The sequence below is a fragment of the Halichoerus grypus genome, chromosome 2 (assembly GCF_964656455.1).
Source record: "Halichoerus grypus chromosome 2, mHalGry1.hap1.1, whole genome shotgun sequence".
Classification (NCBI taxonomy): Eukaryota; Metazoa; Chordata; class Mammalia; order Carnivora; family Phocidae; genus Halichoerus; species Halichoerus grypus.
In genome coordinates this window covers 206,790,908-206,929,800 of record NC_135713.1, presented here as the reverse complement: position 1 = coordinate 206,929,800, position 138,893 = coordinate 206,790,908, and the positions used below count along the sequence as shown (strand labels likewise).

The following is a 138,893-nucleotide window of genomic DNA, read 5'->3' as shown; positions in this document are numbered from 1 at the left end:
TTGAGAGAAGACTTCCCTGACCAATGACCATTTTATTACCCTGTTTTTTCTTCTTATCGATTTGTTGACTTGTCTGCCTTGGGTTTCTCTCTCTCTCTCTCTCTCTCTCTCTCTCTCTCTCTCTGTGTGTGTGTGTGTGTGTGTGTGTGTGTGTGTGTGTGTTGAGAGAGAATGAGAGAGAGAGATTTGGCTTTATTCGGTGCTCTGAGCAGGGCAGAGTGCTAGAGGTGAGGTCTCCCAGCCTCTCCCCCGCGGACCTGAGAACTCAGGAGTTCTGTGACTAAGGGCGGGCTGATCGGCCACGCGTGGGTCCAGCTCCAAGAGAGAGCACGGGCCCCAGAAACAGTCATGTGGTCTCATGAAGAGATCCCAAATGGAAAGCCTCCCTGGGCCCCCAGATGGCCCTCCTCATGCTGACCAGGGTATTCCCATCCCGATCACAGAACACGCTAGAAAAGAATCACACCTTTCCGCTTTCTCCCTCACCTGCCAGAAATGGGAAGAAGCACAGTCAACAGAAAACAGGCTATAAATCCTGCTCTGCCAGTCAGGTTCCGAGTGGAGAAGTGAGCGAGTGAGTGAATGAAAACCTCTACTAGTTTAAGTGGGTTTCGCTCATCATTCGGTTTCTTCGCTGGAATATATGACACTCGGAGCACTGGGCAGACCCCAGTGAGGTCTGAGCTTTGTCCCCTCTCCAGAAGCCGGCATTATGCGGGACCACAGTGCTCTGGAAAGCTCATCAGAGGTGACCTTGGCATCCCAAGGGGAGCTGGTCCTTCCTCAACCTAATGAGGGACCAAGGAGACAACCCTATTGAAATTCAAGTCCCAGGGAGACTGGAGTAGCTCAGAAGGTGTTGAAGAAAGGCTATAGAGCTACATCCATTGAAATATGTTTACTGCTATTGGATGCTTTGTGGCTTCCCTTGTGACATTGTTGAAAGATCTAAATACCCACCGTGCATCGCAGGGAACACGCAGCCCAGGCCAATTTAGCTGATCAAATCTTGGCAAGTCAGCAAGTAAGGACCATATTGACATTTAAAACATTAGAGGCGATCTCCTGGTCTGCTCTGGCCGCCTCCCCAGCTGGCTGGAGAGATGAAGTGTGCCTCCAACCCTGGACCAGCTGGGTCTCTTGCAGATAAGCCATCTCTTTGTCTCGTCCTCGCCTTGTGCAGCCGGGACGGGGATTGCCGTGCTGAATGACTGCTGACAAAGGAAGAAACCGACTTGTGACCCAGTGTCCCAAATTCCCATCCTCAAGATAAGAGTGGGCAAACAGTCAGATCTATAAATAATGCTTCCTGAAGCACCTCACAGACTTGGCAGGCGTGGGCGTCTCACTTGTCTCTTCCCCAGCGTGGAGCTGGAGGGCTCTCCCGCTGGACCTTTGGAAGCCCACATGCAGGAGCCCTTCTTGCCTTTCTCTACCTTGCGCTGAGCCAAAAGCACAGGACCTTCAGCAGCCATGAGATGGTTCTCATCCTTCCACTCACCTGCAGCCATGCAGCTGCTGGAAATTAACTTGGGTGCAGAGGAGCCCTCCTTAAGGTCTCTGATCCCCAGTTCACCCCCAGTTAGGGTGAGGAGCCTCTACCAGGCTGAGGGAGAACATGTCCAGAATTCCAGGCATGGCGTACCCCTGCGTGACTTCCCACCTGCTGATGCAAGCGGGAGGCAGGGGCGTGTCCCTGTCTCTCTCACTGCCATAACCAGTCTGTAGTTACTGGACTCGGTCTTTGTCTTGGTTCTTTTCTCAGCTACCAAAGAGATCATTTTTTGTCATAGTTTGTAAGGCATTTTGTTCTCTCCTCCTTCTCTGATAATGTTCATCATCAGCTTGAATTCAGAAGAGATGCCCAAAGTGACACCAGCCCCTGGATAAACACCACTGCCTGGTGCCCCCATGACCTGATGATGACAGGAACTCACAATTATAGAATGTTCGCTGAGCCAGGCTCTATGGAAAAGCCTTTAGAGGATTTGTCTCTTTTAATCCTCGCAATAACCGGATGGAATACAAACTAGTATTACCCCCACGAGGAAATGGGGGTCAAGTACCTGGCCTGGGATCACAGAGCGAGTGAGTAGTGGGACCAGGGCTTGGAACCAGGTAGCCTGGGCTCCTCACCACAGAGCCACACAGCGGCAGGATCTGCAGACACAAAGAGCGCCTGGCCAGGACGTCCCCCTGGAGGAGTGATAGCACAGCCACAACCACGTGTATGTCAGAGGCACCGGCTGTGAACTGAGATGAACCCCACAAAGTGATCAGCTCTTGGGGGCCACAGAGTCAGCACAAGGGTGGAGCTGGAAGGAGCCTGGGAAAACTCCAGGACACCATCCCCTCCTTTTACAGGTGAATTACAAGGACGCTTAGGCCCCACATTTTAGCTGGTGAAGCATCCAAGACCATGTGGGAACAGCCCTTCTGCCTGTGGCCCCCACTTTGGGGTCGGTACTCCAAGCTGACTGGGGCAAGAGAAATCAGCTTGTTATGGGTGGGATCTGCTCAAGGTTTGGTTCAGACCCAAATATGCTGCCTTTTTCCAGAATTGGCTCAGCCCTCTGGAGGCCCCCCAAGTTGAACATGGCGGTAAGGTAGCCTCCAGACTGAGAGGCTGCTGGTTACAACATCTGCCCTCTAGACCCGGCAATGAACTCCCCCTCTTTACGGCTGAGTTTCTTTGCAGCCTCTTCTCTCCTGCAATTGCAAGCTGATAAGAGGATTTTTATTCACCATCTTCACTCCTGGTAGTTCTATTTCCATGGCTACTCCATGAACACTCAAGCTTTGCTTACATCCTCAACGGGCTGAGCTGCCGGCCCTAAAAATCCTGAACCAGAAGCCCTTGTTGGTCAGGCAACTTCTATCCTGGCCTTTCCTGTAGCCCCCAGCCCCAGATTAACCCATTATACGCTCTCAATATCATCCAACACTTATCTTTCACAGCACTCATCAAAGTTGTGAATCACATAGGGTGTATGGTTTTTCTATTACTTACCTCTCACCCCAGGCTTTAAGCTCCATGAGGTAAGAAGCCAGGTCGGTTTTATTCATAAGAATATCCCTGAACTCTGAGCACTGGGCTGACCAGCATGGAGAAGATGCCCAGGAAATTGTTGTCGGATGAATATGTAGGAGGGTGGATGGATGGATGGATGGATGGATGGATGGATGGATGGATATTGAGAGAGTGAGTAGGAGCATTTCTAGGATGCCAGATTACCAGAACGGTCTCTGAAGCTGAACAACATCCCACTGTGCAGAAAGGTGAGGGTAGGAGGTGCCTTCATTCTTTCCACACCTTCCTTCTCCATCTGCAGTCTCTCCTGCTACAACCCCGGAAGCCTCCTGCTAAAAATGCCCCCAAATGCTTTCATTTCTAACCAGCAGCCCCTTGGGTTAGTGGCAACCTCAGGTGGTTGGTGAATGATACTACATTCTCTCTTCTACTCATTTGGATGTTGCCCCTCCTTCCTTTGCCTGCTGCCCCAAGGAAGGCTTTATGGAGTATCCCATTAACCGGGGGGAAAACAAATGAGCGGGCTGGAGCGGATGGCCTTCATGCACTACCCAGAAGGAGCACAATCTGGGGTTGATGCTTTATCTTGTGGTTCTCCCCAGGAGAGGAGGTAGATGGAGAAGAGAGAGGATACTCTATTTGGAGAGACACCGGTTTCCTCCTGCCACTTCTCCGCTGGGGACCCATGGGACTCTGTAGGGACCTTCTTCAAGCCCTTGGTGCAGGGTCTAGAACAGTGTGAGGAACAGACAGGGCATTTACAGAAGCTTTTCCACAATCATGATGGCAAAGAAGACCATAAGGACACTGACACTATTATAGAAAGTAAAGGCTCTCAGGAGCGCCTGGGGAGCTCAGTTGGTTGGGACGCCGACTCTTGATTTCGGCTCAGGTCATGATCTCAGGGTCGTGGGATCTAACCCTGCTCAGATTGGAGTATGCTTGGGATACTCCCTCTCCCTCTCCCTCTGTCCCTCCCTGCTCACGTGCTCAAATAAATAAATAAATAAATAAATAAATAAATAAATAAAATCTTTGAAGAAAAGAAAGAAAGTAAGTAAAGGCTCTCCTCCCCACTCCTGTTCTAATTTGGGCACCTACTAAGTGCCAAGCCACTGTCTGTGTTATTTCATGGAGTCCTGCCATCACCCCGTTGTATGGACAAGAAACACAAGGCCTGCAGAAGCTCAACACCTAGCAGGGCAGCGGTTCAAACCCACTTGTGGGCCATGCTTCTGTTTCTCTGTTCCCTGGAACCTTGAAGGTAGAGGCCCTAGACGCCATTCAGTTCACCTCCAACCTAAGCAAGAATTCACTCCATAATTTCCCAGGATCATAGGTGGCGCAGGAATCCCAGGTAGGTATCCTGCCTGCCTACTCCAGGGTGGTGCTAATTGTTCTCTCCTCCTCCTTAACCACTTTTAAATCCAGTATTCCTGTAACTTTCTCCATTTTCATTTGGGCTCAGCCCATGGGTCAGGGGTCCAAGTGCTGGGAGCTCTGGGGGACAGCCTTGGCAGGAGGGTTCCCCAACCAGCCAGGCTGACGACCCCCCCCCACTCTGCCACCGTCTCTTGAACTACACCTGTACCCTCACCCTGGGCTCCGCCGAAACCCACCCCCCAGCACTTGCATCAGGGAAGCAAGCCTCTACCTAGCATGGGGTGAAGGGTGGTAGCCTTTATCTTGATGTTCCTCCTACCCTACTCCCACCTGCTTTTCTTTTTTTTTTCTTATTTAAAATTTTTTTATTTTTTATTTTTTTATTTTTTTTATTTTTTTATTATTATGTTATGTTAAACCTTTTCTTAAACCTTTTCAACCTGGCTAGTGAGGACGGGGAGGTGCTCCACGGGCTGACAGCTCTCCTCTCCCCCCCTCCCTAGGTAAACTGCTGTGGGGGAAGCAGAGCACAGGGAGGGGTGGGTTGGTCCGGAGGGCACCCAAGCACAACACCAGCTTTGCCTGTGGGTGCTGCCTGCCCTCTCCTCATCCCTCAAAAAGCAAGGTGGGGATGGGAAGGAGGCAGGGCTCGGAGAAGGGGTGCACCAGCCTCACCTTGGCCCTGCTGACTCTGCAAAGCTGACTCCACAAATCTGGCTCCACCGGCCCCAGCCCTGCATGAGGAGTCGCTGGGGCCGCGGCGCTCCCTCCACCCCACGTGCCTGCCTGCCCTTCCGCAGCCCCTGGCCCGGCCACGCTGGCCGCCGGCCATTTTCCCTCCTCACCCCACCGCCTCTGCAGTGCAGACCCTCCCCTGGCCGAGACCACAGCCCAGCGGCCACGCACCATCACCGCCCAGAGCCAGGGGCAGCTAGCACGCACCCAGCACGGGCGCCACATGGCTGGGACAGGATCCCTGCCCTCTAGGGGCTTCTCGTCCACAGAAGCCGCGGACTTTATGTGGGGGGAGCAGTCTCTTTCCTGGGGAGACCTTGAATTGCACACGGAGCCTTTGAAACACGTGCCCAAGGTGGGCTGTGGGGCCACGCGCCCACCCTGCCACCATGGCCAGGCTGCTCCGGCCTCTCCCGCCCACGGTCCCCTCGAGATCCCTCCCTCCTCTTCGACCTCGGTCCTATAAGACAACACTCTGTTACCCCACGCAGCAGCCAGCCTTCTAATGGCCCGAGACACTTGATGCTAGGGCTCATCTCAGTTCGGGGTCCCAACCTGGCTGTAAGCGCCCCCAGGGCAGCCAGCGCCCCAGCCACCATGCATAAGGAGAGGTCAAGAGACAGCTCTGGGAGGGGTCATCGGGGCCGCCGCGGCTAACCCCGCGGGTGGGAGGCGATGTGGCCTGGGAGTGGAGCTTCCAACCACCGGGTTTTGCGATGGGGGGACCGGGTGGGGAGCGGCCAGAAGGCCCCAGCGCAAGGGCAGGAGTGTCCCTTTGCCGATCGCCTTCTGGGCAAATCCATTCATTGCAGGGACAGCCGAGGCAGCGGCCAAGCTGGCTCACTCCACCCTGGGAGGTGGCCGAGCAACGCCCGAGGAGCCTTGGGAAATGGGCGAAGTGGTCAGACTGGTTTCCGGAGCCGAGCTTGGAATCCACGCGGGCTGGCAGGCATTGGTGGGGAGGACTGAACCCTGCCAGCGGCGTCAGAGGCCACCCCGGACGCTTTGTTTTCCACCCTCCAAGGCGACCCTGCGGGGTGGGGGTGGGGGAACAGCAGGCGTCCAGTTGGGGAAACCCAGTCTTCCTGCGTGTACCTTCAAGCTGGCCGCTCCCCACCCCGCTGGTGCCCAGCCCCCTCCCGCCGTGGCCCGGTGTTGGCCAAGAGTGCCGGAGGCGGGAGCTCCCGATCCACAGCGAGCCTGGGCTTTGAGCTTGGTATTTGAAAGAAGTAAGAGGAGGACAGAGGAGTGCGAAGAAGAGTCCAGCTCTGCCACTAACCTTCTGAATGACCTTGCACCAGTCACCCCCTTCTCCCAGCCTGTTTCCTAATCCCCCACTGTCCCTTCCAGTCAGACACTCATAGGAGTCGAGGTGGACCCGGTGGGTGCAAGGGAAGGAGGGCGCCACAGCTGGTGGCCATGTGCTCCCACAGGGTTGGGCAGTCCCAAGGAAACTCAACTAGTTGCTGGGGACCGTGGGCAACCCCATCCCACTCCCAGGCGCTGGAGCCTCGGGGGACGGGAAAATGGAGTCTTCAAATTCCCTACCACGCAGTAGCGTGGCACTGATGGCTAGGCTGGCAGGCGCCAGGTTCTCCCGGGCTCTCTGGGCTGAGGAAGGGGTGCCTCCCCCTCCCACACACACCCCACAAACCCCTAGGTCTGGAAGTCCAGTGCAGGGGCATTGAGGGAAGGGGCCGAGCAAGCTGGGGGACTGGAGCGAGACAGCACTGCCATCCCGGAAAATGGAGTGCCAAATTTCCCGTTTGCAGCAGCTGCTGGGCAGCTAGGGGGGTCTCGAGAGCCGCCCACGCTGCGGTCTTCTTTGAGGTTCCTCGGTGGAAAAACGGGGGCGTGGGGTTGGCACTACGCGGGGGCCGTGGGGGCTCCTGGATTAGTGACCCCCCCCAACCAACCCAATCGGAAGAGAGAAGGAACTCAGAGCTAGAAGAGTGCCCAGCCCTCGGCACCGCCGCGCCCGCGGGGGACCCCCCTTCCCGCAACAAGGGTGGGCTGCAGCGAGGGCTCGGGTCCAGCCCTGCGACCAGCCGTGCAAGGGGGTCCCGGTCGACCCGCCGGGGCTGCGCGAGTGGCCGTCGCACGCGGAGCCTCCTTGGGGTTGGGGGGGCACACCCGCCCCCCGAGAGGGGAGGGGCGAGGGCCGGGGCCCCGGAGCCCCGGGGCCCCCAGGCCGCCCAGCCCGGGTGGGCTGCAGGGGCCCCCGTGGGCCCGGGCCGGGCTTTGTCTGCGGCGGCTCGGCTTTGGGAAGGCGCCAGCCCGGGTACAAGATGGCGGGGAAAGGGTGGGATCGCGGGCGCTCGCCACGCGGAGCGGCCCCGCTCTGCCTGCATTGCAGCAGGGGGAGGGGCGGGGGGCGCCAGCGACCCCGCGCGCCCCCCCGCCCCCGCTGCGGCCGCCAGCCGACACCCCCGCCGGCGACCCTGCGCCCCTCCGTCCCCGCCGCCTCTGTCTGGCGGCGGCAGCCTGCGCCTCACTCCGCAGAGCCCCGGCCGCGGCAGCTGCAGAAAATGGCTGCCAAAGCGGCGCCAGTCGCCACGCTGCCACGGGCGGGGGGCGGGCGCCGCAGCCCACCCGCAGCCCCGCTCCCCTTCCCTCGCCCGGGGACTCTCCGCCCGGGCGCCGGGACCCTGGCGGGCACCGGGGGAGCAGGGGCCGGAGTGGGGGCGAGCGGGGAGGGGGAGGGGCGGTTACCTGCCGGCGGCGGGGGGGCGCGCGGGGAGGGGGGTGGCAGGAGGACAGTGCAGGGAGGGCGCTCTTGGTCTGCCCCCCTCCCTGCATGCCCCGAGCCCTCACGAGGTCGCGGCTCCCGGGTGGGGAAATGCTAATGGGCTGTTGACCTCCGTGACCGCGTGCCGCCCCCACCCATGTAGATATCCCTGTCCTCACCCCCACCCCCACCCGGGCGGTGCAGCTGGGCTGGCCCGCCTTGACGCCCCCCGCGCAGAAAAATGAAAATTAAATTAAAAGCCGTGTGTGTGCCGACTACAAAACCACCCAAGCCCGGAACTCCGCGGAGAAGATCCGGGTGGATCCTCCGGCGCCATGAACTGCAGCGGCGGCGGTAGCTCAGCAGGTGCCGCGCGCCCACCCTCCTCTCCGCAGGGAGCCGCTCCCCGACCCCCGCCTCCGCCCAGCCGAGAGCAGCCCGCGCCGCCGAGGCGCCCGCGGCCACCCTGCAGCTCCCTGGCACCCGGGCCCAAGCACACTTCTTTGGGCGCCAAGGGGAGCCCGGGGCTCCGGAGAGGGGCGCCCAGGGCGAGCTGGAGACCCTAGCGCGAACTCAGGACAGGGCCGGGGGGCGCACCAGAGCGGGGAGGAAATTGCCCCCGGAGTCGCGGGCTTGGGGTTGTTGAGGAATAAACGAAAAGTGCGAACCGAGGGCCCGTGGGTGAGGTCGGACTCCGGAATCGGGACCGCTTGGTGAAGTAGAGAGGGTCCGTAGCCCCCCTTCTCCCAACCCGGAGGACCCCAGGCCCAAAGCGGCCGGGCCGCCGGGGAGAGGTGTGTCTGTAAGTCTGGGGCTTTATTTTTCCCTATCTGCAAGTTTCTCTCTCACCCCTCCCGCCAACCGCGTTCTCGATTCCAGCGATTTCACTACCCCTGGCTGGAAAACTCAAATTCAGTAAATAAGAGGGCAGAGACCAGGAGCCAACAGGTCAGGTAAAGGCATTTCCAGATTTGAGAGCGGCTTCTGCTCCTGAGGTTTAAGAGTAGAGAAGGGGCGCACTTAAGGAGGCATGTCCCTGTGCGGGGAGAAGTCGGAGGATAACTGGGGACCTGCACCCCCTATCCCCCGCTGGACGAAGGTATCCATGTACCTAAGCACACAGAAACCTGGGAATGGGGATTTAATATAAACGACCTGGCTAATTGGGCGTGGGCAGGCACGGGGCAGAGATGGGCTACGCGGGGGCACTGAGAGGCTACGCCCGGGCATCCACGGATTTTCCAGTGCTCAGAGAGGTCTCCATGGCACAGGTCCAGCGCGGGGCGCAGACCTAGGCAAACCTTCCGCCCCGAGGGCATCCTCAGTCCCTGCACGGGAGGGAAACTGCTTTCTGTTAGGCAAAACACCGTGGCAGCGTATCGCAGCCAAGGTCAGGGAGGGATACGTGCTGGCACCAAGGGCTGCTGCGGCCGCAGAGCTTCCTTCCGCAGAAACAGCGAGGAGGAGGCGGCCGAAGCTAACTCGATCCAGCAGGCAGCGCCCTCCCAATCTCGCACCTGCATTCCCTGGCAGTGCCCGTTTCCGACACCTTACCCCGGGAGGGGCCAGGTTGGGGGATTTGAGGTTTGGAAAGGAAGGAGGGCGAGGGCAGGGAAGGATGCCCGAGAAGAAGCGGAGGTCAGGCGGGTCATCGCGCCCCGTTCCCCATCCCCCACCCGAGCCCGCCTCCTGTGCGACCCCCACCTGCACCGTGTTCCAGGCGCAGGCTTCCCAGTAGGGGGCATCGCTCCGCGCCTCCGCCAGGCGGCTGCCCTAGAGAGGCGAGCTCGGTCACAGGCGAAGTCCCCAGGGCGCTAGGGTACCCATTGTCTCAGCTTTCCTCTTTGGGTCCCTGGGGAGAGGAGCGAATCCCCAGGGGGGTACCTAGGGCCGCAGCGGCGTAGCTAGGAGGACCGGCACTGTGGAATTGGCGACCGCCCGGGAGGGGTCAGCCGGACACCTGTGTGTGCGTGCGCGCGCGTGCGCGCGCCTATGAACGTGAGGGAGGGGGCGAGGGGCGCCCCGGAACCGCGGTGCCTCCGCTGCCTGAGTTTGAGGCGAACCGGGGCCTCATACCCAGAGGAACAGTGACGTCTTCTGCCTCCGTGGGCTCCCACCCCGCGGGTGGGCCCAGAGCTGGGCACCTGACCTGCAGCCCGCAGCTACCGCTCCGCTGCATTCTGCCTGGAAACCCGAGGATGGCTCTTTTGGAGCATTTTCCCTTCCGCACGCAGGGTTGTTCCCCCCCACACACTTCCCCTCAACAATTGGCAGGTTTTTAAAGTAACCTTTAAATGAGACATCGATTCATCATTATTATGATTGCATTCAGAAATCCAGCCCGAAGGGAAACCCCGGGAAATGGTAATTTGGTGGTACCTAGGGCTGTTTGTGGTTTAGCACATCCCGAGCCCCGCAAACACATTTCTTTGGCAGCTAATTGCTCTGATTACCTTTGGGGCGGGGGAGGTGAGTGTGTGGGGGGGGAGACTCGGACTGTTCCCAGTGCCCCGTGCGTGCACGCCTCGGACCTGACGCTGCGGCGGCCACTGCAGCAGCGACGCACACCCGCCCCCCCCCCGTCTCCAGTTCCCCTCCCGCATCCGGGCCTTCCGGCTCCTCAGCCGCCGTCCGCTGGGTTTGGGGAGGGGGGTGCGTGGGGTGTGATGTGGAAGCGTGCGCGGAGGGGGCGAGGACAGGCGGAGCGGGAGGAAGAGAATGACAGCGAGGCGGAGGGGGAGGGGGACAACCGCGCGCAGAAAACTTGGGGGAGAGGGTGCAGGCAAAAACGGGGGTAGGCAAGGAGGGGGTGCCGAGGCGAGAGGCGGGGATGCCGGGGGAGAAAGAAAGGGAGGGGGCGGGGAGCGGGAGGGGAGCGGGCGGGGGCGGCTGGCTCGTTTCCACTCGTGAGAGCCGGTTGCTGAGAGACGCGCGGGCCAATGAGCGCGCACCAGCTCAGCCCGGCGCCCGCCGCGTGCCCTTATATGGTGAGGCCGCTCGGCGGGCGCTCGCGCACATCGCCATATAAGGGCAGGAACCTAAATACAGGCTATACCTTGTTCTCTGCTCGCCCGGCCGCGGCCCCGGCGATCGATGAGCGCGCCGCCGAGCGGGCTGCGGCGCGCCGGCTCCGAGCACGGGCGGGAGAGGGCCGCGGCGGCCGCGCGGCCGGGCCAGATGTGGTCGGCGTAATGGCAGCTCGGGCCAGCTGTGGCGCTCGGAAGGAGTCGCCCGCCGCCGCCAGGCAGCCCCCTTCTTTCCTCCCGCTCCTCTACCCACCCACCCCCGCACTGTTTCCGAGGTGCAAATGCAAATGAACTGGGATTGAAATCTAATTGCTTTTGTTTAAAAAATAATAATAATGTGAGCGAGTCTGTGTTGAGTCTGAGCAAAGGCCCAGAATCCCGAGAAACCGAGCCCAACGCCTGGGGGGCAGAGGTTGGGGAGGAAAGAGAACTGGACTGTGATTTGGGGATTGGGGTCCTCCAGCTGTCTGCTGAGGCCTGGCCCATCGTGCAGTCACCTGAGATCCCGCGCCCCATTTCTCCGATCCCTTCGGCGCCAGGCCTGGCCAAGGTCCCAGGCTGGGGCTCAAGGGTTGGGAGCCGCGTGGGGCCGGGAGCGGTGGTGGCGAGGACCCACGGGATCCGTGCCCGCGCTGGCGCGGGCTGCCTGGAACCAGCCAGGCGGGGGGGGGGGGGGGAGAAAGAGAGAGGTGAGAGGCGTCGCTGTCATCTCTCTCCACTGTCTCTGTACCGTCCCTGCTCCCTGACGTCAGGCCGAGCCCTGCCCGCAGTGACCAGCCCGGCAGGTCCCTGATCCAGCTACCGGATTGGGCCCTTTCGGCAGGATCAGACCGCTGAGGGTGGGAGGGGCTGCAGGAGGTCTCCATGAGTGGAAAGTTTGGCGCAGGGTGGAGCCCCTGGTCAGCCCATCCACCTCGGCCATCTGGGCTCCTGCCTGTGCGGGAGACCCCAGAATCTTGTCTCCAGCAGATTGCTTGCCTTCTCCCTCCCCACTTCTGGCCAGTCCCCTTGCCCATCAGGAGAGGGGCTTTAACCTCCTCCTGGTCGCAGGAGTGGCCCCTGGTCAGGATGTCTGGAGACGAAAGAGGAGCCTCAGTCTGGGACCTGTCCCATGCTGATGCAGTGTCCCCCTGCCTGGGCAGCACAGCTTCCCGTTGTGGGTGAATGTTGTTGGAAATCCCAAATAGCCCACCCAGCACCCCCCCACACACACACACCGTGTTTGGGGCTAAGGCCTTTCCCACCATTTGCTGTGGGCATGGGAGACTCCCAGAGACCCCTGGCTCACCAGCAGGGTGCAGATCCTGGAAAAGCGTATGCGCCTGAATCAGTGGCCTCTGGAGTCCGAGAGAACCCTTGCCAGGCACAAGCTCCAAAGGTCCCTCAGATCCCCCTCTCCGGCCAGTTTGAAATGGGGCTGTATTGATCTGCCTTGGTTTCCCCCGTGCCTGGGAAAGCCCCGGAGAGCACCTCTCCCTTCTGAAGAGGCCATTTCCAGTAGCATGATGCCACCTATAGAATGTACCTGGAATTAGTCCGAGCTGCGGCGATGCCTCCAGCAGCGTGGCGCTGGTGAAGGACTGGAGGGAAGATAATGCCCTCTGTTGTCCTTGACCGAGGCTGGGGAGGAGAAGGGATTGGAGAGGTGGTCTGGACACCCAGAGCTTCCTCCAGGACCCTTTCTCTTGCCTTCCTGGGTCCCCTAGCTAGGTGTTCAGTAGTTCTGTGCCTGGCATCATTGTTGGGGAAACTGAAACTGATACCCGCACAGCTGGGACAGGAATGCACCTGCTCTCCATAGGAGTCCCCTTGCTTTCCAGACAGTTGCACCTCCAGGGTTTTGTGTGCTGGCTGAGGCGATGGGCCAGTGGTCAGCCATCCATGGTTAACAAGTATTTTCTAAAGGTTCTGGAATCCTGCCTGAATGACCCCACGTGTATGGAATGTGAGGACTAGACGCTGCTCTAAGGCTACCTGGCTTCAAATGATCGTTTTACAGGGAGAAGCTGAAGTCGGGGGAAGGAAACGGACTCACCCAAGGTAACTCAGCTAGCCAGGAAAGAGCAAGCTCAGGGCTGGACCCAAACCTTTTAATTCCCAATCCACTGGTCTTTGGATTATGCAGACGCATCTAAGTGGTAGCCGGGGCACAGCCTTCCATATCAGCGTGGCTTGGGAGTCCAGGAGCCCTGCCGCTGGTGCATGGAGGGAGTCCCATGGTGGCTGCCTGACTGGCTGTTCCAGCGCTTGGAACTGAGTCATTGATGGCAGCCAGTCACTCCGTCAGAGCGGCTGGGGTGGATGGGGACTAGAGGCAGGAAAACTCTGTAGAATTCTGGCTCCAGGCTGCTGGGCTCCTGGTCTTGCCGGAATCTAGGATGTCCAAGAGCCAGCGACACTCCCCTTGCCATCCTGGCTCTGTCATGCCAAACCCCAAGATCCAGAGCAGCAGCAGGGCCATACCTGCCTCCCTGCAGAGCCCGGTTCCACCCTGAATCTCCTCTTAGGCCCTCAGCTCCTGGGTGACAGACTTAGGTCAAGCCCTGTCCTGTGGCTGAACTTGGTCACTGGCAAGTTACTTAGGCTCTCTGAGCTGGTTTCCCCATCTTCAGATGAAGTTAAAAAAGCCTCCTTCTAAGGGCTGTGATGAGGAATAAAAGTGAAGAGTTCGGGAAGCATCCAGTACAGAACTTGGCATGGAGCAACCCTTCCTCGCGGATGGTAGCTACACCTATCCACTCCCACCATTCCAGCAGACCCTCTTGTGCCGGTCTGGGCGCCAGGCTCTTGGATACAAATGACCGTAAAACATCATGTACATTTGATCCATATAGAAACAGGTACTTGCAAACACTCCCCAGCAGGCTCCCCTGGGCAGTTGTCTGGTGGGTGTCAGCTCCAGCCTCCTCCCTAGCCTCGCATAAATTCCTCCTATTAGCTTCCCCAGCTTCTGCCTGGCTCCATCCTCAGCCCTGTCCCACCCCTTGCGACACCCAGGACCCAGCATTCCATCCCTAGGCTGGCTTCCCTTGAGCATTCATGGAAGCTCCAGTGTAGACAGCCCAAGGATCTTTTTCTCCAGGGAAGGTCAGTGCCCGCATCCACAGAGGCTGGAAAAAGTACTGCCTTACTCTAGGAATCAGCCTGGGACCCTTTCCTCATCTTGGAAAAACAGCAGTGGGTCTGTGTGTGTGTGTGTGTGTGTGTGTGTGTGTGTGTGTGTGTGTAGTATGGAGTCCTGCTTTCCAGCAACTCAAAATCCTCTCCATGTGGGTCCATTACAAGTGCCTGGCAAGCAAACAAAACGGGAAAGAACCTGCCCATTTGGCAGGTGGGAATACTGATTTTCCAGAGAGGAGTCTGATCTTGCAAGGTGCAAGCGCTGGAGGGGCTTCCCTGGATTCCTCTGAACTTGGAACAGGGGCTGGGCAGGGTTGACGGCCCCAGCTGGAGGGGACCACCGGGATTAGCCCACAGGCGCTCAGTACCTGATGGACGGTGCGCAGGGAGAGGAAGAAGCTAAGTCTGAGGCTCCGAGCCATCTCCCCCAAGGCATCTCTCTTCCATTTCCGCGCCCTTTCTCCCTTTCTCTTCCCCCACACTTGTTCGGGGCACGCCCTCTCCTTCGGACTCGAATCCCCGCGTGGCTGCCAGCTCACCCCCCACGCCGGGCGCTGCTGAGTGGTGCGGGCTCGGGTAAAGCCCCGCTAGACTCCGCGGCCCCCCGCGCCCCCTGCGCCCACCCTCTGCATTTCACCTGGACACGACCGCGCCGCTCGAGCGGGGCAGAGTGGGCGAAGGACTTTTCGCCTGGCGGGACTCGGGGATTTGCTCTTAGAAATTCCCGACTTCGGGAGGAAAGCTTCCCACCCCGCTGCCCCGCACCAGGGCCGCACCACACTGGGGCCTGCGTCGGCGGCTCCAGGGCCGAAGCCCTGCGCCCCGCACCCCCAGCCCGCCCGCGCCCTTCCAGCCGCGCCCGCAGCGCCCCCTTCCGCGTGGGCTGTTCTGTGTTCCCGGAGCTCAGGGGCCCAGGTGGCTCCCGCTCTGGGGCAAACGAAGCAGTTACTGCGGTCCTTGCAGGCGGGACGGCGCCCCCCTCAGGAGGAGAGGCTGCTTGCGGGCCCAAGAGGTCCAACCTCTCCCCTCAGCTCGGGGGCGGGCGGGAATGGGGAGTAGAGTTCTGGGACCCAGCGCCCGGACGCTGCTAGAACATCCGAAGCGGGCGGGAGAACGAGGTCGGCTGGAGACCTTCTCCTGCAAACTTAAAGCGGTTTCGGAAGTTTAAAATGACAAGGCCCCGCAAGGCACTCCGCTGGCGCCTTTCTCTACTCTTCATCCCGTGTCCTCCCTAGTCTCCGAAAAGGAGAAAATGAGGCTGGGACTGGGATCCCAACTCCCCTGCGTTTGGCAGCCAGGAAAAGTCTCGGGGGGCGGCCAGAATATCTTTGCTTGGGTATTCTAGGGGTGCCCTTCCCTCCAGGGAAGAAGCTGTGATCGCTCCCACACCGCTGGAAAGAACAGGATACCTCTGAGGTCGGTCTGCACCACCCGGGGAGGCGTAAAGAAGTCAAGATAGAAACGGCACCTAAATGGCAGCATGAATGAATGCCGAAGGAGATGGAGCGAGGACTACCTGTCCCAACCCAGCCCCTCCCGCACCCCCACAGTCCCAGTGGCACCGTCCCTCCTTCCTGCTGAAAGGGCTAGTCCTTCCCTGGTGGGACTAGTTCTCTGCCCATTTTCCCTCCTGCCGGCTCCTCTCTGCAGGTTGCCCCACCCCGCAGCAATTCCTAATCCACTTTGCTCCTGCATCCCTGATTTTAAAAGGAACTTAAGAATTATTTTATAAGAAGTGACCGCGATGGTGGCACCTTGGTGGCAAGCCCGAGTCGCCACCACCTCCTTAATAAACATAAAACTTGCATCTTTTGGGAAGAGATAGGGAGTTCTTGTCCGCAGCAGGATGAGGGGTCATGGGCGGGTCTCCCGCCCTTTTGCACTGTGCTCCTTCTCTGCACTGTCTACTGGGGGAGGGGAGACAGTGGCCTCGCCCGGCACTAATTCTGCAGCAAAGATCCTCTGGAGCCCAGAATTGCCCTGAAAGTGGCCCCGCGATTACAATTCTGGTACAAATTCATTTACCATATTTATTTGTGGATTTTCTCCCTCCCACTCCTCTTCATATTAAAAAAGATCAAAAAGATTTTTTAATGTATAAAAGATGTTTCCTCCACATAATGCCCTCACCACCACCCACACACATACACCCCCCTTTCCCCCCTGCTTTGAATTCAAAGACTTCTGCCCCAGTCAGCAGGGCGACAATCTCAGAGCAAGGAAGTGCTTCCTCTGATCTGTCCAAAGGGTGGGGAACTGAGTCCTGGTGGGCCAGGCCAGAGGCCCAGAGTGCTAGTTGGCCAGACACCTCCTTAATCCATAGCAGCCGGGGTCTACCTTCTCCCAGTCTTACCTTCAAAGTCTGCCTCCAATATCCCCAGCCACAGTCATGCTGACCCTGTTTCTGGGGCCACCCAACCTCCCATGATGGATGGGGGGATAGACAGAGTGTCCTTGGCGGCTCTCACAGCAGCTCAGCCCTTCAGCCGTTTGGCCAAAAAGTAACTAAACTCCAAGGCTGACACTAGAAAAATAATACTTAGCTTTTAATTTCCACTAGTCTAAACTTATCTCTCCCCAGTCCTGGTCAAGAACCCCACACTCTCTACAAAATCAGTTTTTCTTGCCTTAAGCCTCTGTTTGCTGGATCTCAAGGACTAGCTGAAGAAAAGAAAATTAATTTTGCCTCTGATTGCTGTGTTATTCCAGATAAGCTATTATTATGCAAATGAGGGAGTGCGGCTTTCAAGATGAATAAGAACGGTTCCGGGTAGCGGCGCAGGACAGCCCCAGATGTTTGCATAATTACTTGTGCCCCAACTTCGAGAGTGCAAAATGTCAAAGGAGGAAGTTGTGCGGGTAAATACGGTACCACGTTCCCTGAATTTGATTTCCTAGAGAAGGGCGGGGAAGCGGGTCTGAGGCTTTCATCTGCGGAGAGGAAAGGCGTCCCGGCTCTCCCGCTGGGCTGTCCCGGCCGGAGCGGCCGTCTGCGCTTTCCCCCGGGGGCTGAGCCACCCCGCGGCCGAGGGCGGCGGGAGAGACCCGGGTCTCGCCCGGGCAGTGAGGCGCTTGCGCGGGGACGGAGCCGCCGCTGGCCGCGCGCTTTCCGGCAGCCCCGGAACCGGCAACGCGGCTTCTGGGCGTGCGCGGAGCCGGCGCGCTCTGGTCGCGCAGCCTCGACGCCCGCCCGGCCTTGTCGGGCCCCAGACAGCGTCCCCCGCCCCGGGGCAAAGGCTGGGGGTGCACCGCGGGAGCCCCGGCGTGGGGCTGCCAGGAGAGGCGCCGATCCGGACCGGGGACGCCCAATTCCACCGAGGTCCTTCAGAGAGAAGGCGGGACCCATGCGGGCACTGCCGCATTTTCTCCGTCGAATCACGAACGTCTGCCCCGGGGCTTGCCGCTCACCCTCCGCAGTCCCCGCTCTGCCCAGTCCCGCGGAGGGCGGCGCGCCGGCGGACGCCTCCGCTCCCCCAGGTGGTTCGGGAGGCCCCCAACCTGTGCCTCCCCGAATGACCCCGTAGGCTCCTGCACCTCAGTTTCTCTGACCTCTAAAAGGGGAGGCTGGACTGGGCTCTTTTCAGCGTGGACAATCAAATAGGGAGTGGCACTGGCTGAGGGACCTCCAGTTTGGAACTCCTTGAGGTCCCCGGAGTCCCAGCAAAAAGTCACTTCAATTCCTTCCGCTTGGGGGCGAGGTGGGAAGCGAGAAAGAACGTGAAGCTCCAGACGGAGTCCGAGGCGTCCGACAACTTCCCCAGGGCGGAGAGAGCCCGTTGGGGGGGGGTTGAGGGGGGATGTGGAGGAGGAGGCGGTGACCCGCGGACTAGCAAGTCTGGCTCCCGAAGTGCCAACCCTGGCGGAACTCGGGTTCAAGGGAGCCAGGAGAGCTCTCTGAGCGCAGGCGCTGGTGCCAGCAGTCCTCGGCCAGCCTCGCCTCGGCGTCTTCCCCGGGAGGGTGCGTGCTCCCTGCCTTCCCGACGGGGAGGGTCACGAGACGGGGGGGGCGCACAGGCACCGAGTGCCGCGTAACCGCGACGCCAGCGTTCTCTCCGTGCACACAGAATCCGGGGTCAGACTCGCCACCTGGGGCATCCTGAATCACAGGCCGCCGTCCATGGGCCGAGCCGTCAGTGCCAGCGCCCCCGCAGCAGCGGAGTCCACGTGCCCCGGACGTCCCAGGCCAAGAGACTTCTGATAATGCTCTCCTCTTGGATGAGGCTCCGAGGCCCAGACCCCTAAGCCACCCACCTGTCTCAGGCTGCTCTGCCGCCACGCCCGCCGCCCTCCTGCCTCCCGCAGTCTTGCCCGGCTGTGCCTAGACCGTCCGGTCGGAGCCCCTTCCACAGGAGCGGCGGGAACTCAACGCCGGGACCCACCCGCGCCGGCACCTCTTCCACCCCTCGAGACCCATACAGGGGGTGCAGCCGCTCGGTTTTCCCGCCCACCTCAGAGCCATCTCCCCCGTGCACCCCACCGGCCGAGGGTGCCTCCTGGCTTCCGGAGCTGGATTTCGCAGGCAACACCAGGCGGTCTTCCAGGAGAGGATTTGGGGCGGGGGGGCCCGTCCTGCGGCGCGCGTGAGCGCATGCGTGCCGGCTCTGGCGCTGTGCGCGTGCTCCCGCCTCCAGGCACCCGCAGTGTGTCTGGCCTCCGCGCTGCGAGGGGCCTCGGGTGCGTTTCTCAGGGAGACCGCCTGGTGGGATGCGTCCTGGAGCAGATGCCCTACGGGGGCCAGTCTAGACTGAGGTTTCCGTCTAAAGGGCCGGTGAGCACCCAGCTCCCTCTTCGTGTGTGCCCCTCACGGGAAGTTAGAGACAGCTCAGGCTGACACTGTTGGGGGGGGAGGGGGGTTGTCACCTAAACCAGACCCACCGGGTCCTATTAGCTTGACCTGGAACCAGGGCACCAATAATAGCAACAACCTTAACTAATAATTTGAGCATTTACCTGTGCCTGACGATGACCCCTCCTATCCACCCTGTGGAGTAAGCGTGTGGATACTTTCTTGCTTTTTATAGTTAAGGTAACTGAAGCACAGAATGGTTAAGTAACTTGCACAAGGGCACACACCTAGTAAGTGGATTTGAATCCAGGCAGGCTGGCCCTGGAGCCCACAATTTTAGCCACCGTGCTCTATGATGAAGGAAAAACAAGGACTTCCACCAACATCTAGCCTGGAGCCCAGTGGACTGGGCTGCTAGAACTCCCTCCCATCCCTGTCATTCCAGTCTCATCTTTTTTTTGCTAAGGGCCCAGAGCAGTATCCCTGCTTAGCAGGACCAGGTTGCTGATTCCGGTGATGAGACCCCTGGCTTCATCTATGGCCATTCCAGGAGGTTCCATGGCCCTTTCTTACCTTGAATTTTTTCCTTAAGCCCTGGAGAAGCTGAAATGTCCAGAGGATCCAAAGCCCCTGATGTGGAGTATTAGAAAGACTTAGGCTTTGGACTTCTCAGGCAGATTACCTTCTGTGTGCCCCTGGGCAGGTTACTTGGCCTCACTGTGCCTCATCTATAAGATGGGAACAATGGACTTGATCTTACCTGGTTGTTAGGAATCTTAACTGGTATCGTGCAGGTGCCACATAACAAGTGTTCAAGGGATGTTGCCTGCCTCTGAGGGGCTGCTATTCCTCCTATGGAGGGGGAAGTCAGGGGGCTTGATTTCAGCTCATGTGATTTCAGGGGTTAGGTGGCTCCTCAGGTATGTGCAGGCTTGTGGGTAATTCTTGGAACATGGTCAGCCCCCCTCTTAGCCTGGGCCGCATGTTCTAGTGTTTTTCTACCAAGGATGGTCTGAAGGTCTACTAGGGAGGAGAAAGTGGGACAAAGGGTGGAACACTTCTTGCTCCGGGGAGTTCACGGGAAGTAGGGAGAGCTCAGGCCGATACTCGGCAGCCTCACCTCCAGTCACTGGCCAGTGTGTCCCGTCCGGGTCGTCGGGACCTCTCTGCAGCTTCCCCCAGTAGCAGGTAATCAGTGCCCTGCAGGCTCAGGCCCTGGCTTGGGCATGGGGGAGGCGGAGGCTGAGGACGCCTGTCGGGTTGTGGAGCCACCGAAAGTAAGCCACCGGCCCCTGTTCCCGCACATGAGGCCACATCCCACTCGGCCACGCTTCAGAGCCACCCGTGCTCGCTTCACAGCCAGCCCCACCATTGCTCCCGAAGGGAACGATTGGGTTCCAAATCCGCCCGCGTCGTGGCCAAGACTAGGCAGGTCCGACGCCCGCCAAGCTGCGGAGTTGAAACGCTCCCAGTGAGCGAGCTGAGGCCCGGCCTCACCCTCCAGCTAGAGGACGCGCACGGGCTTGCTGGTCTGGCCGGTGACCCAGCAGCCAAGCGCCTTGCCCAGCCTGCCCCTCCCCTTCCTTCCCCTCGGACCCCGCCAGGCTCCAGCCTCCCTCCCCGGGTGCTGAGTCCCTTGGCAGCAGGCACAGGGAGGCCTAAGAGGTTCCGTAGCCCTAGGGTGGCCTCCAGGCTCAAATGAGACCGTGACATGGAGCGCAGGGTGGGAGCACCGTCCAGAGACTGGGGCGCAGGGCTCAGCTGGCTCTCAGGTGTGGGGAGCAGGTTAGAGGTCCTTTGTCGGGAAGAGACATCAGGGCTGTGTGCCCAGGTCACCAAAACGAGTGCAGAATTGGGCAAGAGACCCAGGGTTTGGGTAAGCAGGTGCCCCGAGGTGGGCGGGCGCCTGTGTTTCCGTAAACAAAGAAACAGGGCAGCTCATCTCAGGAACTAGGAGTGGAGGGAAGGCTGCTAAGAGAATCGCCGACAATTTCCTTCATAAAAATGCGATCTGAGAGCATTTGATTTCCACTTTCACTCCCCCTTGCCCCCCGCCCCAACACAAGCACTGTCTCCAAAGACACTCAAATTGCAGCCATATGGGGCTAAAGTAATAGGAAGCAGTTACCTTATTTACTGCAGAGGCTGCGCACTCCAACCTGACAACCGCAGCCTAGGGCGCGGAGCAGTGGGATTAAAAGCAGAGGATTCTTGTTCTTTGAAACTTTGTTTTGTTTACTCCCAGGGGTGCACATGGGAAAAGCAATTAACTAACTCTGAAAGAGAAAAGCAGTTGTGTGGAAGAAAGAAGGGAGGTGGCGAAAGTTGAATGATTCAGGAAGGGACATTCAGTAAGAAAGTGGGGAGCGGGTTCCATGTTCTCCTGGTTTCTAAGACTGTGGCACCAGCTGACAAATTTGAAAGAACCCTTGCCCACTCTGCGGGAATGACGCCTCCACCACCCCCGGGGCTAGCGCCCTCTCCTGGCACGTTCAGGCATCCTCGGTGCCCACCAGGGAGGCCCCAGCTCTGGGTCCTGCCCCACTACAAGCCCATTTCTCAGACTGCTACCTCTCAGTCTTCAAACCTTCCCCGAGCTGAGGTCTCTCAGTGACCCGTTTTCCCACTCTCTGTAACCCTGCTCTATCTGGGACAGCTGGTGGCGGGTGCCAAGCAGGGGTAACGCCCCCACCTTGGAGGTTTGCTTTGGTCGGCGGGCAAGACTGAGTCTGCTGCTGAGAAGAACGGGGCTCAATCTGATCTCAGATTATACTATACCTCTTGTTCCCTTCTGGACTGAGTTCTCTCTTTGCTGTGGGCTCTGCAGGAACAATTCCCGATGTTTGCAAATCCAGACACCTCACAAGCGATAATTTTGTTCGGAACAAGAGTTTTCACTACCAGGCATAAAGAAAGGCAGAAAGGTGCAGCAAGAAAGCAAGGGGAACATTTCTCGGTACCCCTCCAGAGGAGGGGACTGTGCATAGCCACACCAGGGTTTGCATTTCCCCACTTCAAGCTCCCAAGGCATGTAGGCAAAGAAGGAAAAGGGGGGAGGGGGAGGAAGGAAAAGGGAGAGAAGGAGGGAGAAAGGAAAGCAGGAAGGCAAGGAAGGAAGGAAGGGAAGGAAGGGAGGGAGGAGAGGAAGGAAAGGAGTAGGGAAGGAAAAGAATAAAGAAGGAAAGAAGAGAAACCCTGGGAGGGAGGAGGAACGCTAACTTTTCCAGCGTGAAACTGAAACCATCGACCTCTGCACGCCTCGTGCAAACTCCGGGTCTGTGAAGGCACCCAACGCAAACACAACTCCCGGGGACAGGGCTCCAGAAACCCTATCTGAAGGGAAACCGCCACTCATTGCGGGCGCAGACAGCCTGCGAGGGGTGGGGGGAGGGCGGGAGGCGAAGCGGGTCTGGTCCTCCGGCTGGCCGCGTAGGCTCCCTCCCTCAGGCCTCCAAGGTGGCCCTCGATCCTCCTCCGGCGGCTGGTGCGGGGCTGGGGCAGTCCGGCAACGTCGCCCACGGCGGCCAGCGGATTCCAAGAGGGGACGGGCGGGGCGTGCAGAGCGACCCGGGCCCAGGGCGCAGGGTGGGCTTTCTCTGGGCGGGGAAACCAGACACTTATAGGCTGCTGAGGCCGACTTTATTTTTACTGCCCAAACTGTTGGAAAGTATTTAAGCTTAAACAGAAACAGCTGTATCGCTGGCACCGGCCAACGAAACTATTTGTTACCGGGAATGACTTTTTATGATTAAGGACGCGGCCGTCGGCGGCCTCTCGCGGGCGGCCCGCGCGGGTCGGCTGGGCGATCTGGCCGTCGCCAACTCGCTGTTCGTTAAGACAGAACGGCCAGAGATGAGAATGTTCACCCAGCGCCCACCTTGTAAAGTTTGGGAGCAAGGCCAAAACCTGGAACCCCGCGTTTCCAGGGGCGGGGGCGGGGAGTGGGAGGGAAGGTGGGCTCGGAGCCGCGCCTGTCCCGCGCGCCCAGGACCGCGCCGCGCCCGCCGCCCGCCGCGCACCTAACTTTGGACCGAAGGCCAGTTTTCCGCTCTGGGCTTCCTGCCCTTTCGAGTCAGACTCCTTGGCTCGCCTTTTTTCTCTCTCTCTCTCTCTTCCCCCCTATTCTCCCACCCTATTCTTCGCCAAGGGAAATCGCTTCCAGTCAAGTTTATTACCGATGTTTTAACTAAATCGTGGGTTCCAAGGAGTGGGTGCTGTGACTTGCAGCTTGGGCGGTAAGAGAAAAGGGTCGGGGAGAGCTGGGCCCGGACTTGGGCTGTCACCGACGCCGCCCCAGCCACGGGTCACCGCGAGCTGAGCAAAAGCGTCTGTGAGTGCGTGTGTGCGCACGCAAGGTATCCGTGGCCCGGCCCTCGCCCCCGTTCCTGGACCTATCTTCGCCTGTGAGCCCCTGTCCCTCAAGCAGCACTGGACCCCGCGATGCCCCCTGCCACTTCCCGCTCGTGGTTCTCTGGCCGAGTGTCTGTTGCGCACGTCGGGAAGAGCCGTGGAAAGGAAGTGCACGGCACAGGCCCCGCAGGTCGCCCAGGTCCGCGGGGAGCGGGATGCCCCCACAGCCACTCGTCCCAACCCCAGCCAAGCTCCAGGCTCTGCCTTGGTGGTCGTCCACGCCCTCCCCCAACACACCGAGACCCCCGGCACGGGGTCGGGGCTGGCGACGCGCGGGGCCGTGGCCTGGCGGGGACGAGCAGCACGGACTGGCGGCAGGGGCAGGTGGCTGTGGACGTCGGGGACAGGTCCGGGGGCTGGAAGAAGGCGCGCGACGTCCCCCGCGGGGTCCTGGGGCGCGGGAAGGCTGGACAGGAACAGAGGGTGCCCACTGGGTCTGCGTTCGGCTTCCAAGCTAGGAGCGAGCGCTCGAGCCCAGCTCGCCTCGCAGGGCCCGGAGGGTGGCCGAGGGCAGGGCTGCGCGACAGGAGACAGAGACACAGGCACATTGATTGTTAGCGGGATGGGGCTGGCGGCGGCGGGGGAGGCCGTTGTCATGGAGACCGAGGGTCGGGTGTGCGGAAGGGGGGAGGGTGTCAAGAGGGGAGCGGGTCCGGGGCGCGAGGCCGGCTTTCGGGGTACCGGTGCGGCCCGCGGCGCCCCAGCACCTGTGCATTGTGCATTGTGCGGCGCGGGCGGCGGCTGGGGGGGAGGGGAGGGCGCGAGTCCGGGCGGTGGGGGTGGGGCGGTCGGGGTCTGCCGAGGGGGCGGGGCCTGGCTGACACCACCTCGGGGGGTCCCAGCGAGAGCCCTGGGGGACGCTGAGCACCGGAGGGACAACTTGGTGGCGGGGGAGGGGACCCCGGCGAGGACAGAGGGTGGACAGCCCCCTCGCCAGCCCCGCAGACTGACAGCGGCCGGGCCCGCCCTCCCCGCTATGTCACTTCCGGCGGCGGCCCCCACCCCCTCGCGCTCTGTCTCTGGAGTAGCCTCGGACTCCGCCCCCTGGCGATTGGAACGCGGGTCACGTAGCAACGCGGGGGAGAAAGGGAGAGGGGCGTGGCCCGGAGCTCGCCCAATCAGCGCGCAGGGGCTCAGGCCCCAGCCGCTCCGCTTTAGCAACGTCGTTAGCAACACGTGGGGCCGGAGGAAGCGCGGGGCGGGAGGGGAGGGGGGAGCGGGCGGGCGGGAGGGGGGCGGGGAGGGAGCGGGCGCGCGGGAGGGGGAGGAGAACTGACGTCAGCGGGAGAGTATTATGGTCTGTCGTGGGCTGGCTGCTGCTTTTCTGCTCCTGGAAGCGGCCAAGGGGGGAAGCGGCGAGTCAACATGGAGCTTTCAGCGGTGGGGGAGCGGGTGTTCGCGGCCGAAGCCCTCCTGAAGCGGCGCATACGGAAAGTAGGTACCTCCGTGGGCCTCGGACCGAGGCTGGCCGAGCCCTCCCCTCCCGGCCTGGGTTCCCTCCCCCTGCTGCAGCCCAGCTTCCCTTCCCCCAGGTCCCAGCAGCGGCCGCGGCCGTGGCGGCGGCGGCGGCGGCTCTGAGCCCAAGCGCTTTCCTTAGACTTGCAGCGATGCACAGATTGCATGGGTGGGGGGCGGGGTGGGGGGATGAATGCCGGTGCATGCACTTTGTGCAGCGTTTCGTGCAGGGGGTGATGCAGCGAGCGCGTGCCTTTCGCGATGGGATTTCGCGCATTCATTTGGTGCATGCATTTTTTGCATGTATTTCTTGTGTCCTCGTCATGCATTTCTCCCCTTGCACACACACATTTTCCCCTTTGCATCCGCAGGGACGCATGGAATACCTCGTGAAATGGAAGGGCTGGTCGCAGAAGTAAGTAGGTTATATGCAATTCTCAACCCCAGACTGTTGTTCGGGAGGTTTCTTTCTTCCTCTTTTTCCCTTTACATTGAAATACAACACAATGCAACAAGAAAAGTTAGAGACACACACACACACACACACACACCCGCCGCTCTTTCCCTGTTCCCGGGACTGACGCCCACTTCTTCCTGATTTCCTCTAGGTACAGCACATGGGAACCCGAAGAAAACATCCTGGATGCTCGCCTGCTCGCAGCCTTTGAGGAAAGGTACAGGCCCTTCCAAGCCTCAGACTCTGACTTAGGGACAGGGTCCAGCCTGGACTGGAGTCCCACTAGATTCTTTACTCACACACCCCCTTTCTCTTTCCTTCCTGTCTCTAGGGAACGGGAGATGGAGCTCTATGGCCCCAAAAAGCGAGGACCCAAACCCAAAACCTTCCTCCTCAAGGTGAGATGGCTGTGCCCAGTGGCGGGAAGCAATGTTGTAGTGTGAGATTTTTGGGAAGGGGGCCCTGAGGGCTTATGGACCTTTGGGGTGTCCACTCATGTTGCTTATTTATAATGTAGGAAGGAGTCCCCAGACGGGCTGTCACCAGGTCAGTGGCAGAGCCAAGGGGTGTCTTGGGGAAAGGGGCTTAGCCACACTAGGATTATGCCCACACCATCCCAAATAGACACACAGTCCAATACCAGCAAGAAGTGTGCTTGCTGCAAATGGCTGCTTCCAGACGAATTCTCTACCACTTCCCCCAGACTGCTGCCCTTAAGCCCCACCCCCACCCATATAGAAATTCCGAGGCATCAGAGGGTGAAGCAGGGAGGCCCCCGCTGGAAGAGGGGTGGGGGGGGTAGTGGGCAGGGGGCCCTGCTCTGCTTTTGACATGCCTTCTCTCCTGCAGGCCCAGGCCAAGGCAAAGGCCAAAACCTACGAGTTCCGAAGCGACTCAGCCCGGGGCATCCGGATCCCTTACCCTGGCCGCTCCCCCCAGGACCTGGCCTCTACTTCCCGAGCCCGCGAGGGCCTTCGGAACATGGGTCTGTCCCCGCCAGGAAGCAGCAGCGGCACTGGCAGCACCTGCCGGGTGGAGCCCCCGCGGGACCGGGACCGGGACCGAGAGCGGGAGCGCGAGCGCGAGCGGGACCGAGAGCGGGAGCGGGGTGCCAGCCGCACCGATGACAAACCCAGCTCACCGGGAGACAGCTCCAAGAAGCGAGGCCCCAAGCCCCGGAAGGAGCTCCTGGACCCCTCGCAGAGGCCCTTGGGAGAAGCCAGTGATGGCCTCGGAGATTACCTCAAGGGCAGGAAGCTGGACGAGGCCCCTTCCGGGGCAGGAAAGTTCCCAGCTGGCCACAGCGTGATCCAGCTGGCCCGGAGGCAGGACTCGGACCTGGCCCAGTGCGGTGTGGCCAGCCCCAGCCCGGCGGAGGCCACAGGCAAGCTGGCTGTGGACACCTTTCCGGCCAGGGTCATAAAGCACAGGGCCACCTTCCTGGAGGCCAGAGGCCAGGGCACCCTGGACCCAGGTGGCCCCCGGGTCCGGCATGGCTCAGGCACCCCTGGCTCTGTGGGGGGCTTATATCGGGACATGGGGGCCCAGGGGGGAAGGCCCTCTCTCATCGCCAGGATCCCAGTGGCCAGAATCCTGGGGGACCCAGAGGAAGAGTCCTGGAGTCCCTCTCTGACCAACCTGGAGAAGGTGGTGGTCACCGACGTGACCTCAAACTTTTTGACCGTCACCATTAAGGAAAGTAACACGGACCAAGGCTTTTTTAAAGAGAAAAGATGAATTGGTGGGTGATCCCAGGACGAGAGAGCAGGAGAGAGAGTGGGAGCGCAAACTTGGCATAACGCTTTTTATTTCTGGGTGGGAGGCGGCCTTCTGGCTGGTCCTGTCCCTAACTTCACACACCCAACCCTTTCCATTCCTCCTCCCTCCCCTCAGTTTTGGTTGGAAAGATTATCTCTAGAGTTATATTTTCTATTAGATGTAAATATGTTATTTAAGAAAAAATATCTAAATATATATATTTCAACTCTTGAAGTTGTTTTATTTAAATAAGGAGAGAGAGAGAGACTCAGTGTGGTTTAGTTGGGGCAGACGGGCTGAGTCGCCGCCCCTCAGCCACCCAGGGCACTAAGGAGGTTGGGGACCTGGGTACTGGACCTCTCTGATGGTGTCTGGAGGGACTCAGCCTACCCACTTGACCCCTCCTCCCTTTTCCCACAGCCCCTTGGCAGACCCCTGGAACCAAGGCAGGACCCGGATTTTTTCTCTCTTCCCATTGGCCCACTAGGCCAACAAAAGATTGGCTCCCCAATCAGAAAAAAAGGGGGTGGGGTCAGTGTGTTTGGCCTTTTTTTTTTTTTTTTTTAAAGATTAAGAAGTCTGTTGGCAGGCGCGGGGGGGGCAGTATTCACTTGAATAACTTTTGTGTGTGATGTTGAAGGTAAAAAGTCGCAGGTGGGTGGGGAGCAGCAGATTCCCCCCAGGACCACATCAGGAAATGCACTTTACGGGAGATAACGTGTGTGGGATACACGCCGATCCGATCGTGTGTATGTCATGTGGATAAAATCTCCCAGTTCCCTCGATTCCTTTCCTTGCTCCACAGAAAGAAAAGAAATCCAGCGAATCTGTTTACATTCCCGAAATGCCAGGATAAATTGGGAGGATTGCATGTCAGTCCCAGAGTTCGAGACAGTCGCTTTACAGGAAAAGTGTTTGGGGGTGGACTTTTTCCTTTTCGCGTCCTCTAGCCTCGCCAGAAGAGACGGTGGCCCCCACCTCCCAGGAAGAGTTGGACTAGCCTGCCTCCCTCGGGGAGGGCGGGCCGCCGGCTCTCGAATGGACGCAGGGCCAGACAGGCCCACCCTGCGGGACCCACGGAGGGAGGCGCGGCGGCGGGCGCGGCTGGGAGCGGGGGCTCCGCGCCGAGGCCTGGCCGGGAGTGCGGCGGAGCCTCGGGCCTCGGGGCTCGGCGCCGGGCAGGACTCGCATCCCCGGCGGCTCCGGCGGGCGAGGGGAAGGAGGGGCGAGGCGAGGTTTTCATCCAAGAATGCGCATCAGAAACTTTTGCTTTTTCCTCCCCCCCCCCGCCCTCTTCTTAAAAGCAAAAGCTATAATTTATAGGCCTTTTCGATTCGCGGAGTGTTCTCTATTTGAACTCGACATTCAAACTCCGCCAAAGGGGGCGGGAGGAGCCGGAGTTGAAAAGAGACGGCCGCGGCGGGGGAGGCCGTGCGCGGCGGCGGGGCCCGGGGCGCCCCCGTGTGCTCCAGGGATGCAGAACGCGCGCCCCTCTTTCGACTTGAAAGCACAAATCTGTCTCCCCCCCCACCCACACCTCCTTCTCTTCGAGGGCTGATCCTTTGGCCTCCCCGGCCTCCCCCGCCCTTGCCCACTGCTTGTCTAGGGAGGGCGTGGGGGTCCTGCGCGCGGGAGGAAGCACAGACTCGGGGCGAGCGAGGCGGGGGGCCGGGGCTGGGGGGGAGCTTCTGGATGGGAACTCCAGCCTTGTCCTCCTCCGCACTCCCCATCTCCCCGCCTCCCTCTTTCCTCCAGACTTTCTTGCCTTTAAAGAGAGGGGGTAAAAAAAAAAAAAAGAGGAAGACGGTGTACTACATGATTTTATTTGTTTTTGAGTATCAAATTGCGCCTATAAAGAGAAGCCCCTGGAATGGGGATTTTTATCTGCTCACATTTGTAAAACTGGTATTTTAGACTTTGTATAAAGAAGCGCCGTTGACCAAGTGTATCTGCTAAAATGTGGACGCTATTTTCAGATGAAGCTTCATTGAAGAGACATGTCTGTTACCCAGTGGACGGTAACTCGGGGACACGTGTCTACCTGGCTGCCGCCTTCCTTTCTCCCTTCCTCCCTTGGCTCCCATCTCCCTCCCTCGGGGCTGACTCTGACTCTTCCTTCCGACGTTCCGGGGCCAGCCGGCTTCTGCCCCTGCCTCCCCTCTGTCCGCCGTCTGTCCGTGGCCATGCGTGTGTGTCTTTTCCGCTCGCTCTTGCGACGCTGACCTGGGGGGTGGGTGGGCAGGGGCCAGGGCCGCGTGGCTGGGAGTCTGCAACCGCGCGGGATGTGCGTGTGTTGAGTTTATTTAATTCTAAGATTTGTACAAATCTAGAATCGATCCCCGCCTCAGCTCAAGAGTGAAGCTTCGGTACCTATCTTCTGCGGTCGTGAATGTCTGTATCCAATACCGCTTTCTACGTGTTTAAATATATACTTTGTAAATAGAGACATGTCTCGGTTTTATTCCTTCCCCTCCCCCCTCCCCAGGAGCAGAGGGAAGACTAGCCTGGGGAGAGAGGACCCTTTCTTCCTGTCTCATCCCACCCACCCCCACCCTTGCCCGCATCGGCCCCGAAGGATTCCTCCAGTAAAGGCCCGTCCCCAACTGGGGGAACTTTCCAACTAGGGGAGGGGGGAGAGGTGGGATCCGGAGGGAGTGGGCTATGACTCTCCTTAGCCTCCAGGGGGGAGGTCGTGGCTTTCCTCACCTACGGGCTGCAATTTTCTGGGACCCAGGCAGAACTCGGGGACACCAGGAGGATGGGCACGACCTTTAGGGTCCCCCTTTCTTCTGGCGGGGCTCCACCCCCCCGCGCGCGCCCCACCCCTAGGCCCGACGGCGCTGGTCCCCGAGGCCCGGGCGCCCCACAGATGTGCGCCCGGCGGTTCCAGGCCTGCTTTCTGGTGCTGTCGCGGGACCCGCCCCCCAGACCCACCCAGCCTCGCCAGCGCTCCCCGAAATGCAGCGCCTCGCGCCTATTGATTGAGGAATTGAATTCGCGGGTATTGCTAGGCAACTGGCTGCTCGGAGCCGGCGCAGAGCACGCTGATGTGATTAGTGAACCTGGCGCGGCCGCCGCGCAGCCCCGCGCCCCCCGCCCCCCGCCAGCCTCTCCGTCCCCGGTCTTCTTGGGGTGTAGGAGCCCCAACGCCGGGCGAGGCGCCGTCCGGGAAGAGCAGAGCGCAGGGTGGGGATAGGGGTTCTTGGCCCTCCCGGGCGAAGACTTTGCAGGGCGCTGACGTGGGGCGGCATGGGAGAGCCGCTTTCCGGACCCCAAGGCGGCCATGGCTTGTCCCAGTCCCACCCCTGTAGCCCCCCCGCAGACCGTGTCGCGCAGAGAAGCCCTGACCTAGGCGCACTCGCAGAGCGCGAAGGGAGAGGCGTGGGGACGCGTTCGCCCGCACATCTCCAGTCTTCGGCCAGCCGGCTGGGAACCCCGCCCTTGGCGGTGCTCTCCGCGCCTCTTCCCCCAGTTCTGAGAGCTGAGTGGGAGGATCGGGGAGGGAGGGAGCGACTGGCGCCGGGGCTGGGGCAGCGGGTCATGGGGCATTGAGTGCCCTTCGGACTTGAGGGGCCTGCGCCCGCAGCGGGCAGAGTCGGGGCGGGGATGGAGTGGGGTGGCCTGGCGAGGCGCGCCAGGGGCGCTCGCCCCTGAGCGGTGGCCCAGCTGCTCGATCGGGACTCCCTCAAGCGACCTCTCCTGGGTGTTTGGGCAGCGGAGAGGACTCGTGTTTAGGAAGATGAGAGGCGCCGACTCTGTCCCCTTTTCCCGGCTGGCTGGCCACCATCAACCTCGGCTTTGACCGGGAGCTCCTTGCGCGGTATCCGTTCCCTGGGCAGGTTCTCCAGGAGAGTGACCAGGAGCGGAGGCCCCCGCCCGCAGTGCCGCCTCTGTCCCAGGGCACGGTCGGCTCCTCTGGCCGACGCTGGTTGGACTGGAATCTTTATGGCTCTTTGAAGCGCGGCGGATCGAATCCATTTTTCTGTCCCTTTGATGCTTGCGACGCACCGATCCTAGGGGAGGCCCTGTGCTGTGAGCGGGAGACCCGACGGCGAGAAGGCCGGCATCCAGCGCTTTGGGGGCTCATGCTCTGACTTTCCCCTCTCACCACAAACTCCTCCAGGCCCAGAGGGGGCCTCGGATCCAGCTGGAGTCTGAGATGGGAGCTGCTCAGTGTTTGGCGGCGCTCCACGGCGCCCAGCCTTGGGGGCCTGGACACGGGGAAGAGGCTGTGGGTTGGGGCCGGGGCTTTCTTCCGGACACTTCGGAAATGGAGGCTGCCAGGGGCTTCTGGGAGCAGTCGGGGTGGGGGTCGAGCAATTCGGTTCCCCGGGGCAGCTCGGAGCCCGAGGTGGGGAATGTCCCCTGCGCGTCCGAAGAGCCAGAGGCTCGAAGTCCGCGGGCCGCGCGCGCCCTCTAGAGGCGATGGCCTGAGTCCCTCTCCGGGCGCCCACCCCCTCCGGGCCTTTCGATTCGCGGAGTGCTTGCGGCCAGGGTCTTTCTGGGTCTTGAAAGCAGCCCCGGGAAAGCCGCATCTCCCCCACCCCAAAGCACGCTACAGTGGGCCACGGTGGGCGCCCCCCCTCTGCGCCCTCCCTTGCGGAGAGGAAGGGGGTGTTCAGCCGCCGGGATCCCCGTAGCCTTGCTGAACCATCCCGCCAGGCGCCCTTGGGCTGGACCCGGCGGCGCGGGGCTGAGTCCGGGGGAGGCCGCGGGCCGGGTCGGGCCCCTTGGCAGCCCAGCCCATTCTTTCTGGGAAGGAGGTGGATTAGGCCATCAGATCAGCCGCGCAGAAACGAACAAAGGCCGGTGTGGGTCAGGGCCCCGCACCCGTCTGGCGGAGGCTCTAGAGACAGGGGCTCCCACGAAAGCCTGGCCTGCCACCGGGGGCAGCGCGGGCTCCTGCTCTGCGTGCCCACTCCTTCCCGGCCATCCCCACCCCCTTTCTGCCCTCTCAAAGGCCAGAGGCCCGCCAGGCAGGCGTCACCCCTGCCCACCTTCTCCAAAACAGAACAGGTCCAGCCTCTGCAGGGGCAGCAGAAGAAAGCAGGCCTGCAGCCTTGCCGCAAGAGTTGCACTTCCAATTCTCTGGCCTTTTCTGGAGAGTGCGTTGCATTTCTATTTGTAGTGCGAACCTCCTCCCCAAGGAAAACATCCAGGCCTTCGCCCCAACTAGCCTTTCAACTGGTGGCCAACATCCAGGTCCAACTGCTGTCTTCACTTCAAAGGGAGCTGGATTCTCCCTGGAGGATGAAATTTATGAACACATTGAGGCTGAGGGCAATGCAAACCCTGAAGGCCCAGGGAAGGCTCTAGAATAGGCAAATCAGCTCCTTATGATGAGCTAGGAGTTAGGAGTACAATAGCACCAGCGACTCCAAACCTCTGGAGGGCCACAGCGGCTCCTCTGGGGGTCTTAGAGCTGTGTCCTTCTAAAGTGTTAGCACAGGAGCGGACTCAAGGGGTTATGCAGCTTTCCAGCACAGTGTCTTTGGGGTTAACTTAAAGTCTCGCTTTCTGGGAAAGGTCTCCAAGTGAGTTTATTATGTCGGGCAGCGTCCCCGGCCTCTGCCTACTAGATGCCGGGAGCGGCAACCTTCACCCCTGCCCCCCAGTCGTGACCACCAGAATCATCTCCCGATGTGGCCCAATCGCCCTTTGTGAACTGCGGGTGTAGGGGTTCACAGTTGTAACCAACCCCACCCCTTTGCTTAGAAAAAACACTCCCCCCCCCCCACCCCCTGCACTCCAGGAAAGGGGCTAGCCCTTTCCCGAAGGCTTGGATGTTTCCATCAGTCCACATCCAGAGTATTTTGGGCAAGTGAAGAGAGATTATTGTTTCCAGGCATCCCGCGTGATGTACACCAGGCTGGCAAGTTTAAAAAAAGATTTATTGATATACTAAAAGTTAACAGAAAGTAAGACAAACCCCAACACCACTCACTAATGTCTCCCCTGCAAAATAAATTAATGTCAAAAAACAAAAAACAAACCTGCAACCTATGCCTAGTGTTAGTTTCCCAAAAATACTAGAAAGGCAACAGAATCTTTAGATATACTTGAGCAAAAATCTGGTCATCTAGGCACTACCTCGCCCCTCCTCCCACCCCCTCCCCCCAAACCACCACCGGCTTCCTGGGGGAAGCATTCTCTCTAACTGGTAGGTTCTGATTGAATATGGGGGCTGGGCTGCCATCCTGCTTCTACAAAGATCTTAAGCTTCCCGGGGCAGTAACATATTCACTTTTGTTCTCTCTTTTAAAAAAGCAAACAAACAGCCATAGTTTAAAGCAATTAGAAGTGGCATACATGAATGATTTTTTTTTTAATTAAAAAACACAAATCAAGCCAGCAATTGGCACTGGTCCAAACCTCTGCTCCTCCTTGCTTCCCCCTAATGAAACCTCTAGGCCCAGAGCCCTCTTAGTCACGTCAGGATTTTGAGTGTAACCAAACCGAGGCACACTCTTTTTGGTACCAAAAAATATATATAAAAATATGTCAAACCCTCTTAAGGACAGACTGGCCGCTTCTTCCTATCCATGACAAGCAAACAAAGACACAACACGATTAAAACACCCATTCAGTATACACTGTGATGCGGTCCATGTGGGGAACCCTGCAGAATCAACAAGGGATCTCCAATCAGACGTGACTGATGCCGCGCACACACACACACACGCGCGTGCACACACACATAGCAGCAAGTAAGAGAGCACTACTTTTATTGGTAAACATGACAATCAACTCTCCAGCGGAGGCGGTCACGCCTGCACGTGTGCACGCACACACACACACGCACACACCCTTTTAAACACAAACCACATGGAGTCACAAGCACTGAGAAAACCACACAACACAGCAAGAAGGCAAAGCGGCTGGGAGTAAGGTGTTTGCAGAGTCAACTTTGGGATTGAAGTAGCTGGTAAACAAAGGCACCACGTCGGGGTTTGGAGACCCGGCTGTTGAGAACGTCAGGTCAGTGCTGACACGCATTCGTCCAGCAGCCCACGGAAGCCCAGGGTGGCCCTAAGGGCTCAGAGCTGCTGGCGGCCCGGCTCTGCAGCCTCTAAGGAAGCCCAGGGCCTGGCAGAAAGGGAGTCTCAGAGCCTGGAGGCCATCAGCCCCTCTGAGGGGAAGGCAGCCCAGAGGAGCCCCTCTATTCACAGCCAGGGAACATCGGGGTGTCTGGGGACTGGAGGGGAAGCTGGTGTCAGTGGCCCATGGGATCCCTTTCTTCCAGACTGTGCAGTGAGCTGCAGTCTCTTCCCCCCGCCTCCTGGGGTGGGGGGGAGCGTGGAGGTGGCAATTCTCCCCTTTGCTGCCCACTTTCCAGTTCTAGCCTGGTTGTCTGGGATGCCGAGCCCTCAGATCTGCCAAGATGGGCGCCACTCCCGCCGCAGCCCAGCACGGCTACCACACAGGTGACCCAGAAGCCACATGTGGATACCCCTTAGCAAGGTCCTGGACACGGGTCTGTCCCCAAAGGCACACGGTTGAAACTGATTCAGACACACAAAAGCCATCTCTATTTGGCGCGGAGGGTGAGGGACGAGGGAGCTGGAGGTCTGGCAGGCCCACCCCTCAGAAAGCAGAGCCCCCCGCGTGAGCCTGGGCTCCCCCATGATCAAGGCAACAGGACAGAGTGCCCACATGGGCTGGCTGGCTTCCACCAACCACTGAGGCAGAAAAGGACCCTGCACCTCCACTTTTCTTTTGGCATCACAAAGACCTGGTGACCCCACTCCCTGACCCACCTCTCTGCCACGAGCCGTCCCAGGCAGCTCCCAGACTCGGCCCGTCTGGGGGCAGGCAGATCGGGCCTCTCAGATTGTGACCCCCTTCCAAAGGATTCAGGGACACGGCTTCGCAGCCGGGAAGGAGCTTGTGGAACCCCCAAAGGTGGGAGGGATTGTCAGGGAGAGGAGGTGCCCGTGGGCCGCGGCAGAGGTGGGTGCGGTGGGAGCGGAGCCGGACAGGTCTGACGCCGGAAGCCTGCGGGCCACGGGAGGGTGGGCCTAACTCCGGCGACTGCCCACACTCCCACCTTCCAGGGGCTCCTGGGGGCAGTTTGTGGGGCCACGGCTGTCCCTGCACAGAACAGCACCAACAGCAGAAAGGAGGGCAGCCAAAGTGACGCCCTTCCGCTTCTGCTCCCCCGGAAACGGGGAGGCTCTAGTGAAACAGCTCTGGGACCAGCCCCCTCCCAGTTCGTGCTGACTTCGGGCCAACATTAATGTGAGCCAGGGTTCCCGAGCACCCCAACAGCAAGCACCTGCCCTACATTCAGGCCGCAGCCTTGAGCTGTTGGCATGGGGCAGGGACAGGGAGACGGACAGGTGCCCTGGTCCTTGCCAGTCGGGCACCACTCTGAAGGGGAGTCCCGACTGGCGAGGTCCCTTAGCAGCCCCCTAGTTGAGCCCTGGAGCAGTCCCTCAAGGCCTTGCCCCCACCCCAGTCCACGTTCCTTCCCCGCCACTGGGCAGGAACTACCGAGCTGGATCCGTCCTCTAACAGCTGTGTCCCCCAGATACGCGGAGGAAAGCTGAGCCCCCAGCCCGCCGTCACAGGCAGGGCAGTTCAAACAGCACACAGGGGACGGCCTTGAGGAACGTTCGGCCAGAGACACGGGAAGGCAGACTTCCTGAGACACGTGGGAAGTGAAGCAAAGGCCCAGAGGTAGGAACGAGGGCAAGGCATCAAGGTACTGCCCTGCCTGAAATCACAGGCAGGGCCAGAGCAAGTCCCCTCCCAGCCTGCCCCGGAAGGAGGCCACCCGGACCCCAGAAAGGGCTGGGGGGTGCAGGGCAGTTATCAAAGCAAAACCAGAGGCCAGAGAAGGGCAGGCAAGAGCCGGGCCGCCACAGGGCATCAGTAATGTCTCAGGTTGAAGAAGCCCACGCTGGTGGGGGACTCCTTCACCGTGACCGTGATGAGGTTGGCAGTGACATCGGTGACAAAGACGTGCTCAATGAGGCTGCGGGTGGGCTTCCAGTCCTGGCTGGTCTGGACAGACACAGACGGGTTCTGTGCGGCGCCGGGCGGTGAGGCCGAGCCGGGCTCTGAGTCGGAGCTGCTCTCCTCCCCGGCGCTCGGCTCTCCGGGCAAGGCTGTCTTGCGTGCTTCCCCGGGGGCCGTGTGGCCCTCCTGACCGCTGGCGGCCGCGCTGCCCCTGACACAGTCCCTCTTGCCCGCAGAGGAGGGCAGAGCCACCCCCCTGGAAGGCAGCTTCTCGCTCTTGCTGCTGTCGGAGGGCATGGTGGCCCCACTCCCCCCCGCGGGGCCGCCCCCGGCGCTCTTCCCCGCAGCCGGGCAGGGGACGCCCTTGCTGGCCACGGCATGGCGGGCAACCATGCCCACCCCCGCTGTGCCGTTCTTGACACTCTGTAAGTCCAAGACCTGGAGGCTCAGCTCCTGGGTGGGTGCAGGCTGGGGGCCCAGGCACCCGGCAGGGCCCTTGCTGCTACTGTGGACATAGGGGGGCCCCCCTGCACCCCCCCCTTTCTGCTCCACAGCCCCACTGCTGGGGGCCTTTGGGACTTTGCTTCCTGGGGAGCTGATCCCCAGCTCCCCCTTCTGCGTCCTCACCTTGAGGTCCAGCCCGAGGCCGCACTTGCCAGCGGTCTGGGCCTTGAGGGCCAGTCTGCTGGCGGCCTGGGCCTGGCTCTGGCTCATTCGGTTCATGTAGTGCACGATGGAGCTCTGCCAGCTGATGCCGCCCCGGCTGGGGCTGCCAGCCATGCCCTTCATCAGGCTGGCCAGGTTCTCCGGGGTGGCCATGGCACTGGGGCCACCGCAGGCCTCCTTGGCGTGGGCCTTCAGAGCGGCCAGGCCTGCCACGGGGGCGCTAAGCGGAGGGGGCAGCTTGCTGGCCGGCGCCCCCAGGTCCTTCCGGGCGGTCTTCAGCACCTTGGCCAGGCTCACGGGTCTCCGGGCCGCCTTCTGCTCCGGGGGCAGGGGCTTGCGGCCTCGCTTCTTCCGGATGGGGTCCTTCAATTCGGGTTTGGCCACCAAGATCTGGGCCTTCTTCTGAGGCACCGGGTGGGTCTCGCGGCCCCGGGGACCCCGCTTGGCGTCTAAGTCACTGTCGTCCTCTTCATCAGAGGAGGTGGAGGAAGACGTGGAGGAAGAAGAGGAGCTGCTGGATTTGGAGGGCGCGTCGGGTTCCTGCAAAGACAGAGCACAGGTGTCACCGGCTGGAAGGCCGGGCCCCCAGGACACCTCAAAGCTGACACTCCAGTGGCTGCCACCCCAGAGGAGCAGCCAGGAGGGAGCGACGACGCACCAGCTTGTCCAGAAGAGATCGGAAAAGTCCTTCTGAGATTCCATGAGATGCAGTTAAAAGCAGAACGAGCAGAACAAAGAACAGGTGGTTTGTCAAATCAGAGCAGAGCAACGAAGCAAAGAGCATGCGTGGTCACGTCCCGGGCACTACGGCCTTGAAGGGGGGACGCCGGTTTGGCTCCAGGCTCCCTAGCAGACAACTTGGAAAGGGAAGCGCAGAGCTTACGAGGCGGGCCAAGTAGTGCGTGTAAGCGCGCTCCGTAATCTGAAGCAAGGGGACATCCTGCTCCAATCCTCCCACTTCCAAATCGGACCCCTTCAGAACATTCCAGCACACAGGGGAACAAACTGCTGCCCTCCTGACTTCTGGGCGTCAGGGCACCCTGTGTCTCACTGGGCTGGCATTTCCAAGGGCACACTTTAGGGAAACGGAGCCAACACCGGCTGCCTGCTGTGAAGCTCGCGGGCCCTCAGCTGGGCACGATCCAATCCAACCCGGAGCCTCCGAGCCTCCCTGCCCAGCCAGGCCCACGGCCTCTATGCCGCTTCCGTGGTCCCCAGCTGGTCCCTCTAGCTGATGAGAGCCCGAGGGCACAGGGCCCCCCGGCTCCCACTGTCCTACTTGAAAGGAAGATTGTGAAGAGCAGGCCAGTGCGGACCAGCCATCAAACCTTAAAGCGAGGTTTTCACAGCCTCCCAGAAGGGCGGTTTCTGTAAGTGACTGAGCTCTTGGCTACACTGTGTGGGTTCGGGATCCTGGGGCAGCGCCCTTGAGAAAGGAATCCTAGGCACATCCCAGACTGGGGCTGTGACCCTTCTCCCCATCCTGCCTCTGAACTGCTGAAGGGAGGGCATTGCCCCGGACCCCCAAGCGTGCGTCCCTGTGGGCTGCCCTGGTTAGTCTACTCAGTGAACCTTTGAGCACCTACTGTGTGCATGCGTCCTGATCTTTTCTGTTCCCCCAAGAAAGTGGTCGGCAGCCAAGTCTGACCCTGCCACCCACTAGAAAGGAGTGCAGAAGGGACATCAAATGAACAAGAAACCAGCTCTGGAGGGGACCAGCCCTCCTGGCCGCAGGGGCCTGCTGTTGCCCCCTGCTGGCCGAGGCGTAGAGCCACCAGCAAGGAAGGAGGCAGAAGGCCCGGGTCTTCTGAGCCAGGGACTGACCTCTGTGGAGGAGCCAGCGCGATCCTCATTCCCCAGAGCCCTCAACCCTCCTGCCCCTGCCTTCCACTCTGTGCAGAGGGGCGCGAAGAGGTCAGCGGCCACCCACCTTGAGCTTGGAGTGGCGGCTACAGGACATCACCGTGTGCTTCCTCGGCCGGCCCCTGGGCCGCTTGCCTCTCTTCCGGTTCTGCACCTCCTTCTCGTGTTCCCTTAAGACAATCACCAGTCAAGGTGCGAGAAGCCCTGTGCACACACCCTCTCCCACCACACGGGAACCCCAGGCCGCCAAACACCGCCCCTCAACACTCCGGGCCTGCGGTGGCTTATCATCAGTCCCACTGCAGAAGAGCACGCCATTCATGAACATACCCAAGGCAGACGTCTAGACCCTCCTCTTTCCAATACGGTATTAGTTTTTTACCTATTGGTTTTATTGCATTTGGGTAAAAATGAGTGAAAGAAATTTCAGCAAAGCCGGGAAAGGAACAATTCTCCAGTTTTCCCAGACTCCTCTTCAGACAGCCCTGCGCTAATCCCGGCCACTTTCCATGGGGAGAATGTTTCGTGGAACTTCTAGAATGCAGCCCACTAGAAGGAGCCTTCGTTGTCCCATGGTCCAACCCCAGCGCTCCAAACAAGAGTCGCGGGCTGGCAGACAAGGACCACCGGCCCCAGCCTCTGCCTCTCCAGTCTACGAGCACTGGTCAGGGGATCTGAGGGCTCTGGTCCCACCCTGCACTCTGGTCTTCCCAGAGCCAGTGCCCTTGGCTCACTCCCGGCTTCCTTTTCCTAACACCTCTTTGTTCCTAGACTGTGCCCTTGACAGATGCGCTGGACGTGCCCGATCCCGAAGTGGCTGGGGCTCAAAGCCCGCACACCCTTAATCAGCTCCCAGAACTCGGGGTCATGAAGCCAAGAAAGCTGCCTCCAGCCCGACCCCCAGAGAAAGCTTGTATTGCAAGCCACCCCTGGGGAAGAGGCTGATCCGGAGATGCTTCCCAGTAATTAAAAGGGGCAACTGTCATCTTGTTGGGGCCTGGAAGGCTATCTCTTAAAGAATCCAATTAGTACAACCAGACAAAGCTCACACTCTCCGAAGCAGCCCCCAACCTGTCTCCCAGAAGGGTGGGGGCATCCCCTGGGTCTCCTCTGCTGACACATTAACTGGCACCTGCAGATTTTGAATCTCAGACCTGCCCTTACGAACGCCACCCCCCCCCACCAAGTACGGGACTGCCAGCTCCTAGTTTTGGGGGGGGCTGTCGCCTGGGTGCATAGGGGGAGACACCCGCCTTCCCAGATTTCTCTTCCCCATGATCCTCAGATCACCCCATGCTTGTTTTCAACTCTCGCACCTCCTGGCTATTTCACCCTAGTTCTTGTCTGCTGTGCAATAACCTAAAAGGACACACACTCTCTCAGCAGTTAGGGGGCTGTCTTGCAGAGAAACGGACCAGCTCCCACCACCCCTCCCCTGCCCAGGCTTACAAGACCCGAATTATGAATTCAACAGCGGACAAATTACTGATAAGCTTTTCCAGAGCTATGGAGGCAAGCGTACTCTGGCCTCGTCTCTCCTAACTCTGCTCAAAGCCCATCTTTACTTGCTTCCCACTGCAAGGCCTCTTGGAGAAGACCCCGCTACAGTGGGGGTAAAAAGCGGACCAGAGAACAAGCTGGCCAGATTGACCCCAGGTGGGAAAGCTGCTGAGCAACTCATTTATCTGCGTCTATCAGTAGGGCAACCCCCTACTGATAAAGTCACTCCCCACCCCCCGCAGTGTGCTTAGGGACATCGCTTCCCGGACCCTCCTGCCAGGAGGCTGGCCCCTCCATCACCTGCCCCTCGTCTCCCTTTTGCCTATCTCAAGGACGTCTCTCTTAACCCAACTCTATATAAAAATAGAGATGATATCTAAAATCACAGAAGCAAGTTTGTCCCCTGGGACTTGCAAGAGTGGTCCACACCCCCCCCCCATACCACCTGTTTTGCAGTCTAAAGAAAAATAAATGTGTCGCTTCCGGTACAGAACCCACTAACTTTCTGCTGTGCTGCTTCAGCTCCCTCTCTGGGCCTTCTCTTGCTCCATGGCACCCTCAGGGAGCACTGGGCAGCCAGACCACTATTTTTATGGCAAACCTGCCATCCTAGTTCTTATTAGTGCTGTTGGCAAATGACTCAACAGAAAAGACCAACAAGAGAAGCCAGAACTTTTCAGGAAGGAACCGAGAAGGTTCATTTTTGCAAGTCTGGCTGTCAGAAGGACCCAGAGCAGCACTAAAACCGTGACTTCTGAGATCTGGACACGGTGCTGGCCCGCCAAGGGAAGGCCGGGGAGGGGCTCATCTGGGACTTCAAAGCTGGGCCCACCTCCACCGACAGCCCCAGCACGGAGGCCCTCAGACCACAGCCCAAGCCCAGGACCCCTAGAAGGCCCGCTCGGCCCTGAACCACAACAGGACAGGCCACGGTCTCCCCAACATTCTCCCCCTTCCCACACGTGCTGTTAACTTTCTCACTTCTTCTGGAAGGCCAGGAGCAGCCTTGGGTCCAGGATATTTTCCTCTGGCTCCCAGCTGTTGTGTCTGGAAAAGCAAAACGCAAGGCGTCAAGAAACACCAGGCCGGGAAAGGCCACTTCAGAAACCAGCTGGAGTGGGGCCGCCCCCTCGCCCTCCAATCCCTGCTGATGGCAAGGGCACCGGGGTGCTGCGGCAGAGTCCCCCTAAATCCCACCCGTGCCTAGGATGAGTTCCTGGAGACTGGGGGCCTTAAGGCCAATACCTCAGCCCCAAACTCCAAGGGAAACCACCACTTCAATCCTCAATTAACTAACGTTCGGCCTCAGGAAAACTCCACAGTCTCCCCCTGGGAGGAAAACAAATCCCAATAAAATGGGAAGTTGCCGGGAGGGAAGCCCCCAAAGCCTGGCCCGGATCCAGCGAGGGAAGGGAAGGCTGCTCCAGGATGCAGGAAGGGGCAGGCCGAGGGGCACAGAAGCGCTGCCCAAAGATTCAGAACAATGTGGCTGGCGCCCAAGCGAGCGCGGGCCAGGGCACCCGGAGGGGAAAGCAAAGAAAGAAAAGTGGGGTCCGGGAAGAAAGGGGAAACGGGTGTGCCCGAGGGGCTGTAAACAGAGCCCCTTCCGGGGATGCCAAGTCCCCTTCCTTACTTTAAAAGCGGGGGGTGGGGGGGAAGGAGCCCTTACATCCATCAATAGGAAGCTCAGGTTACAGTGGGGAAAATATGGACGGGAGAAGGGGGGTTCACGTCCCGCGGGGAGGGCTGAGGCGGGCTGGGGGCGCAGGCAACAAATGGGCGCGGGCGGAGCGCGCGGCGCGGGAGGGAAGCGGGCCGGGGCGCGGGGCCCGAGGGGCTTCCGGGGGAGGCCGCCCAGCCCCGCGCCCCGCGGGCCCGTAAACAAAGGGCGGCCCCGCGCAGGACTGCGCGCCCCCTTCCCGCCGAGCCCGCAGGGACCCCGCGAACTTCCCGCCCAGCGCGCGGACGCCCCCGCCCCCCGGGGCCGAGGTGGCGCGGGCGGGAAGGCGCGCGCCGCGTTGTCGGGGACTCACTTGGAGGACCAGCCGCGCCACTTGACCAGGTACTCCAGCTTGCCCTGCAGGGAGAGAAGAGGCGCGTGAGCCGGGGCCGGCGGGCGCGGGGCGGGCGCGGGCCGGGCCGCACGCACCTTGCGGAGCCGCTTGCTCAGGATGCACTCGGCGGCGAAGACCTGCTCGCCCACGCTGCTCAGCTCCTCCATGCTGCCGCGCGCGCCCGCCCCGACCGCGGCGCCCGCCGCTCCCCGCTCCCCGCACAGCCGCCGCCGCCGCCGCCGCCACCGCCGCCGCCGCGCGCCCCGCCGGCCGCACACAAAGCACCGCCCCCGCCCCGCGCAGGGCCCGCCCCGCGCACGCGCACCGCCGCCGCGCCCCCGCGCCGCGCCCGGCCCGCGCCCGCCCCCGCGGGCCGACCCGGTCAGGCGCCGGCCAATGGGCGCGCGGGGGCGGGCGCGGGGCGGGGCGCGCATTGTTCGCGGCGGGCTCGGCCTCGCGCCCGGGGTTGGGGTCCCGCGCGCGCGGGGGCCGGGCCGGGGGCGCGGGCGGGTCCCTCGCGAGCAGGAAAGGGCGCCCGGGGGCCTGGGGCTCGGGGGCCGCGCGCCAAGCCCCGCTTGGGCCCCCCTCGGGGCGCGCCCGGCCTCCTCCGAACTTCGCTTTCCGGGCAAAAAGCCATTGTTCTGGCCCGAAGCGGGGAAGTGGGCCGCTTCCTGCCCCGGCCTCCGAGGGGCGCTGCTGCGGGGCCCCACCCGCCCTCTACCCTTCCGCGCAGTGGTCCCTCGGTTTGGGGCAGAAGTCTCGTTTTGCGCGGGAGCCAAACGGGCCGGGGGCGGGGAAGGAATGGGAGACAAAGTACTGGGGCGGGGGAGCAGTCTAGCTTGTTTCCCCCCAAAGGCGAGAGAGGAAAATGCATCAGATGAAGAGGCGAGCTGCTCCGTGTTCTTTCCTTTAGCGGTGAAGAGTGGAACCCAGCCCCCAAGATTCAGGGCGCGCGTAGGGAGAAAAGCAACTGCACCTTTTCTTACTTTTCTTTCACTGTTCTGATGAAATGAATGTGGGGGTGGGAGCGAGGTTTGAGGAGATGGTTCTAACCTAGGACTAGGTCTCTAAGGGGCCCGCTGGGATCTGGGGATGTGTCCTTTGGAGCGATTGCACGCGACCCGAAAGGAGACCTCGTTTAGAAGGGGGTGGCCTGGAGTCTGTGGGCTCATCGTGGGCCGGCTGCCTTTTATTTTCTTCTGCTGAGATCCGTATTCCATGGAGCAACTCCCCCTTAAATCATTTAGGTCTTGAATCAGACCAAGTCAAACTCGTAATAAAGGAGATGTACACCAGCCTTAACTTTTTCCGCATCAAGACAGTTTAACTCATGAAAATCCATTTTCTGGTTTTGCTTCTCCCTTGAACGCACCTGCACAGTGCTCTCTCTGCTGAGCAAATCGGAAAGTCGTTTCTCGTTGCAGGGGAATGTCTAATAAAAGTAATTTTTGATCGGTAAAGCCATATTTATAAAGATTCTGCAGGAGAAATATATTTTGTTGTTGTTGTTGTTTTTGTTGTTGTTTTAACTGAAACGCCTGCTGTAAAAATTGGGAACTGCAGGAGCCCATCTTTCAATTTCTGGCATGTTCTGCAGTTTATTTGGCTAAATATGTTACATTCATTTGATATCCTGGAGAGACTTTGGGTAACATATGCAAACTTAGATTCTGCTTTCCAGGAAGGAAGGAGGGGAGGACTCGCTTGGGGGCTTGGGGGTGGAAATGATGGCTCACTCTGGAGGGGCCGCAGCCCAGAACCCTTGTTTTGGGATGAAACCTGCAATCCTGGGGTGCAGAGAGTCGCTTATAATCTCCAGCTCTTTTTGTGTCCCTATCTTCTGGAACTAGGCAGTAAATTGTGGGGTTGAAGCCAAAGGGGTATTTATTGTAATCCTAAAAATAGCTGGATCAGTTTCAACTCAGGTTTCCTTGCAGAGTTTGTCTTGGGTGTGAGGTTTTTGCCCTGGAAGTTTCCAGTTTCCTCTTGGTGATATATGGTTCCCCGGGATACTTGCTTAATTTTTTTTTTTTAAGGAAAGGAAGCATGGGGCGCCTGGGTGGGTCCATCGTTAAGCGTCTGCCTTCGGCTCAGGTCATGATCTCTGGGTCCTGGGATCGAGTCCCGAGTCGGGCTCCCTGCTTGGCGGGAAGCCTGCTTCTCCCTCTCCCACTCCCCCTGCTTGTGTTCCCTCTCTCACTGTCTCTCTCTCTGTCAAATAAATAAATACAAATCTTTAAAAAAAAAAAAAAGGAAAGGAAGCTTAAAAAGGGGAATTCTTTCTTGCCCTGAGAAATAAGTTTGTCTAGAATTTGATCCTAACCTATGAAAAAAATCAATTTCCTGGAAAGTTTAACACATACCTTGTCTGTTCAACTGCAAATACCCAGTTTGGGTAAAATAGTGTTTAGATAATTTATTTGGAGGCACAGATAATGACAGATTTGACTAGAATTAAAGGAGCAGATAAATAGGGTGAGGGTTGATCCAAAATGTGTAAAGTGTTCCATAAAAACAAAACCGGAAGAAGGCAGAAGGGAATAATGATAATTCCAGCTAATCCAATTGTGTCAAAACACGGGTTTGGGCTCCAGCAGATTCTGTCTTCCGTTCTGTCACATTTAGGAATTATTAAGACAAGTCCGAACTCATTGTTTTCTTACTCATCCAGCAAAGAGTTACTCAGCACTTGCTGTCAGCCCGGCATGACGAGACGGGGTCTGGAGCCCGCAGCAGTGCTGTCTGAAAGAGCTTTCCGAGAGGATGGGGGTGGCTGGTACCAGCCCTCTTCCCCGCCATCGCCATCCACCATCCGTAGCTACTGGTGAGCACGTAAAAATGTGACCAGTGCTACTGAGGAATTGAATTTTTAATTGTATTTAATTTTAAGTAACTGAAAGTTAAATCATCCCATGTAGCTAGAGGTCATGTTCCTGGACAGTCCAGGTCCACAGGGATGCCAGGGGTAGACTCTAAGCACGTAGCTGGCAGAAGTATGGCAGGTACGTGATTGAATCCTGGAGCGTAGTTTGCTCGCACTCCCACGTAGGCTTTCTTGCATTCAAGAATGTCTACGACCTGTCCAGAAAGATCTTAGACAGAAAGATCTTAGACATGCAGGCATATGGGAGTGCATTCAGACCAAGCACTTCGTTGAATGCCATTTTCTTTCTAGGCAAGTGACAGTGCCAATGACAAATATTAACTCATTGGTGTCTGAGCTATCGCTGAGAAACGAGCAGCAGTTTTCATGCCGCTCCTCTGAATCGAGAAGCCGAGGCGGGGAGACAGGAATGGTGGTGTCCCTCCCGAGTGAATGGAAGCCAGGGCTGGGGATGAAGCCAGCGCCCCATGCTCTGTTACCTTTGGCAGCGAAAACTAAGCACCATGAGTCGCGCCTTACAAAGCAGCTTCAGGGCAGCTCTTCGTTCCTACGGATACTGTCTCCTGACTACAGTCGGGTCTGGCCGTGAGAGGAGGACCCACCACCACGCACGCCCAGCGGCAGTTTGCGTGGGGTGAACTCAGGACCTACCATGATACACTGCACAGTCTTTAATACGTAACGTGATGATTTGTCACCCACCAGGTCCCCTCACATTTGCAAGACCGAGGTGTGAGTGACGGGCGAGCCGTGTTATGGGACTCTGACTCCGTGTACGCAGGGGATAAGTATTGTGTATGCGTGACACACGGTGTTTAGGTGTCAGAACTCGAGTAAACATAAGCATAGCTAGGGCGTTTGCAGAAGTCCTCAACCTTTCGGTTTGCCTAAGAATTCCCTGGGCAGGCATCGCAAATACTGACCCCCGGGCTCCACCCCAGAGGTCCTGACCCAGGAGACCCCAAGGCTGTCTGCAGCTCTCATTGTTGAGAACGCTTCTTACAAAGGGCAGCCTGTCCTAGCCCTCCTACACAGGAGGAAAAGGAATCCTAAATGGCTTCCGATCTTGTGCCCCTGGATCCGGTCCTGCCATTTCCCACAGGTGCCTGGTGGGGGAGGCCAGGCCAGGTGTGGAAGGAGCTCAGCGGCCTGCGCTCAGTAGGTCCTCCAGGGCTGACCGAGACAGCTGCAAGCTTTCAAGCTCCTGGGACACCCCCCGCCCGCCCCTAAATATCTGCACAAACTGGACCCCCCCCACCTTGGATGCTTGGGGCAGCGGAGGCTAAGGAAAACTGTTAACAAGTGGTGAGAAGTGGACAGTTAACCAACCGCTTTACGAGGTTGCTTTGGTGACCACACCACAGCCCCCGTGGGAGATCTCCCATTGCAGAAGGCTTTTATTTTAAACGGTGTCCTTTATTAATTTTGCAATCAAATCAGTTCCCGATTCCAGCGTCTTGCTGTTAGAAATAGTGCAGTGATGAACGTCTTTATGTTTGCCCATGCAACGTACTAGCATGTCTGGAATAGCATGCCTAGATTTTGTATTAAAGGGCACGGGGATCTGCTGTTTTTGTGCGGAATTGTCCAACGGTCCCCGAAGGTCTGCACTGATTTATACTCCTGCCCCAGATCGGCCGGCTTGACTCTGTCCCCACATTCTCAGCAGACCTAGGTGTTCTAAGTCCATCTGAACATACTCGACCCTTGGCGGGTTTCGGTGGTGTTCTAACACAAATTAATCACGTCTGTTACATGTCCCACATCTAATTTTTTTCAAGACCTTTGCCTGGTGCAGAATTGTTTGAGTATAAATCGATTTTATGAGCGCAGTTTTTTTCCAGTGTGAAATGCATTATTTTCACAAATTTAAAAATAACTTACACTTAACAAAGTTTTAAAATCTAGGGTGAAACCCTTACTTGAAAGCCATTAATTAGTTTGGAGATTCAAAGCAGTAAACGAAAGCCCATTTATGAGTTTGCTAATTGGTCTTCCCGGCTGCTGGAGGTGATCTCAAGTGTCCTCTATAAATCCTTTGAGCACCACTGTAAAGCCACGGACTCCGGGCTCCGGGAATGGGGGTTCTGAGACCTGCGTTACAAATCCCCCTCTAAGTCAAACGCACTTCCTATCTCAATGCCTTCATTCGTTGGGACAACTTTTGTCTAAAAGAACCCAAACAAAGAAATGTCATTTAGGTCACACAAAACAAGAGATTTTCATTGCTTTTTCAAATCCTGCTGCTTTTTTTTTTAAGATGATATTTATTTATTTGAGAGAGAGCGAGAGAGAGCGAGCGCATGAGCAGGGGGAGGGGCAGAGGGAGAGAGAGAATCCTCAAGCAGACTCCCACTGAGCAGGGAGCCTGATGTGGGGCTTGATCCCACGACCCTGAGATCCTGACCCAAGCCAAATCCAAGAGTCAGTCGCTCAACTGACTGAGCCACTCAGGCAGCCCAATCCTGCTGCTTTTTGATGAAAAAATATGAAGATAAGTCCAAAGGACACATTTTATTTTTATTTTTATTTATTTTTAAAGATTTTATTTATTCATTTGAGAGAGCACGAGTGAGCATGAGTGGGAGGGGCAGAGGGACAGGGAGAAGCAGACTCCCTGAGCTCCCCTGGGGCTCGATCCCAGGACCCTGAGATCATGATTTGAGCCAAAGGCAGACGCTTAACCGACTGAGCCACCCAGGTCCCCCAAAGGACACATTTTTTTAAAAGTCCCTTTCTTTGCTTCTTGTTGGCAAAAATCTCAGAGAGAACCAGAGGAATTGCATTTGGTGTCAGGGAATGTTCGAACTAGAAGACACTGTGGAAATTCCACTTTGCAGGTGAGCTGAGGGCAGCCCAGACGGCCAAAGGTGTGTCCAGGTTTGCTGTGTCTGAGCCTGGGCTCCCACTAGCACAGGAGAGCGTCTCTGGGCTCTGCTCCTCCACCACCCTTGGCCTTCGTGGCTACCAACCCAGCGAGGAGAGTGGGCATGCTCAGGGGTGCCAAATTCAAAAGCTCAGCAGATACACACTGAGAAACCTCCCTCCCTCTGATCCCCAGCAGCCTGGTTCTCCATTCTGGAAGCAATCTAGAAAATGCCTAGATTTCCTTCTCGGGGCATTCGGTGCCCCCCAGCAAGGATGCATGGAGCATTTCCCCCTCTCTTGCCCTCCCGTGGTTTCTTCTCTATCAGACACATGGGAGTGCACCTCACGGTGTTCTCTATGCTGCTTTTTTCTCTTAGCAATGTGGCCTGAGGGATATGTCTCCTCGAATGGATAGACTTGCCTTTCCAATGTTTAGGTCTTGCTGCCATGAGTAGCCCTGTTTCAGAAACCAAGTTTCTCTGCACAGTGGGCTTTGAGAGACGCAGGCCCGCAGCGAAGGTCCAGGATGGCCACATGAGCGCTGCTGGAATGCTGTTCATTGAACCCAGGAAGTGCACGTGGTCCTCAGCCCCGGCTACTTTGCCCTGCATGTCCCCCCTGGGTTCCCACGAGCATGCAGGAATAACTCTGGGTGCCGACCATGGTGGTCACGGTCTTTTGGGGTATTTTTGATGGGATATTCCTCCCTGGGCTGAAACCTGGTATTTTGCATGTCCTGGCTCCAGACATGAACAGGCTGCTCTCCGTGTCACCATTTCAGGTTTCTTTGGGTTTAGTGCAGACTGCATCCTGGGGTTACTGCTTTTCATAGGCTCTGGTCCTAGTGTGAGTACTGCTGATGGGAGAACATGTCCCCCAGAATGGCATGGCCGTGTCCCCACAGCTTCAGCAGGTGGCTTGGGACCTACCTTGTAGTGAGGATGCCACCACATAGGGATTTGCAAGGCGACTCTGGGGTTGAAGCCGCTCACACAGCAAATATATATATTGTACATATATATTTTAGGGAGGGGGAGGAGGGCAGATGGCAGAAGAAGAGAGAGAGAATTTTTTAAAAAGATTTTATTGATTTATTTATTTGTCAGAGAGAGAGAGAGAGAGAGCACGAGCAGGGGGAGAGGCAGAGGGAGAGGGAGAAGCAGACTCTCCGCCCAGCCGGGGATGCAGGACTTGATCCCAGGACCTGAGCTGAAGGCAGACGCTCAACTGACTGAGCCCCCCAGGCGCCCCTCACACAGCAAATATTTAGCGAGCGACTGCTCTCTGCCAGATGCTGTGTTCGGCCGGGGCCAGAGAGGCTGCCAGAAATGCCAAACATAAAGAGATTTCCTGCAAGGAGTTGGCTTACACCATCGCGGGGGGCCTCCCGGACAGGCTGGAAGTCCCAGGGCAGGCTGTCCGGAAGGGTGGGCTGGACCTCTGGGGCCGAAGCCGCTGTCCATGGGCAGACTGCTGTCTTCCTCCGAAACCTCAGCTCTGTTCTTAAGGTCTTTCAACTGATTGGGTCAGACCCACCCAGATTATCCAGGACAGTCTCCTTGACCTCAAGTCAACTGATTGTGAATGTGAGTCACATCTGTAAAATACCTCCAAAGAAACACCTCCATTCATGTTTGATTGAGCGAGTGGGGACGGTAGCCTAGTCGAATGGACACACAAGAGCTCCAAGGTAGTGTGTTCTTATGTGGGAGGAAAAAACCCCTAAGTGTGGAACGATATTGTTTGCATTACCCAGGGCTGCGATAACAAATTATCACAAACTTGGGGGCTTAAACAACAGAAATTGTTTTTCTTACACTTGTGGGGGCCACGGTGTCAGCAGGAGATGCTGCTTTCAGAGCCCCGAGGGGAGAAGCCTTCCTGCGTCTTCCAGCTCCTGCAGGAGGACGCCTGCCATTCCTGGCGTCCCTCGGCACAGGGACCGTCCCGTTCTCTGCGTCCATCTTCACAGGGCCTTCTCCCCTGGGTCCCTTCCTCTCCGTCCTTGAGTCTCAGACCTCCCTCCCCTCAGCCTTATTAAAGACACCAGTCATAGGATTTAAGGCCCACCCTAATTCCAGGGGGATCTCATCTTGAGATCCTTCACTCAGTCACATCTGCAAAGACCCTATATCCAAATAAGGTCACATCCACAGGTCCCACGGACTAGAACTTGGACACGTCTTTCTGGGGGCCACTACTCAACCCTCTACAAATAATATATGGTTTATTTCTGTCATGCAACCAAAAGGAATCCGTGTGTTGGTGGATGTATACCCATTTCCTCCGAGGATACCCAAGAGACTGAGAGCAGTCGCTGTCTTTTGCTGGCAGTGAAGAGTGTTTTAATGATCAATTTTTGGCCTTGTGAACTATGTGCAATGTTTTATTATTTTTTTAAAATATTTTTATTTATTTGAGAGAGAGAGAGAGCATAAGCAGGGGGAGCAGCAGAGACAGAGGGAGAAGCAGGCTCCCCGCCAAGCAAGGAGCCCGACGTGGGGCTCGATCCCAGGACCCCAGGATCAGCTGAAGGCAGACGCTTAACCGATTGAGCCACCCAGGTGCCCCCCCCCTCACCGTGCATGTATACGTTTATACAAAATACAGTTTCCTGAGTTACTTAGCGTTTAAACTCTTGGATTACTTTGAGCTTTGATTAAAGTTTAATCGAGTTTTTAAAACTTAAAGTTTATAAAAATTTTCTGTAATAAAAATATTCAGGTTCTGATCTTCCCTCAATATATTCTGATTTCTTTATTGCTGAGAGAAGTTAAAGATTTAAATAAAGAAGACTCTGTTTATGGATTGAAAGATTTGCTGATTCCCTCCGAATTGATCTAAGGATGTAACACAATCCCATTCAAAATCTCAGCATACTTAAAAAAAAAACAAAGAAACTTAAGCTAATTCTAAAATTTGTGGGGAAATACCAAGGAATTGGAGTCATCGATACAATCTCAAAAAAGAGCACAGTAGGAAGACTCACACTCTCTGATCAGGATTTGCCGTAAATACGGAACCAGTGTGGTGTGGTTTGGCCTGGTGAAGTCCGAGAGGCCAGGGGTGCGGTCCAGCTGGTTCACCCGGGGGCCCCACTGTAGAGTAGGTCACGGCACAACAGACTCTCAAAAACTTGTAGAATGGATGCAGAAGTTTCTGCCTGCCACCCACACGTGAAGACAGCCAGGGAGGGACTGGGATATGGCAGGGCTGAAGCAGGGGAGACTTGGAAGCCAATGGGATAGTGTTGGGACCAAGCCCAGCTCCCCCCAACCTGGAGGAGAGCGGCAGCAGATTGCTGCTCATCTCTGAGGCTTGCACTGCACATGGAACACACATCATCCTCATGGGGAGGAGATGAACGCCAGGTCCTGTGTCCCACTGCTGAGACAATGGCACCGGGACCTTCTGAACTGTCACTGGCTCTGCAAAAGGATGGCAGGTGCAGTTTGTACCAGGGGGTGGTATGCACCAGGGGACAGTATGCACCAGGGGACAGTATGCACCAGGGGCAGTATATACCAGGGGGCAGAATGCACCAGGGGAAAGTATGCACCAGGGGGCAGTATGCACCACGTAGCAGTATGCACCAAGGGACAGTATGCACAGGGGACAGTATGCAGTAGGGAACAGTATGCACCAGGGGACAGTATGCACCAGGGGACAGTATGCACGAGGGGACAGTATGCACCAGGGGGCAGTATGCACCAAGGGACAGTATGCACCAGGGGACAGTATGCACCAGGGGGCAGTATGCACCAGGGGACAGTATGCACCAGGGGGCAGTATGCACCAGGGGACAGTATGCAGTAGGGAACAGTATGCACCAGGGGGCAGTATGCACCAGGGGACAGTATGCAGTAGGGAACAGTATGCACCAGGGGACAGTGTGCACCAGGGGACTATGCAGTAGGGAACAGTATGCACCAGGGGACAGTATGCACCAGGGGACAGTATGCACCAGGGGGCAGTATGCACCAAGGGACAGTATGCACCAGGGGACAGTATGCAGTAGGGAACAGTATGCACCAGGGGACAGTATGCACCAGGGGGCAGTATGCACCAAGGGACAGTATGCAGTAGGGAACAGTATGCAGTAGGGAACAGTATGCACCAGGGGACAGTATGCACCAAGGGACAGTATACGTCAGGGACAGTATGCACCAGGGGACAGTATGCACCAGGGGACAGTATGCACCAAGGGACAGTATACGTCAGGGACAGTATGCACCAGGGGACAGTATGCACCAGGGGACAGTATTCACCAGCATGCATGCCTTCCTTGTAACTTCATCAGCATGATTCCTTTTGATCAAAATTTATCACTCTTTTTGGTTTGAAAATCTCGTTAAAACATTCAAACATTTTTACAACTCTGACATGAATCGTCAGCTTGCCCCATGGAGAGAATTTCTCTGTCTTACAGGCTCCCCCCCCCCACCGCCCCGTACATGCCCCTTTACTCTTCAACAGGCTCATTCCTGCCTTTCCAGCTTGATGACCTCCTGCAAGTGAGTGTGGGTTTCTGCGTTTAGTTAATTTGCGTGTTGTTGCTCTTGAACTGTTTCTTGGTTTGAATTCCTCCCCATCAGGGTCTGAATCCCCAACAGTGGGATTGCAGTATTTGCCACAAGGCTTGGCACAAAACAGCCTTACCCATAAAAACGAGTAGTGTGAAGGTAGGCATGGGGCACATTCATCCCCAGACAGAGCGTATTTGTGATTTTAGACCCTCACGTCCTCAATTAAATTAAAAATCCGTTGAAAAGGCACTGGTAGGGCGCCTGGGTGGCTCAGTTGGTTAAGCGACTGCCTTCGGCTCAGGTCATGGTCCCAGGGTCCTGGGATCGAGTCCCGCATCGGGCTCCCTGCCCGGCGGGGAGCCTGCTTCTCCCTCTGACCCTCTCCCCTCTCATGCTGTTTCTCTCTCTCTCCCTCTCTCAAATAAATAAATAAATAAATAAATCTTAAAAAAAAAAGAAAAGGCACTGGTAAAGGTTGGGTGAGCGTGTGGGGGAATGGGCGCTCACGCACGTGCGTGGGGATACAGTGGCTTCCGTGTCTCCGGAAAGCAGTTTGCCAGTCCCAGCCCACATCCTTTGAACCACACCTAAGGAATATCCGAAGGAAATAAAAAGGAACCGGAGATGCACAGAAAGCTGTACTTGTGTACCGATGCGTTCACGGCAGCAGAGCTGGAACATAAATTGGAAATAGCTCAGTGTCCCTCCGGCGGCAGCTGACTTAAATCGAGTACGGTGTGTTCATGCGAGGAAATTCAGTGCAATCCTTACAATTCACGTTCTGGAAGATCTTTGCAACGACACGGTGGAAACCATGTGTAACATTACATGAACAAAGTGGATTGGGGGGCGCCTGGGTGGCTCAGTGGGTTGAGCGTCTGCCTTCGGCTCAGGTCATGATCCCAGGGTCCTGGGGTCGAGCCCCGCATCGGGCTCCCTGCTCAGCGGGAAGCCTGCTTCTCCCTCTGCCTGTAGCTCTCCCCGCTTGTGCACTTTCTCTCTCTCTCTCTCTCTCGAATAAATACACTCTTAAAAAAAAAAAGAAAAAAGTGGATTAGGAAAACACACAGTGTGGTCTCAGTATTGTGAAAATACCTGTGTATAAAAGTGCACAGAGAGGAGAGTGGAAAGAAAGAATAAAAATACAGAAGTGCTTACAATGATTTTTTTCCTTCTCGTACTTGTCTGTACTTTCCAGCGTTTCCGCGATGAACACATAGGACTTCTACAGGCGGCGTTTCTGAGCAGACTCCTGACTGACAGGCTTCTAGACTCAGAGATGTGGGGACAACGAGAAGCCAGAAAAGCGACGAGGGGCTGGTTTGATTAAAGAGCATCATCCACGAAAATCATGAAACAGGAGAAAGGATGTTACTGCAGCTCAAGGTTTCCTAGTCATGAATTTTCATACAGGAAAGATGCAGCACATGACGCCCGTTAGGACAGTGGGGACTTCAGCATGCCCTTGTGAGCAATCGCAGACCCAGAGGGCGTGAAGGAGTCAGGCCTCCCAGGACCAGAGCCTCACGCCCCTGCTGTCCTGCTGTGCGTCTTGTTTGGGGGGCAGGAGGTATGTGTATGTTCAGCTGCCTCACTCTGGTTATGGGGAGAGCACCCAGCTCCCCTGGGGTGTGACCCCCCCACCGTGGGGTCCTGTGTGTGTGTGGGGGAGGGGATGGGTCTCGGTCCCAGAAGCTTCCGCAGCTCCCAGCCTGGGGACCGTTGTGCCTCGAGCCCTCCCCTGGGCATTTGCCCAAAGACCGTGCAGGAGAGTCTGGCTTCCTCCGAGGTCACTAAATTGGAGGGATGTCCATCATGCCTCCCTGCCCCAGGTTATGCGCATCTACTACGAGTCTCTGAGACAGCACATGGAGAGAAGCAGGGTGAGAAGAGGAGAACAAGAAACGGAGAAACAGAAACCAGGACAGACCCAGAGTATCAGGACGCACCTGGGGCCTTCCTAGTTGGGACATCCCCTGGTGGCTCAGCTAGTCTGAGCTGAGTTTCTGTCCCTTCGTCAACATGAGACTGTATTTTCATTTCAGCTTCCCGTCAAACATCTGTAAAACTTGTCCACGTTCTAGGCCAGAAACAATATCAAACTCCCGAAGTGGAAACCATATGGGCCCCGTTCTCTGGTCACAATGTCACAGAACAGGAGACTGATAAACAGAGGGGGGGTGTCGAGAAAGAATCTAAACAGACACACCACAAACGCAGACGTAGGAATGTTACATCTTATGTTGACCCCAAAAGATGCTCTGTGTCAAGGCAAACGTGAGTTCAAACCGCATGTCCCTGAGAGTGGACGGGGTTTAGAAGAGTGACACCACCAAGTGCTGGTGAGGATGTGGGGGAGCCAGGAGCCACGCACGCAGCCAGGGTGCTGGGGCTGCTGGTGGCTGCAAAAGGGTGCAGCCGCTTTGGGAGTCAGGTTGGCAGTCGCTTAAAAGCGATATGAGCACTAACCATATGACCCCGAAATCCCCCTAGGTATCTCTCCGAAAGAACTGAAAACATACGTCCATACCAACCTTGTCCACGAATGCTCACAGCAGCTTCACTCCTAATAGCCCCACAGCGGAACCAGCCCAGATGCCCGTCAGCTGGTAATCGGATAAACAAGTTTCGGGGCGGCTGTAGAGGGATGACGGCTCGGGGATGGAAAGGAAGGGGCAGTCGATGACAGCACAGCGGGGATGCGTCTCAAAGCGCTCTGCTCAGCGAAAGAAGCCAGACACAGAGTGACATCCTAGATGCTTCCATTTCTATGAAATCTACGAAAGGCAAGACTTAACAGACCCAGGAAGCAGATCCGGGGTGGCCTGAGCCAGGGGTGGGGTAGGGGCTGACTGTCAAAGGGCACAGGGGGCTTTTGGGCAGGATGATTCCCAAACTGGACGGGGGATGGAGTCCTGGGATCCTGCTTCACTGTCCCAGGGGTTTCTTTGGCCTTTCTCACGGGATGGCCTTGCAACAGAATGCCTTATTACCGTATAGAAAGTTGTAGAACTTTTTTTCTTTTTTAAAAGATTTTAGGGGCGCCTGGGTGGCTCAGTCATTAAGCGTCTGCCTTCGGCTCAGGTCATGATCCCAGCGTCCTGGGATCGAGCTCTGCATCGGGTTCCCTGCTCCAGGGGAAGCCTGCTTCTCCCTCTCCCACTCCCCCTGCTTGTGTTCTCTCTCTCACTGTGTCTCTCTCTGTCAAATTAAATAAGTAAAATCTTCAAAAAAAAATTAAAAGATTTTATTTATTTTTGCGAAAGAGAGAGAGAGAGCATAAACAGAGGGAGAAGCAGACTCCCCTGCTGAACAAGGAGGCTGATGTGGGACTCGATCCCAGGACCTGGGAACCATAACCTGAGCCGAAGGCAGACCCTTCACCGACTGAGCCACTCAGGCGCCCAAATTCTTTTTTTCTTGTCATGGGCGGACAGGTATGTTAAGTTTTAAAAAACCAAATTTTAAAACTATGTATCCCAGGGACGTCTGGGTGGCTCAGTCCTTAAGTGTCTGCCTTCGGCTCAGGTCATGATCCCGGGGTCCTGGGATTGAGCCCCACATCGGGCTCCTTGCTCCGCGGGAAGCCTGCTTCTCCCTCTCCCACTCCCCCTGCTTGTGTTCCTGCTCTCACTATCTCTCTCTCTGTCAAATAAATAAATAAAATCTTAAAAAAACAAACAAACAAACTATGTACCCCAAATGATTCCATGTTTGTGAACTAGATCCATGTATACAAAAGTCTGGAAATACACTCGACTAATTTCTGCTTATTTAAAAAAAAATAGTGTCTCGCTCTATGAATGTGTATCCTTTCCATGAAGAAAACATATAGAAGGTGTTTGTAAGAAGCCCGGAGACCCTCCAGGCCGGTCTCCTCCTCCTCATCTTCTCTATTCTAAAACTTAATTATGCTGGTGCTTGCACACTGTATACATTTACCAAAACTAGTAGAACTAACCTCAAATGGGTGTATTGTAATGTACGGAAACTGTACCCCCCAAAAGGAAAAAATTAGCAGAAGTGGAGAAATCTGTATGTAAGGTCTGTGGGTCATGGGGACAGTGTCCTGGTTGCGATGTGCTACCCAGGTGTTACCTTCGGGAGAGGCTGGCGGCCCCCAGGAGCTGAAGAGGCAGGGAAGGGTCTGCCGACACTGTGATTTCAGGTTCCTGGTGCCCGGAACCACGAGGGACTAATGCCCTGCTGTTTCAAGCCACACAGTTCACAGTACTTGGTTACGGCAGCCCCGGGAGACTCACACGGAGGGTTCTGACCTTCTGATGGTAGTGACATTAGGACAGGTGGAGGGTGGAGGGAAGGGATAGGCCATAAAAGGTGACAGACTGATTGGTAATCCTTTAGGGAAAAAATAATAATGTTGTACTCCTAACGTCGACATAAAAATTTAAAAAAATCAGATGGACCAAAGGTTAAATTTATAAGCTCTGTGCCCAGGAGCTGTCTGTCCTCGTCCCCCAGCCCCTGACAACCCCTGATCAACTTTCTCTCCATAGATTTGCCTGTTCTGGACATTTCCTATAAATGGAACCATATAGTGTGTGGCCTGGGTGCCTGGCTTCTTACGCTCAGCATTTGCATTTCCCTAATCCACTCATGTTCTTTTTAATCGGAGCTGAAGTTTAAACAGCGGGATATTTCTGGGGCGCCTGGGTGGATCAGTTGGTGAAGCGTCCGACTCTTGGTTTTGGCTCAGGTTATGGCCTCAGGGTCGTGAGACCGAGCAGTGGGATGTTTCTGAAGCTCCAATTGTTGTCATCCCTTGAGAACGGTGGAAGGCAGGTCTCCCCGGGCTGATTTCCCCACAGGGGCTCCTGAGTGCACCTGCTTTCTCTCTTTCCGACTCCCGTCTGCTATTCTGGACATAGGGGCCTACCCAGCTCCTGACCTCTGGATGGAGGCCCCCAGGAGGGAGGCCCCCATGGAAATAGCCCCCAGGAAGACTCTGGGTGTCCAGCAGGTGTAGGTCTGGGCCCCCAGCAGGCCTTAGATGTCATTATTATGTTACTATGTGCCTGCTCTAAAAATAGCCTGAGTCAAAGAGCAGAGGCCAAGAGTAGGATGTAGTAAATGAATGTCAGAGAGTAGGACAGAGTGTAGGACTAGAAGAGAGGCCACAGATGTGGGGACCACAGGGCTTCCATCCCACCAAAGGGGCTACCGGATGCTCGCAGGCAGATAAAGAGGCTTTATTCTGTCTTCTCCACCCCAGGGAAAGGGGTCTTTTGCCCAGGAACTGGCCACACGGGCCTTGCCCAGCAATGGTGACAAGCTGTCCACTCCCTGAGGTGAACACAGGGCTGGATCGGGGAGCCCCACCTCTGCCTCCTGCAGAAGGTCTGTCCTGAGTGGTGGAGGTGTGTGTGTGGGGGAACAGGTGACCATCATCCTGGTCTCTCTGGGACCGATTCCATCCTGGTTTTTCTTCTGCTGGAGTGAGTTGACTTGCATCCTCCATATTTCCAAGTTCTAACCCTTGGGACCTGTGAATTTAATCTTATTTGGAAAAAGGGTCTTTGCAGATGTAATTATGGCAAGGATCTCAAGGTGGGATCACCCCAGATTTAGGGCCACCCTAAATGCAATGACACCTGTCCTTACCTGAGAAAGATTTGAGGCGGGCACAGGAAGAAGGCCACGTGAGGATGGAGGCAGAGACTGGAATATGTCTACAAGTCAAGGGATGCCAAGGATCACGGGACAACCACAGGAAGCTGAAAGAGGCAAGGAAGGAGTCTCTCTCCAGGTCTCTAGAAAGAATCAACCCTGCTGACATCTCAATTTCAGACCTCTGGTCCCCAGAACTGGGACAGAATACATCTCTGTTGTGTTAAGCCCTCCAAATTGTGGAATGAGTTATGGCAGCCTAAGACACATGGCTACCCAGTATAAGGGATTTTCAGTGCTAAAACTGGGAGAATCTTGAGCAAATCGGGATAGCTGGTCAACCTAGCATTTGAAATATCTGCCATACTTTTTGAACTCGAGTCAAAACACATGAGCTAGCTTTGGCTCACATAGCATTTGAAGTTTCTCTGGGTCACGACTGGTAACTTTCTATGTCACAGTTTCTACCCTGTCTGTCCCTCTGGTGTCAGCTTCGTATAGTATTCGGGGCCTTCTGCCTCGGAGGGCATTGATAGCAGGAGGTAGGAATGGACAGGGGGTGCCCTTGGCCTTCTCAGCAGCCCTGTGTGTCTTTGGTGGTGTGCAAACCCTCTACATCTCAGCTTCTCCTCTTTTGGAAAGAGGAGATGCTCCCAGCCTGGCCCTCAAACGGCTACGTGATAACCTGTCTTTCAGCGGAAAGATGCAGCTGAACGACAAAATGCCAAGTGGTCCTCACCTTCCCGCTGCTTGCTCCTGAGCCGGGAGACACTGGTGGGTTCACCTAGGAAATTGCCAGCATCTGGGTGGCAGCAGGAGTCTGGAAGCTGCATCCTGGGAAGAGAGTTGGGCTGTCTGTGGAGAATATCTACTGGTTTCCTCTTCCTTCTGCTTCCCCATTTCCTGCTGGACCAAACCAGGGGACCCGCTGATTCTCTAAGCAGTGAGACGACCGGAAAGAACACAATCCCCACCACCTGCTGGACCCTGTTTTCCTTGTTATGGATATAGGTGCTCAGGGGGCTGCAGTATTGACCCCGGAGCACCGCTGTGGGCACCTCCTACTCCCTGACCCCTCGGGGCTGACTCTGCAGCTGTAAAGGAAAAGTCAGCTTTGTCTTGACATCGTGGGAGCCTTGCCCGGATTCATCCTGAGCTCTCCTGCCTTCCCACGGTGGTCAATCGCAGGAAACCTCCTCTGATGTGCTGAACGCGGCCCAGGAGCCCCCCAGAGCCCTTCCCACGGTCTTTGGCAATGCAGAGCCCTGCGGCTCGAGATGGCGCTGCCCCCAGGGCCAAGGCCTGCCCCTGGACGTGACCTCTGGAAACGTAGGCCAAGATTCTTTTGATCTCACAATTTCTGGAGTGCAAGTATTTAGAAATGTCTTCCGCCCCAAAGCTGGGGTGGCCAGGTGCCAGGGAGGGGAGGCAAGACTGAGGAGCGGGGTGGGCTGTGGACAGCCCCCAAGAGGGGACCCGTTTGCATGTGGAGGGGCCGGGAGACAAACTTCCTTTTCTTTTCTTTTTTTTTTTAAGATTTATTTATCCATCTTATTTTTTTTATTTTTATTTTTAAAGATTTTATTTATTTATTTGTCAGAGAGAGAGAGAGCACAAGCAAGGGGAGGGTCAGAGGGAGAAGCAGGCTTCTGGCTGAGCAGGGAGCCCGATGTAGGACTTGATCCCAGGACCCCGGGATCATGACCTGAGCCAAAGGCAGATGCTTCACTGACTGAGCCACCCAGGCACCCCTTATTTATCCATTTTAGAGAGAGAGAGAGAGAGAGCGTGAGAGCGTGGGGGGCAGAGGGAGAGAGAATCCCCAAGCAGACTCCCCGCAGAGTGCAGAGCCGGATGTGGGGCTGGATCTCACGACACCGAGATCACGACCTGAGCCGAAATCAAGAGTCGGACACCCAAACCACTGAGCCCCCCAGGTGCCCTGAGACAAACTCAAGAGGCTGGTCTTCTATTTTCCTCACATCCTGTGTTGTCCATATAAAATAATACATGCTCCCAGTAAAAAAAATATATTTATATTTTGTGTTTTCGTATATATTTAAGATACTTTAAATATGCTTTTGTATATTGTGTTTTCCATACATATAAAACATACGCCCCCAGGAAAAGCAGCCTATAAAATTGAGCTCTAACTTACATTAAGTAAAGGGTACGGATCTTAAGGAGAGAGCTCGGCGTATTTTCACGTGAGTTGATGTCTGTGTAGCTACCAGTCTGAGAGGCACAATGGCGTGGGGAAGGCCTCCTCCAGCCCCCAGAGCTCACCTCTGTTCTCACTTGCAACCCCACAGATTGGTTTGGCTGTTTTAGAAATCTGTATAAATGGAATGGTACGGAATGTGCTCTTTTCTGTCTGGCTCATTTCAGGTAGTATTCCGTTGAGTGTCTACGCCACAAATTGACTCCTTTTTTGTTGATGGGACTTGGCTAGTGTCCCGTAGGAGACATCCCAGGTAGGGCTGTGGTGAGCTCCGCATAGGAAGTGGGAGCGAGAGGACAAATAAGACACTTTCCTGATGTGAAATCTGTGGGTCAGAGACCAGCCGCTCCTCCCGAAACCCTGACCCACAGGCGGCTGGAGAAATTAGGACCCTGTATTTGAAAGGCATGGAAAGGAAATAATTTTATACCTACAGCAAAACAGGTAGATGGTTCTACTGATGTGAGTTTTGAGACTCAGCGGCTCAATCATGGCGTTCCTTTGCTTACATACCTTCATTGCACAATGTCAAAAGGAAACGTTTGTTTGATTTTGGTACGCACTTTAGAATAAAAACCCCAGAACCAGAAGGCACCATCATTCTCCATCTTGTTTCTCAGGCCAGCTGCACCAACTTACCACAGCACCCTTGCCTTCTGAGCCTAGACTGGACCTCAGAATCTTTCCTAACCAAAAGCTCCCTGCGGTCAGTAGTGACTTGAGCTGGTGTGAGTTGAAGCCTCGCTGCCCCCACGATGGCATGTCATCTACTATTGGGTTGAGGAGAGGGTAGAGGTGGGGAGGAGTGTGGGGGAATGGGTTGGGTTGAAGAGGGGAGTGGGGACGGGAGAGGGTGGGCCAGGAAGATTCATGATAAATATGGAGATCCAGTTATTGGAGCAAGACCTGCATTGACCATATCTGTTGGTTCCTGTCTGGGCTTGTTGGCCCTGGAGGTGGGCTAGTTTGGTGATGAGGTTGGGGCCTCCCCAGGACAAAAGAGAGAGGGGCAGGGGGTGGGGGCCGGGGTGACAATGGGGAGCAGCTGCTGTTCCCCTCTCCAAAGTCTCTGATACCTTGCTCTAGGGTGGGCTGGCCGGGGCCTGGGTGCAAAGAGCAGACTCTTCAAACACCTGGTATCTGAAGCTGAAGATCTTTAACGACTGGACATTTTCCTCTTCTCTTTCCTGTAAAGAGCAGCTTCCCCCTCTGGCTTTGGGTGGCTTTGCATTTGAACTTGGACATGCTGATGTCTCTTCCCACAGCCCCTTGCGCATCCTTCCAACTAGTTCTCTGGTTCTGTGTCCCCCCAGCATCCTCTCTCTCATCCCTCTGAATAATGAAAGGTTTCTACATAATCCGAGGGAAGGATTTTAAGGTCCAGATGACCAGAGCTTGCAACCTGAATGTCTGGATGGCTAAGTGGGTGGCATTAGGCGCCCCGGACACTCCTCACCCACTCGTCTCCTCCATGTGTGTGTGTAGGTTCACACGATTCTCTGCGCACACAATCCCTTTGTACCGTACGTACACCACAGACACGGCATTGAAAAGCCGAAACATCAAAGCTCTGTTACATCTCAAGCACTGAGCACCTGCTGGGGGGACAGGTGGTGGCCTGGGCGCCAGGGGAACACCAGCAAATAAGACAGGGTCGCTGCCTTCAAGGAACTTTGCCCAACTCCCAAACTGGCAGGCATCCTTCGCCATCCAGATGTGATGTGTGGCCAGTGATCAGCCCAAGGTGGGTCCTTTTTTTTTTAATTTAAATTGTGGTGAGATGTACACAACATAAAACCACTAATTACATTCACACTGTTACAACCACCACCACCGTCTGTCTCTGCAGGTGTTTCATCGTCCCAAACTGACAGTGTCCCCATGGAACACCAGCCCCTGACAACCTCTCAGCTTTCCGGATTCGACGACTCCAGGTACCTCACGTAAGTAGAATCCGAGAGGATCTGTCCTTTCGCAACTGGCTGATTTCACCGAGCACCGTGTCCTTGAGGTTCCTCCGTGTGTAGTCGGCGTCAGAATGTCCTTCCTTTTTATGGATGCATCAGATTCCCTTGTCTGGATGGACCCCATGTTGCTCACCCGCTCATCCATCGATGGCCAAAATGGGGTGCTTCCGTCCCTTGACTGTAGGTGATAGCGCTTCTGTGGATCTGTGGACGTGGGATGTACACATACTAACCAGGGCTTTTCAACATACTGAATTGTCAACATTTAATACTTGGGAGATTTCACCCTCCAAGAATATCCAGTGTCCAGCTTCTTGTGAAAAATAGGGCACTGTGGCCACACTGGGCTGTGGTCCTGTGTGTCAGTGACCGGCAGTGAGCAGCTCCTCATCCCGGGACAGTGGCATCCGGACACAGACCAGAGGCTGACTGCCGTACGTTATCGTGCTTACGTTGTTGTTTTCCTTTTAGTCGAGTTAAAAAAAAGCAAAATATTTCCATTACCTGCGTCTCTATCAAACGTGGAAAATAGGAAACAGGTGGAAAGGTCGCCATGTTTCGGGGAGAGAAGAGTATTCCTGCGTATGGAGTATGCACGCAGGGTAGGTCTGCGGGCCAAGAGCCCAGCGGATCTGTTCCATCCCCAGCAAACGGGTCCCTCTCCCGTTTTGGTTTCCCGCAGGGCATTTTAGTGGACCTCTGGCTGGGTTCCGGATGAGGCTCAGTTCTACTAGTAGGTGACTAAGTCATCTAGGTCATGATATCCTAATCATGGGTTTGATTTCTGATCAGTGGAATCCTAATCGCCCCCACTGCGAACCTGTTAGGCACAGGAAGCAAGCAGGTGTGGACGGTTGAGTGGTGGCCGCTGGGAAGACACGCGCAGGTCCTGACCCTCCTTACCTCTGAATGTGAGCCTTTATGGAAGAGGGTGCTTGCGGATGTAATTAAGGATCTGGAGATGAGATCATCCTGGATTAACTGAGTGGGTCCTAAGTCCAATGACAAGGGTCCTTCTAAGAGACGGAAGAGTAGAAGGCCCAAGCAGGAGGGGCGGCCACGGGACCACAGAGACAGAGACTGGAGCGAACAGCCACAAGCCTGCAGGTGCGGGCAGCCACTGGGAGTGGGAAGACGCAGGAAGGATCCTCCCCTACAGCCTTGAAGGGGTGGCCCAGGCCGACTTCTGAGCTCCAGAGCTGTGAGAGAATGAGTCTGGGATGTTTTAAGCCCCCCAGTTTGTGCTCATTCTTACAGTGCCAACATAGCGGGTGGCCAGATTCTCTCTGTGGATGAAAGGGAAGCGTGGCATCCTTACGGATGCAGGTGACGCAGAATACGAACGCTTTGGCTGCATGGTGGCCTCTGTGGTCAGTATAACAGGACAGGAGGCCTTGCTCAGCCTACGTACTAGCAAAAGGGCAAAACTACATGAATCCCCATTTTAACCAAGAGGAAAATGGGCACAGAGAGGATGCGATTTGCCCGGGGTCTGGTACATAATCCATGGCAAAACCGAATATGGGATCCCCCCCTGAAAAAAAAACAAAGAGCAAAGTGTAGGTAGTGATGATGAATGCTTCTCACTCAGGGTGAGAGGAGGCAGGAGGGCCCTGGCTTTGCAGGTTATCTTTCAAAAGAATTTTCAGGTCCACATAGCACCTCTTTGCAGTTGGGAATTGTGGGTCTTTAGGATGAACATCCGTCTCTGTGCTTGCTTACGGGCCATTTGTATTTCTTAGAACTGACTGTAACCACGTTTCATATGAGAAGAGCAAACTTCTTTTGAAAATGACATAAAAAAAAGAAAATGTTGTAAATAAGAAACACTACTTGTTTAATGAAGTCTTAAGAGTAGCAATATCAAGAATCACATGACCAAAAGCAAACCCGGAGCCAGAGACTTTTCAAGGCCAGTCCTCCCTCGCGGGTGTGGTGCAGGAGAAAGGACTTGTCCTGGACAGACACACCGTGCTCCCCATTGCCAGGGCCGGACGCGGCGGATTCCGTGCCTGTGGCAGGTGCCGTCATCTGCCTGTTTACCTGAGGCTTTCACACAACACACCGGCCTTCCCGAGGGCTTTTCTCTGCGGTGTGGTTGACTCAGAAAGGCTGGTTCTTGCATTTGTTTTCCAGAATGAGTTTCTCACAAGGAGCTGCTGGTTAAAAGAACCCCTTCCCTAGTTAATTCCAGATGGGGAATACATTCAACCTGCATATTTTATGAGGAGGGTAGGAGGTATCCGTTAAGGTGTTTTCTCTGTTTAAAAAACAAGCAATCTGAGGATTGCTTCAATCTGATGATTGAAAAGGGTTGTTCTGCAAAGCGAGCCGGCAGGAGGCACTTCCCCAGGATTTGCCCTCCCTGCGGCAGGCCCCCCCCCCCCAGCCCCGCAAAGCCTTTTTTTTTTTTTTTACTGCTCCAGGCAATGAAAGGGAAACTTTGTTGAGGCCCCAGGGCCTTGGGCTCGGGCAGGAGGCCCCTGCGGGCGAAGGAAGAGCCGGTCGAGGGGCCTTATTTGACCTCTTTGGGGCGCGGGTTGTTGGTGTGGCGCAGTTGACAGCCCTGGGGATGCCGGCGAGCAAAATGCTTGCCGCGGATCGTCTGGTCGCAGTTGTATTTCTGGGCCAGTGGGCGAAGGGAAGGCTCGATGATGATGCCAGCCTGCAGATGAAGCACCAAGTGCAGGGTGGACTCTCTCTGGATATTGTAGTCGGACAGTGCCGCCATCTTCCAGCTGCTCGCCCACAGAAATCAGATGCAGCAGGTCAGGCAGGATGCCCTCCTTGTCCTGGATGTTGGCTTTGACATTCTCAGTGGTGTCAGTGGGCTCCACCTCGAGGGTGATCATGCCCGTCAGGGTCTTCTCAAAGATGTGCATGCCTGCGTCCGCTCGTGGTAGGGAGAAGAGGACTTAACGCTTCTAAGAGGATTGGCGCACTGTACGGCCCGGAAAAAGCTTCATACCCCTCCTGCATGAACTCGGGTTTGCCCAGGAAGATCATCCACACACCTAAGTCCTCATGCGATAGCTTGGGCTGGCCCAGAGGACAGGCCTCTCTCTCAAAGGCCGGCTCGCCCCCCGGGACCCAGGCCAGCCTCAGAATCCTGGCCCCACACGCCCAGCTCAGCAGACCCGGCCGCTGTGTGGAAGCTGGTCCGTGTGGACAGGCTCTGGGTCACCCCCTCCCATACCTGGACTCTCACAGCCTCCTGCCCAACCAGTGGGCCGAACTCTCAAGACAGTCCCAGCAAAGCCTTAAGAGGGCTGGTGCTCACTGGAGCATCCCTGCCCACCTTCCCTGAGCCTCTCTGATGGAGGATGGGGGCTTAGCCAGGCTCTGGGGGTGGGGGGGTGCACACTCAAGCTGCTCCTCCTGGCTCCCCTCCCCCAGCCCAGCCTTTGGGTCCCTCCCTGGCGGCATATTTATTAGCCAACCAGAGGACCAGGGCAGCTCTGGGGAAGCCAGCTAAGCCGACTGAGCCCTGCTATTGAGGCTCCCTGGCCTGAAACACAGCCCCTATTTGCAGCCTCCCTGCTTTTTGTTTTGATTTTTGGTGGGGTCCCGGAATCTGTTTTTTCAAAAATTGTGCTAAAATACACAGAACATGAAACTTACCATTTTAACTCTCTCAAGCGTGTAATTCAGTAGCATCTAGTACCTTCAAGATGTTGTACAAGCGTGACTACTCTCTGGTTCCCGGACATTTTCATCTCGCCACAAGGGAGCCTATACTCACTCAGCAGCTGCTGACCAGCCCCCCCAGCCCCCTCCCCCAGCCCCGCAGCCCTCTGCTGCTTTCTGCCTCCTAGGATTTGTCTATTCTGGACATGTGGCAAAAAAGGAATCCTATGTGGGGCCTTTTGTGTCTTTCTTCCCCTCTGCGTGTCTCTGAGGGCCATCCACGCAGCGGGGGTCGGGGAGCGGGGAGGGGACTTCCCTCCTTTCCAGGGCATGTCATGTCCCGTGGTGGGGACGCACCGCACTTCGCTGATCCCTGCTTCTGTCTACGCCCGTGTCTTTGGGCTGTTTCCACCTTTTGGCAATTATCAAGAATGCTGCTATGGACATTCGTTCCTGGGACACGCACCAGCCGTGGCACCCCGGGTCACCCGCGCCTGCGTGTGTCCCCTGCTGAGGAAGCCCTGGCCTGCTTTCCACGTGGCTGCCATGCCACGTCTGCAGAGGCACCTGTCACTTTTCTTTCTTTCTCTTTTATTATGATGGTCCTCCTTTGGGTGTAAGGTGGCATCCTGTGGCTTGGACTTGCATTTCCCAGGTGAGTGTCCTCTCTGCGCTCCTTGATGGCTTGCTTGTCACCGACACCTCCTCCGATTCTTGGGTCCAAAAGGAAGTAGAACTAGGTCAGCGGCCTCCAAGCTGCTTTGTCCATGGAGCCCCTGCAAGAATTTGAAAAAATGCCCTTTGGTACCTTTTGAGGTTGGTATCTACCGTTTTTTGTCATTAAGTTCACAAGGGTGCAAAGGATGGGATTTCTGGTGTATTGTAAACACCAACTTTTATTTTATTTTATTTTATTTTAAGATTTTATTTATGTATTTGAGAGAGAGAGAGATTGCAAGGGCAGGAACACAAGCAGGGGGAGTGGGAGAAGGAGTAGCAGGCTTCCCGCCAAGCAGGGAGCCCGATGCCGGGCTCGATCCCAGGACCCCGGGATCATGACCTGAGCGGAAGGCAGAAGCTTAACGACTGAGCCACCCAGGCACCCCAAACACCAACTTTTAAAAAATAGAACAGTTCCTCGCTCTGTAGAAGCAAAACCTGACATTCTGTCCTGCTTTCAAGGTCATTGAGCAAGTCCTGTTCCTCAGTCACAGACAAACCAAACCAGCAAACCGCTTTGCACCCTAGGATAACCCCAAATCTCAGCATCCCCCAATAAGAAAACCCTGTTTATTTCCTGTGAACCTCTGATAATCAGAATTTTAGCCCTGACCTTTGCTCTTCCTGTCCTGTGTCCTGACCTTTAGGATTAGCATAATCACGTGAGAAAGTGGCCGCTGGAAACTTGGTTTTCTTGTGACTTTTTTTTGCCTTTTAAATACTTGATGGCGTTTTTTGTTTGGTGAATTCAGCCTCCCCTGCACTCTTTGCAAGAAAAGGTTCTTTTCTTTTCCTAAATGCAACTGCCTCCCATTTCCCTGGGGCCATTCTTTTAAATATATCAAATGAAATGTAAATAATGTAGTGAAGTGACCTCTGAGACCAGAGAGACCAGAGAGATAGACAAATTCTTCTTGGTTCTTTTCTCTTTCACCTGGTGGGGGGGGGGGGGTCGTGTCTCACTTCTTCCCTTGAATTTTATTTTAATAAAAACATTTTTATGTTTGAAAGTAATTCACTAATCACTCAAGCATAGGTTTCTGCAAGAAAAGCATAATTTAAATTTAACGTGTTATTTCCGGCAACTCTAAGGCTCTTAGTATTAAAAAAAATTATTCTGGATTGAGTAATGCAATTAATCAATTGACCAAACGAACGTAAGTATATTAAATTGTGGTATATATTTATTATATATGTAATATATAATATATAAATACAATATATATAAAAGTTAAAATTTTGAACTGCATCTCTTTTTTTTTTTTTTTAAAGATTTTATTTATTTATTTGACAGAGAGAGAGACAGCGAGAGCAGGAACACAAGCAGGGCGAGTGGGAGAGGGAGAAGCAGGCCTCCTGCCCAACAGGGAGCCCCATGTGGGACTCGATCCCAGGACCCTGGGATCATGACCTGAGCCGAAGGCAGATGCTTAACGACTGAGCCACCCAGGCGCCCCCTGAACTGCATCTCTTAATGAGACGGATGGGGCTGCATGTTTTCAAATAGTTCATGTGTCTTTGGGTGAATATTATTTATTTCCTAAGACTTGGTTCATTCCTGTTTTTCATTTATTAGTGTAGACTATGAGAAAACTTTATATAAATTCACACATGATAGTGGGAGAGTTTTGCTAGGGCTATGTCCCTCCTCTTTCTGAACTTTTTTTTTTAAAGATTTTATTTATTTATTTGAGAGAGAGCGAGTGAGGGAGCACGAGGGGGGAGGGGCAGAGGGCGAAGCAGACTTCCCGCTGAGCAGGGAGCCCGTTGCCGGGCTGGATACCAGGACCCAGACATCACGACCTGAGCCAAAGGCAGGCGCTCAACCCACTGAGCCACCCAGGCGCCGCTTTCTGAACTTCTTTGGAGATTTAAGTCAAAAGCCACGCAGTGATTTATCACCAAAAACAAAATTTAAAAAATTGACTGGATTAGGTTCTCTTCCGCATGAATGAGATACCGGGCTTTCTTGGCACTCCCGGTATGTGGTATGTGAGTGGCCCGGGTCCCTTCCTGGTCCCCAGATTCTCCCACCCTTCTCCTGCTCCTGCCACGCGGGATGGAGGGATGAGGAAACGGAGGCGTCCCCGAGGTCGCGGGTCCCGAGGCTCAGCGTCTCGCGGGTCCTTGCTGAACGAGCGGCCCGGACCTGGTCACCTTCGGACACCGGCTGCTGCGCTTTGGCCGCGCCGGCCCCGGAGTCCCCGCGGATGGCAGGTGTCTGGGCGCTCCCGGAGGGTTGGTGGTGGACCCCGGGCAGCCGCGGCGACCTTCCTGTCGGGGAGTGCGTGCCTAGGAGGCCACCCCTCCTCTGACGTGACCCCACAAGGTGGATCTGCAGAGAGGGTCACAAAGGGGAGGGGTGCACCAGCTTGCTGCGCGTGCGCGGACCCGGCTGCGACCCTCTGCGGGCTGTGCCTGCGAGTGTAGACGCCGGGGGCCTGTTCCAACAGCGCATCTTCAGGTGTCCGGGTCCCGAGTGGGTTTAGGGTGTGTGTGTGTTGTACGAGGATCACGCTGTGTGTGGCTGGCATGGGAGGTGATGCGTACAGTGGGGGTGGATGCGGCGTGTGCCGCGCGAGTGATGCGTGCGCGCGCGTTACGTGTGCGCATGTGAGTGGTGTGTGTTCTGTTGTGTGCGGGTGTCTATACGGTGTGGGGGTGGGATGTGACAGGGCAGCGTGCGTGTGCGGCGCGCGCGGCGTTCCGTGGCGCGTCCCGCCTGCGCCCCCAGCTCCGGGCTCAGCGACTGCGCACCTCCCGCGGCGCGGAGCGGAGCGCGGCGGGTAACCATGGCAACAGAGGCTCCCGCAGCTCGGCGGTCTGGGTGAGGGGCGCTGCGCACCCCGGACGGCGGGCGTGGGGGAGGGGAGGCCGCTCGCCCCCAGAAACGCGCGGACGAGCGGGGCTGCCCTCCGACACACCCTTGCGAATCACCTCTCGTTGACACCCCTCCTGATGGGGCGCCCAGGCCCGTCCTCGGTCCCTGCTGCTTGCCTGCGGGACCTGGACCCCTCGCTCGGGTCCTCCGCGGGCCTGGGGCTGGGCGCCGAACGAACGAGTCCAGCTGCCTCGCCTCGCAGCCAGTAGATGCGCAAAGCACTCAGTGCCGTTAGGTGCGAAGGCGCAGCAAGGATCCGAAAGATGGCCTGGACCGCAAGCACAGCTGTGGGGCTTGATGATTGGCAGGTGCTCCTGTTGGGTCCCCGGCGGATGGGCCAAAGGGAGCCCCCGCGTTTGACACAGGATCCTCTTCAGTGGGGAGGAGAGGATCTGGGCCAAGCAGTTCCCTGTGTTCTGGGAAGAATAGACTTACTCGCGTCAGCAGAGAGCACCTGAGAGAAAGGGCTGGCCTGGCCCTACTGGGATTGAACTTGGAGATACCTGTGCTCCCCTCCCACTTCCGCTCAGGGCTAGCTGGTGGCTGAGGCTGCCTCAGTTATAATCCTGTTTAACCTGCGGAGGTTGGGCCAGACCAGCTTCTATTCATTCATTCATTCATTCATTCATTCATAACCTTTATTTTTATTTTTTATTTTAAAGATTTTATTTATTTGACACAGAGAGAGAGAGAGAAATCACAAGGAGGGGGAGTGGCAGAGGGAGAGGCAGAGGGAGAAGCCGGCTCCCTGTAGCCCAATTCAGAGCTCCATCCCAGGGCCCTGGATCATGACCTGAGCCGAAGGCAGACGCTTAACCGACTGAGCCACCCAGGCGCCCCTATTTTTATTTTTTTAAAGATAAATTTTATTTATTTATTTGAGAGAGAGAGAGAGCACAAGCAAGGAGGAGAAGCAGAGGCAGAGGGAGAAGTAGACTCTCCACTGAGCAGAGAGCCTCACACAGGACTTGATCCCAGGACCCTGGGATCGTGATCTGAGCCCAAGGAGACACTTAACTGACTGAGCCACCCGGGCGCCCCCATAACCTTTATTAAGTGCAATGATTCTCAAGTGTGATACTGTGGCCAGCAGCATGAGAATCCCCTGGGAACTACTCAGAAATGCAGGTTCTCAGGCCTACTCTGGACCTCCCGATCCAGACGCGTATGTGTGCTCAGGCTCACTTGCGCAGCGTCTGATGGAACAAAGAGCTTGGGAGCACACAGATCCCGAGGGGCCTTTGTGCGTAGCATGGGGCTACATGATCCCTTCCCTCAATGGATCTGAAAGCAAACCTGATTTGGAAAGTTCTACTTCTCTTCTCTGAACAACCGGCATTCCACTGGGGCTCCATCTAAAATTTGGGGAAACGAATACTCCTTGACCACGCCCCTAAGGTTGATGTGGTTATTTCAGAGGAGCCGGGGAAGGAGAAGCTGGAGGAACAGGAGGTTCTGAATTCCTATTTCAGAAGCTGCTTGAGAAAGGCTTCAAGGGGTGTTGAAGAGCCCAAGAGTGCCGCCTCCTGGTGACAGCATGCAGGGCTGGCTCTACAGGGGCGAGGCCTCCTGACAAAGGGGGCTTTCACTGTCCCAATCATACGCCCTGTCACTCTTGACCTGGCCAGTCAGTACTGGGATGTCCCACCCATTACTGCCAGCCCCTGGACTGGCTCAATTGAACAAAGGCTTTGAGCTGACAGACAGACAGCAGTATGTGGATGGAGCAATCAGTGTTGAGTGTCAGTCACCTCCATGTGGCTCCAGAATGCAGTGCTCTGCTCTGTTTCAGCTGGAGTTTTCTCCTGTTTTAGTTAGGCTGATAGTAAAATGAACTTTGTATGGTGAATTACAATGTTAGTTTTCAGTAGTGTCCTGAACTCCCCTGGAGGGAGTCTCTGGACACCTGCCCCGGGGAGACCGAGTGCTGCCCTCCAGAAGCTTCCCGGGCTGGCCACGTGGTTGGGAGCAGAGAGGAGGCAGGCGAGAGCAGGGGCGGCCTCCAGCAGGTTTGTCTCTGGCTCCCCTCCCTTACTATTTATACATTCTGTCCTGTCCCCCCGCCAACCACGCTATTATGTAGTCGACATTTTTCCTTTAAATTAACTCATCCTTCTTAAGTTAATTTTCAAAGGAAAAAAATGGGAATTAACAGATAAAAATGCAAAAATCAGTAGTTCTCACAGAAACTAAAGGCGATCATAAAAGCCAAGACAATGCAGAGAGACCCGTGGGGTAACATTGTACCTTTTGATACATTGCCCACCCCAGCTCCGAGCCTGGGCCCTCTCTGTGCTACAGCAGCCAGGCGTTTAAGGCTTAGTGTCACTGACCCCAAACTTTCTGGGAGAGAAGCAAGAAGGCCTGGAGGGGAGCTGAGAAGAGAGCAGCTGGGACTTTCTCCCCAGCCATTCCCCGCCTCTTCATTAAGTCCTAAAGCAGAACACGTGGCAGGTGGGCCTTCGCAGGCTGGGTCCTGTTCTAAGCGGTTTGCAAATAATAACTCATTTAATCATTAGGACCAGCCTATGAGACGGATACTGCTATCATTCCTGATTTTACAGTGAGGAAATGGCCCAGGGGTTAGCAACTTGCCTGGGGCCGCACAGCATTGCATCAGTGAGTGTGGGGGTGTGGGGGCTCAGGGTGGTGCCCTGAACTCACCCCACAGCTGCACAGATGGGAAATTTAGCCTCACAGCACTGAGCCCTGATTATTTTTCCTCTTTGAAAAAGTCATTGAGCGATTCTTTTTTTTTTTTTTTTTAAGATTTTATTTATTTATTTGACAGAGAGAGAATGAGAGAGACAGAGCACATGAGAGGGGGGAGGGTCAGAGGGAGAAGCAGGCTCCCTGCCGAGCAGGGAGCCCGATGCGGGACTCGATCCAGGGACTCCAGGATCATGACCTGAGCCGAAGGCAGTCGCTTAACCAACTGAGCCACCCAGGCGCCCGTCATTGAGCGATTCTTAAGAGTATCTGTTGGCCCATCCCCTGGAAAGTAAACTAGGCTGAGCAACCTAACAGGGGGCTCTCAGAGGAAGGCTGGGTGTCTTGGAGACCTGTGGGTCATGGTGGTTACTCCGGCACCTGTGTATGCTCACTGCTTTGCAGTTAGGAATGCAGAGGATACTCCCCCTGGTCCCCTCCAGCCAGATGGGGCCGACTCCCGAGGGCCAAGACCGGATCCGGGCCTGTCCAGAGTCAGAAGCTGGTGTGAGCAGGCAGGCTGGTCTGGGTATCCCAGCATAGGCTGCCACGGGGGTGGGGCATTTCTTCTAGGAAAATTATTGGATGCAGGGCCAGGGACACAGGGCCTTTAAGGCCAAGGCAGGACTCCAGGTCCGGGTAGCTGGTCAGGTAGCTGCCGAGGGTGAGCTGGGATGGATCCTGGAGATGGAGGTGGAGATCAAGTCACAGGTAGAAGAGGCCCAGGGAGGGGAGAGGAGGCTTCACAGGCAAGGAATAGGCAGGTCCTGCAAACCCATCCGTCAAAGGATGTGTCTCACGCTGTTACAGCTGGATTTGTTTTCCGGAGCTGCACTGGACAGGTCAGCACCTCCCACAGCAGTTTTAACTGTGCCCATGGCTACACCGATGGGCACCTGCCTCCACGCATTATCCTGCGCTGATCTCAGGGAGGCGCGCCTCTCCTTACTGCCCCGTGTTTTCAGATGAGCAGCCTGAGGCTGGGGAAGGTTAACTACCACCCCAAGGTCACAGCCTGTGGGTGGGGACAGACTGGAGTAGGAGCTGCTCTACTCCAAAGCCTGTGCTCTTAGAAAGTGGTCCTGAGATGCTCTGGTCCGCACAGTGTTCAGACTAGGGGGTGCACATCCTTCTTGCTCCTGGCCTGGCCACCCAGTGCCCTCTCTGGAGCTGGTCCCTGCTCTCCTGGTGTTGAGAGTTCTCCAGCGGTATTTTGATGTCTAGAGGTGCAGGGGTGCACACACTCTCTTCCCCTTCCCCTCCTCACCCCCACCAAAGGTGTCTACTATTTGCAGTGCTTGCACCTTATTTATTTATTTATTTATTTTATTTTATTTTTTAATTTTTTTGCGGAACAACGTGGCTTAGAGATTCTGGTTCCCTGTGAGTCCACAAAGAACCTTCTCATCCCACCCTTTGTGGCACCTCTCCCGGCAGGCCCACCAGGGAGGGGCTTCCCAGGGGTTGTTAGGCGGCCTAAGGCATCAGGAAGTCATCACACCCTGGGGCCGACTGGTAAGGCTGTTAGAAAACCCAGCAGGCTTTGGAGCAAAAGGCCCGCAACCTACAGCTGGCCCCTGTGACTGCAGCGGCCAGGCTGTCCTTCATCCCCACCGGAGCTGCAGCCGGCCAGCCCGGCGGGGCGGGCACCAGGGCGGAGGCGTGCGGCTGGACGGGAGCTGGAGACCCGGGCCGGGTCCGGTCTGAGCGGGGGAAGGTCCGGACCTCCCCGCGCTGGGCTCCCGCGCGCCCCCGCGTGGCCGCGGACGGCACGGCTTTGGGGCGGGGCCTGCGGGAAGACGGGGAGAGGGGAGGGGGGAGGCAGGGGGAGGGGGACCCTGTGCGTTCCCAGGCCTAAACCTGGGCAGCGGCCTTATTGCCAGCACCCAACGACTGAGCATGGGCTGGGGCTGGGGGGACACTGAGGTCTGTGGTCAGGTGGGGAGACGGGCTCATCCGTGTCCAGCGGACTCACGCCGTGAGACGGTAGCTTCTGGAGGCTTCCAGGAAGAGGCAGGCCTGGAAGAACAAGTGTATGTTGGCTGGGGGGAAGGGCTGGGCAGGGTGAGGACAGGTCTGGGGGGAGGGGAGAGGAAGCAGGGCTGCAGGGAGGTTGGGAGAGGTGGGCGGTGGGCGGTGGGCTGGGCAGACAGTGGCCGGGACACTCACGTCAGGTTGTGACGGGGAAGGGCCCCTGTGGGGACTCCAGACCCTCCGCTGGACCCAGGAGGGCATGCGTGGGTGGGGGTGGGGGTGGGAATTGGTGGGGGTGTTACACCCTTCCCCACGCTGGGGGCACGTTCCTGGGCCTGGCTGGGGGTCATGCCATGCACACTGCAGACCCAGAAGGGAGGAGAGCCCGAGGGTGCCTCGGTTTCCCCTGACACTCGGCCTGCTCCCGTCTGGGTAGGGAGGATCTTAGGTCACGGTGAAGGGCTGCCCTGTTTCTCAGGTGAGCGACAAGTCCTTCGGGCATTGTGTTTGGAATGAAGAACCTGGCCCACAAGACAGCAGCCCTCGCTCGGAACTGGATTCAGCAGCCGTGATGACCAACCTAACTGGGGAGGTTGTGCCCACGGCTCTGAGCTCCGTGCTGGGCGTGGGCTCCAGCCCGGCGGCCGACTCTGCGGTCTCTTCCTGACCTGGCCTTTGCGACCTCGCTTTGGGAGCTTGAAATTGGCCTCACTGGGAGCACTTACACCACAGAGGGGAAAGGCCACATGTCGGGACTTTTACTGCTTTTGGTCTGGAGAGTGGGTTGCTGGCAACCCCCCCCAACCCAGCGCAGTCACAAGGTCTTCCCTGTCAAGCTGCCGTTTCCTCGCCTGCGAAGCCTGAGCCCACCTCTCGGGTTCGTGGAGAAGAGGCCTGGGGAATCTTATTACATCACTGCCTCACGCGAGGACGGGTCCCCCTGAGCACAGAGCGCCAGTGATGGAGGCAGCTGAAAGGACTCCAGATGAGGACTTAAAACCAGTGTTCAGACACAGCTCTGTCACTTCCAGGGTCCCGGGCTAGCCAGCTAACCTCTCAGGCTGCAGTGTCCCGTCTGGGTAAGAGGGGGTCTGGCAAATCATCTCCCTGGTCCCATCCAGCTCCACCATTTGGTGGCGAGAGCCGCCGCCCCACCACACACCCCTGCAGCCCCTCTGTCTTCCGGCCTCCGTCCCACCTCGGCTGCCACGTTCCTGTCACTCCTCGGGGCTCGGTGAGTGGCTCTGTCCCTCCCCGGGCAGCCCAGGCCCCGAGCTGCAGATTCAGCCTTCGTATCACATCTGAATCTGCCCCTGCTCACAAACCTTGAAAGGTTTCTTGAACCCGTCCATTTTGCACCATCTCCGCTCTGCCCCCAAGATGTTCTGCCCAGACCCCGAGGGACTGTCCTAAGTTGCCGTCCCTCCTCCCGAGCCTGGCGGTCCTGTGTTCCTTTAGTCATTGGTGTCGAATCAGGTGCATCCCCATGTCACTTGGCTGGGGGTCCCCGCTGCCTGTCAGGGAAGCCTGCTCCCTCTGTCCACGGAGCGCTCATCGTGTACTGTCCTCGCTTACCAGCCTCCAAGCACGGGCCTCCCTTCTCGTCCACCGACACGAGGGCCAGGCCCACCTCGGGGGCTCTCACTTGCCCTCCCCTGCCTGGGGCCTCATCCCCCCGCTGAGCGAGGCTGGCTCATCCTCCCCATTCAGGTCTCCCACTCCCCGCTGTGGCCCAGTCCTCTCTCTGCCAGTGACACCGGACCTGGTCCATCACCTCGTGCACTGATTTGTTCTCTTCCTGTTGTCCGCCCTCCGTGGCCCCTAAATCACAGACTCTGGGGTGCAGGGCCCAGGCTGCGTCGTTCACTGCAGATCCCCAGAGCCCAGACCAGAGCCTCACACCAAGCAGGCTCCCACTGTGTGGTGTGAGAAGGAATGGATGATTGGCTTCTGCTCTGGCTGGAGGGCCATGGCACCGCAGGGCAGGAACAAGATGGGGCTGTCACACAGCACGCCGAGTCCTTCGAGCTGGCTCCGCGGATGTTCCCGGACCCCTGCAGCTCCCCCCACACACCCGACCCCGATGGCTTCTGGGTTCTCCCTTGCCCCCGGAGTACCGAGGCCTTGCAGGCGGGCAGCGAGGAAGCTGGGGAGGGTTCACGTCTCACGGGCTGTCTGTCTGCTTCGGAAAGACCCGCTGCAAGCCTAGAGCAGCGCGGCTGGAAGGGGCCTGTGGGGGTCTCGAGGACTGACTCCCCTCTGCCGCGGTGTGGGGGCATGAGGCTGGAGCAGCAGGGAGCCCAGGCCCACCCTCCCCTCCACCTCCTGGGCTTCTGACCTTGAGTGGTGGGCATTATGCGACCTTGACCAGAAGAATCACAGCCACCAGCAGTCCCGTCACCAGGAGGGGCTGGCCACTTGGCAGGAGGGCAGAGCCTGAGGAAATTCAGAGCATCCAGTGAATGAGGGAAGCGGGAGCAGACCACCCAGCCCTGCTCCTCGATGGTGGGTCAGGTGCTCTCCCCACTGCCGCCCCACAAGCCCCCCTGACCTCGACTCTCACCAAGGCCTCTCCCCCGAGGAGCAGGGCCAGCACACCTCCAGCCAGGCCCCCACTGGGGTCTGCCATCTTGTCAGCTCCCAGGTGACCTCTGGCCCTGGGATGGGCCAGGGTGGGGGTGAGGGCGTGTTGGGGGGCGGCCGATAGAGGAAGACTCCCGGAGGGAGCCTCACATGGCCATGTGGGAGAGCAGGTCACGGGGAACCAGGAGCCTGGAGGTGGACTTCACCAGGGGTCCTGTCCTGTGGGCAAACACCTGCTTCTCTGGCCCTCATTCTCCCCAAGGCTGCTCACTTCCACCTGCTCTTCCCTCGTTGCTGCCAGGGGCTTGAGATGTTTCTGGGGTCCAGGACAAGGAAAGAAAAGGCGGCCTCACGTGGCTGATGGCGCTCCCTGGTCTGCAGCGGCCTGCTGGCGGAATGGGCAGCCCCTTACCTGAGGTTCCCTGGAGCATGGGCAGCAGAGTGCTCAGGAGCCCGTCGTTGGCCTCGGGCATGATGCCCAGCAGATGGCACATGAGCTCATACACGTGGATGCTCTCGAAGGGCTCCACCTCCAGGCCCCTCTTGAAGCTGGGGCCCACGGCCCGGAAGATGGTCTTCATGTCCATGACGTCGTTGTGAAAACCGTGCTCTCCCTTGTTGAACTGCACGCTCAGTCTCTGCCGGGGAGGGGAGGTCCTGAGCCTCTGCAGGGACTCCCAGCCCAGCCCTGCCGTCTCCAGCAGCTGCACCCCTGGGGGGGCAGAGGACCCCTGGGAGGGGTTCACATGTGGGGGCAGGAGGGTTTCTCTGAATTCTGAGCCCCCAAAGATCCGCGGCCCAAGGGAGGGCCTCGGGGAAGACCTGGTAACCCAGGGGCAGACCCCAGGCACAAGGGGTGGGGCCTGTTCTCACCAGCACTTCCTTTCCCGAGTCCCTCTCCCCTGCCTGCATCTCCTTCCCCTTCGGCATCCCTCGGCTCTCCGCTGACCACTGACGGCAGAGCGGGCTCCTTGCCCTCGCTTCTCTCTCATTCCTTATGGCCAGTCTTTCCACACTTTACCCTACACGCATGCACACACACGTACACGTATGCACACACATGCACACAAAACATGTACAAAGCTCATATGCACACAAATCTCACACATTTACACCCATGTATACTACACGCACACACACTCCGATTGCATAGTGATGGGTGTGTCCCTTTGGTGGCCAGTGCCCCTCCAACTGGGGACTAGTGAGAAATAGGGGGTGCTTTTTACAGAAATGGAAAGAGACCCAGCCACCCAGTGAAGGAGCCTGTCCCGAGCCGGGCATTGGGCAGGCAGCTCACCCCATGGATGACGTAGCCAGGGTCAGTGTACATGAGCAGGGGGGTGATCCTGGGGTTGCTGGCATAGTGGAGGGATGTAGGGAAGGACTCCTTCTTGTAGACGTGGAGTTTGGGGTGGGCATCCTTGAGGACCTCATACACCTTGTCCAACATCCCTTCCTTGGGGAGCAGCATCCCGTTGGGCCCATAGTCCAGGAGCTCAAACTCGATGTCCTTGAAGGTGAAGTTGGGGAACGCATGGAACTCCACCAGGTCCGGGGCCTGCTTGTTGACGGTGGTCATGCCGTGGTCGGACGTGATGATCAGGTTGAGGCTGCCCTCCAGGCCGCTCCTGCTGATGCTGTCCCGAAGGTAGCCCACCGTCCTGTCCACCTGCATCACCATCTCCTTCCTCTGCTGGGACTCGGGGCCATACTTGTGGCCCGTGGAGTCTGGCTCCCCAAAGTAGAGCGTGACCAGGTCCAGGCCCTCCTCGGTGAACCACTTCATCACCGTGTCGATGTTGGCCCTCCACTCCGCCTCATTTTTGTAGTTGTGCAGAACGCCTTCCTTCCGGCTCAGTGTCACGGCCATGCCTTCATAGGTGACGTTCCCGCCAGGGTAGAAGAAGGAGCCAGTCTTTAAGCCCTGCCAGGGAAGGCGGCATTAAAGCCACAGGCCTCCTTGGGCTTGCCCCCTGCCCGTTCCTGCCGCGGTCACGGCTTGCCCCCTGCCCGCCCGCCTCTCCTCCCACCGGCTCACTCAGCCCTGCTCCCGGCGCAGGCATGGGTCTTTCTTTTGGGGGAGGCCTTTTATAACTCTTATCTTATGTTGCCACGGCTGATACTGATTTTATAGAGGAGACAGCAGGTGCCCAGTGGACCCAGCACTAGCGACATAATGGATATAAAAGTGTCCCCAGATATTTGGCATCCTCATCGTCACCATGGCCCTGGGTCCCCACGGCTGAGCTGCCCAGACAGCCCTCCCCTTCTGGCCTGGAGACTGGCCTCTCCCTACTGTATTCTCGTCCAGGCCCTTCTACCCGTGTCCCCTTGCCTGCCCTTCCAGCCTTCAGCCTGGTCATCCATCTGCCTGGCCATCCATCTGCCTTTTCATAAATCCATTGCTGCTTTATTTACAGATCCTGTCCTTTGAGCCATACGTCCAAGCTCGCCCTGTCTGCATGTCCGCTTCCCAGCTGCCCTTCTGTTTAGACCGAGCACCATGTGATGCCAGGCTCTTAGCTCCGGCTTTCTGTGTGTGAGCCTGGCGTCCGGGTAGCTCCTTCCAGAGTAAAGGGACTCCGACCTGAGTAGACGCCCTAACCAGAGGGTGGGTGTAGGCTCTGAAGTTCATTCTGGGCTCATCTTAAAAACCTCCCTTTGACCTTGTTGAGGAGCAGGCACACCTCGACGGCCAGGAATTCCCCGGAGCACTGCAGGATGGAGGGGTTCCTGGCTCAACCCTACAGCCCACCCCTTACTTATCTTTCATCCTCTGGAAGTTAGCGGCCCAACCCGGAGAGGAATTCAGAAGGGGGAAGGCAGAAAGCTGTTTTATTGTTAGGTGCCTTTTTGTTGAGTGATCTTATTTTCCCTGTGTGGACCCCTCTCCCAGAGCCAGGGGCCCAGGGGCGCCGTTTTCCTTCCCGTTGGGAGGATGGAGCCCTCCCTCTGCATCCCGGGGCTGCAGGGAGGACTGGGCAGGGCCATGGAGCCTGCTGGTGGATGCTCATCAGCACCCAGCACCCACCGCCCTTGGGGCTCCACTTAATACCCCTCCATGCTGGGAGCCCAGGATTCTGGGGGGGGGGGAGTAGGCCTGCATGGGTCTCACAAGGTCACGGCCTTTCTGGGCCAGGTCCTCCCTTCCCCTGTCCCCCGACTGCCGTCCGTGGGCTCGGGGCCAGCATTACCTGCCGTTGGGCTGTGATCCAGATGGGTATGCTGCCATTGTCCCACCACATCTGGATGCCCAGCGTGGCATGGTAGGGCAGCTTCACTTTGCTGGTGGTATTGTAGTACATGTTGTGAACCACCCCGTGGTTCTCGATGTATTTGCCTGTGGGGTGGGGGGAGGAGATGGCAGAGGGGAGATAAGAGGTGGGAGGGCAGGAGGGAAGTGGGCAGGCTTTCGCACACGCGGCTGCGGGGAGCCCCCGTTCGGGGTCACAGGCACATCCTCTCCAACCCCGAGGTTCTATGACCTGTTCCCGTGGTTTCTCCAGCAGCTAAACGTGCACACAGGGCAAATGCACGTGTGTGCAGATGTCATCTGTAGCCTTGTGGGTTTTAGCGAAGACCGGTAGTGACCCAGATGGTTATCAGGAGGGACTTAATGAGACAGCTATGGCCCAGTCATAAAGCAGAATCCCAGGCAGACATTTCAATGCACCACGTGGAGCTCCATCCATGAGCTATTTTCTAAAATTAACTTTTTGCGTGGGACACAAAGGCACTCGTGCTCAGAAGCCACTGGAGGAGGGACGATGAAGAGCATGCCCCCTGTCCCCCCATCCCCATCCATGATCTAGTAAGGAAACAGGTGCCGTGCAGGAGGGGAGAACCAGATGTTTGCAGCAGGGGGCCCTGGTCACAGAATGCTGGCATACGGAGGAGCCGTCTGTACTGAGTAGGGTCTCCCCCCAAGGTCACGTTGACCCGGAGCCTCAGCATGTGACCTTGCTTGGAAATAGGGTCTTTGGAGATGTGACAAGTTAGGTTAAGATGAGGGCAGTCTGGGTCACGGTGGGCCCTACGTCTATGGATGAGCATCCTCACAGGACGAGGAGAGACACACAGGGGGAAGACAGCTGGGGTTGGAGAGACAGGCCACGGAAGGGCCACGGAAGCGCCACGGAGGCTGGGAGCCGCAGGCAGTGTCCTCTAGAGTCTCCCGAGGGAGCATGGCCCTCCTGACACCTGCATTCTAGACTTCCAGCCCAAACAGAGCCATGGAGGGTTTGAGGGCATCTCAGGGGCCGCAGTGGGAAGAGCAGGAGCCTCAGGCTCATCTCTTCTGCCTGTCTGGAACCCGGCCACGCTCACTTCCTCCAGAAGCCCTCCTGGGTTGCCACCTTGATTGGGGGTCACGGTTTAAAACGGGACTGCTGGGCATTTTGATGCCTTGTTTAAGTTCCCACCAACAGTGGGGCTCGCTGATGACCCCCTCCCTTGGCCGTGCTGTGTCTCCCAAGGACAGCATCCCCTCCTTGGTCTCCTTTGTCCCTGTGCGGTCCCCGGGGGACGGGGCTCTGTGCACATACCAGGCTCCCTCTGCCGGTTCCACTAGATGCTCAGCCCCCTCCCTGCCCCCAGGCCCCAGCCCGAGGCTGACGCTCACCAGTGACCAGGGTGAAGTGGCAGGGGCTGGTCAGGGTGACAAAGGCTGGCGTCATGTAGCAGGCCTTCACTCCGTCGAGCGCCATGGCATCCAGGTTGGGGGTTTGTACGTCCTGGTCATAGTTCCAGCGGAAACCGTCAAAGGACACCAGCAGCAGCTTATTCCGGCAGCCCTTCCTGCCGAGCGGAACCCCTGCCCCTGCAGCCAGGAGGGTGGCCAGAGCCAGGGCCAGGAGGACAGCCGAGCGCCCCATGATGGGCTTTCCAGACATGAGGGCGTCCGGGGTGGTTCCTGCTGAGGAGCAAAGTCCCAGGGTCAGCCGGGCTGGTCTTGCCCTGCGCCTCCTTCAACACGAGACTGTGCACATACCTGATTCTCAGGATGCAGCCCAGGTCCCCGCGTGCCTGCCACCCTGGCCCAGGCCTCGGGCGGCGTCTGCCTTTATTGCCGGCAGGGCCTTCTGGGCGGGCTTCTCCCCGCCCTCCCCCCCCCCCCCCCGCCCCATGCACACGTGTCCTCGCAGGGAGGATGGGGACCAGTCCCGGGGGCCTGGAGAGCAGAAGGGGCCACTCCATCCCGCAGGCCTGTGTCCCCACTCCACCTCTCCTAGCCATTCTTGGCCCCTGTGCCCTGCTCACCCTGACCCCAGAGCACTGGGAGGGGCCCCTCCAGCTTGTAAGTTGGGGAGAGCTCTGGGGTACATGGGTCTCAGGCCTGCCTGGGTCAGGGCTATGGTGGGCTTCCCAGGACCTGGGAGTCAAGGGCCAGCAGCTCAGCCCAAGGCTGGCTTTGTCCGTGGGAGCCCCAGCTTGGGTGAGCCCCCTTTCCTGCCGTGCCCATGAAGGGGTGTCCTGGGATGGGGCAGCCACAGCTCCAGCCTGGTGGCCCGGATTAGCTCCCACCGACCTGCCCCCTTGGGTCCCGTGGAACCTCAGAGAGGCTCATAGATGCGGGTGGTCTCACTTGTGGACTTCATCACATGAGGCGGTCAGAGGGGGTCCCTTGTTACCTGTGCTCATGGGGGTGGGTGTGTGCAGGAAAGGGATCCCTGAGTTTAGTGTGCGCACCCCCCCATCTCTGCTCTGTCCCTCTCCCTCTCTCAGGACCTATGAAGCACGTTCTGTGAGCCAGGCAGGCACGGTTCTCAATTCGGGGGGACACAGCAGTGAATGAGACAGATGAGTGAATAAGGAAAACAGTAAAATAGTGAGGCTGGGGAGGGGCAGCACCCCAGGTGGCGGCCAGGGTCGAGTCAGAGGATGACGTGTGTGCACACCGCAGAGAGGGTGAAGGACGGAAACAAGCAGTCCCCTTGGGCCACACTCCGCTGGAGGTCCTCCCGGTGGAGGTGTCCAGGCGGTGGTGCGCGTCCTGATTTAGATTTTCTTCATCTGTGAACCTGCCAACAGCCGCCCTACCTCCCGGCGTTCGCTGCAGCCCGCGGACGTGCTCACCAAGCGATTCCCAGCTCACCCGCGCCACGGGAGCATTCAGAGCCTCCTCTGAGGTGTGGCCCAGGGACCACGGGTGCAGGTTCTTGGGCCCTCCCCCCGAAACCTGCTGAAACACACCCCGGGGAGGAATCCTCGTACAGCAGCGGGCCCCGAGAACCCGGGACAGGCGGACGGCGTGGGCTCCTACAACCAGCGCGGGAGGGGTGGGGCTGGGGCGGGGCTGTCGAGCGGTGGGCCAGGGCACAGCAGGTGCAGGACTGCGGGGGTGCGGCACCCTCCCTCCCACGGCGCAGGGCCCCAACTCCAGGGAAGGACCGGGCAGCCGTGTGCGAGTGGGGGCAGGTGCCTTGGGAGAGCACAGCGGGGCCGCATTTACACCGGTGTTGGGGGGCAAGGACCAGGAAGGCTGCTCTGAGGGTCTGACATCCCCGGAGGCCTACTGGATGGATCGAGACAGCAGAGTGAGGTGGAGGAGGGGCGAGGTCGGGCTGGAGGCTAGGGGGCAGGTCATGGAGGAGCCTAGATCTTAGGCTAGTTGTCTTCCAGAGTAAAATGGCTGCCAAGAATAAAGACTACATTTCCCAGCATTCCCTTCAGCGAGGGTTGGTCACGTGACTCCGTTCTGACCAATGGGACGAAAGAAAAATGTCATGAGACGGCCCCAGGCTCTCCCTTGTGGAGTCTTCCTCCCGCTGGTGCCTGCCGCTGCGGGGCTGCCCCGGGCTGGACGGTGAGGGGCTCCCGGGCCCCGCGGGTGTGCGCCGAGGGGGCGGTCCCCGAGGGCGTCCTGGGCGGCGTGGCCCGCCCGGCTGCACCTCGCGGGGAGATGTGCACGCATCGTCTTGCTTCTGTTGCCTTGTTTGGGTTTTCGGTTCGCCTCAGCGGGACCCGGTCCCAGGCTCTGGGCGGCCTTGCTGGGTTTAGGTGACCTGAAATGCAGGCTGCGGCGTGGGCAGGGGGGAGGCGGGAGGGGCCAGACCCGGCCTCGGGCAGAGGTGGGGCCGGCGCTGGGCCTGGCGGCAGGTGCGTGCAGGGGTGCGGGCGAGCGAGGGTCGGTGACCTGTTCTCGCGCTTTCTCCTGCCGGCCCCCGTGGGCGGGGTGTGGGTTCAGGTCCTGCTCCCCCTCGCCTGCCTGCCTGGGCCTGGCCTGGAGGTGGCAGGAAACGTCTGCTCCTCGCCCTCGGCCTCCCCGAGTCGCAGCCCGGCGTTTCCCCTCTGAGTCGCCCTCGCGGCTCACCCTCCATCGCTTTCCTTTCCCTTCCGTGGCCTCCGAGAGCACTTCAGCGAAAGGCGGGTGTCCTCGCCCACTGTAACCAGCAGTAACAGGGCATCTCCACAGACCAAGCACTCGCTTTACCCCGGTCTCATTCACGCTTCAAGGTGGTTCTGGAAGGCAGGAGTTAGTAGTATGCTCACTTCATGTGTGGGGAAACGGAGGCAGAGGGAGGTTTCAGGTCACTCAGCAGGTGGAGGAGCCAGGGTCCACGACTCTGCTTTGACCCACTTCTAAATGCCATTGACCTACCAGCCACTTAGGACCCTCTTGCCCGGCTTTGGGGGGCTGTTGACTTCTTCTTCTTCTTTTTTTTTTTTTAGATTTTTATTTATTTGGGGGAGAGAGAGAGAGAGAGAGCACAAGCAAGGGGAGCAGCAGAGGGAGAGGGAGAAGCAGGCCCCTGCTGAGCAAGGAGATGCGGGGCTCGTCGATCCCAGGACCTGAGATCATGACTTGAGTTGAAGGCAGACACTTAACCGACTGAGCCACCCAGGTGCCCTGTTGACTTCTTTTAAACATGGTGCGGCTGTGACTACGGTATCACGGACTTTTCCCTTTTACGTTCTCATTATTCCTTGGGGTGCGCTACCTAGGGAGGGGTCCTTGGACAAGGACGGAGAGGCTGCTTAGTGCTTTGAGTCCTCTTGCTGTCAGGAACGGCTGAGGCTGTGAGTCGCTGGTCCCACCAGCCATGAGTTGTCCTAACTCCTCTGCCCCACGGTGTCCATTGGGTTTTATTTTTTATTCCTTTTGTGTGCTTAACAGGTGTGTAATGATGTCGGAAAGCGTTACCTGGGAGAGGCTAGGAGATTTTCCATGTCACGCTTTCTTCGCTCTGCTCCCCACGGGCAGATCATTGATTGTCTCTGACCGTGGGTCAGGTGGTCCAAGTGGCCATCGAATCTTAGGGTTTCATCAGTTCTGTATGTATTTTGTAATATATGTTTGGGAATCTATACTCTGCAATCTGTTTTTCATAGGCCTTTGTCGTTTCTATCTGTCACTCGTAACTTTTCCCACTCTCTTGCACACTGGTCATTCTTCGGGTAGACGGTAGACCCGAAGCTCCCCAAAGACAGAGCTTGCCATATTGTTCATCGTCGTATCCCCAGAGCCTGGCACGGGGACCAGCCCAGAGTAGGCATCACCCTGTATTTGTTAGATGAACAGATATGCTTAGAAGGAAAATTTGTGCAAATATCTATCGTACTTTTGGTTAGGGAAAACATTTTTTAAAAGAAACTCTTTATTGGATGACAATCTCAGGTTTAAGGAAATACTGCAAAGATGGTAGAGTTCCCACATGCCCCGCGCCTGGTTTCCTTGGTTAGTAACATGTTACATTCTGTGGTGTGTTTGCACAGCGCGTGAGCAATATTGGTTTAAGTTATTATTCTGTTCAGTATTGACAGGCCCACGTTCTACTCAGATGTCCTCAGTGCCTGCCCTGCTGCCCTGGCTCTGTTCCAGGATCCTATTAGGTCATCACCATGTCCCCTACATCCCTCTTGGGTGTGATCATTTCTCAGACTTTCCTTGTTTTTGATGACATGGACGGTTTGGAGGAGTGCTGGTCATGCATTCTGTAGAATGTCCCTCTGTTGAAATTATCTGTTGTTTTTCTCTTGATTACACGGGGATTATGGGGTTTTGGGAGGAAGGGCACAAGATAAAGTGTCATTCCCATAACATCATATCAAGGGTACATCCTATCAATGTGACTCATCGCTGCTGCGCGACCTTGCTCACTTGGCCAAGAGCACGTCTCCATGTGTCTCTGCAGGATGGCCATTCTTTCTCGCGCTCTCTGGTCTTTGGAAGGAAGGTCACCAGGTGCCACCCACACTTCAGGGGCGAGGGGTCATGCTCCACCTCTGTGGGGGCAGAGTATCTACATCCATTATTTGGAGTTCTGAGCAGGAGATTGTCTCTTCCCCCCATTTATTTATCTTTTCAATAATTTATATCAGTACAGACTCACGGATATTTCTTTCACACTGTGGATTACATCCCACTGCTACCTGGTTGATTTCGTTGCTCTAATTATTCTGTCTTTGGCCACCGGGAGCTCTTTCCATGGGCTCCTGGGTCCCCTTGTCATGCCCGTTGCTTTTTTTCCTTGAGCACATCCTTGGTCTCTGGCACCAGAGGATGCTCCAGGCTCCCCTCCTGTGTTTGCTGCCCCAGGCCTGGGATCAGGCATTTCTCAGGGGCCCTGGTTCCTTTTCTTGGCGCTGATACTAGAGACCCAAGAGCTGGGTGTGGCAAGTGACAGTGCCCTTGTTTCTGGCCGTGAGCGACGCTTTCTCCCTGTCTCCTGGTATGGTGCCTGGCACAGTGGGCCGGAAGGAAAGAAGGTGTGGGTGTCAGGAGCAGGGTTTGGGCTCTGATGGATCTCCTAGCTTCTCCTTCATCTCTATGCAGCAGTTGGAGTGATGTTTCCAAACCAGGAATCACCGTCTCCCTGTCTGGCCACCGTGTAGTCCCGGGCTGGTGCGACCTGCCAGGGAGCCCCTGACGCCCCGACAGGGGGACTGGGCGCAGGAGCAGGTGATCTGGCCGGGGGCCGTCCCCTCTGTTGGAGGCATGTGGAAGTCCTGAGCCCACCCTCCCCATGTCCACAGTGACAGGTGGCAAGCTTGGGTCTAGTGGGTCTCTCCCCGTGCCCAGTCCATGCCCCTTTGGAGTGAAAGCGGTGGTGTTGCCCACACAGTTTGCTGGAGAGGAGCGTTGCCATCAGGATGGAGATGAACAAAGAATTTGACCTGGGGACATGGCAGATGACCCTTCCCAAACAGGGTCCCGGATGTCACCGTTGCCGTGCCAGCCACCTTGGGAGGAGGTCCCTGTGAACCCATGGTGGGGGCTGGATTGGGTGCTTCATCCTCGTGTCCCTGGGAGGCCTGAGCCGTTGAGCCTGGGACAGGTGTCGGGGGGCAGTGGGAGGCCACCAGGAGCCACACGCAGACCGGCCTGGGCTCAGCAGGTGAACCGCAGGAGGCACCGCGATCGGTGGTGTTCCTGCGGGAGAGACAGTGGCCTGAGGCTGGCGGTTCCCTCCCAAAGGGCCATGGTGGCCAGCGGCACCGTGGGGGGGAAGAAGGAGCTGAGAGACCCAGCATCCCTCCGCTCCCTCTGCTGGAGGGATTAGCAGGCCCCCCCCACGATGAGCACCCTCCCTCCGCTGTCGTGGGAGGCGGTCACCCCTGCCCACTGCCACTGGGACCTGTCTGCTGGTTGCTCCCCATGATGGGGGCCTGACCCGACCTTCATGACAGCAGGATTTTATGAGTGCGAAGATCTACTTTATCAGTTGCCTCTGCTTTTTATTACCACTCAGGAGCTTTATCTCAGCGGCCACCTCGCCTCCAGCTAAATGAGGATTAATATTTTAACAGGATTATGTGCTGGGGGTTAGCAGGACTCTCCGGGGACGCCGGGTGCTCCCCTCCCTTGCAGCCTCTTCTCTGCCCCCCAGGCCTTCCTCCTGGTATGCGGGGAGGCGGAGTCCTGAGGTCGGAGAGCTGGGGCCACCTGGTTCCCGACTCCGGGATGGGGGGTGGGGGGGGGCTCTGGGCCGTGGGGACGGGTTGTCTTGAAGAGCAGGTCTGTCCCAGGGTAGAGATGGCCCTGCAGGGTGAGGTCCCTGAAGAGACCAAAGGACAAAACCCAGGTTCTCAGGTGGGGCTTCCTGGATCTGTGCGCTCGGCCCCGTGGATCCCCGTGTCTGGGGGACCCCTGCATCGGTCTCCTTTCCCAGAGCCACCATCTCCTTCATAAGCTGGAGGAAGGGCCCGCCCCCAACTTGGGAGCTTTTCCCCATGGCCCCAGGCAGAGCTGGGGACCTTTGTGATTCTTCTGCTGAACTGCTTGTCACCTCTGTAATTATGAGTTGGTCTGCTTTTCCCACCACTGAGGAATGAATGAGGGAGGGAGGTTGGCTCCCTGAACGAGGGACCAGGGCTGATATTTGCACACTTGTGTTCATAGTGGTGATTCACAAGAGCTGAAACACAGAAGCAAGCCGGGAGTCCCTCCTCGGATGAGGGTCCATCCACACGGTGGAATATCATGCAGCCTTAGACGGGAAGGACATCCACACACCTGCTGTGGTGTGGACGGACCTGGAGGACATAGAGCCAGCTGGAATCAGCCAGTCACAGAAGGACGGGTAGTATAGGATTCCATTTATGTGAGGTTCCTAGAGTCCTCATAGAGACAGAGTGTAGGATGGGGGCACCGAGGGTCAGAGGACAGGGTGGGGAGTTAGTGTTTTAATGGGGACAGAGTTTCACTTTGGGATGATTACAAAGTTCTGCAAATTGGTTGCACAACAACATGAATGCGAATCTCATGTTCTGTGTATTTTACTACCAGTAAAAATTTAAAAATAAAAAGACCTGGGAATCCTGGGGCCTTTCTGAGATGCCAAGGATGTTAAGGGGGATTCAGCCCTCACTGGAGAATTCTAGATTCTGTCTGGTAGGTGGACAACCCCAGCGAGGCCCCGGCTATGTCAGGGGTTTCCAGACGAGGATAAGAAGGACGGGGTCCCCGCCCTTGGTGGAAGGCAGGCCTGCACACCGAAATCACGGTCATAAAACCTCTACCCACCCCCCACCCCCATTTTACAAATAAGTAAAATAGTTTTAGACGTTTAGTGATAATTAAGAAGATAATTTTGGAAGTAATTCATACTCATTTCAGAACATTTGGAAAATACAGAAGAGCGTAGAGAGGAAAATAAGTATAATTTTAAAGCTCACAACCCAAGGGATTGTGGCCACCAATGATCTTTCTCCTCGAACGTCATGAATGTCCACTTACATGTGGGTCGGTGTGACATAAATGTTAGTTTGGATTTTGTCTTTCTCCCTCTTAGTGCTTAGTGAGTGATGAGCTCAACAGAACATCCTCGGTGGCCAGTGTGGGGACGCTGCCTGCAGGGGCGTGGGGTGGGGGCGTGGGGTGAGGGAATTCCAGCCGGCAGGGCCCCTGAGCTGAGCACTGAGGATTGGGACTCCCGCAGGCCCTGCTGAGCCTCGCAGGCCTGGGACCCCTGGTTCCCCATCAGTGGTCTTCCTGTGAGGTGGTCCACGGCCACGAGGCCCTGGATTTAGGCCACTTTGGGAGTTGGGGGCCCCCAGCCCTCCTCCTCCTCACCCATCATCACCTCCTCCCCACCCAGCTGGGCTTGGGGCTGCACCCTGGACCCCAGGCCCCAGGCAGGCTCTGAGGGCCAGTGATCTCCCCTGGGGGCTGCAGGATGAGACTCTGTGGCTGTTTCTGAGCGGAACTGGCCATTCGTTGGGGCCATCGCCCTGCTCGGAGCCTTCTGTCCACCCGTCCCCCCTCCGCCCCTGCCCTCCACTGGCTCTCCTGCTGGGACAGCTTGGCTCCCGTCCTGGAGCTCACCTTCTCCCGGCTTCCTCTTGCCCTCTGTTAGCTGTTCCCCACTGTGCTCCTCAGTGAGCACGGCTCTCCACCATTTATTCAGGGACACCAGCTGCCCATCATGCGAGAATGGACTCCCAGGTCCAGGGAGTGTGAGGTCTGCTCACCTTGGAGAGCTGGTCGAGGGCTGGGCTGGCTGGACGCCCAGACTCAGCAGGACCCCACCTTTGGATCTCCATTCAGGGGCCCGAGGAGGTGTCCCTGGAGGTTTTTGGGAGCCGTGGGGCCCCTGGGCGGGGTGTGTGGCTCTGTCTGTGCCGTCCCTGTGCTTCTGGCCGGTGCCCCGCGGCACCTGCTTATTTAACAAGCTCGCTTGCTGGATCGGCATGAAGGAGACTCCTCCCTTCACCGCTAGACTGGCTTGGAGGACCCCAGAGGGGCTGGGTGGACGCTGACCACGAATGGGGAGCTAGCCTGGCTGGGGAGGTTGGGCAGTAGCTGAGTCTGAGCTTTCCTTGGGCCGGCCAGAACCAGCCTGGATTAGCCCTGCTCTTCCTGCTTCCTCTGGCACCTGTGAGGTGAGGGGTGGGTCCCAGGTCCCTAGCCAGCGAGGCGCTGGCCCTGCATTCCCACTGAGGACAGATGAGCGGGAAGGGCTCGGTGGCCTGGGAAAGATGCAGGGAGGGGTCTCGGGCAGGTGGCACCGGGCCCAGCAGCCAGGTCTGGCCAGACTACCGACCCTGCGGCCCGTAGTGTCCCCCAGCCCTGAGAATCTGCCCGGGGAGGCCTCCTTGGCCTGTCCTGCTTCCCCTCAGCACCAGCAGACCCCAGCAGGTCCATTGCAAGGAGGACAATGAGAAATGAGGGCTTCAGCATGATCTGTCCTGGGCAGCAAAGGCCTGGGTGGGCATCTCCCCACCTTCTCAGAGCCCTTGGTCCCCTGGAGGACAAGGCAGGGTTGTGTGGGCGGGGGGAGTCAGCAGCACTGTCAGCTGATTGGGGCAGGAAGGCAGAGGGGGACAGAGCAAGGGGACCTGAGGGTACACTCCTGCCTTCCCACCCAGAGCCCCCAGTGACCCTGAGGTGGCTCAGCTCCTGACTGTGTGTGTGTTGGGGGGTGGGTGCATCCAGGACCCTCCCTTTCCTGGCCCTGGCTGGCCAGGCTGGTCACCCCCTTGGTCCTGTCTGTGGTTGAGCCCTCCCCAACCCCCCCAGAGGGGAGCCCACTGCTGGCTGCCACCCCCTTGCAAGCCCGGTCTCCCCTGCAGCTAATCCATGAGGGTTTTTTCCTGGAACTTGCTTTGTCATTGTCCCCTGGGTGTTTTAGGCATAAATCTTTCCCTTTGCTTTCTTCTTAGAACTCCGGCTTGTCTGGGCCTCTGACCCCAGCCGTGGTCTCCAGAGCACCCAGGCTTGGAACTCCCCAAAGTGTGTTTCCGGCTGGTGCTGGCTTTCAAGGCTTCCCGTTTTGCCCCAGTGGCTGAGCTCTGCTGGGCGGGGAGGGGGCCGCAGCCGGGCGGGGGGTGCGCGGACCTGGGCCAGGGGCCGTGTCTGTCCCTCCACTGGCTCCCGGCTCTCGGCCGACCACCCTGGTGGGTGGGGGCAGGGGGCGGGCGTGGCGGTGCTGACTTTGCCCGAAGGCCAGGCCAGTCGAGGGCCCTTCTGGACACTGGGCAGCGGGAAGAGGACAGATGGCATCTGGGTCCATCGGGGCCGCTGTCCCAGGACCTTCCCTCAGGGGAGCTCAGAGCACCTGCTATCTTCAGAACCGTTTATTTTATAGCTACTTAGATGCTGTGTATGCACAGATAATGAAGAAGGGACATGTCAAGGCAGATAAGGGACTACCTTTGGCCATGCTGGGCGGATAAGGGACGGCTAACATGTCACTGCTGGGGCTGTTCCTCCCAACTCCTCGCCCCCACCTGGGGGAGGACGGTGTCCCTCTTGTGCAGCAAAGGCCCTCGGGCAGAGAACCCCCTTTACGTGGGTGCTGCTGTCGTCAGAGACCTTCACCAGCGGGACGCTTGGTGACCAGGGGAGGTGTGTGGGGCCAAGCCCGGGCTGCAGACGGATGAAGTCAAGAACTGCCCTGTCAACCACTGTGACCCACCTGGGCCCGGGTCCGAGGGAAGGTGGGGGAGAGAGCGTGGATGTCCTCCTGTGCTCTGGCCGCTGAGACCCTCCAGGGGAAGGTTCAGGAAATCTCACTGGAGGCTGGCCTGTGTCCCACGTAATGCGGCCACAGCACGACAACCCGTTAATTTACAAGCGTCTCCGTGATCCTCCATCTCAGCTTGCGTTGTCCGGGGGGCCGCTCTGTTCGGCCAGCACTTGCGGGGGCACCCGCTGTGTGAAAGGCATTGGGGGAGGTGCTTTCTAAAGGCTGGGGTATAGACTGGCACCCTTTACACTTTGTAGAGAGCCCCAGACACGGCCCCTGGCCCAGCTGCCCCCCCCCCCCCGGCTGCGGCCCCCTCCCCACCCAGCAGAGCTCAGCCACTGGGGCAAGAGGGGAAGCCTCGAAAGCCAGCACACCCCGGAAACACACTTTGGGGAGGTTCCAAGCCTGGGTGCTCTGGAGACCACGGCTGGGGTCAGAGGCCCAGACTAGCCGGAGTTCTAAGATCTGAAACCCATAACCCTCCCGGACAGGTTGCTTGGGGTCTGAGAGTAGGTGAGAGAAGGAGTAACCATTGAAGGCACCTGCTTGTGGGCATAGCCATAAAGTCCCCAGCATGCGGAGAGCGTGGTGCATCTTTGCTCTCAGGGATGTTGGTGGCACCTCTCGGTGGGCAGAAGGGCAGGGGGGTCTTTGGTGGCTGGAGAAAGTGCTTTGCCAGCTGAGAATGTTTTTTTTTTTACCAACCACATCTAAGCTGGTTTCTGTGAAGGATGAGATGATGCTGAGTCATCAAATCCTTATCACCAGGGACTAACAGCTGGCTCGGGCCGCTCAGGGACCCAGGGTGCTGGAGCTTGTGGGGGCCAGGCAGGGACTCTGCGCAGGTGCCCAGCCCCGCTGCGGGGGCCCTACGCACTCAGGGACACGGGGGCCGTAAACACCAGAGATGTTCCCTCCCCAAGACAGGTCCCTGAGAAAGAGAGGAGACAGGTCAGGCATGCAGGATGGGTCAGCATCCGCGATGGTCCATGTCAGATGATGTTGGCAGGAGACAGGACATGTCTTCCTTTGAAAAAATTTGTATAATGGAAGTTTTCATAATCCCTGAAAAATAGAATACAGAACACAAGATCCTGTGCGTATCACCCTGATTTGACAGTTCCTGAGAATCGTCACGTTTATTTATCGTTTCCTTGCTCTTTGCTGTTCCCTTGGGTAACCCCCTTCAGTATTACTCTGTAATTTCCAGAAGGTTTGTTTACAATGATATCTAACCCCTGTAACTGCAAGGTCATCCCTCTAAAAATTATTTCTAAATTTTTAAATTCATCTGTTATGATTTTTCATCAATTCCATCAAGTGACCTTAATAAGCACCCAACACTGGTATTACCTCATTGAAGTATCCCCGAACCCATAGCAGAACTCTGCGGTTTTGCCCCCGTAAACGTCAGGGTGCAACTCTCCAAGTACGGGAAATTGTGTGACACAATTACATCTCTGATGACACAGTATCGAAATCAGCAGGAATTCCTCCCTGTGGGCTGATGCCCTGTCCGTAACTGACTTCTCTGATGGCCTCAGGAGTACCTTTTTGCAGCTGGTTTGTTTAAATTGGGTTCCCAACAAGGTCCACACATCACGTTTGATTGCTGGGCCATTTAAATCTCTCTGGATCTAGATCAGGCATCACCCCCACCCCAATTTCCCTCCTGCCGTGACTTGTAGAAGCCAGATCAGCTGTCCTGCCCAGCGTCTGCACGTTCTCCATCCGATTGATCTGATCACCTCCTGTGGCGTCACCTTGTTCCCATCTGTCCTGGAAACAGAAGTTTAGCTGTGGAAGCTTGATCCCATGCAGGCTCGTCTTTCTGCCAGAACCCTTCATGGGCGGGCGTGTGTGTCACCCGGAGCTCACCCGTGATGCTGGGGCCACTCAGCAGGTCCGCTGGGCGGGCCCCAGCTCCTCGCTAACATCTTTCATCGATGGTCTCATCCATCCATGACCGTTTCAAGAAATAATTATGTCACAAAGAGCTTGCAAAATGGTGATTTCCGAATGGCATCGTCCTTCTGCAGTGAGGAGCTGGAATCCTCCTGTGAATCAAACCACACCATCCCCATCAACTGGACTTACAGGTTACCCTGGAATCCAGCTCAGAAAGAGACATCCTTAATTCGGTTCTTTTCACAAACACTTTTCAAAGTAGAGTTGGGAGCCTGTTACGTCCAGTGGGTTTCCCTGAAATTTTGTTTTGTTTTCTCTTTTTCTACATATTTTTCTATTTTATGTATTTAGTGTGTTTTTATCAATTGCCTTTAGTATTCTTTTTAGGCTTGATTTGTCCCTCGTTGGCCAGGGATTTCTGATTTTTCCCCCCCTCAGAGGTGGCAGGCCGGGGGGGGGATCAGGAGGAAGGGTGACTCCCTCGGGCAGCGGGTGACCGGCGTGCTCGCCTTGCAGGGACCTCATTGGGGAAAAGCTCTTTATTTATTTTCCTGTCTTGTTTGAAGTGCCTGGGTTGGGCCCTCTGATAACTAGCCATATCGAAGCAGAATCCGATTAGAGGGCAGGGGGTTCTGATAGTCACGGAGCCCTGCTGGGAAGAGGGAAAGAAATCCCTCGCCTGAAAACCCCAGAACCAGAACAAAAAGGTCGCCTGGCTTTGTAGTCTCTGAGAGGGCCACCAGGTGGCACTGTCTAGCCACCGATCTGCTGGCCTCGCGCTCCCCCAATTTGAACCCACTTGGTTCCCCTGCTGGCTGCTTCCACCAGGCCCTGGGGGCCAATGGAGGACGGAGTCCCCTGTGCCCCACAGGGTGCGTGGATGTGGGTTTGCTGGTGCTGTCCCCAACCGCAGCACGCTGGGCTCCACCCTGCTGATAGGGGCTCAGGGGTGCGCTTGTGTCTACCTGCTCCTACAAGGAAAACCGACGTCTGTGGGTTAGCCAGCTGGGGCTGGGGGGCAGGTGGGTGTCGCCGGAGTGAGGTGGCCCGTTGGTGGGTGTGGGTTCCAGCTTCCTGCCCCCGGCGGGAATGGGGGGTGGTCCAGTGTGGTGGAGGGCAGGAAGGGGCTCCCTGGCTCGAGGGTGCCTGGTGAATGGCGGGTCACCAGGAAGGCATCCTCCATCAGGCAAAAGGAAGCTCTTCCTGGGGTCCGGTGCGAGGGTCTTGATGGATGGAAGGTGGGGCAAGGTCCCGACCAGCCATTTGCCCCTGGGGCAGGAGCGGGGGGCTCCTGTGTTCCAGCCCCTGACTGCCTTCCCTGCTGGGTGCCGTCCTGGGGGCTGCTCAGGGCAGGATGGGGAGTGGGGGGTCCGTGGGACCAGACAGAGGGACTGACTGCCTGCTGGGCTGCCGTCCAGCCTGGTAGGCCCCCATGCCCTGCCTCACCCCCTCACCAAGTAGAGCTCATGCACCCCACATTTCTTCTGTGGCCGAGTGATCATGTCACATTGTGAGGGGATCCAGGGAGGATGTGGGGGCCCTGGGGGGGTTTCATGAGCAAAGGGCCCAAGGCAGGGGGAGGGGCTGAGGCCCCATCTCATGACCTCTTGGGTGCCCGCGAAGCCCTGTGCCCGAGGTGGGCTTCCAAAGGCAGACCTGGCCCTCTCAGCACTAGGTTCCTCAGGAGCAAATGGCTGGGAAATTTGGGGTTGCCAGCATGGGGGCCTGGCAGCTGGGCCTCAGAGGCAGAACTGGGACTTCCGATGCCCCTCTGCCCTCACCAGCCTGCCCTTGGGGTCCTGGAGGGAGATTCCTCTTCTTCCTTCTCAGGGAGGGGGAGGCTCTGGCCAGCTCCCAGGGACCCTGGAGGACCTGCCAGCCGGGGGGTGGGGGGGCAAGCGAAGTGGGCAGGGGAGGCCTGGACAAGGGGCCGGTCAAGGCCTTTTCAGCAGGGGTGCCAGGCCTTGCGGGGAGGAGGGTGTGTGTGGCTGCCACCTCCTCCAGGGGCGAGGCCCGCGTCTGCCACCCCCTAGTCATGGGGCCGCCATTGTGGAGATGGCCCTGCCTGGCTGGGTTCCTGCCGTCCCCTTCCCCTCAGGGGTGCCAGATGGGGTCGGTCCGAGGCAGCCAGGTCCGGGCTCTGGCTCCTGGCCCATCCCCTCCCGAGGGCCCTGGGGGAGCCAGGAGGAGGGCCAAGCAGGCCGGCAGATGGTGGGCCGGGAGGAGGGGCTGCCCGGGCAGATGGGCCGACTGTCAGGACAGATGGTGGGCCGGGCAGGGGTCCGGAGCCCGCCCCATCTGCTCCAGGCTCCTGGTGGGGCTTTTCTTGTCCACCTGGGGCTGAATTGGGAGGAGGCCCAGGCCTGCTCATGTTCTGCTGGGTCCCTTCTGACCCAGGGCTCAGGGCTGGGTGTCCCTGCCTAGGGCTGGTCTGGGGTCTTGTAGTCCCTTTCCCGCAGCTGGCACTGGGCCGGTGGTCACAGAGCTGGAGGGATTCCCGAGAGTCCGGGGGTGCCAGCATAGAGCATGTGGCACTAGGTGATGCCAAGGGGCTCCCGGGACAGGCAGGTGATAAGTGCTACCTTGTCATCAGCAGTCAGCTTGCTACAGCAGACGAGGGGGTCATGGACGAGGGTCAGTAGCCGAGGGAGGGTCACCCCGGTGGGGGGCCAGGGCTGCTTCCCATAGGACCGGATGGCTGAGCCCATGCAGGCTCCAGGGCGGGATGAGGGCGGCGGGTGGGCAGACGGAGGCCAGGGCAGGAGGCGGGGGGGCGGTCAGCTCCACTGCGAGGGGCACGAAGACTCTGGGCATCCAGGGGAGGCTGTGGGGTCACCTCCCGGGACGTCAGTCCTCAGACCCCTGTGCGGGGTGCCACGGCCGTGTCCTGGGCCCGAGAGGGTTGGGAGAATTGATCCTATTGTGTTCTTACGTTGATAATGATGCTCGAAAAATACCTTTTTCTTTTTTTGACCAATTACAAAGGAAAACCTTTGCTGCGCCGAGTGCGACGCACAGCTGTTTTCACAGAGCTCGGCTTCGGGCTGAGCGTTGGGGTTTTCCTATTGCCAGGAGCGGCTCCGGTGAGGGAGGTCGGTCCCCCTGCTCCAGGCGGGAGGGAAGGGACCGGGCGGGGGTGTGGGGGAGACAGGGTGGAGGAGGGGGCGTGACAGGGTCCAGGTGGCCTTCCAGAAGGTCCCCTGGATGCCGGGTGGAGTGTGGTCCTGGCCGTCTGCACCAGTGAGGGCTCAGGGCTTGGGCAGCACCCCCTGCCCACCCCGCCCATGGCTGTAGGGAGCTCACCTTGCCCGCTTCCTGCCACCCTCCTCCCTGGTTCCTCCCCAAATTCAGCTCTCCCAGAGCCAGATTGCGGGGTCCAATCCCCCTCCATACCTGCCCAAGGTCACTCAGCCTCTCTGGGCTTTGATTCCTTCAGGTGTAAAAGGGGGACAGTCACATCTGTACTTGGTGGGGTCGCTGTGATGATTCAGTGACAATGGCTTAGCCCCCCCCCCCCGTCCTGCACACAGCTGGTGCCCGCTCCTATAATCACTACGTTGTGGTCTTCGTTTTCTCTTGTTGGGGTGGAACCCGCTTACGTTAGAGAAACACGTTCAAGTCAGTGACGTTTCGTGCCTCGCGGTGTCTGCCACCATCAGCGCTGTCTACTTCTAGAACATTGTCAGCAGCCCCAGCCTCTCCAGCAGCCCCCCCGGCAGCCCCTAACCTTCCATCTGCCTCTGGAGTTGCCTGGCGCCGTCCTCGGGGCACCGTGTGCTCAGGGTCCATCCGCGTCGCAGGAGGGGTCAGAGTCCGTTCCTTTGCGTGGCTGCGGGATATTCCACGGTGTGGCTAGACCACATCCCGCGTCTCCTTTTGCGCATTGATGCATATTTGGACTGCTTCTACCTTTCGGCTCTTGTCAGGAATGGTGCTGTGAACGTGTGTGTACAGATTTTTATTTGAACATCTGTTGCATTTTTCTTTATGTGGAAGCCTTTGCAAATGTGGGTATTGTCCTGGCACAGGGGCCCTGCTGAGCATCTCCGTACGGTTTCAGTTTTAGCATAGGCGCAAGCGTTCTGGTGCATGTCTTAACCTTTATTATCTGGATCCTTCTTTATGGTCCATGGATGAGGATGAAACTCTTTGTTGAAATCCTCGTAGTGCCAGGGTCCTTCTCGTCATGAGGCTGACTCCATGCTGCCTCGTGCTGCACGTGGGGGAAACTGAGGCACACAGAGACTCGGCCCCTTCCTGTGGTCTTCTGCTGTTCCCGCGCGTGGGCTGTCCCTGGGCTTGCCCCTGCCCGCGTGTCGTGGGGCTCCTCATCTGGTACAGTGGCTGTGGGTATGGGGGACCCTGGCTCCCGTGCCTTCCTCCTCCCCCTCCCCGTCCTGTCTGCTCCTCGTCCACTCTGCCGGGCTTCCCCTCCCTCCTCCTGCCTGGGATCACCCGGCCCCCCACGGGCATCCCTGGTTCTGCGGTGTCACCTTGGGCTGTGGATGTGGCTCACTTCTGCTTGAGACCTTTGGCCTCCTGCGCAGACAGCGAGCCTGAGCCTGGCTTCCCTGGCCTGGAGGGGCCCCGTGAGTCTGGGAGCCAGGACGGAGGAGATCTTGTTCTCCAGGGAGGGGCTCCCTTGTGCGCAGAGAACTTTGCAGAGCTCCCCACTTAGGGACAGTGTCAAGTGGCCTCTGCCTGAGGCCACGCAGCTGGTACTCGTGTCCGAGAGCGGAAGGACTTGTGTCCAGGAGTGGGCGCTCGGGGGCTTCCACCCCTGCCCTGGTGGACACGACTCTGGATTCCTGGATGGCAGGGGCGGGGGCTGCCTCTCTCCGGCAAGGGTGGGACTGGACCATAAGCAGGCCCCCTGCACACCTCTCGCAGGTTCTGAGTCTTGGGCAGAGGGCCACTTGGACGGAAAGGAGGGCTGACTTGTCCTTGCAGTGACCTGGCCCTGCCTTTGTGAGCCGGATTCCTCAGCTCCTCCCCTGCCCTGGGCCTCCTACGTCCTCTGAGCCATGCCCCCTTGACTTCCACCCCCGAGTGCTGCAGCAGCGGCCCGGGCCCCTGGGGACACCCGGCCCCCTGGGGACCTCCTTCCTTTGGTGCTGTCCGCCCGCACGGCTGCCCCTGGGAGGCCCCACGGTTCTCTGGGGCCACCCGGAGCCCAGACTAAGGTGGCAAGCGCAGGGCCCTGGCGGGGGGGGCAGAAGAGCTTCTCTGGCTGCCGCCTGGGGTTGAGACGTCCGTGGTGGACACTGCTGTCCTCTGCCGGGCCCTTTCCCGCCCGTCCTGCCTAACCTGCTATCGATCGCGGACCAGGCCCTTCCCTTCGATCTCATTTTCGTGGCTAATGGCTTTGGCTGCCATTGATCCACAGCAAAGGAGCCTCTTGCTCGGGCACCTCCTCACTGCACCCTGCGGCCGGTCTGAGACTTTACGTACCAGCCCCTCCCCGTGCGCCCTTGCGCCCTGCCGGCCCTGCCCCACCCCACGTCCCTCCCCGGGTCCCTGCCCCCCCCCCATGCCTTGTCCCCTCCCGTCAGGGCCCTCCAGGAGGAAGACAGAATACCCACCACCCACCCCCTTCTCGCCAGGCCCAGGAGAACATCTCTCCTCCACTTGCACCAACCGACTCATCCAGCTGGGTGGAGGAACTTTCTGGTGAGAAGCCTCAGGGGAGGGAAGGACAATGGGGTTCCACACCCCCCCACCCCAAGCTCCCTATTAACCTTGGGCATCAGGCTCCCACCTCTGGGTTTAACTCCTACCGGACCTGGGAAGAAAGCCTTTGTCTGCAAGGAAGGCCCCTCCCTCGGGATGCATCATCACGGAGCCCTGGGGGGAGATGGGGGAGACCCCTGAGATGGTGCCAGTGGGCAGAGGGGCCTGGGGCCAGGTCGGGCCTGTGGAGGCTTCTTGCTGGGGCTGCAGTCCCTCGTCTGCAGAGCCCCTGCCCCTCCCTGCTCCCCTGCCTAGGAAAGCCCTGAAGGATCAGGCCAAGGAGAATGTCACAGAAGGGACACCGTCCAGTGTAGGTGCCCGGTCGGTAGGCCGAGGGGTCCTCTGCTCCCTCCTTCCCTCCCACTGTAGCTGGGCTTCCGCCTTTCTACTCAGTCCCCAAATGCCTGGCCCCACCCAAGATTCCAGGCCCCCAGCAGCGGGAAGGGGCAGTGGGGGCTCCCAGATTTGGCATTGCAGATGCCACCTGGCCCTGTGTGGCCACATACCCTGGGCTCCTTCCCAAACCCTGGCTGCTGGGGAGTGGGGGGTCCCCCAGCTATGAAATAGCCTCACAGCAACGCAGCCAGACCACAGTGGCTACAGCTGGGACCCCCCACCACCCTCGCCTGGGACCCACTGCCACCTTCCCCCCAGCACCCAGCACTGATCTTGTGTCTGAGTCCCCTGGAGGACTTGGTAAACCCAGTCGCTGGGTCCCGGGCCCAAAGCGTCTGACTCTGTGGCGTCTCGGGTGAGGCCTGAGAATCCACATTTCATCTGGCCAATGCTCTGGGGCCCCACTTTGAGAACCACGTTAACCAAGCTCGGAAAGTTTCCCTTCTTAGGAATGGCACCAGGACTTCATGTTTTGCTTCTTTCAGCCTCTCCTAGAAACCAAGCCAGTGTCTAAGGGCCATTGAGGGGGCAGAGGGGGTGTTTGGGGTCAGTCCTTGCCGGCAGGCTGAGAATCAGGGGGGCAAGATCATCTCACTGCTGGCAGGGACCCCCTGGGGGCCCTCTGCACATTCCGCGGCATGTGCTGCCCGCCCCTGGGCCAACCCCACACATCATTTCGAGCCATCACATTAACAGGTATAAAATATTTACTTAACTCAGCTTTTTGCAAATATTCCTTTGGTTCCTTTCCCTCTGCTGGGAACATAAGCTCTGCAGCCGATGCGATCTGAAAGGGTTGGGTGTTGAATAATACAAGACAAGCCTGTGAAGGCCGGGCATCTCCACGCGTGTCCGGATTGCCTGCCTGTGAAGCCCTGTCCCTCGGTCACTGCACCACAGGGGCTGGAAAAGCTGCCTCCATAAATGGGGGTGGGAGTGCGGGCGGGCCGGGGTGGCTGCTCAGGAGACAATTAAAATCACATTTCTAAAGCCTACCATCCACTCTTCTAGAAGCCAGTTGTCGAGACCTTCGGGAAAACAAATGAGAAATGTTTAAAAATGTATCACTGCTTTATCTTTTAATACCTTTTATTGAAATGTTTCCTTTTTTATAGGTTTTCTTCTGACTGCAATTTTGCTCCCCCCTCTCTCCTGGAGCTGCAGCTCCAGGTCCCTGAGGCTTAGTGGAAAAGCCCTAAAATAGTAAACGGATTCGGAGTGGCCCAGGGGCCACCCACCGGCTTCTCTGGGTTAGTCATGAATTGCTGCATTCCACCCCATCCTTTGCGTGGTGAGGTGGGGCCTCTGGAGCCCAAGGTGTGACCTGAAGCCAAAGGACTTGTCGCCGTCCCAGGGGTCTGTCCCTAGGGCCCTGCTGGTGTCAGGAAGGGGTGAAGAAAGCAAGCGTCTTCTCCGAGAGCCCAAGGGTGTGGGTGTCCAGGGGACCCTGGAGCCTTGGCCTCCTGACCATCCCAGCCTCATGCCTCCCAGAACTCAGAAGCCACAAGGATGCTCGGGAGGATCCTGCTCCCGGAAGGGCGGTCAGATCAGAGGCGAGAGAGTGGAAGAGTAGGGTTTGTGGGTGGCCGCCAGGAACTGAGAGCCACCCCGGCCATCAGCCAGCAGGAGGACATGAGGGCCTAAGACCACAAGGAAGGGAGTTCTGCCGACAACCAGCAGGAGCTTGGAAGTGGCTCCTTCCCCAGGTGAGCCTCTGATGAAACCGCACACTGGCCACCCCCTTCACAGGGCCAGGCAGGGGCGGCCACATCCAGGTCGTACGTACAGGCCCAGACAAAGGACACTAACTCAGAGGCCACGCAAGCTGATCCACGGCCCTGGCACTGGCTTGCACTGTCATTGAGATAAAAACAGTGAAAAGGATGAAAATATGCTCTTTTGGCAAAAGGAAGAGTGAAGTCAAGCAGGCAAGTTAGCCCAGAAAACAGACGGTTAACGGTTACCAAGGGACCTGTTCACCTCCTTGCAGAAGAAGGCTTTGGGGGTTTGGTTTACATGCGGACACGTCATGACATCATGGTGGGGGGGAGCTCAGCAGGCCCCCTCCTGGGCAGGAGCCAGCCAGGGCAGGGCCGAGGGGCTCCGCAGCCCTACACTCCCTCTCCCTTCCCTGCACCCCTGCCCTGTGTCACCTGGGACTGGACCGGGGTTACCTGCAGGGGGGACCCCACGCCGGGCCCCCCCTTTCTGCTGTGGATCTCCACGGAGATCGTGAGGTCGGTGAGGGCTGGGCTGTGCTCTCTGCAGCCAGCCTCATGCATGGCCTCACAGAGTTGAATGTGGTGAGCGCTTCTGTGCTTGTGACCTCTACCTCCATGTGTTTGGTGACAGGCCGTCCCCACGGAGAACACGCTGTCTGGCTCTCGGGCTGTGCCTCGCCCACAACCCAGGGGGAGGGCCCCGCTCCCAGCCCCGGGATGCAGCCTGTGGGATTGGAGCCCGGCCCGGGGGTGCTGCCGTGGGCTCTTCGTGATCGTGGTCCCCGTCCCGTGTGAGCAAGGACGTCTTACTTATTTTCTTGGTAGGGCATCTTTCCTTCGCGGTTGGCTCTCTCGGTTTCCTGCTGGCTCCGGGGAAGCCTGTGTGCCCGCCGTGCCCGCCGGCTGGGAACCGGCCCCTCAGCCCAGGGACAGCGTGGGGGGGGGGGAGGGTGCTCACACTGGGAGCTTCCCTGGGTTTGCAGCCAAAGCCAGGAGGCTGCTCAGCTCTTTCTTCACAATGAAATGCAGATTTCCCATTAAAAGGCAAATCTTTATTTCAAAAGGTTCAATAGGATGTGACTTAAAAAAGATTTCCAGCTGGTTAAATTTAGGGCAGGGCAGCAGGCCTGGTCCTGAGCCCCGAGCCGGAGGCTGCAGCAGAGCTCGGGAGGGGCTCGGCAGTTTCCACTCGCGGCGCCCCCCCTCGTGGGGCTTCTTTTCTCTCCCTCTGAGTCAGACAAACAATGCAGATGGCCGTGCTGGCCAGGGTTGTGCTTACTTAAAATAAGCGACATCAGTTGCGGGGAGGCCAGCTGGAGATGGCCTCGTCCCGGCTGCCTGACCCCCTCTCTGCAGGGTGACACCCTCTCTGTGCGGTGACACCCTCTCTGCGGGGTGGGCAGGACGTGTCCGGCACCCGGGGCTCTTTCTCCTCCCAGTGACCCGCGTGCCCTGCATGCAGCTGAGCTCTGGAGCCTGACCCAGCTGTTCCTTACTCCTATTCCGAGGCTCCTGTCCCTATTCCACCCCCCCATCAGGCCTCCTGGGGGGCAGGAGGAGCCCCTGGGAGTAGGAGAGTGGCCCTTAGACCCAGTCCCCTGACAGCCCAGGTGAGCGGGCTGCTTGGACCTGGCTGAGCTGGACTGACGCGTCTCCAACATGCGGAGGGGCCCCCACGGTGGGCCAAGCCCAATGCCAGCCCACGAAAGCCAGCAGTGGAAGAAGCCCTATCGGTGGGACGAGGGGCCAGCTAAGTGGTGGGAATGGGGTAGCTGGGTTTGCATGTTCTCGAGTGTATGTGTGCGCATGGGTGGGGGGCTGTGGGTGGTGTGGGGGGATTTGCATTTGAGGGTTTCACAGCCCAGAGACCTCGGGGTGAAGCTGGTGAGGAAGGGGAAGCTGGCTGGGGTTTTGGGAACCATGGACCCCCTTCAGAGCAGCTCTCAGAGGGAAAGGGTATGGCCTTGGCCCATGGGTGGCTCCTCCCCTCCTCCTCTTCCCTCCCCTCCCCCTCCCACCCCCTTTCCCCTCCCCTCCCACTCCCTCTTCCCTTTCTCCCTTCCTTCCTTCCCCTTCCTCCTCACCCTTCTCCCCTTTCCCTCCTTACTGGCCCCGGAGAAGCTGCTCTCTGCTGGTGGCATTAGTAACCAGCCTCAGAGACCAGCAGGCCCAGGCCCAAAGGTGCACCAGACTGGGCAGGAGTCTGGGAGCCCCACCATCTCAAACGTGCCCACTGCGGGGCCCCACAGCCTCCCTCTGCTCCTCAGCTTCCCTCCCCCATTCCCCAGACGGAAAACTCCAGCCACCGCCCCAGGCCCTCCCGCCCCCACCGCCTGCCCTGGTTCCTCTCCTTTCAGTCTCTGCGCTGGACATAAAAGCAGACGAATGGGCAGAGCGTGATATTAGTGCCAGAACCTAATTTCACAGCATTTTCGTGCAATACTCCATAAAACCGAACAAATGTGCTGCTGTGCAAATCCATTGCAAAGGCAGTGGAGGGTCTAGATCCCAGGGTGGGTGCTGAGGAACGGGGCACTGCGGGCTCTGGGGGTGTCCTGGAGGGCTCAGCCCAGGATCACAGGGAAGCAGAGCCTGACAGGCAGGATCTTGATTTCTTGGGGAGGGTGGTGGAGTCCCCCCAGGCGGGATGGACAGCCCAGCTCCCAGGACCAGCCTCCAAGGGGCCTTGTAAAGCGCCTGTCAGGATGGTCTGTCCAGATGGAAGAAGAAGAGAGGAGACTGGCCCATGGCGGTCTCCTCCTGGGCTGGAGGTTAGCTGTCTTGTGCTTGCGTGCATTTGGGTGCCGAGTGGGGTCCTAGGGTGTCCCTCTTGGGGCAGGTGGAGAGGGGCATGGAACAGGGTTTGGCCAAAGGGGACGGGATGACATCGCTACATGCCCCTCACCCTCTGAGAGGAAAGCTTTGCAGGGAGAAAAGGCATGGCCCCTGAGGACCTTGGGTTTCTGCTCCCTCCCCACTGCCCCCAAGCAGAGGGGGTGTGGCAGGAAGCCCCACCCTGAGGCTGGCAGGTGGGAATGAGGAAGGGGGGAAGGTAGGGCCAGGCCAGGTCCCCCAGGACACTTCCCACTAGCAGCCGGGCCAGCACCCCTGTCCAGCCCAGTTCAGCCCAGGGGAGAGCCCCATGGTCGCACCATGGGAGCCCCAGGCAGGAGAGCAGACGTGCTTTGCCCATGCCGTGCTCTGGTAGGGTGTCGGACTCAGAGATGGGCCCCCTCTGTGGGACAGGAGGACAAAGCCCCATGTGGGACTGGGAGACACCCCCATCAGTGGTTTGGGGCTGCCTCCCTGGCTCAGATCACGTCAGCAGCTCCTCACTGCCCCTGTTCTCCTTCCCTTCACTCCCTGTCCCATCATGTTAGCTTCTTGCCTTGCCTTTCTGTTCCTTGCTTGCTTTATGAAATATGCATAGACATTGAAGTGTAAATAATACATAAGCACAACGTGCCTGTGGACCCACCACTGGCCCCGAGGCACAGGCAGGTGTCCTGGCCTCCAGCCCCACTGCTCCTCCCGGTTTTATTCCCTGTCCCCAAAAGGGGAACTCTGTCCTATGGTTTTCTTTTCTTTTTTTTTTTAAGATTTTTATTTATTTATTTGACAGAGAGAGACAGCGAGAGAGGGAACACAAGCAGGGGGAGTTGGAGAGGGAGAAGTAGGCTTCCCGCAGAGCAGGGAGCCCGATGTGGGGCTCGATCCCAGGACCCAGGGATCATGGCCTGAGCCAAAGGCAGACGCTTAATGACTGAGCCACCTAGGCACCCGTGTCCTGTGTTTTGAATTGTTCATTTGCTTGCTTTTCTTTATGGTTGTAACTACTCTGTGTTTCCTCCAAACAGCGTATGATTTACTTGTATATTTCTGAACTTTGTTCGAATAGACTCACACTGTATTTTCTTCTGCACCTTTTCCCCTTTTTTAAACTCTATGTTGTTTTTTCTGAGCTTCACGCATGCGAAACGTGGTTCATTTCTTTTCAGTGCCAGGTAGAATTCCAGTGTGGGAGTGCACCACAAACCCCCATCCTCCAGTTGTTGGATACGTGTTCAAGGATGTCAGGCAGCATTGCTATGAACATTGGGTTCTGGCTGTCTGACCTCTGAGGGCGCTGGGCAGAAGCCCCAGATTTGGAGGCAATCCCTAGTTCTCTGCTTTTCCGCTGTTCCAGAAACAAGCCTGCTCCCTCCCAGCACAGCTGCTCTTAGCAGTCAAGGAGCCCATGAGAGCCTGCTTTCCCAGCCTCCAGGGGTTCCCACTGTTTCCCCTCAGGAGCAGCTAGCTGGTGACATCAGCAAGAGTCACCCTGATGGAATGGTCTGTTCCTCCAGGAACTGATCCTTTCTTCCTGCCAGGGAAGTTTGTGTGAAGGTGGGGTGAGTCTCTGGTCTGCCTCCCACTGTTATGGCCCTGATTTCTGCCTCTCTCCGCAAGGCCAGGCACAGGAAAGTTACACTGAAGGACTTGATGGATTTGCTTGTTCATGGAAGGCAACCAACTTACCCCGACTTACCTGGAACAGTCCTGAGTTTTCTGCATCTCAGAAAACCTCTCTGGGGTGCTGGGCCAGCTAGGATGGTTGGTTATGTTCAGTCATCATAGTTCAATAGAGGCAATGTCTCTTCCACTTATCTATCCATTTATCCATCCATCCATCCATCCATCCATCCACTCATCCATCCATCCATCCATCCATCCACTTACCCATCTACTTATCCATCCATCCATCATCCATCCATCCATCTATCCATCCACTTATTCATCCATCCATCCATCTACTTATCCATCCATCCATCCACTTATCCATCCATCCATCCACTTATTCATCCATCCATCCATCCATCCACTTATCCATCCATCCATCCATCCACTTATCCATCCATCCTTCTATCTAGCCATCTATCCAACAAATGTTTCTTTGGTGACCACTGTGTGTTAATAAGACCTTCAAGTAGTTCATTGATTTGCTCTAGCACTTGTAGATTGGCTCCCCTTCCCTGGCCCCAGCTCCCAGAGCCCCATCACCCATAGCCAGGGCGAGTCTGACACTTCTGTGTCCCACAACAGTGTGGAGCCAGTGACAGGGTCACCCGTACAGGGAGATGTGAAGCCACATTTTCACCAACAGAAGAGCTGTGTGTCCATCCCATTCCTGGGTGTTAATTGGGATTTTTTAGTTTTGGTGGTTTGTCCCTTTTAGAGAGTGTGGGTTGCTGCCACGTTAGAAAAGCTGTATAGGAATGGTTGGCAATCATACCAGGGCTGGAGGAGTCTGCAGAGAGGGAGCATCTTGTCATGGCCATGTTAGGCTACTGGAGTAAGAACCTGGTTCCTTGTCCCTGACCTTGGGGGCCTAGGGTGAGGCCAGCATGTCAAAGCCTTCCCAACAGGCAGGGGATGCTCATTCCCTCGTGGAGCCTGGGGCCCACGAACCTGGCCCTTCTGTGTATGACTGGGAGAAAGCCTTATGGATGGGGAGTCACCTTTGATTCAAAGGTACAACTTCACTTATTCATGTATTTGTAAGTCATTTATTGAGCATCTCTTGTGAGGAACCATGCTAAGGGTTGTGTGGGGCAAATAGGACCTTGGGGGGTGGCCCAAATGCAGGATGTTTGCAATCCAGATGAGGCCATAGGACACACATCACTGCATGCTGACAGAGCCAGGTCCAGAGGAGGCTGTCATGAAGCAGGAAGTTCAGAAGTGAGAGATGAGGGCTGGCCGGTCAGGAGAGCCAGGGAGGCTTTGTGGGAAGTGGGACTTAGCCGGGGGGAGATAGTTTGGGTTGCTGTTTAGCAAATAGTCATAGCCTCTCTCCCACTGTGGGCAGAGAAAGAAAATTATTTTCCTTTCCCCATTGATGCCAAGGTTGATCCAGTGGCTTGTGTTGGTCAATGGGATGACAGTGGACAAGGCATGAGCAGAGTGCATGCTTGGATCCTGTGCTCTGGTGATATGCCATGAGCAGGACCCCACCAGCCTAGGCTTTGGATAAATACACAGGGAGCAGACCTGGGCCCAACCCACTGCCGGGAGTCAAGCTCAGGTAATACACAGCCTGAGACAAGGCTGCCCTGCCCAGCCCATCTTTAACTGACAGAAAGGAGATTTGTCTGCAAACATGTCAGAGTGAGGGCAAATTCCTTCGTAAGCCCCTGACTTTGTGGGTAGTTTGTTATGGAGTGTTATGTGGGCGGTGGCTGCCTGATGCACTGACTCTAGTAGAGGGTGGGTTTTTGGGAAGCTGATGTGGGGTGAGGGGTGAGGGTTCGAAGGTGTTGGGGAGGGCAGGGCTATGCAGGGGTGCAGAAGGAAGAAGGCTGTGTGAGGTTAGCAGGGAGGCTGGAGAGGGTTTGAGGAGCGGGGAGGGGGAGTTGGAAAAGCACTTCGGAAGCAGGCTGTATGAACTGGTAGTGGTCTCAGAGAAGATCCCCTACCCCAGGGCACAGTCCTTCTCCCCCTTATCACGACCTCTGTATCCAAGCTTGCTCCCGAATTGACATAGAACTTGGGAAAAAGGTATTTTCTCTGGATGACTACAGGTGCTCACCGCTCCCCACCAGAACACGTGGATGTTTCAGTCAGGGGCTCGATCCCCAGGAGGATATTCTGAGCAGATCCAGGCTCCGGGCCTTTTCTTTTTTTAAAATTTTTAAGATTTTATTTATTTATTAGAGAGAGAGAGAGAGAGACAGCGAGAGAGGGAATACAAGCAGGGGGAGTGGGAGAGGGAGAAGCAGGCTTCCCGTGGAGCAGGAGCCCAATGCGGGGCTCGATCCCAGGACCCTGGGATCATGACCTGAGCCGAAGGCAGACGCCTAACGACTGAGCCACCCAGTTGCCCCCAGGCTTCAGTCTTTAACTTGATTCTGGTGCCTCAGCCCTCAGCTCCCTTCAGGGACACCCATCCAAATGGTCTCTTAGGACTCTCCTTTCCAGATGCCCTAGCCAAAGAGTGGTGAACACAGAGGCAGGTGCCAGGATCAACGAGTTGCCTAGAGGGAAGCAGGATGGGCTTGGAAGTCCGGATGCGTAGCCTGGAACCCATGATGGTCTGGAGAAGAGCCGCGGATGCAGCGGGCACAGGGCCCCAGCAAGTGATTGGGCTCAGAGGGCTGGCTGAGGGCAGAGGCCTGGGGAGAAGCAGAGGCCAGGAGGCCAGGGAGGAGGAGAGGACAGGGGGCCGGGGAGGAGGAGAGGACAGGGGGCCAGGAAGGAGGAGAGGATCCAACCTGAACACCATGAATCCAGCAAAAGCAACAACCAACACAGCAAAAAGTTTCCAAATATAAACAGCGCACATCCCCATCAACATGTTAATTAGGGCTCATTAGCCATGAACAAGCTCTGCGCAGCCTGAGGAGGCCGCCTTGGGTGGAGGATGTCTCCTGGAACCTTCTGTCTGCCCCCGGCGACTCAAGCCTGCGCCCATCTGCCAGGACCCCCGGGCTGCCCGGTCTTCTGCCGCGGCCTGCACAGATGCCCTGCACATCCCCTCCTGTCGGGCCTTATTGTTCTGGTGGCTTGGTTTCTGTCGGTGCTGGGGTCTGATGCGTGCGTGACTAAGGCGTGAGGAGCTGCCAACACAACATAAAAATCCATACGAAGGGTCTCCCGGAGCAGCGGTAATGGATCGGAAGAGCTGCAAGCTGCTCATGGCTGCCGGTCCCGGGTCACAGCGGGCCGGTAACCCAAGCCCCTTGCCAAGCTCTTGTCACCCGATGAGGGCAGAATCTATTTGGAGGGGGAAAGAGGATGTAATTCCTGTCTGCCCTGCCCATTTAAATAGTAGCCATAAGATGAGCTCCACTCAGAGCAAAATAAAACAAGAAATCAATGCAGCCCGGACCCGCTGCCTTTTAATTATTGTTATTATTTGCACCGCTAAACTTGTGAGGATCCAAGGCGCCTTCCCAAAGGTTTTGGGCAGCCCGGAAGGTGCCGATAGTTGCCATCACTGGGTGGGTCCCCCAGGAGGTGTGACCAGGCAGAGCTGGGTTGTGTTGGGTCTCGGGACAAGGAGAGAATTTTGCCATGCTCTGGTTTTCAGGCCCATCAGGTGGGAGGATGGGGAGGAGGAGGGAGAGAGGACCTGCCAGAGGGGTCCCTGCTGGAGAGGGTGCTACTGATGCCCCGCCGGATCTGTCGGTTTGCAGCCACCCCCTTTCCCGCCCCCCGTGACCAGCGGGCGACAGGAAGTGCAAAGGGCTGGCCCCAGGCTGAGGTCCCCTTCTGCCACTCTCCTGCCCCCCCTCTGCCTTTTCTGGGAGCCCTCATGGGAGTTGCCCACCAGGAACCCCCAGGTTGGGCGCTTCTTCTAGGGCACCCGCTGAAGACACTTGTAGGGACCTCAATTAGACATCCTATAATCATGAAAATTTCCAAGCTGCACACAGGTCTCAGCCCCCCAACAGGTAATGGGTGGGTCATTTCTAAGGGCGAGGGGTATTGGCCAGAGTGGCTGTCCCTGCAGGTTCCAGCTCATGCTGGAGGGTTTGCACTCTCCACCCCCTTTCACCTCTCACCTGCCAGCCACCCTCCCTTTCCTGCCACCTGCCCTGTGGACCTCACGCTCCTCAGAGAGACAGCTTACCTAGCTCCGACAGTTGTGGTGGGGAGTCAAATCCCTGTAAAAAGTCCCCCTGCAAGAGTGCGTGTATGTGTGTGCGTGCAGTGTATGTATGTATGTGTTGGTGCATGTAGATGCATGTGCATGCATATGCATGTACACGTGTCTGTAAATGTACATCAAAGCACACGAGTAGTGTATATATGTACACATGCGTGCATACATATTTACATATGTGCATGTGCACATCCATGTATATATCTATACACATGTGTATGCACACATATATGCACGTGTATTTCTATATGTTTGTGTACACACATGTATGTGCATATGCACATCTATGTGTATGTGCACACCTGTGTGCATATGCGTACGTATATGTGCACAGATACAACTGTCCATCCATGTGTATATGCATGTCTTTGTTATATATATATGTATGTGTGTATATATGCGTGTGTATATGTACTTGTATGTGCACGTGTACATCTATGTGTGCGCATGGGTATATGTGTGTGTGCACCCACCCATGGGTATACGTGGGTGTGCACGCCTCTGTGTACATGCACGTGCACGTCTGCGTGTGTGCTTGTGTGTGCGTGCACCCACGTGGGTGTGCACGCCTCTGTGTATTTGCACGTGCACGTCTGCGTGTGCACGCACGTGTGTGTGCGCACCCACGTGGGTGTGTATGGACGTGCACATCTGTGTGTTATATGTGTGTGCACCCACGTGGGTGTGTATGGACGTGCACCTCTGTGTGCATGTGTGTGTGCATCCATGTGGGTGTGCATGAATCTCTGTGTGTGCACACGTGTGTGCAGGTCCACAGGCCGGTCTCCTGGGGCTCTGCTGATCCCTGGGGGGATACGCCCTCCCACCTTTGGGTCTCAGCTGATGCTGATGTGTCTCCGCCCTCGGCCTGTCACCTCCTACCACAGCATTCGGTTTTCTCTTCATAGCGCTCAGAGGCACTTGTGGTGACATTATGACTTTTACTGCCGATGTGCTCCGTGTCTCCCCAAGGGCTGCTGTCGTTCCCAGCGGTAAGCCCAGTGACTGAGCAAGGCCTGGCTCTCTTGAGGTTCGAGGCTGTCCATGGGCTTCCTCCTTGACCATGGTGGGAATCTGGACCCCTTCTCTGACCTGTGTGGCTGTCAGCCTTCTGTGTTCTTTGGGCACTCCGGCCCATCAGCAGCCTCGGAAACAGCTCTCTGGATGCCACCCAGACAGAAGCAATTTCCAGGCGCCCAGCTGTCTCACCAGGAAATGTTTCCATGGGTGTCCGTTTTATTCCTGGGGGGTGGGGGTGGCTGGGAGGGCACGGCTCCGGGGCTGGCCGGGAGAAGGCAGCCTGCGGGCGTGGGCTGGCCCTTGGGCCCCACGCCACCCCCCTGGGGAGGCCCCACCTGCTCCGCCGCGGGCTGCCTGCTTCCCCTCCAGGTGGACTTCGAGGGCAGCAAACAGGCTGGGAGCAGCTGGGTCCTGCAGCAGAGAGCTGGAGAGGAATAGCTTTCGTCCCCACCCTTCCTGCCAAGAGGACCTCTGGGAGCTGACTGCTCCCGGGGTAAATGAACATCCCGAGGGTCTGGTCTCCAAGACGTTGCTCTGGTACAGGGGGAGGAACTCAGGAGCACCGGTGGAAGAGTCCTTTGCAGAAAAGCACGAAAGCCCTTTGCCTCTCCCCGCTGCTGACAGATTTCAGTCGGTGCAGCAAGATAATGGGGTGCATGTGTGCCTGTGTGTCCGGGGCTCCAGGGACTGAAGTGGCGCCTGGGGACTGGAGCGTGGAGCTGGGGGGCCGAGCAGCTGGGGCTGGGCAGCGCTGGACGCCTCCCCCGCCCACCCGGCCCTCTTTCTGTCCCCAGCTCCGCCTTCAGGCCTCGTCACCACCGACTGTGTATCAGGAACCTCCCAAGCATTTCAGTTTGCAGAGCTGGCTGGACACGTTACATAGCGAGTGGCCGGCAGCAGTGAGTCCCAACCGTGACCTTCGCCCCAGAAGGAGGCTGCTTTATTTTGAAGCTGCGTTGAACTGTGCATCGGCTGAGACCTGCCTTTTCTCCCCCAGTGAAGAGATTAAAATCCTTAAATGCCTTCTGGCGAAAGGGACAGCTGCCTCTTTATCCTTAAAATGCAAGTCAGCAAGGAGCACACTGGCCAGGGCCCGTGTGGGTTGGAGGAAGGCTGCCTGTCCCTGTGACCTAACCCCATCGATTTCCCCAATCTGATGAGACCTGGGCAGTGATCAATATCCGTGCATTTCTGCGAGTGAATGCAGAGGGAAGCGGGAGGCGGGGAGCCATGCGCCGGGGACACCAGCGCACGGGCCGGCCCTGCCAGCCGTGGGAGAGCTCACCCCTCCGGCCGGAGCTGCACCCCAAAGGCAGGATGGTGATGAGCAACAGTCGGCCACACACGGATCACAGGACCCCAGTGGGCTTCGGGTGGATGGGAAAAGTAATTCACGCGGCACGGTCTGACCCCAGCTCACCTGGCGTCCGGTGTCCCCAGCAGCTGTCCGCTGGAGGACTTTCTGCATCTGGCTTCACCTTCTGTCCGCTCCTGCCCTGGAGACGCTCAGCCTTGTTACCCACTGGCTCCGTTTAGCTTGTAGTCTCAGTGCCTTGAACCCAGACCTGGGCAGCCGATTCATGCTTTGTTGAATGACTGAGTGCATTTCTGGTGGGGCTGTCCTGTCCCCTTTCACTGTGTCTGGTCACTGTTTGCGCTTCTCTGTCCCTCGTCCCTTGGCCCAGGACTTCTGTGTGGGGCATGTGCCCGGAAATTTCCACTCTTGGAAATCCTACACAGCCTTCAGAACCCCACTCAAATGTCACCTCCTCCAGGAAGCCTTCTGTCGCCTCCAGCTAGAAGTGGTCCTTCCCTGCCTGAGCTCAGGCTGGGTGCTTAATGGTCTCAGAGGTGTCCCTTCCAATAATGATGGCTGCTTCTTTTTTGTTCTTGCTAAATATTGCCATCGTGGTAGACTGTCCTTGGACTCATCTGGGGTTCCTTCTGAGAGGAAGCTGGATTTGGAACGTCCTCTCATTTCTGTGCCTCGGCTGGAAATACTGCTCCTGCACCCGCACTCTGAAGCCCAGTCTTAGATCCGACCTCCGTTCTTTGGGGCGTCCGGTGCCGGGCCTCTGCCTGCTGCCGACCCCTCAACCGTGGGGTGCTTTCCATCTTGTCTGGACTCCAAAGGCCATAGGACCGTCGGGTACACCTCCTTCCCCTGCCGCTAGCCATGCTCCCTGCTGCTGCTAAGGTGATAGGTTTAGGGTGGGAACCTGCTGGGGGCCCTCTCCTGCTCACACCCAGCCCCTGGTGGTCCTGGCTGCCCAGCACAGCCCGCGGCTCCCTGTCGCCTGCCATCCGCTGGTCTGCCACGCCGCATGGTACTGGCCCCTCGTGTGCCTCCTCGCACCTCTGCATCTTTGCTCACCGTGCCCTCTGCCTGGCGTGCCCGCTCCATGTGTCTGCACCTGGCCCGCCTTTAAGACCGAACTGAGGAATCACCCAGGAATCCCAAGCCTCCGGTGGGCTGCATGTCTGGACCCCACCTCACCCCCTGGGTGGTTAGTCCCTCTTGAACTCATCAGCATCCAAGGCCAAAGGCTGCGTTTTGTCTCTCTGGACTGCCAGATCCTGGCCCAGCCTTTGCTGAGCCCACCATGGGAGGCTGAGCGGGACCACCCTCCAGTAGCCCAGCTTGGGGCTAGATCGCGGGTTGGCCTTGTCCACGATGAGCAGGCATGACCGTGGCCCACGCCATGGTGGGGTTCTCCATCAGGGCCAACGCCTCCCTCTGAAACCGACACCTCATCCTCACCTAGCCCGGCCGGAGGCCGCCCCTGGAGCGTGGCCTTGGCTGTGTGCAGAGATGTCTCAGTCCTGCTGACCACCAGACAGGCAGTCCTCAAACGCCCCTGAGCCAACACACGGCATGCTTATTTTGGCTCACAATGTCTGCTGACCTCTTCCCCAGGAGGGACTCAGCTGGCTGGGGAGGCAATGTAGGGACAGTCCATTGGGACGTGGCCACCTCAGTCTGGGAGTGACAGCACGTTCTTCCATTCCTCTCCCTTTGGCCAGAACCGGACATCTGGTCCCCCCGGCATGCTGTGGGGGTGCGGCGGGAAGGGCAGGCCCCACTGGATGCCTGGCTCTGGGGCCAGCTCACTGTCTCTGCCACGGGACTCCGGGCTCAGCGTGGGCACAGTACGTGACAGCTCTGTGCCCCAAATTTCCCAACTTTTGAAGTCAGCACAAGAAAGCTATCGTGGGGATTAATGTCCCACCATCAGGAAAGTGGCTTTTGTGAGGGCTGGCCAAGTACGTATTTGCCCTCAGTGGCCACTAGGCGTTCCACGGCAACAGAAGCGCCTGGAAGAGGCGTCAGTGACAGCTCAGGGTACTGCCCTCTGCTGCCGGAGCCCCACCCCTCCTCTCAGAGAGAGCTCCCCTTGACTCCTGCTCCTGGAACCCGGGGTCGAAAGCCAGAAAATCCATGGATGCCACGCCTCGCACGTGGCACACAGCCCAGGGCCCCACACGTGGCTTCCCTAGAGCCAGAGGGGGTGGCACCCAATTTACGGTTGAGCAAAGAAAGGCCTGGGGACTTGCTTGGATCAGGGCAGAGGGGGGCTCCGACCCCCGTTTCCGGGTTCCAGGCCCTCCCTCTGGGCTCCGCTCCAGGCCCCCTTCCCAGTGAAGAGGCCTCCTGCCCCGGCTCACGGCAAGTGTTGGCAGGATGACAAAGGCTGGGCAGAACATGTCTGATGCGCTCGTGTGGCAGAAGCTATTGGGACACAACGAGAAAACTTGATAAACGGAGATGTGAGAATGCGGATGGTGTCTCGGGGCCGAAACAGGTCTTGGGTATCCTTGTTGATTCAAGAGAGTAAAGCAGAGACCGGGGGGCTTGCAGTGTCCTGTCTCACCTGATCTTCCACCTGAAGACGCAGATAACTACATTTGCATGCTAGATGGAGAAGTGTGAATATTCCCCACAGCGGCCAAAAGGTGAAGAAGCCATGTGTCCATCGACGGATGCGTAAACATAGTGGGAACCGCCACACAACAGAATATTACTCAGCCTTGAAAAAGGAAGGGAATTCTGACACCTGCTACAACGTGGATGGACCTTGAGATTATCATGTGGAGTGAAGTAATCCAACCACAAAAGGACAAATATTGTAAGATTCCACTGATACAAGATCCCCAGAGTCGTCAGATTCATAGAGACAGAAAGTAGGATGAAGGGGGTGCCAGGGGCTGAGGGAGGCGGGAGGGGGATCATGTTTAATGGACACAGAGTTTTGCTTTGGGATGGTGAGGATGTGGGTGGACGGCGGTGGCAGTTGTTCAATAATGTGAACGTACTTGATGCCGCTGAGCTGTGCACTCATACACGGTTGAAATGCTAATTTTATGTTATGTGTATTTTACTACAATTAAAAAAAAAAGCAGCATGAGGGGTGCCTGGGTGGCTCAGTCGTTAAGCGTCTGCCTTCGGCTCGGGTCATGATCTCGGGGTGCTGGGATCAAGCCCCACATCGGGCTCCCTGCTCCGCGGGAAGCCTACTTCTCCCTCTCCCACTCCCCCTGCTTGTGTTCCCTCTCTCGCTGTCTCTCTCTGTGTCAAATAAATAAATAAAGAAATAATCTTAAAAAAAAAAAAGCAGCATGAGTGTTTCTTTCGGTTTCCAAGTCTTAGGCTTTCTCTGACCCTGGCTGGGGTGTTTCTGGCGGCGCCAGGAGCTTCCACAGGCAAATGCTGAGACTCTCAAGGCTGGTAAGTGTTCCTCGTCAGGACCTGCCTTCTCAGGAGCGGGCGTCTTCCCCCGGCCTGAAGCCCTCTCTGGATTTCAGGTTTTATGCTTCTGTTCTCTCCCGAGCTTTGTGCTCAGCACAGGGCTTTATGGGAGTTTTGTATTGTTGTGCATAAACCCAAACTTACAAAAGGTACACTGGGGATGATTAACCAATATCATCATACTGTGTCTCCTCCTGCGAAGATTTACCACGTAGTTAACTTCTTACAGGGTAACTTCAAATGCAGTTCGCGCTGAGCTGTGTCCATGTGCAGCAACCCAACCTCTCTTTTTGGTGGAGGACTGAGGGTCGGGGAATGAGGGAAGGGTGACCTGGGGCATCAGGTGCTTGCAGAATCCACTCTGGGGGAGAAGCCCTGCTACACTCACATCTCAGAAGTCCTTGGCAAGGTCTGGGCCCCCACAAAGGACGTGGGAGGGGGACGGCCTCAGCCCAGGATCACTTCATTGTGGAGACAGAAACTAATTCCTCTCTAAGTGGGAAAAGGCTCTTTAGCTACATTAAGAGGCTGAAATCTGATGAAAAGGCAAATAGATTCAATCTTCCTTGCACTAGTCGCCTGGGACTTCATAAGACTCAAACCGATTAGAAAAATTCACATTGAAAGCATCGTTTATAATAGACCAAAATCATAGAAAACATTTGGCTTGGAGGGAGGGAGGAAGAGCACTTCCACCTAAGCCATAATCTTTCATTATCTCCCCCTGTCTCCTTTATGGGGTCTGACAGCCCTGTCTCTTCCCCAGGACTAATCATTAGACTAATTAGTGGCTAATCAATGTTTAATTAAAACCTAGCCATTAATTACAGAAGTGCCATGGCAACTTGAGAATAAACTGGTTGCAAGTGGGATCCGATTTCCGTAAGCATGGCTGGTCACCCAGGCAGGAAACTTTCCTTCTGGTCTTTGTCGGTGCTTCTTTGCACTTTGGTTTGGGTGGATCTGGAAGTCTGGAGAAGGAAGAAGAGAAGGAGTAGGGAGCAGCATGGGTTGATATGAGCATCTTGGCTTCCGGCCCATTACCCAGTTTCCCCACCCACTCCACCGGACCTTTCCCCATGGTTCTGGCATCGCTCTTCCCACGTCTCTAATTTTAATCTATTTTTCCTCTGAAAATCCCTTATTGGGCATCTACATACTTGCATTTAGACTAACACTCAAACCTATTACCATAAACTGCAAGGTCCTAGATCAGTGGTTCTCAACCCTGGCTACATGTCAGAGTCACCAAGAGAGGTTAAAAAAAAAAATAGAATAGAAAGTTAGACAAACAGACCAATGAACAGAGTAGAGAACCCAGAAACACACCCAGCATATATGGGTAAACAACATATGATATGAGGCAAAGGTGGCCCTTTCAAGAAAGTGGCATGGATGATCTTTGCTATCAATGGTGCTGGGTCAGTTGGATAGCCACCTAAAAAAACCCAGGAAGCTTGACCCCTACCTCACACCATATATGGAGGTCAATTCTACCTTCTAGAAGATAATATAGAAGACTATCTGGAATATTTTCATGATACAAAGAGCACTAACCATAAAGGAAAAGATGGACAAATGAGGTTATATTAAAACGAAGGGCTCCTGTTCACCAAAAGTCACCATTAAGGGAGTGGAAAGGTAGGCACAGGACAGGAGATGTTTCTGGAGATATGACTTGCAAAGGGGCTCACAGGAAAATGGGTAAGAGACTTGAACAAGTACTTCACAAAGTGTCCTATTAGTCGTCAGAGAAATGCAAACGGAAATACTGCTCTAACCCAGTGGGATGACTAAAATGAGTAGACTGGTGACCCCAAGGGCTGGTAAAGATAGAGGACCACGGAACATTCATACTTTGGAAAACTGTTTAGCACAATCTCCTGAAGCTGAGCATATGCCAGCCCCGGGGCCCTGCTGCCCCACTCCTAGACATCCGCTGAGGAATGTACACGCACCTGTGCACCAAGGCACATGCTCTAGAGAGTGAGCACAGCACCGTCGTTTTAATAGCTCCAAATGGGTTGCAACCCAAAAGTCTTTCAACAGGAGTAGGGCCAAATAAAACTGGTGAATTCATGTGGGAGGATACATAACAGCACCTCTATACTCAATGAACCTCACAGAAATAATGTAGCGTGAAAGGACCCAGGCACAAAATTGGATGTCAACTGTATTATCCCGTTCATACAGAGTTTAGGAACAGGCAAGATCATGGAGGTAATTATCTTTGGGGAGGAGGAAGGGGGAGTCACTGGGGAAGGAGGGGGCTTTCTGGGGGTCTGTGATATTCTACTTTTTGATCTCAGTGATGTGTGCATGGACGGTCCACTTTGTGACTAATCATTGAGCACACATTTATGATTTGTGCACTTTGGGGCATATGTGTTATTTTCTTAAAGAGAAAAATGAATTGAGGCCTGGCTCCAGGCCAGAATAATTAGGTCAGAGTCCCTGGGAGAGGGTTCAGGTGACTCTGACATGTACTGGGGCTGCCCACCACATGGCCAACCTCTTGTCTCCCCCTCTCCCTTGCCTGCTCCTGCCCACCTCCTTTCTGTCCCTTGAACATGCCTCTTGTTTTCGGGCACCAACTGTTTGCACTTGCCTGTGTGTTCCCTGGGATTGGAAGGCTGTCTCCTGCCTGGCTCCCTCAAGTCACGCCCTACAGTGACCTTCCCTGGCCCGTCCATCTAAAATGGGCTGCTCATCCCAGCCACTTTCTGTTCTATCATTCTGTTTATTTCCTTTACTCTTTTGCGGTAGAGACAATGTCCTGTGGTCATCAAATTCCATTTCATTTGCGTCTTCCTGGATTTCGAAGAAGACTGTGTTTTTCAACCTCCCTTGCAGTTAGGTTGGGGCCGGTAGTTTGTGGACAGAGGTGACAGACGCCACATCCAGACCTTGCCACAGAACCTCTTGTGGGACCGTCCACACCCCCTATTCCTCTTCCACGGTGACCAAGGCGACCACCTGTGTAAGATGGAAGAGCCCAGGACGTAAGGAGCCTGGAGCCCGGAGTCACCGACAGGAGGAGAGCTGCCAAGTGGGGCTGCTGAACCACACTGATCATAGGTGAGAAATGACCTTTCCACGAAGCACTGAGCTTTCAGGCTTTGTTTGGGCCTGCGCGAGCGTAGACTATCCTGACTCATGCAGCACTTACTGCAATCTGAGATTACCTTGTTGGATTTCTGTCTCTTTGTCTAGAACGTGAGCTCCTGTTTACAGCTGTATTTCCAGCCCACGGGCACAGGCCCGGCGTGCAGAAGCCCAGCAGCATTCCATGCAGGCGATAAATGATTCAGTGTCGAGAGGACTCTGGAGACAGAGATGATGTTCTCAGGGCGGGAGGGGGGAAGTCTGCAGGAGAGAGCGTGGGTCTTGGGTTCCCTTTCTGAGTGGTAGTCTCTCCATCTGTAATAGCATGCAGGCTTATTGGAAGGACTGCATGCAATCGTCGCTTATGAACACCTAGCATGTTGCAGGGTGGAGAGGCGGCCTGTAATACTCCCTAGGATTGCAGATGCAGACGGGCAGACAGGGGAATCGAAGGCTCGAGTCAAGAACGGTCGGCCCGCACCTGCATTCGGTGGTGGAGGGGGCTGCACTTTCAGATGGGAGTGGGGTGGAGGTACGCTCATCGCCGGGTGGGCTTGGGGAGAGGTGCTCAGGGCACTCTGCACCCGTCCTGGGTGGCGGGAGGCACCTCCAGGTGCAGAGTGACACGATGTTCCCCATTCAGGGAGGCAAGCCGGCCTTGGACGCACCTGGAAATCCCAGCAGGGCAGCCCTTGCACCCTTGGGTCCTCTGCCTGTCTCCTCTTTCACCTTCTGCTGCTTGCGCCCCCTGAAGCTCCACTGTCCTCTACCTGTCACCTGGCCCAGTCTCACCTGTCTGCAGATTCACCCCGGTTACGCTGCTGAATTTCCTTTCCTGGGACCTCTGCATGTTTAGAGATGACTGCTGGAGATCGGAGAGTCTTCACACGGAATGAGAGACCAAGTGGTGATGAGGGGTGTGCTTGGGGTTTTGCCAACGGCTTTCGTACACAGTGCCGGATGGGCCTGGGAGGGGCGGGAGGCTGGGCTTTACCTGTCCAGGTGTAAACAGGGTGAAGAGTGGGCCATGGAGGGCCCCAGTCCAGGGGACTCCAACCCTTTTGTACCAAGGAGCCCTATGGCATCTGGGGGAGCCAGCGGACCCCTTCTCAGCAAAATAGTCTTAAATCCATAAAAGAGATTTCCTAGGGTTATAGTATTAAAATATAATTATCAAAATATTTAAGAAATGAGACATCGTTGTATATGCTTTTTTGTTGGAGAGAAGTTCTTGTAACATAAAATGAACCCTTTTAAAGTGTCCAACTCAGTGGCATTTAGTGTCCTCGCCGCACCACCCAGGCACCCCCCGCCCATGTCCACCGCCTCTGGCCGAACCCGTCGAGCGGGTCCTCCCCATTCCCCTCCTGTCCTGGTAACCTCCGGTCTTTCTCCACGGACTCGCCTATTCCGAATATTTTATAAAAATGTGGTCTTTTGTGACTGAGCATAATGTTTTCCAGGTTCATCCACGTGGTGACAGGTGTCAGACCTTCATTCTTATGTCTGAATCTATTCCATTGCACGGATACCATACTTTATCTATTCATCGCCTGATAGGCATTTTGGTTGTTTCTACTTTTTGGCTTTTGAAGGTGCTCCTTTTGAACAAATTACTTAACTCGATGTAGCGGCGGGTCTAAGAAGCACCTAAATCCAGAAATAATGACCACGGCGGGTGATATTTTGCGATGTATGCACCACCTGGCACGTGCCATGGACATGCCCGTGTGTCTGTGGCAGGGACAGCTGGCTGGGGGCTGGTGTCCGCGAGTGAGAAATTGTCAAAGAGGGGAGTGTGGGAAGGAATGAACTGCTTTCCCATTCAGGTTCCCAGACCCTCTGGATTCTCCCCAGATTTGGGACCCCTGGTCTTGCCAACGCACCCGTTCTTGTGAGAGGCAAGCGGAGCCCTGAGCGGTTATGGCTTTGCCCTGCAGAAACCTGGGCAGGGACCCGGGCCAGGGCCTGGCCTGCAGGTTTGCTGGCTTCTCCGGCTCAGCAAGACCCAGGTGTTTTCCGGCCAGGGTGACTCGGGCGGCCCCTATCTGTTCTTCAGCACGTCCGTACCTGTCCTGGGCCGGTGAAGGTCGGCGCGGCAGGGACGTGCCCCTGCTGCCTCCCAGCCTCCCCGCTGCCAGACTTGCCGCCGCCTCCCACCCCCCTGCCAGCCCTGTCCTCTAGGTTCTCTCACTCCTCCTGCTCCTCTGGGGAAACGAAGTTGTGAGGGCGCTTGTGGGTGACCCGGCACTGTCCTTTCTTGCTTTGCCTGAGTGCTTTTTCGAAAGCCGCCGCTATGGGGTGAGAAAAAGTGAGCCTGTGTTCTTCCCCCATGAACGAAGCCCTGACGACATCCTGCTCATGGATGCACCTGGAAACACGCGCCAAGAAAGAAATCAGACACACAGGACCCGTGTGGTGTGACGGCCCCTGTGTGAGATGTCCAGGGCAGGTGCGTGCGGACAGACCGCAGAGCACCGGTAGGTGGCCAGGGGCCGGGGAAGCGGGGAGGGACTGACTGCTCACTGGGCCGGGGCTCCCTCTGGGTGCTGAGAATGTTCTGGAGTGAGATAGAGCTGGTGTCTGCCCAGCCCTGTGAAGCCACCGAGTTGTACGCTTTCAAATGGTTCATTTTATGTTAAGTGGATGTCACCTAAATTAAAACAAACAGAACAGCACCTTAGTCCAGCATGTCCCCCCCGGGCTGCTGGGAGATGTGACTTGAACACAATCCAGCGACTACTGTTAAAAGCCCACTGACCCCTGGTTGGCTGCCCCGAGGTGACCTCCTTGCTCCCAGCTGGATCTGGGGCCCTGCAGGTGCTGGGGACAGTTCTGTCTACTTCCAGTTTTCATCCCGAGGCCGCGAGCTGGGCTGAGACAGACGCAGGGCGCCCACCCCCTTTCCTGACCCTCGGCGCCTCTCGAGGTGCTGCCGTGGGTTTCCGGCTCGGCCCCCTGCACCCCGTCTCCTTATGCCCCCGGCAGGAATCTGTGGGCTGCTGAGTGGACAAGGTTGCCATGTGCGCGCCATCTGGGAAGGACCTGAGTGGCCGAGTGGCTGACGTAGAGATAGGTGGGGATGGGGGTCCAGGATGTGTGTGTGTGTGTGTGTGCGTCTAGGTGTCTGAGCTCCCTACCTGGGCTGCCCTCGCCAGCCTCCAGGGGCACCTGCAACCCGGAGCAGCAATGGTCAAGGGGTGCAAGCAGCGTAGGTGTGGTGGGGCACAGGCTGAGAGAGGGAGATAGAGGGAGGGAGGGAGGGAGAGATGGATGGATGGAGCAAGGAGGGAGGGAGGGAGAAAGCAGGTGTACCGCTGCGCATGCGTAAATCAGGAACTAGAGAACAGAGAGACTCTGGACTCCCTTCTAAGGCCTCCTCTGTCTTTCTTTTGTGAGAACTGTGAGTCCTTCCTTTTTGTAGTAGTGAATTCTCAGCTTAAGAAAAACCCATGAGCAAAGTGAGTCCCTCCCCTGGGCTGCCTGTGTTGGGGCCACTAAACCTAGGGGTCTTTTCTGTTATTTTTACAGAAGAACAAAGTGTCCTCGCCCTTTGTCCCCTCCTCTGACTTGTGAGCTCGTGTGGTCTTGAGGACTCCATCCAGAAGACGTCACCTGTGTCCTGAGACCGACCAGGCGCCCCACTGAGATGAGCCCCTCGGTGTCCTGCTGATGCGCTGACCCAAGAGCCCTTGAGCCTTCTTTGAAACACCCGGGGAAGCAGCCATGCTAACTGCTCAGCAGGCTTGGGATGCTCGTTATGACCCCTGTGTTCTTCCTTATGGTGCAAGGCTGGTTTTTATGGTGACCTCAATGTTTTCCATGACAGAATAATGTCGGTGCTCGGTGTCCAGGCCTGTACTTGGTGGGCTTCTAGAGTCTAGCCAGGGTTGGTATGTGTGGCTGGAACACTGAGGATGCACCAAGAGTATGTGGGGTGGGGGTGGGGGTGGGAGGTACTTGGAGGTTTAAAGACCCTGCTATGGTCTCCCCATGAGCTCACAGAACAGGCCACTGAGAATCAGGTCAGAAGAGGTTTCCAGTGCTCTGCGCGCGCTCTCCCGCCCCCCTCCCACTGTCTTCCTCCTCCCCCCACACAAACCATCCCTCCACCTCCCTCAGCACCTGCCGCCAACCAGGTACCATGCAGGAGCGTGTTTCCAGAGCTGCTCACTTGCTCCGTGCCACGACGTGCACGAGTCTGTGGGAGGGGGGACAGGTTTGTCTGGACAAAGTGGAGCTCTCCAGGATGGAGAAGGACGCGAGGCCATTCAAAATCAAGAAACCCATTAGCTGCGTCTTCACAGAGGCCGGGAAGCTGAACCTCGGCCCGGGGAGCTGTCCTGCTGCCATGTCCAGTGTCCTGAGCTCATCACCGTGTTGCTCTGTGCAGACTGCTTTTCTTGGAGGCTCATTTGTCAAGCATCCCCGGCCCTTGGATGGAAGGGGTCGCCGCCAGATTGGAACTGTGCCTTGATTCTTGTTTTCTGCTGGTGTTCCCACTAACGAAGGGCAGCTGCAGGAGAAAAGCATCCTGGGGGCCTAGACGTGGTGGGAGTGGAGCTCCGTGCTGAAGACCCCGGACAAGGGGCCACATCACTTGCTCCTTGCCGTCTGAGCATGTGGCCACCTGTATTTTCTAACTGCTAGCTACGTGCACCCAGAAGCAGAGGTGTCGGGAGGCCAGCCAGCAGCTGTGAGCCCGTGAATTTCCAGTCGGACCCAACTCCTTAAGAGCAAAAGGAGCGGGGCTTGGGCGCCCCTGGCCGCCGTGGTTCTTCATCTTGGTGTCTCTCTCCAGTCTGTCGGCACCGGCCCTGGGGCTGCTTCTGTGGGGCCCTCTCCCATGTCTCCCTTCCTTGCCCTTTCTCTTCCACACCCCTCACCCTGCTTGCCTTATTTCCTGCACCCTAGTTTCCAGGTACTCCTTGTCTTCTACTTGGACCATTGCCGAGGCCTCCCTGTCGCCCCCCCCTGAAATTCCAAGCCTGTATATCCCATTGTTGTCACAGAAGTCTTTCAGAAGCAGAGCTACTTCTATGGCATGCTGCTGCTCAAGAACATTCAGTGGCTCCCTGTTACCTAACATAAAGAAGTCCAGACTCCTTGGCATGGCCTTGGACCCCCTCCGATTTGGCCCTGAGTTGACTTTATGGACGTGGCCTGCCTCATTTCCCACCCTAACCCGACTCCCCATTCTCACAACTCCTGGCTGGAGTTAAACGGGATGGCCTGCTTACACCTCCCATCTGTGTCCACCCCGCATGGGCTTTGTGCTGGAGAGTTCTGTGAAGGAGACGACATCCCAGTGATCTTCCAGTCCACACTACCTACCCTCCCCTTCCCCTGAACTCAGAGTGTTTACGGGCTGGGTCACTCTGCATGGAAATCATTGATTCAACAAACACTGCCCATTGACACGATGCTTTGGTTCAGCCTGTCCTGAACTTTCCTGGACAAACTCCCGCCACACATTCTCAGTCCTATGGCGTTTTCAGCTCCTTGTTGCTCGGTGTCACAAAGAGGCTACTGTACCACTTCCCAAGTCCCACCCTATAAGCACCTAGGGTTTTCTTATCTTTCCATCCTTCTGTTCTTTAACTCACCATGTGCTTACAGAGTTCCTGTTCTGTGCCGAGCACTGGGGGTACCGTGGCGGTGAGGTGGACCCCGTCCTCCTGTTGTGTGAAGCGAGGTGGACGGGACCCCCCGGCCCCAGCACTGTGTAGTGAGCATGAAAAGGTGTGGGTGCTAGGAAGCAGGTGAGGGGGGCTGTGTGGTCTTGGGGTGTCAGGGGCCCCGTCTCTGCAGAGGGGACTTTCAGCTGACATTGGAAGGATGACTGGGTGTTGGACATGAGAGTGGGAGCATCTGGAGACACACCAGGAAGGTGTGTGAAAGGCAGGAAGCATGTCCCAAGGGACTGGCAAGGGCTGGGTGTGACACCATCAGAGTTGCCTTTTGCGAAGGTGACCCTCTGCCGAATCCGGCCCACTGCCTGTTTTTGTCCATAAAGCTTTATTGGCACCCAGCTGTGCCCATTAGTTTATGTTTTGCCAATGGCTGCTTTCTAGATGTGGAATTGTGGAACCAAAGGCCATGTGGCCCGCAGTGCCGGACATATTTACATGGACCTCTTATGAAGCGCTTGCAGACCACTCTGTTAAAAAGCTGGGTTGGGGGTGCCTGGGTGGCTCAGTTGGTTAAGTGGCTGCCTTCGGCTCAGGTCATGATCCCAGGGTCCTGGGATCGAGCCCCACGTTGGGCTCCCACCTCAGTGGGGAGCCTGCTTCTCCCTCTCCCTCTGCCTGCCGCTCCCCCTGCTTGTGCTCTCCCTCTATCTCTATCAAATAAATAAATAAAATCTTAAAAAAAAAAAAAAAAAACTGGGTTGGTTTGGGATGTCCTGGAAGCAGAGCTGAGACAAGGGGGTTGGCACGGGGATGACGGCGGTGGGTGGAGGACGTGGGCCAGCAGGACTCGGGGCTGTATGGGGTCAGGCAGGGGAGAGAGTGGATGTGAGGAGTGCTGATGGAGATCCTGCTCTGAGGGAAGGCCCCCTGTTCAGGTCCGGACAGGCCCTGACCACCTGACTGTTCTGGAACCTTCCTTTCATTTCTCCATGAAACTGACTCCTGGTCTCCTGGTCTCTGCAGCTGCATCATGCTCCACAGATCTTTCCCTCCAGGGTTTGCCGACGAAACTGGAAAGTGTCTTCACCTTGCTCCCAAGTGTGATGTGGGGTGTGGAGACCCCACAGTTCCCGGAGCATCTGTCTCTGTGCGCAAAGCGTTTGTCTCCCCAGTCTGGAAGACGGTGGTCTACCCAATCCCTGCTCACGCCCTTCAAGGGTGCACTATACCGTCCCACCAGGACACGGAACTGTGGGCAGTCGGCTGCTGTTTTAATGCTGGCTCTTCTGCATTTCCATAGGCAGAGCACATCTGAAGGGACAATTGTACCCGTCTGTCAGGGTCTCTCCCAGAAATCACAAGCCAGAAGCTGAGCCTGGGGTGGTGGAGGGGCCGGTGTTTCCCCCCACAGAATGACTCTTGCCAAGTGCACGGCCTGCAACTTTCCCTCCTCACCCCGGACACAGCTCAGGACACCCTGATGGTCACCCCAGGCTGGAGGAAACCCAGCAGGAATCTGCTTTATGAATTCCCCATATCCCTTCATTTCTTTTTAAAAAACACAGTTATTGAGATGTGATTCCCATTCACCCAAGTCACCCGTGGAAAGCGAACAATTCAGTATTCACCGGGTTGTGCAAGCACCGACCACAGTGTTCTAGAACATTTCCATCACCTCCAGAATGGAGGACAAAAGGTCCCATCATCCCATTCCCCCAGCCTCTGGCAACCACTAATCTACTTTGTCTGTAGATGTCCCTGTTTGGGCATGTCACGGAACTGGCATCATATACCATGTGGCCTCTTGCGCCTGGCTTGACTCGGCACCATGTCCTCGGGGCTCATCCATGTTGTGGCAGGGGTCAGTGCTCTCCTCCTTTGTACGGCCAAGTAACACGCCACCTCGCTCGCCCCATCCTCCTAATGACTATCACGCATTATTTGCTGGACAATCAACAGCTGAAAACAGAGGTTGGCAAACATTTTCGGTAAAAGGCCAGAAAATAAATATTTTCAGCTCTGTGGGCCAGATGGCCTCTGTTGCAACTGCTCAGCTCTGCCGTTGCGGCTCGGAAGTAGCTGCAGATGACACGTGCGTGAATGAGGCGGGGTGGGTTCCGGTAAGACTTTATTTACCAAAACAGGTAGCCAGATTTGGTCCTCGGGCCAGTTTGGGGACCCCTGGCATAAAGGATCCTCACCAACCTGCTTGAATCTGGACGTCCGTAGTGTGCACTTCCACGTTCTCCACCCCCGGGTCCCACCTGCCCCCGTGTTGGCCGCCCACTTCCTGGGGAGTGTGCCCTTCTTTCTGCACGTGTCCTAGTGACACAACCACCAGAAGTAGAGTGTGTTTGCCGGTGGTAAGAGCCCTGGGCAACAGTGGACGGGGCCAGGGACCCAAGTCTGCTGGGGTGCACATATGCATGCAGGCTACTTCCCACAGGGGGTTGGGGAAGGCGGTTGGGCAGAGGACAGTGAAGCCCTGCGCGGGCCAAGGGGCTGGCCTGGCGCTGGGGGAGCCCAGGTGGGTATGGTGGGGGCAGGTGGAGTAGGATCGAGGGGGCATGAGTGGGCAGAGGGGCAGGCTGGGCAGAGCTGTGCAGGCCACTTGCAAAGGCCGTGGGGAGCACAGAGTCGAGTGAACACATCGGGTTGCCCCAGCCTCCTTGTGTGGCTGTGGACCAGACACTTCACCTCTCTGAGCCTGACTTTTCCTGTGGGGCTCCTCATAGTCCTGGGATTGTTACAAAGTTGAAATGAGGCCGCAGTTGTGCCTGGCACATGGTCAGTGTGGGTCTCCACACTGATAACAAGAATGTCACCCGCTGCCCATCAAGGGTGGGGAGCCCCCACCCCAGGGATAGGATGCCCACTTCAAGGACCTTTCTAGGAACTAATCTCTCCTTCCTTTGGATAACTACTAATCTTGGACTTATCATTCCTTCCTGGGTTCTAGGAGGTTCTTTGTTCTGGAATGTAACATAATACGGATCTATATTTCCTTAACTAAAGCCTTGGAACTCCCTAAGAACTAGGTGGGTTTTGGGTTTTGTTTGGATTTTACAAAGACACTACATGTGTCTACGTTACATTTTGTTAAGAGGCTCAGCGGATCTGGGGTGGTACTTTGTATCCCGCGTGAGCATTTCTGAAAAAAAGCGCAGCCTGTGTGTTGGAGGAGGTCATGAGAGGATGTGACCACCGGTTGACCTGTAAGCTGGCCCTGGACAATCCGAGGTTCCTCCCCATCCCCTGAGCTTGGAATGTACGTTCCACCTCCCGTCCCACCATTAGCCATCTGCAAGGACGTAGTCCTGAGAGAGAAAGGTGTTGCTGAGACTTTCTAGACAGTGGCTGGGACTGAACTCAGTTACAGCCCCTCCATAAACTTCTAGGATTCTGGCGATGGGTGCGGAGACGTGTTCATCTTGCGGCGCCCAAGACCAGCCTCGTTGTAAGCCCCTTGCTTCTTACGCCAGCACCCACCCATCCGAGTGGCCTTCCTCTTCTGGCTACCCCTGCGCTTCTGGCATGGGCCTGTTTCAGATTTCCTCTGGGGGCTCCCAAGGTGCAAACCAACACCGTCCCAACAGTGAAGGGAGTGATGAGCTCCTGTCCACTCGGGTCGGGCTTTGGTGGTCACAGCTCACATTGAGAACTTTCTGTGTGCCAGTCACTGGGATTTCTATGTGTTGCTTCACTGAGTCCACCAATCACTCTAGGGGGTGAGTACATGGTTATTGCCCTGGGCACTTGGTCCCAAGGTCAGCTGGCTGGGGGGGGGGGAGCGGCGGCGAGGAGTAGGGACATGAGCTTGGAGTCTGTCCCCAGGGCCGCAGAGGCCATTCTGTCCCCCTGCCTGCTGTGGGGACGCCAGAACCTCACCCTCTTCGTTCTGGCTGAGGTGCAGGGCTTTGCCTCCAGCCCTGGGGCCAGTGCCAGCACTGAGCTGCCTCAGCAGACCCAACATTGAACGTGCATGCCGAGCTTCTCCTTTTGCCGCCGGCAGCCTGGCTGGGAAGCTGAGCGCTCAGGCCTATGCTGATGCCATGGTCAAAATTGGTTTAGAACTTCTGGTTCAGTATCCCACTTGGATTCTGAGCTCATTCTTTGTTCTACGGTCCTGCCATGGAGTCAGAGCTCAGTCCTTGGAGGTAGGCCTGCTTTGTGGAAATAGCCGAGAAGCATTTGCATGACGTTGCTTCGGAGAGAGGTAGGGAGGGAGAGGTTCTAACGCCGCCATGAGACCCACGTTCCTGTCGTGGTTTTTAAATTGGCTCAGAATCCTCTGGAAGGGGCGCCTGGGTGGCTCAGTCGTTAAGCGTCTGCCTTCAGCTCAGATCATGATCCTAGGGTCTTGGGATCGAGCCCCACATCGGGCTCCCTGCTCAGCGGGAAGCCTGCTTCTCCCTCTCCCACTCCCCCTGCTTGTGTTCCCTCTCTCGCTGTGTCTCTGTCAAATAAATAAATAAAATCTTAAAAAAAAAAAAAAAAGAAGCCTCTGGAAAAGAGGTGTTTTAAATAGGTAATACTAAACGACAAAAAGTGGGCCCCCAAGGTGACAGAAGTGCTCTGAAGGACAAAATTCTCCTCCACGTCTGAGTCCAGTGACTTGTATTTGTTATGGCCGGAGCTCATGCGCTAGGACGAACCCATTTCCTCACACGGAGGGGCTTGTGCCTAGGCTGGCCGGCCACATCCAGGTTTCTGCGAGCTCCAGTCTGAGCCAAAGACTTTGGGTTAGATCCATAAAGTTTTCACCAAGGGTCAGGCATGTGGGGCGGAGCCCTTTAGACATGTGCCTTTTCTGCTGCCTCTCTCATGAGCTCTGGGCACGTGTGGAACCAATTTTCCCAGTGTCTTTCTTTTCTCTCCCTCCACCCTGCCAGGCTATTGTTCTGGAAACTTCCCACTGAGCACAGTCTTTGGAGGGTGGTCCTGAGGAGTTCAGGTGCTCTGGCTACATAAAGGCAACAGGTCCTGGAGAGCCAGAGACTCGGCTGGGAGTCCTGGCTGTGCCGCTTAGTCCGTGTGTCTTGGGGGCGCACGGCACCTCTGCGGCTCAGTACAGATCTGTACAGTAAGTGCCCTGGGTCGGGAACCTGAAAGTTCTTTGCAAGCTCTACAACTCCGTGATTCCATCTTTGTTTTATGCCCTTGCTTATCCTCTTGGCAAAACTGTTAGCCTGCTCTGGATTACCTACTGTGTGAAGCTGAAAAGAAAAAGAGCAGTATTTATTTCAAATTCATACCGTGCAGATGTTTTACATATTTATACAAGCCACACAGCTTGTATGAATTGGTGAGGCTCTCCTCTACAGGTGCCCCAACATTTAGTTTTGAGAAACTAAATTAACTCTAAACAAATCAAGGTGTATGACAAGCAAATCGTTTTAAAAGTCAAATAGTGCCCCAAGGTTGTAACAAACACCCACAGCACCCCCGCCCCCCTCTGCTTGCATCCCTTTCTGCTCTTAACTATTTCTTCTGGCATTTACCTCCTGTCTTAGTTCAGGCTGCTGTAACAAATTATCAGAGAGTGGCTTCAACAACAAACGTTTGTTTTTCACAGCTCTGGAAGCTGGGAAGTCTGTGACCAAGGCACTGGCAGACCCCGTGTCTGGTGAGGGCCCACTTCCTGGAGTGGAGACGGCTGTCTTCATGCTGTGTCCTCACGTGGCAGAGAGCAGACAGCAAGCTCTCATGTCTCTCTCTGCAAGGGCACTAACCCCATCATGAAGGCTCTAGCCTCATGACCTGAGGTCCCACTTCCTAATACCATCACATTGGTGGTTAAGATTTCAACATGTGAATTTTTGGGGACATAAATTTTCAGTCCACAACCCCTCTTTATCTCGAAGCATTATGTTACACTGAAATCTCTTGACTTATCAATTTTAGACTTCATCTTTGAGCTTTTCTTTTCTTGATCATCTTCCAGCCTCCCCAAATAATATCCCAATTTTGGTTAAATCTACATACAAGTTTTCTTTATTATGACTATCATAACTTCAGATTTTTTGGTACAACTTTTTGTTTATTCTAGAGTTAATAATTGCTTAGGCTTTGGTACATCTTCCAACATGCTTTTCCATGCCAACTTCCATAAGGTCACGCCTGTCGGATAGTCTATCAGCCCTCTTTTCTCCTGAAGATGTTGTTCTGGATCCCTCTGACACCTGCCCCATGATGCAGTACCCTCCAGACTGCTACATGGTTCTGGTCCAGAACTTTCCTTTACTCACTCCTGTGATGGAGTCCATGCTTCCTGGATCCTGCTGTTTTATCTTTTTGTTTCCTACCTAGTCTTAGTGGAGTTCATTCTCTTGCAATATCCTCAGACGCCTCATTCTCTTCTCATGTTCAGTTCATAGTCTGCTTGAGTATAGACTCCTAGTTCTGACATTATTTTTACCTAGGATTTCGAAGGCATTTTTTCCACTGCATTCTGGTTTCCATGCTGCTATTGAGAAGTCTGATGCCATTCAGATTTTTGATCCTGTTTTATGACCGAATTTTCTTCTCTCTGAAAGCTTTTATCCTTGGTGTTCTGAAATGTCATAAAAGTATGCCTTTGTTCTTTTATTGTTTGGAAGCTTGGTATGCCCTTCAGTCTTGACGGCTCGTGCCCTTCGGTTCTGGGAAAGTTTCTGGTATTATTTCTTTGATAATTTTATTCTCTTGATTTTCTCTGTGTTCTCATTCTGAAACTACCTATTTGTCAGATGTCGGATCTCCTGGCTTCATTACCTAACTCTAATTAGAAAAAAACCCCTATTGTCCATTACCTTGGCTTTCTGTTCTGTTTTCTGGGAAACTTTCTTAGCTTTATTTTCCAGTGCTTCTACTGACTTAGATTTATGTTATTGTATTTGTAACATCCGGGCATTCCTGCCTCTGATTGTCTCTTGTTTCATCTGTGCCATGCCTTTCCTCATCTTAGGGAAATCTTTGGGGTTTTCTTCTCTTTGCAAAGTATGTACTTATACTAGATAATTAGAGCCACATAACAAATTACCCCCAAACACAGTTTTGTGACTTAAAACAACAACCGTTTCCTATCTCACAGTTTCTGTGGGCCAGGAATCTGGTAGGACCCAGCTCGGTGGCTCTGGCCCAGGGTCTCTCATGAGTTCGTGGTCAATGTGTCAGCCAGGACTGGAGTGACTTAAGGCACGGATGGAGATGAAGGATCAGCTTCCAAGTTCAGCCACGTCGTTGATGGCTGGAGGCCTCTATTCCTCACCACATGGGCCTCTCCATATGGCTGCTTGACATGATAGTTGGCTTCCTCCAAAGTGAGTGATCTGGAGGCTGGGGGAGAAAGAGAGAGAGAGCAAGCAGGCACTAAGATGGAAGCTGTGGTGTTTTGTATAACCTAACCTCAGAGGTAAGTATCATCCGTTTTGCCTTATTCTATCAGTTATGCAGACCGACCTTAGTAGGGGTTGGAGACCACCCAGAGCGTGAGTACCAGGAGGCAGCCAACCTGGACACCGGCTACCGCAGCACTTGCTCTGAATTTCACCCATTTGTTGTTTTGGTTTCTGTTGTTCGTCCTGGAGACTTTTCTCAAGTATCTGGTGATCTCTGTCCTATCCTATTTAAGAGTGGAAGGAAACCCCAGTAGGGTAGTGGGTTGTGGAACACAGAAGGGAAGGCCAACAAGAAAGCCAACTTCTACAGTGTGTGTTTGGAACTTGATCCTGCATAGAACTCTGAGAAATGGTGCAAAACACACTCCTCAGAATTACCCCACCTGCATGACGATGGGGCTGGGCTATGCCCTGACATTTCTGAATCATTAAGCACTCTGGGGGAGGGGAGGGGAAATGTCAGGAACCGTCTATCTGCTACAAGAGCGCAGAGCAGTCTTGAGGTTTTACGGACCCTCCGGGCATGAGATGGAGGCACCACTGTCGGAGTCTAAAGGAGTACTGTGCAGTAGCTAAGGTCCGAGGGATTGGGTGAGCACTGACATTGGCCATGGGCTTTACCGCAGGATGAAGGGTGGACAGCTTGCTTTTTAGTTTGATTTCCAAATGTCAGTATATTTGTAGGTCTTTTCTCTGGAGGAGCTTTTAGTCTCTCCAGAGAAGGAGCCTCTGATCTCTTGCCTAGGGTGGGGTTTAGGTCTGGCTTCTGATGTTCTGGAGCGGGCAGGGGAGGCTGGCTTGGTGGGGCTGTCACCCTAGATGTGGACACTTCTATCCAATCCTCCTCTGCTCAGCACTGGGCCTGACCCCATTCTCTGTGAGCTGACATCCCTGAGTCTGGGTTTCTCTGGTTCACTCCCCCAAGAATGAGCCTCAGGTCACCCCGGGGTGGGGGCACCCATGGTATAGAGTGTGAGCGTGGTCCACGTGCCTCACTTTGGCCCTCAAAGTATTCAATTCCCATGATTCTGGGGAAGTTCTTTGGGGCACACCAGAGAGGTGCCACCCCGGCCCCAGCCTGCAGGTCACTAGCTTTGTCCCTGTCCCTCGCCAGGTCACCCAGCCCCCCTCTCTGCCTCCCGACTTCCTCATGGCTGGGGACTCCCCATCTCTCGTTCAGTGTGTTTCCGCTTCTCCACCTTCTTGTTTAGGGGATTGCTGATAGAAGAAGGGATCAGAAAAGTCTCATTCCCCCATTTCAAATCACGGTTGCTAAGGAAAGTCCTTTCGGTCTTTGGGACCTTGGGGTGAAGTTTCCTGGATGAAAGTTGTTTTCAGTAACACATGAAGAAGCCGCTGGATTAGTCAGCACAGAATTAGACCAGGACCTTCCGTGCTAATGAACCCACACATGCCACGGCTTATCCCGATCAGGGCTTGTTCCTCACTCATGCCGAGTCTGATGCGGGCTGCGCTGCCCTCCTCCGTCCTGTGGGGACGCCATCTGAGTGCCATTCCGCGGTGGCCACGGTGGGCCATACTGGGGGGTCTCGGTGGTGTGAAGGACGGACTGGAACTGCCCAACCCATTGGCCATGTGGCAACGACCCGCCGCGAAGGAGGCCAGGAAAGCATGATGCCGCATGCGTGTATGAAGAGTGGATGGCTCCGCCCTGCCGCGAGGGTGGCTGGGAAATCACGACGACGCATGCGTGCTTGGAGAACACACGACTCCACCCCACTGCGAGGGAGACTGGGAAACCACGATGACGCATGCGTGCTTGGAGAATCGGCCCAGAGCGCGGCCGTGCCCCGCGGGTTGTGTCACCACTTCCGGGGTGCCCTCGAGCCCTAGAATGAGGAAGTTCCGCGGACCTGGAGAAGGCGGACCCCCGGTGCTGCAGGGCTCGCTGGGCTCTTTGCACACACGCCCCTTTCACGGCCTCCGCGGTGGGGCTACACCTGGCGTCGTTTTCCTGCCCCGCGGTTTGCGGAGCTCGGAAAGCAGAACGTGCACCTCTGCCGCCTCATTCTTCGGCGACCTGCCATGGGGAGGACAGGGCGCATTTGGAGTCCTGACAGTCGGCCTGGGCTGCTGGCGAGGCCTCCACCACCGCACGCGACCCTCACACCGGCCCGTCCTGCGGGTCTGTTCCCGGGTCCATCTTGGCTAGGAGAAGAGCTCGCCTCCGGTGTCCCCAGCGACGCTCGCGGGGCCGCCCACTGAGTCTCATGATGTCCTGTGACGCCTCAGGTTGCTGACTGTGAGGTCTGCCTCGCCCACCGCCTCCGCACCCGGGCCGGCCCTGCCCACCACCTCCGCCTCCGCACCCGGGCCGGCCCTGCCCACCACCGCTGCACCTTTGGCCGACTCTGCTGACCACTGCGCACCCCTGCAGTTAGCTCGGACCCACTGTGCAGACCTGTCAAGGTAGGGGCGGCTAAGGCATGAGTGATGCTCTGTGTTTTAGTGATTGAGGGCTTGCGGGATCAGCAGTCACTGAGCAGTGGTGCCAGGACACCTGGGAGGAGGGTGCGTGCATCCTCGGGAAGGCGCCGTGGGCCTCTTGGGGCGGTGTGATTGGCTCACGGTTCTGCACCATGGGAAGGACAGTCCTAGCTAGGATGCTGTGTCCCTCAGGATGGGTGTCTGGCTGGCCTGTGAGCTTGAGGGTGGAGACACCTGTCCCCACTGTGGACCTAGGCACTGATGCCTGCCCCGGCCCTCAGACAGAGGATCCTGTGGGTATGGGCAGGCTCAGGGGCAGTGTGGGGTGGGGAGACGTCCTGGCGGGAGGGAAGTGGTGGGAGAGGCAGTGGGCATTCTGCTGGCTGTGGCTTGTGGAGAATCTGTTTTAGACTGAATACGGCTTTGGGGCAGGGTTGATAGGAGTTAATGATAATTTGAGCCATGTGCACTCCCCCCCTTCCTGACCCTCTCCTTTTGGGTTAGTGTTGTGCTCCTCTGTTTCTGAGTCTTCCAGAAAGCAGTGGCCCCCACAGCTGAGTATGGGCTCCCCGGCCCTTCTGTGGGTTTGGGGAGGGGCCCTTACTGCTCCAACAATGGGACAGTGGGCGGGGCGATCAAACCTTCTGCCTTCCTTTTCCAATTTTCACGTGCTCGGGTAGGGTGGAGGGTGGTCCAGACTCGTGGAGTAGAGGAAACCACCACAAGGCCTCCCATCTTTTTGTTCAATGCTTCGTCGAGATGTAATGCACATACCATACAGCTCAGCGTCTGCAGTGTACAATCGAGTGATTTTCAGAATGCTCGCAGAGCTGTGCCAGGTCCACCGCAGTAGAATTCAGAACAGTAGACTTTCACTGCCACCAGGAGAAACCTCATGCGTTTTAGTTGTGATTCCCCCGTCCCCCCCCCCCCCCATGCAATAGGCCAGTTTACTTTCTGTCTCTGGTTTGGCTTGTCAGTGGAAGTGGTCCCCAGACTTCTCACCTTGATTTCCTGAAAGGAATATCGGGGTGGTCTTCCCTCTGTGGGCCTCGCTCGTCCTGCGCTGGGAGGCCTCCACCCTGGACGATGGAGCTGGGCAGGAGTTAGGGGTGGGGCAGGGTGGCCCGGGTGATGGGCACGTGGGGTGGAGGGTTCCGATCAGGGTGAATGAGCCCCAGAGACCCCCAGGCCCTGGTCTGTGGCAGCGTCTGGCGGCCCAGTTCAGTTGGGGAGGCAGGGCCGGTGGTCTGTGTGGCCTGTGCCCTGTGCCCTCAGGGGATGTCTACATGACCCGGGGATCCCGAGGCTGGGAGTCAGGCACTGAGTGCAGCTTGCTGGCATCTGATAGTGACAGCATGGGGAGAGGCAGCTATGTTTAGAAATAATTACTCTGTCTTGTGCAGAGGTATTAAGGCATCCTCCCTGGCAGTTGCAGGAATTAGCTCAAGGCATCACTGGCAGAACAGCCGTGACTGTTGCCGGCTTGTCCTGCTTTGGTTACAGAGATGGGCTGGGCGGAGGCAGGGAGAGGGGCAGGGAAATTGGAAGCTATGGGAGAGAGAAAGCCGTCCACTTTCAGAGAAATGTATTATCCTGAGAGCCTTTACGATGGATGTGTAGTCACTCTGCAGGCGGACACCCTCAGAGGGATGCTAACCGAAGCCGTTCATCAAACGCATGTTTACTGAAGGCGCCTGAATCCCGGACATGGTTCTAGGTGCCGGGGCTACAGCTCAGTCGTGAGCAAAGTCCTTGCTCTCATGCTAGCCGAGGAGGATGAGCCCCCCTCCACGGCAGGTCAGGCAGTCCTCTTTGCTAAGGTAGGGCTTGTGCAGAGACTGAGTGAGCCCAGTGAGTGACCTGGGGCAGAGCATTCCAGGAGCTGGACCAACATGTGCCAAGGTCCTGTGGCAGGAGGGTGTTTGGCAGGATGGAGGGGCAGCGACCGGGCTGGTGGGTGGACTGGAGCCAGAGGGGAGAGAAGATGCCAGAGGGGAGCAAATGGCCAGATCGGGTTTCACTCTTGGATCGTAGAACTCTGCATTTTCACTTTTTCTTCTTCTTAGACTCAGGTATAGTTGACAAGTAGTAAAATGCACTGACCCTAAACCTGTAGTTTGATGAGTTTTGCCCCTTTATCATCTCTCTGCCTCCCCCTGAGGTTGCCTTAGCTTTGACTTCTAGCACCAGACGGTACGTTACGTTCTGGAAGCTCAAGCACGCGGACGCATGCAGTCACCAGCCCTGTCCGTTCAGTGTGGTGTATTTGAGGTCCATCCATGTTGCTGTGTGTTGCACGCGTGTTCCTGTTTTATTCCTGAAGGGTGTTCCCTGGTATGATGGACGGTATGTTGGACGGTTATCCCTCTTCCTGCCCATGTACACTTGGTTGTTCCCAGTTTGGGGCAGTTATGAGTAGAGCTGCTATGCATGCTCCCCCCCGCCCACATCTTTGGCCCTTTCTCTGGGTGAGGTGGGGGCTGCTGGACGGTTTTGAGCGGAGGAGGGACCTGATCCGACCTCGGTTTGACTCTGGCTGCTGGGTTGAGAACAGAACGCAGGGGCAGGCGGAAGCGGGGCCAAATGCACAGCACCCCGGCAGGTGCCTGATGTCGCTTGAAACATGTCAACAAGTGGGCCTCGGGTTTTCCCTCTCAGTTCAGGGATCTGGGTGCTCATTAGTGGTCCAGGAAAAGCCAGGGAGGAGTCCCCCATTTATTCCCGGAGTGTGAATGATCTCCCCGCCCCTCTTCCTCCAAATCACAGCCCTGGGTCCCTGCAGGGCCACCACACTCATCTCAGCGTAGCCCTGGAGTGGGCCGTGGAGCAGGGGGCCCCATGCGCAGGTCAGTTCTGTTCTACGTGTTCTGCACCCCTGCAAGGTGAATGCCATCAGCTATGGTCAGAATATGTGTGTGCCCCCCAAAGTCATACGCCAAAATCCTAACCCCCAATGGGATGGTATTAGGAGGGGGACCTTTGGGAGGAGCTTAGGTCGTGAGGGTGGAGCCCTTATGATTGGGGTTAGTGTCCTTAAATAAGAGACCCCAGAAAGTTCCCTCACCCCTTCTGCCTTGTGATGACACAGCGGGAAGACATTGGCTGTGACCCAGGAAGCGAGCATCCATCACACACTGAATCTGCCGGCACCTTGATCTTGGATTTTGAGCTTCTAGTTCGGAGAGAAATCGTCCTCTGTTGTTTATAGGCCCATCCCGTCTGTGGTGTCCTGTTACCGCACTTGAGCAACGGAAACACCGTTGTTAGTAACTAATTGCAGGCCTTACAGAAGAGACGGAGAGAGAAGGGGTCTGTGCTGGTCCAGAGGACCAAGGCCCCACGTGCTTGGGCAGTACGTCTGCTCTGGATCTGTGGGGCTCCCCGGTGGACCTGCAGGACAGGCTGCGGGCTCTTTGCAACAGCCGGTCTTTGCTGGAGAAGAAGGGTGGGGATGATGAGCACCTACGGCCAGCACCATCATGGGGGGGCCTCGTGTTCTCTCTGGAGCATCCACGGCAGAGGGAGGGGCTTGGGGCCGAGGGCAGGTCCTGCTGCCCAAGCCACGCTGCTCCTGGGGCCATCATTGCTGCTGGTTCCTTGCAGGAGAGCGCCGTGCCTGGGGCCCTATGAGGCCCAGAGGAGCAGCTGAGGTGCTGAATGTGGCCTTTGTAGGGGAACCGAGGATGGGGTTGGGTGGGGTGATGGGCACCCTGGTGCTCCCGGCGAGGAAAGGGCCTTTGTCTGTACCTGCTTTGTCTCTCTCCTAGTTCCTGCTCAGTTTCGCCCCTGGCAGGTTGTTGGCCTGGGGTTTCGGGAGGTTTTATAATTTATACGCGCCCCTTCTCCCAGGTGAATAATGGGTACTTTTCATCATCGTGTTTCCCGACAACACTTCTCAGTGCACCATCGGTTTCTGCACAACATCTGGGATATGCAAACTCTGTTTTCAAGTACAGCCTGGGTTCAGTATATGTGACAAAAGACGGAGGGCGAGTTTCCTAAGAAACAAACCAATTGTGCATTTTGGGTATGAAAGAGCCAGGTGGAGGTTTCTTTTCACGGGCAGGAGGTGGGGGGAGCAGGGAGGAAAGACACTAAAAGTGCCAGGCACGAGAGAAGGGAGGGGAGCGGAGAAACCGAGGGAGGGGGAGAGCAGCTCTGGATGAAAGGGGCAGATGTGGAGGGAACCACGTGCGCTGGAGGAGCGGGGACCAAAGATAGCGACGCTTCTCGCCCCTGCACACAGGCTGCTGCCCACATCTGCACTTGCTTGTCGGGGTCTGGGCTTTGCTGGGGCATCTCGCCACTCCTTCCATCTTGCCCCATCTGCCCAGCCAGTGGGGACCCCTCCCCAGTTGGTGAGGCTTTGTTGCAAGAGGCCAGTTCCAGGGGCACCTGGGTGGCTTAGTCGTTAAGCGTCTGCCTTCGGCTCGGGTCATGATCCCGGGGTCCTGGGATCGAGTCCCACATCGGGCTCCCTGCTCAGCGGGAAGCCTGCTTCTCCCTCTCCCACTCCCCCTGCTTGTGTTCCCCCTCTCGCTGTCTCTCTCTCTGTCAAATAAATAAAATCTTAAAAAAAAAAAAAAAAAAAGAGGCCAATTCCGGCGGCTGCTGGCACCGTGCCTCCCTTCACCCCTGCCCAGGTGTCACTGCGTCCTTTGTAAAGGAGGTCACTGTGGTCCATGTGAGCTGGAGGATGTTGGGGGCAGGGAGAGCAAAATGCCTCTGC

At 56.9% G+C, this 138,893-nt stretch overlaps 3 protein-coding genes, 2 long non-coding RNA genes and 1 pseudogene across 5 annotated transcripts; 3 read left to right on the top strand and 3 right to left on the bottom strand.

Annotated features, from left to right (window-relative positions):
- Positions 1-24,494: 24,494 nt before the first annotated feature.
- On the top strand, positions 24,495-27,123 carry CBX8 (chromobox 8). Its single transcript, XM_036078875.2, has 5 exons — positions 24,495-24,653; positions 25,046-25,089; positions 25,283-25,348; positions 25,463-25,529; positions 25,981-27,123. The coding sequence occupies exons 1-5, from the start codon at positions 24,585-24,587 to the stop codon at positions 26,866-26,868; spliced, it is 1,134 nt and encodes a 377-aa protein (XP_035934768.1). The 5' UTR covers positions 24,495-24,584; the 3' UTR covers positions 26,869-27,123.
- A 5,639-nt stretch (positions 27,124-32,762) lies between these two features.
- Positions 32,763-42,118, bottom strand: CBX2 (chromobox 2). The gene is made up of 5 exons (XM_036078874.2): positions 42,029-42,118; positions 41,913-41,956; positions 40,861-40,926; positions 38,447-38,549; positions 32,763-37,056 (listed from the first exon to the last, which is right to left on the bottom strand). Exons 1-5 carry the CDS (start codon positions 42,098-42,100, stop codon positions 35,761-35,763), a joined length of 1,581 nt encoding a protein of 526 aa, XP_035934767.1. The 5' UTR covers positions 42,101-42,118; the 3' UTR covers positions 32,763-35,760.
- Positions 42,119-64,542: 22,424 nt separating this feature from the next.
- Positions 64,543-64,909, bottom strand: LOC118527184 (ubiquitin-ribosomal protein eL40 fusion protein pseudogene; annotated as a pseudogene).
- Positions 64,910-73,115: 8,206 nt separating this feature from the next.
- Positions 73,116-81,395, bottom strand: ENPP7 (ectonucleotide pyrophosphatase/phosphodiesterase 7). Its single transcript, XM_078066477.1, has 6 exons — positions 81,143-81,395; positions 79,716-79,861; positions 77,819-78,445; positions 76,904-77,159; positions 76,277-76,374; positions 73,116-73,983 (listed from the first exon to the last, which is right to left on the bottom strand). Exons 1-5 carry the CDS (start codon positions 81,393-81,395, stop codon positions 76,292-76,294), a joined length of 1,365 nt encoding a protein of 454 aa, XP_077922603.1. The 3' UTR covers positions 73,116-73,983; positions 76,277-76,291.
- A 1,861-nt stretch (positions 81,396-83,256) lies between these two features.
- On the top strand, positions 83,257-115,440 carry LOC118527179 (uncharacterized). Its single transcript, XR_013445266.1, has 3 exons — positions 83,257-83,326; positions 84,193-84,409; positions 111,644-115,440. It is a non-coding gene; the product is annotated as an uncharacterized LOC118527179 (long non-coding RNA).
- A 2,678-nt stretch (positions 115,441-118,118) lies between these two features.
- Positions 118,119-125,073, top strand: LOC118527177 (uncharacterized). Its single transcript, XR_013445267.1, has 4 exons — positions 118,119-118,674; positions 118,810-119,618; positions 121,044-121,181; positions 122,233-125,073. It is a non-coding gene; the product is annotated as an uncharacterized LOC118527177 (long non-coding RNA).
- The last annotated feature ends 13,820 nt before the right edge of the window (positions 125,074-138,893 follow it).

Excerpts from the sequence above, each read along its gene's own strand:
- CBX2 (XM_036078874.2), bottom strand. The coding sequence starts at position 42,100 with ATGGAGGAGCTGAGCAGCGTGGGCGAGCAGGTCTTCGCCGCCGAGTGC. Across the intron at positions 41,957-42,028 it reads TGAGCAAGCGGCTCCGCAAG|GGCAAGCTGGAGTACCTGGT; the intron begins GTGCGTGCGGCC and ends CTCTCCCTGCAG. Across the intron at positions 40,927-41,912 it reads TGGCGCGGCTGGTCCTCCAA|ACACAACAGCTGGGAGCCAG; the intron begins GTGAGTCCCCGA and ends TTGCTTTTCCAG.
- ENPP7 (XM_078066477.1), bottom strand. The coding sequence starts at position 81,395 with ATGGGGCGCTCGGCTGTCCTCCTGGCCCTGGCTCTGGCCACCCTCCTG. Across the intron at positions 79,862-81,142 it reads CCACTTCACCCTGGTCACTG|GCAAATACATCGAGAACCAC; the intron begins GTGAGCGTCAGC and ends CCCACCCCACAG. Across the intron at positions 77,160-77,818 it reads CTGGCTACGTCATCCATGGG|AGACTGAGCGTGCAGTTCAA; the intron begins GTGAGCTGCCTG and ends CCTCCCCGGCAG.
- CBX8 (XM_036078875.2), top strand. The coding sequence starts at position 24,585 with ATGGAGCTTTCAGCGGTGGGGGAGCGGGTGTTCGCGGCCGAAGCCCTC. Across the intron at positions 24,654-25,045 it reads TGAAGCGGCGCATACGGAAA|GGACGCATGGAATACCTCGT; the intron begins GTAGGTACCTCC and ends TTGCATCCGCAG. Across the intron at positions 25,090-25,282 it reads TGGAAGGGCTGGTCGCAGAA|GTACAGCACATGGGAACCCG; the intron begins GTAAGTAGGTTA and ends GATTTCCTCTAG.